Raw genomic sequence first — 144,179 nt, 5'->3', positions numbered from 1 at the left:
CATAGAGTTCACCTGAGGCCTCTGAAGAGGTTTTTGACTAAAGTCACCAATTCAGCTGCTGCATCTAAATCTGACAGGACTAATAAATGAGGACTTTCAGCTGCTGGAGCTCATAGTCTGCCATATTAACACACTGAAATGTTGATTTTTATTAATACATGAACTGAATTGTGTCAACATATGAACAGCTGAACAGCATCCTTTTTACAGCTAGAGTTCCCTTGGGCAGAAAGACAGGGTGGACAGCTTGCATGAACGACCAAAGATGGTGATGTGCACCATCTGGATGTTTTCCAAGCATGTGATGGCACTATGAGGAAGGTAGAAAATTCTTTCACAGTAGCATATGCTCACAGCTCTGTAAAGTCACAGATCTATCCCTGCATTTTTCATATACTTCTGTCACTTGGAAGTACAGACATCTCATGCTCCAACCCTATGTTTTCTGTCATCTATATGGATTGGAAACTGGTTCTTCACCTTCCTTTTTCTCTTATTCTTTTTTGTAAAACTCCCTACAACTTCCTCATTTTTAGGAAGGAAGGTCATATCTATTGCGTATTTGCCCTTGTTCCTTGGCCAGCATCATGAAGGAAAACTAATGGTCTTCAAATACTTTCAAGGAGCAACTGAAGGTCAGCCTGGTACAAACCTTTCTTCCTTACACAGACTATCTACTGATAAGACAGATATGCTTATTTTGGTTTCTCCAGTAGTCCAGTGAAGAAGATAAGCTTGCAGTAAGGGCTGCTGGAAGCAGAGAGAGGAGCAAAATGGAAAGAAAGAGAAGGAGAAAAGAGTGTAAACTTTCATATAAGGGAGTCTGAATGTCAGTACTCACGTCTAAGTATCAGTCCATTCTATCACAGTCATTAAAAGTGGGTGTCTGGCTAGCAAGGAAAATTAGTTATCTGTCTGTGCTACTATATTTCTCATTGAAATGTGAACAATAATTAGAGATGGGCCAGAAACAACAAATCACAGTAGTTAAACACATATTTAAGATGATTTACAAAGAGAAGTTATCTTACTGCCCACACAGGACAGGCCCTTCCGCCCTCACCCTGCTTAATCCCCTTTAAGAGAAAGAGCTAAACAATGAAAAAGGGCAAGGGGTGCCTGCTGCTTGCTCCCTGAATTCCAAACTCTGAGAGAATATCCTTCATTACACAAATTGTCAGACATTTTCCTTCAGTACATTAAGGCAATGTACAAACAAGGGCTAGAGCAAGAAACAATATGTATCAAAAAAGATATTAATTGCGAAACTTTTTTTGCCCTCTTACAAAATAATTGGGCTAGAATCATATAATTGCAGTAGCGTTGGTAGATGCTCTGCCTATAAGATGCAGAGCTTTTGTAACCACTGTAAGCATTCATTAGCAAGGTATGTTTCAAAATGCTCACACCTTCGCTATCACATACTTCAAGATCATTTGGAAGATGTAACTAGCTTAGAAAATGACTGCCAGCTCTGTTAGTGGGTTAGATGGCAGAAAGAGTATTAAACAATTTCTCCAATGATCATCCTGGATATGTACTTGCATGTTGATGTTGCTATGATGTAGATACGAATGCCTTGGGATAGGGGCTGTCCCTACTTCTCTGCAAGAGACATAATATCACTATATTCTAATCCTATCCAGGTCATATTTGTTTCAATAACATAAATATTAACCAATAATAATGGCTGTCATTCTAGCTGCTTCAGCAATTGCTGCTCAATATCAGCACAGTCCTTCACCTGATGAATTCCTGAACCTTTTTTTTCTGTCTTAGCTTTAATTTCCTTTTAATTTTGCATTTTCTTACTCACCAGTTGTAAATATTTCTGTCTTGGCATAAGATTTTCAGAGGAATGGGGGACAGCTGACTCATTTATCCATTCATTTATGCTGCAGCCTGGCTTAGTCTTCATATGTGCTTTCTATTAGGAATAGGGTGAATACTGGGAATTCTCTACACCTGCAACACAGCATTGGACCTTGGTATACATATGCATGGCTCAATGCATACTGTAATCTATTATCAATTAGTATTTAGTAACTGTTAGTCCATTTGGCCTCTTGTCCCGGTTTCGGCTGGGATAGAGTTAATTTTCTTCTTAGTAGCTGGTAGAGTGCTGTGTTTTGGATTTAGGATGAGAATAATGTTGATAACACACTGATGTTTTGGTTCTTGCTGAGCAGAGTTTACACTGGTTGAGGACTTTTCAGCTTCCCCTGCTCTGCCAGGTGCACAAGAAGCTGGGAGGGGGCACAGCCAGGACAGCTGACCCAGACTGGCCAAAGGGCTATTCCATACCGTATGATGTCATGCCCAGTATATAAACTGGGCAGAGTTGGTCGGGGGCAGTGATCGCTGCTCGGGGACGGGCTGGGCATCAGTCAGTGGGTGGTGAGCAATTGCATTGTGCATCACTTGTTTTGTGTAATCTTTTATCATCATCATCGTCATCATCATCATCATTATTATTATTATTATTATTATTATCATTAATTATTATTATTATTATTTTCTCTTCCTTTGCTCTCCTATTAAACCGTCTTTTTCTCAATCCATGGGTTTTTGGTTTTTTTTTCCCATTGTCTCTGCCATCCCATGGCAGGGGGGGGAAGGGTGAGCAAGAAGCTGTGTCGTGCTTATTTCCCGACTGGGGTTAAACCACAATACCCCTCTTTGGGCACCTTCTTAGGGTCCACATCACACTCCTGATATTCACAAGGTTGGAGGATATTCCTTTTTTCATGTTCTTGTTTAGCATTGCTTCTGAGTTTAAATTTTTGCCATATTCTGTACATATGCATTTGAAAATAGGGTGTTTGTAAATATGGTCAAAACTCAGTTCCGTTTGAAAGTTGAACATTGTGTAAATTAAGTATAATGAAGATCTGTTTGTAACAGACATTATATCATTATTCTTCCCATAGTTTGTAGTTCCCTCTGTCTGCATTGAACAGTGCACAAAATCCTTCTATTCATTTCAATGCTATTCTACCTCCAGAAAATACACAATACATTTTTGTGCACATATTGACATCTGTGACAAAGAGAAAAATATTTACTCTCTTGGTCTGGATAAATGCTAGTTTTCAGTTATTTTCCATCTGTTTTGAATGCATCATAGCTACTTGACATGATAGAATTAGCCCTGCTCTTTAAAGGCTGAGTATATCCCTGATGGTTTTAACCAAGCTTCTTTTGTGTGAAGAACTAAAAAAGACTAGACAACTTTACATGCTCCATGCTCCTTGGTTCAAGCTCTTGCTTTGGAAATTTAGTTTGAAAACAAAGACAGCCAGGAATAAAATCACTCTTGGTCCAAACATTTTGTTGTCACCCTCATTGTACTCCTTCAGCTTGACAGCTTGCCCAATGGCTTACATTGTTCTCTCCAGCTACTGTACTAAACCTCCATAACATTGATGGGACTTACTCCTCCTTGAGTCCCAGAATGCATCAACCGTGAGATTGCACTTGATCCCTGACTTCAGAAAGATGTATGAAAATACATTGTAGGATGAACCGCAAAAGAAATTACATGGGGTTGAAGAGATGCTGCCAGGAAATGGATCATGCAGAGCTTAAGTCCCTTCCATCTAGCTGTTTCCTCTTGTGGGTTGCAGCATTCTTAACTTAGGGGTTTATACATCTCTAAAAATAACAACTCCCTAACAAGAAACACCTGTCAATCAGGCACAGATGGCCAGGTACCATCCTCCTCAAAAAAAGACCTGCCACCAGAATAGGAGAGTTGCTCACACCACTGGAAAAAACTCTGTTACCTCTTGATAGAAGATCATGAGTCTAATGGGAGACTATGCTACAAGGAAAAGCAGAATCGCAGCCTGTTCAGAAGTTAGTACTGGCATGTTATAAATGGTCCAGAGCTGTGAGTATCAGCTCATACAGTGCTGCTGTACTTGCCAATATATTCTTATCACTAATTGTAAAGCAGGACTGTGGAGTGCATACCAGTAAAATGGTCTGTAAACGTGGAGGGCAAAGAAAGCTGGAGCATGTTTCTGTGCTGATATCTAAGGGATGGCATAATGTGATGACATTTCATTACAGTTGAGGAAATTGCTCACTCCTTAATATGCAGTTTTAGGCTAGAAATACAGTAGATACATATTACTGAGATGTTGGTGACTAAGCTCTGTAATTCACAAAATGAGCACTGTACTGTTTAATGATTCACCCATCCTTTTACGGATGAGACACAGAACCTACTTTCTAAGATATTTTAATGCTTTTTAAAATATCATGAATTAAAATAATTCCACCATTACAAGTGATCCAAAGCCATTGATTATATGTGTGTGTTTACAGCCATAAATACTAATATTGTGCCCATGCTGGGCATTCTTTCAATGTGGAGAGAGTTGTTTTTAAAGCATTAAATGTATGCTGTACTGTACAGATCAGTGACAGCCAGTGGCTAGAAGAGTGAGTAGAAACTGATTTATTAAAGCTGTACTTTTTATTGAAGTCAAATTCTACTTGTACAGACTCAGAGCTTAACAATCTGAGAAGATCTGAAAGAAAAAGATTCCAGTAACCACAGCCCAATCTTTAAAAAATTCTACTGATTTTGAAAGGTTAATATTACAGTGGCAATTCTTTCTTGGATAGCCCTTTTTTGATCTTGCCTGTATCTGGAAGTAAGTAGACTTCTTTCCAATTAAAAAGCTACAAAAAGAATAGTAAATATTGCTATTTTTGCTTTACTGGAAATGCTTGACTATTTAAGGATAATCTTGTCTTGTTAAATAGCTATATGACTATTTTAAAAGGCTTTTATGCTGAAATCAGTCCTGCTTTAGTACAATGAATATCCCAAGTGCAGGAAGAATTTTCTCCCTATGAACACTCACCAAAGCCGGTAAGATCATGTGCTGTGGCTCTGCAGCACCAGCACTCAGCAGAACACTCATGAATGTAAAAACATACCTAAACTTATCTATGTTCTTAAGTCTTACATATCTACACAGGCTAAAGCATGTGTTTACAAAGTCTGCCGAATTGAGGATCTTGTTATTGAAGGTGGGTTGTCATTAAGCTTTAGGCTGCCTGGAGCACTGAAAAATACATGGCCATTGAAAGCAAGAGCAAATAATAAGCAGAAGACAAAGTTTTCCAGCTTCACAACTTTTTGTACACTTCTGAATGGGCTGCAGTGGGGAGAGGAGTCTTCGTTTGTCCCTGGGTGACTTAGAGCCTTAGGCATAGGCAGAGTTTCTGCCTTAATGCCCACACTAGTTTGAATTTAAGCTGGTTTATATCATTAATAATGATAATTTACTCCTGTTAGGGCCCCAAACTGGGGTCCTATTTTTGTTTGTTTTTGAACAACATGTTACAAAGATGACAGAATGTTTGAAACCCTGACACATTAGATGTAGTACTTCTTATACTGGTCCGTTGGTATCTAAGTAGTCCACTGTTTCTACTCATTTTACAACATCTCCGGGCCCTCACCAGAAGGCTGGGATGAATGTGGACAACAACAGTTGTTTTTCACCAGACTTAAATATTGTTACCGCTATCCATTTTAGTGTTCTGCAGGATAAGTGGGGCCCTCTGAAGGTTCTCCTGACTTATGGTTGAATATTTCAAGGCAAAACTGCACTCCCTAGGTTTCCTTCAAAAGCTTCATTTGGGGAACCTGCCAAGCTTTTACTGAGAGAATCACTGGTGTTTCTTTCAGCTCTTTTAAACCAAGTGCCAAATACGGAGAGCAGAACTGGAGGCTTGAGCTGTCTTGTACAATAGATCTTGTGGCAAGACAGGCATTTTAATGGATTTGTACAGAGCAAAAATGGACCAGGACGTATATGCTGATCTTTTACTGTTACAGGTAGCTGGAACATTGCTAAGCTTTCTACCTGAATAAGAAATTGAAACCTGCAATTGTTTCTGTTATTTTTCTTGGAAGGTACTAAAAGAGGAGGCATTAGAAGACTTTTAGAGAAATTTTTTTCAATCAAGAATTAACAGCAACATTATTGTCCTCATGGACGTAATTTTCAGCAGTGAATGATGCTGACTTGTTCAAGGATTCAACTCAATGTATGAGTATTCTGCTGTTTTGGCTGGAAGTCTGGATAAATACGTTGGGTTCTATTTCCTGATTGGTCTGGGCTCTTTTTCTTCCTTTTTTGATTGCCATATTTTTTTATAATGGGGTTTAAGAACACTCTCAAGGTGTGCTCTACAGTTCTTAAAAAGCCTTTCTCACCACTACCAAGATTTGAGCGTTTCCTTTCCCTCTTCCAGTCAGAGGTCCTCCTTGGGGACATGTTCCTGGCTGGTGGTGCACTCTTCTTTTTGCATTTTCTACTTTTGGCTAGGTATGAACAAGTCAGGGTTTTAAAAAGGGAAAGCATCCTGTGTATTTGTATTGGTATTCTATCAAGATCACTAGAGTTAGATCTCAATGGGAGCAGAGAGCCAAACAAATTGCAGCTGCTTTCCAGACCAAACAAGAGAAACAGCTCTTCTGTGAAACAGATTCAGACTATTTCTTGCTTTACCCATACCGATTCTGCCACTTTTGGGGGGGACTATCATACCCTGTCACCAAAATCTGTTCATAACTGAGCTCTGTCAGCTTCATGCTTATTTAGATACACAAACATTTGTGGTTGATGTGTGCTGCTGAGCCTGATGGGGATGATGCAGAGTAATTCATTACCACACTCTGTGTAAGGGTATCCACTTGTTGTGGTTTAACCCCAGTCAGCAACTAAGCACCACGCAGGAGCTTGCTCACCCTCTCCCTTCACCCCCAGTGGGATAACGGAGAGAAATGGGAAAAAAAAAAAACCAAAACCCCCGTGGGCTGAGATAAAGACAGTTTAATAGGACAGCAGAGGAAGAGAAAATAATAATAATGATAAAAGAATATACAAACCAAGTGATGCACAATGCAATTGCTCACCACCCACCGACCGATGCCCAGCTCATCCCCGAGCAGCGATTGCTGCCCCCGGCCAGCTCTGCCCAGTTTATATACTGGGCATGACGTCATATGGTATGGCATAGCCCTTTGGCCAGTCTGGGTCAGCTGTCCTGGCTGTGCCCCCTCCCAGCTTCTTGTGCACCTGGCAGAGCATGGGAAGCTGAAAAGTCCTTGACTGGTGTAAGCACTACAGAGCAACAACTAAAACATCAGTGTGTTACCAACATTATTCTCATTCTAAATCCAAAACACAGCACTCTACCAGCTACTAAGAAGAAAATTAACTCTATCCCAGGTGAAACCAGGACACACTTCTAGTTTGAATTACTACCTGAGGTCAGAGGCTGAGTCAGTCTCTTACTGCCTAGCTAGGGAGTGCTCTCCTTCTGAAGCGGTAAGAAATGCTCTCACAGAACTTAGCTTTAGATGAGAGCGGGGAGAAGACAAGAACCTCAACTAACTAACTGGCTCAATGTTAACAGTAAGTTAGGAATTTACCAGCTGTCCATTGGAAGGGTTTATAAGTCTCATGCATTATATCACTGAACTTTCTTCTTTCTCTCTGTCAAAGATCTAAAGGTAGGAATTTAAAAAAAAAGCAAGATTTCAGTGCAAATCAGCATATGTCAACAGTACCTAATTACAAAAAACATGTGAGTTAAAGTTTGTTGATAACCTCTGTATCCTTGGTACCCTTCTTCTATAATATTTCTTCAAAATATTACAATGAAACCCATATGAAAATTACTCAATGCCTAATTATGCTACAGCCTTGGAACAGGGAGAGGGGTGCTTACAACTGATACACTGTCTAGCCTGTCCAGGAAGTGTAAAGGAAGGTGTTGCAGATGTCTCCAGTCTCTCTACCGTATGTCACGTTTGGTCATACAATATTTTTGTATGCAACTTGCAGGGTAAAAACAGTTTTATGTGTAAACGGGGACCTTCAATATTTGGTACGTTCAGAGCAATGAAACAGTAAAGTAAAAAACAAGTAACAAAATGGATGTCAGTTCAGAGGAAAGTGATATACACCCAAACAGCTAAGAAAAAGTGGTCAGAGTTTACAGGTAGCACTGTGAAAAAGAAAGCACATAGACCAAACAGGTGTTGCATTCTCTGGGCAGTACAAGACATCAAGCAAGCAGAGGTACTAAAAGCTAAATAGTACTGGAAAAAACCCCAAATGGTGAAGTACTGCAAAAATGTGGAAAAGTGCCCCAGAAAAATACTTCTGTAATGTAAAAACTGCAGCAGATATGAGTGAAAAAGATAATACAAGCTTGGAGACCATTATCTCTTTCACTAGATAGATAGTAAAAATAGACATTGCTGGGATCTGGAGAGAAGACCAAGCAAAGCTGATGTATTGCAGGCCTTACCAAGTGCTCATTTCCTGTCTGCAGATGAGAAAGATGGGAATGTTTGGAATCTGACTGCAAATTTCAGAAGTGGTGATTATGCTGTTAAGTCAAAAGCCTTGCTGATCCCTCTTTCTGCTAGTAATATTTTGTGAGTAGAAAAAAAATCCTTAACATATTTCAGCTTTGCAACTTACTGCAACTTTTTTTTTTCAGCTTTGCAACTTACTGCAACTTTTTCATTGTTAAATATGACTATTAAACTGCCTTCAGTTCCATTTTTAAAATAATGCAAATTAATGAGGTTTGATAGAAACTGAAATATAGAAAATGACAGACAGCAGGTAACTAGTAGACAGTGACTATACATATAAGAACTGAAGAGACTGCAACTCAGTATATTGCTTGAATAAACAGTAATTGCATGCAGAACACTTAAATCAGCAAAACCAATTGTTTATTGTTACCCAGGTTTGGCAGAGGCCTTCTTCCAATATTGTTTTCCCTGACATGGCTCGTAAGAATAAATGTCACATGGCTACAGCTGCAAGCACAGGACTTTCCTGTGTAAAGTGGCATCTTCCATTTCACCCTTGCTGTAAAATACAACAGAAAAGAAATAAATACAAAATAAGAGAAATACACTACTAGTTCATTAAGACACACACCTCTGCAGTGGATTTCATCCTAGGTGTTCTTCATATTACAAGTGTATAATGTAATGTTTGCAAGTCTAGGATATTTGTATAATTATACGGCTTGCCAAGTAAATAATTGCAGCAATGAAAGCCACAGGAAAAGGAATATGCAGGACTCTGAGTAATTGTCTAATCACAGATAGGAAGGTTCTGTCAGGCAGATATCTTTCATTCTTCCAAACAGTGAAAGGTTGAGTTCCGGAAGTTCAAAATGCCTAAAACTAAAGCCATTACCCCATAAAACATACATGGGGGTTATTATAATAAAAATAACTGTATTTGAAACAAGCAGCTAAGAACATGTTCAAAGGATGACAGCTGAAAGAAAAGTCTATTTGTAATCTCAGAAAGGATAATAATATTATGAGAAAATCTTTTATATAGACAGAGTAGATTTTAGTTGCGCATGTTTTATAAGCTGTATTCAGGACTCATTTTGCCCACCGGTGGAAGTCACTGAGGAAACGTAAGCGGGTCCCTTCCAGCAGTACACAGACTTGAATCAATTCCTCTCTGAGAGAAAGGGCAGTTTCATTCTAGAGAACCAGGTGGAGTTACAGGGGTGGTGCAGAGTGTAGGAAAGGGTAAAGAAGTGCTGGCACTAATCCCCACAGCTTCAGTATTTCAGCACTTGTTATCTGCCCTGACATCTCCTGGAAAAGTTTTCTATTACAACTCTACTTCCACACAGGCTTTCCACCATCAAAGGAATCCGCTGGTGGAAACACCTCCTTATTGACGCAAGACCAGAAATTGCACACAGTAAGGTAAGGCACAAAAGTATGAGTCACAAGAAGCCATGATATTTACTATGTGGAGGTAAAAGATATGACAGACAACAGGGCTGGCCACAGAGAAAGAGCAGAACATATGTAACATAGCATTGCTATTGAGATATTCAGTACAGCCAGCAGAAAGGCATAAATATTCACTTCATTGGTTTAACTTCTGGGACTTCAAAATACTTAAGCATGTTAGTTTTTTAAAGGAAGAGAAGCTGGTAAAAACAAAATAACGAAAAACATCAAACTAACATGAAGAAAATGAAACAACAATGAATCTACAAAAAACAGACTGTTTTTTTTAATCTGATTTATTTTTCTTTTACTGTTAAAAATGAAAAAGTTGCCCTAAGCAGTTACATTACCACTACCTCTCTGCACTGCATGGTGCAAGTCCATGGCTAATCTACCTTTCTTTATTTCCACTCTGGTTTAAAAGAAAAACTAAAATTTTAACTGATGTTACTAGAACTGTGTTTGTTTACAGCCTTTTTTTACAGCGGATCATACTAAGAAACTGCTAATTTCATTGGTAAATAACTGCATGTCTAGGCTGACACACAGACTCCTTGGGTACAGTTGTGTGAGTGAATGCTCACCGTAGGAAGGAAGGAAAGGGCTCTCAACATGTGTCTGAGGATTTGTGTTACCAGAGGTAAATAGGGCTGTATCTTGCAGTCTCCTGGGCAAAATAAGGTGTTGGATTGAAGTTGTTTAGCAAACTTGTGTACAGAAATATTGTAACCTGATTTAACTCACAAAATGCTGTCCAGACTTGTATTAGAGATTCCAGACAATTACCAGAGGGCACAGTAACTTTTTTTAAGAAAGCACAAAAAACTGGACTTAGATTTAAATTCCAGTGTGTCTTATGTATAAATATTATACATTCATTGTTACCCCTCACAGATTTGCAATTAACTGCTAAATGAAGGATCACAAATTGATTAGTGTTGTGTTTGGATATTCTTTTATATAGTTCCAAGCAGACGCAAAGAGGTATGCAATCTTATTTTGTTGCCTTGGTGTATGTTTAACTAGGATACTTCTGTATGCTGTGTTATTCTATCCAGCAATTAAAAACTGTGCTTCCTGACTAACCCATCGTTGCAATTTTACTCACCTAGACTTAATTGCTGCATATAATTCCCTGGTACTTTATTGCCATCTTTGGACTCATATGTTCCTCCAAACAAACAGCCTGTAATAAAATACACACGTCACCATGCTCAGATCAGAATCTTATGCAAAGTCTTTCCCACATATATTGGTAGAGAGACAAGTATTTATACCACCGTAAAAATATTACTCTCACTTATGGAGGAAAAAAGAAAAAAAGTGGGGAAAAGAATGAAGGAGCTCATCAGTTCTTATCTCTTATTAAGGACAGAAGTTAAGTGTGGGATTTGATAAAATCTACTATGAACTCTCTAAGTAGATCTCATTGACTAGGGAACTCCTTCAGTACTACACTATCTAACATCCTAATGCAATTTCAGTGGGTTCTTAGGCATCCTAGATGTTTCCCATGTCCTAGTGAAAGAAAAAGAAACCCCAGGCTGCTGGGAACTGAGAAGTGTTTGGGACTGCAGCTAAAAAAATTACCCAGTCCTCAGTTCCAGCACATGGATTCCTCAATGACAACAGCATGGCTGAATTTTCAAAGGAACAAACCTGCCAGTCAGCACTCTCATGGCAACTTCTTCAGGCTGATTGGCGGTGTGGCAAAAGAAAAGATCACAAAATGAACAAATGAACAAATCATGGCTTTTTTTCTTCTGATGTGAACTTAGTACTTGTAACACTGCACTCTTGAAAATGAATCTCTCACTTATACACCCCTGAAAAGTAGTGAAATTCAGGACATATCCATGTTATGCTGCTTGTGGCCCTCACCTTAGTGCTGGAAAAATCCCATTATAGAGGTGAAAACAGTTTTAAGTTCCTCTCTTATCTGTCCTGGGTGTCCTATAAGACTTCCAAATGCAGTGTTATTTATTCATGTGGACAACATCTCACTTTTCTGATTGCTTTTAGAAGTCAAAGAGCCACTAGAAAGTAATGCTACTCCGTCATTATTCTCTTGAAGTTCTTTGAGTGCCAAAGGTTGAAGAGCCCTTTTGGAAATTTAGGCCTACAAGTTGTACCCAAGGCTGCAATATAGCTCAGGGATGTCAGAGGCAGGATCAGGGTGTGGAAGATGCTGCCTTTTGGTCCCCTGCTCAGGCTGTTTGAGCACACTGCCGTTCAGCAAGCCACGGCGTGGAAGACTGTATAGACACCCCCATTGATGCTGTCTCTGTTAGAACTCTGAAAATGAATCGTTGATGTATTTTTTTACACACCATAAGGAAAATCATTTTGGAGAGAGAGATGAAATCAGTTGTTACCTTGTCACGGTGTGCTGTAAATGTAATGACGTGTCCTTCCAATGAGTATTTCTCCTTTGACTTTGCATTGCTGCCGCATCAGTCTGAGTGAAAATAGCTTAGAATAAGTATGTAATTTCCATTACTTTCTTTGCTGTCTGAAAACTGTATTTAAAATTCTCCCTCCTCCCCAACAAATCGCAATTCTTTGAACTGCAGCTATCAAGAGAAAGATAACCATAAATAAGAAATATTACTGTCTCCAGTCTAGGGGGTGATGCGAAAAAAAAAGAATGATCTCACTCTACTTCTTTCTTAGACTCCTGCTTTCTGTGAAGGATTGAGACAGGCTGCCTGCACATCCCACACTGCAAGGAACACATTGAGTTACAGATGTGACCCTTCAATAGCCACCCAAAAGGGCAACACTTTTATTTTAGCGCAAATTGGTTTCAGTGTAAAAATGCCAGCATCTCAGCAAAAATTACTAATTTCCAGATGTACCAATTGAAATGAAAGTGTGGGCTGCAGGGGGCAGGAGTAGGAAAAGTGGGGAAGAGAAGAACATTTCAGTAATAAGTCTCAAAGGATAAATATTTCATGGGAGTGTAGCATGCTGTAGGATATCAGTGTTGACTGCAAAAGTCTTCTGCATCTCCTGGGAAGCTGGTATTAGCAGTCAGCAAGAAACTCTTCTTTAACCTGATAAGAATGTAAGAACATTAAATGTCGTATGAAGGGAATAATTTGTGATACTGAAAGCTACCTGAATTCAATATATACACATCAGTAGAGTATGTATTTTCATCAGAAAAGCCTCCAAACATAATTTGTCACACTGTAGTAAAAGCATGACCTGAAAAGAAAGAAGTAACTGCTGATTTCAAGAATGTTTCTAGAATTAATTAAATTAGCATGATTATTAAATGCAGGGAAATCAGATTAGCATTAGATGAAGATGAGAATAATATTGCAGAAAATATATCCTGTTCCTATTGCTGTCAAAAGCAGTTTCTTTCCCTTTTCTGAAGAGGCTCTAAATCTTAATCCCATATTCCCATTTTGTTCCAGTATCACTGAAGTAGTAATTCTTCTTACCATTGAGTTTCCTTCATCCACTTTTCTGCATCTTGGGATAAATCTCCAGATGTACAAAATGGGTATGCTTTGAGGGTGGAAAGTATTGGTCAAGACCTGGAACTAGCAATAGCATTGCAGAACGTGATATTTTCACAGGATCTGGAGTACCAGGAGATTGCTACAACCTTCAGGACCACTCTATCTCAGTCCACATAAAAGTAGACTTAAGAAGCAAACAGTAACACAATTTCTACAAAAGATTATAAAATAATCTGTTTCACAAGAATGAAAAATATATTTTCTAATTAAAACAAAACTAACGAAAACCAGACATCGGTATGTAGAAGAAATGGAGTAATTTCTACACAGCAATGCTAAGTTTTAATTTATATAATGACAAATCATTAAAGAGAAAGTTTAAAATATCATATATGGTAAAATGTTAAATTGCAGAATGCAAGTGAAAATGTCTGTATAAGTTGTCCTTGGAGGACAGTGTCTCTGTGTTGAAAAAACATATGGCCTTTCCAAAGTCCTGGAGTTCTCCACATGACCAGGTCTAGGAGAAATAAGTCATGTTTATAATGACTTTTAACATCTTAACACAAAAGAGCAGACATTCCATTGATTTAAAATATTAATTACTTAAAACATACCATCAGAAGGATTTTAAGTGCATTTTTTGTCAGATAAAAAAATATTGTAAATGATTTAATTTCATGTTGAGAATTTAATTCTCTAAAAGATAATGTAAGCATATTTAAAAGCATGATTGCAAAAAGAAATTGAAAAGTACTGTTTGAAAATACATAGCCAGTAAGTGTTAGGATTATTTTCCATTTTTCCAATATTTTATACAGCATAAGAAACAAGAAAACATCCATGTTTGCCCTGTTTGCAGTCACTATCAAGAAACATAGCAATATTAGTTTGTTAAGGTTTGTTAAGTCAGAAAAAATACAAACATAAAGTAAACAATAGCTAAGAAGTGAAACCTTGAAACAGTTCTCAAATGACTGCGCTGCATATGGCCATGGAGATATTCAACACACAGCTGGAGGAGGCTCTAAGCAACCTGATCCAAGCTTTCCGTGCTTTGAACTGGGGTTGGACCAAATGCCCTTAAGAGATCCCTCCCAACCTAAATTACTCAGTGATTCAGTGGTCCAACCAAATGAATGTCACTGTTCAGATGAGATGCAATACTTAGTCCCAGTTACTGTACACTTCTCATTGTATGTTAATTACTAGTCTGAGAAAAAAGGATACCAAGTAAGTAAAGAAAAATACCAGAAAAATCAGGAAGAGAAAACAAATGTCTTGTTAAATTTAAATACATAAAAGTCATTATCCCTTTGTCTCTTTTACATTGTCATACTGATTTCTCTAATAGTATTTGTGACTTCATTTCTCCTCAGGTCCTCTATGAAATTAGAAAAGATAGCACTAAAAATCAAAGAGATATTCATTATAAGACAGGAGAAGAAATGTGTATATTAGCCCCTCACATTGCTCAGTGAATCGTTCACACTCTGCTTGAGTTTGTGAGTGATCATGAGATTCCTCCTTGCATCAAACAGATATGAAGGCATATCTCCTTTGTATCATCTGAATGAAATAACATCCATTTCCACATAAAATTATTCAAAAACCCTAAAGAAAATGTAGTTTATAAAATGGGCAGACTACTCATCTATTTGAACATCTATTTAGCATCTGTAAGAATTCCAAAAAACTTTTAAAGTCTTAGGTAAGAAAATAATAGCACCATGCAGGATCTTTAATTGAACAACCTACAGTTCTGATTTTCTAAGAGAATTTATTAGATTCCCTTAAAGTCTGTCCTATAACATCTGTTTTTATAACAAATCTATTAGTCAGAAGTGTGGCTTTTTGCCTCAATAATTGAATTAGAACAATTCATTATGGTACTATCATAATGATTATTTCTCCTTTGTATTGTGGGGTATCACCTAGGATCTTTCTTTATTGACCAAGAGCACATTATGCTAGGTACTGCATAAACACAGAGGAAAAAGACAATGCTTATCCCTCAGTTTTGCAGTCTATAACATGGCACATTCACTAATTCCACTTTCTTGTGTACGAGTAAGTAACTGTGTATGTTTGGCTGTCACACATGCCTGATCAGGCTAGATCAGCAACAGTCATGGAAAAGCTCTGTTGCACACCAGGACCTTCAGAGTAGGACACTGTTCACCGCAAGCCTGCATAGCTCCTTTCTTCAAAGCCTATTTAATCAAGGTGAGAGGATTTAAGTCTACATACCCTCTGTGCCAGCCCATGTGTTTTATTTGTAGTGAGTAACACTTTGTCATGGAAATGTAAATATGGAGACAAGGTCAGAATACATTCTCTAGGACAACCCGTTCTTTGTGTACCTCTTTCATAAAGCAGACCTTGTGATTTTTGCTGAAAAGCTTTTTATGGTAAAGGTGGAGGCATGAGAAATATTTTTCCATGACAATTACAGCTCTGCAGCAAACAGGATGGCTAATTAGTGTTTTGATTATACAGCTGCAATCATAGCCATGAAAAACTCTAGTCACAATGTTCTTAAATTCTGCATTCCATATGTATTCAAATTACTTCAGTAACTCAACTGCAAAGTGTATAAATTCAGTCCTGGTGTAAGCGGGGTGCTGCAATGACTGTTCTGTTTCTGACAGAGGTAAACATGGCTTAACGCTATTTATCTACTGTTTATAAATAAACTGCAATTATTCCTGTTTTTAACAATCATGTTTGCTTCTTCTGTTAACCATGATAGTATAACCACATTGATGCCCGTTCATTAGATACCGAATTAAACTGAAAGGTAAAAGCAAGATGGCTAAGAAAAATCTTTCTGTACTATTCACACAGCTGCATCATTCTCAAACTTGTAGTTCCTATGATTCTGTCAACCATCACAAACACATTTCACTTAAAACAGAAACAGCAAAGGACAGAGGATGACAGATGGTTATGAAATTAATTTCATGACTACACTCCCTTGATTCTGCAAGTAAAAATGCAAAGAAAGAGAAGAATCCAAATGACAAATCATCTTTGTGCACATTACATAATTTGATTTTACTGATAATAGAAAACTTCATTTAAAAATATGCTCAATCAAGACCTTTTTCTGGAGCACCAAAGCTATTTGCTTTTCCACCCTCAGAGAGCCTCAGTGAACCTCACTTTTCAAGGAGTCTAAAGCCTCACATTAAGAAGAAAAGACGTCTTATCATCATATTTCTTAATATGAGTATTTCTCCAAGACAATTTTTGTCATAGATGTCTCTTTGCACAAGACAAAGAAAAGGACTTCTGTTTGCCTGCACACTCTTTTGCCATCTTTGATAGCTAGGATGACCTGCATATTAAATTAAACTTTTAAGTGCTGGGAAGCTTACTCAGAAGTAGTAGCAATCTGATTGAATTAGAAACATTTACTTTTAGCTAAGAAAATACTCCAGTGGTAGTTGCCTATAATATTTTCCAAGACTGGCTAAACACTTAGAAAGCTTGCCTAAGATGGATTAGCTTAATATCCACTTCAGGGGGAATTTCCCTTCTATGACATATTTTAGGATTTTTAGTGATATGCAAAGTCACTTTATTTATTAATAACCTTTTGATTTGTTCCTATTTTTTGTTTCTAATGAGAGATGGGAATTTTTGATACACTATGAGTTTGCAGATTTTAGCCTTCATGATGTAAGCAGTATCCTACTGAGTCAGTTTTGGGTGAAGATACATTTTAGGATTCAGCTTTTTATGAAACACTGAAGTCCTATAAGGTTTTTAAACAATTTTCTTTCCTTGTTGGATGCCATGCAGGAACAAATCTGGACTTTAGGGCATAATCCATTACAAAGACACTGGTGAAGCCTTGATTGAGTTCATTTTTGTTTATAAAGCTGAGATTCAATTTCTGTGCTAAGTATATGGAATTCATATCTTCCCCAAATGTTTAGCACTTATTAATTGGATACTGAATGAATTTTCTCAGAATTTACATATAAAGTCATAAACTGAATAACGGATTAAAAGGAACTAAAAATGAGTCAGAATTTTATCATCTGTGTGAGCTGGTCTTTTGCCCTGAGTAATCCAAACAATGCAATAAAGCAGGTCTTTCAGGCTCATTGTGAAAACTAATTGAGATTTTGTATACAGGCTATATTTGAAGACAATGTTAATAGTTGATGTACCTATTTAATTGGAAAGACTCAAAGAGGTCATCCACTCAGATGACCTTTAAATAGAATTGTGGGAGTAGCTTAAATAATGACTGTTCATCCTCTAGAGCTAACTCAGTGAAAAAGTTCTGCTGTGTTTTGTGACTCGGAGATAAGAATGAAGCCCTATACTTATGTTATCTCACTTCAGATTACATTTTCCATCCCTGCCTGTTGTTAAAGATCCTATGGTTGCAGTCCAGCTCATGTGTCAGTGCCTGACGGACACCTGGGGGCAGCAGTGGCTTGGTTGTAAACTGGTTAAGCCTTAATGTTTTTCTTCTTAAGTGTGATGGCGTTAATGAAAAGCGCTGAATTGTTCAATTTGCAAACTGGACTCCTATAAACTCAATCAACCTACACCCCTGCCAGCTTTGTTATACACGTACATGGCTATACCCTACACTATTTCACAAAAATGCCTTAGCAGAAACTTGGACATGTATTTATCGGATGAGAAAATCTGTCGGTCTGTATTTCTACAAGTTCTGGGCTTCTGCAACAAGACTGTTAAGAGAGGTATTTTTTGTCTGCTGTGAAAAGAAGGGAAACCACCAAATATGTTTCACATAATTGCATTATAAAACTAACACATCCTGGTCATTGCTAACATAGGGTGAACATAACACAGGAAAGCAGAAGTGGAAGTCTGTCTATTCCATTTCAGCCCCTGTGATCTTGCTAGTTTCTTGTAAGTTAACATATTGTAAAAAAGGAAAAGCAAAAAAAAAAAATTACTTGGGGTGAGAGTAACCCATAGGTTGTTCATGTGTTTGATCTTTTTGAATGTTTAGAGAACCTGCATAAAGGGAGGAGATTCGAGCAAAATTGTTGATGACCCCACCCCTCGGCCCTCAAACCATTTTAGATCTACTTATTACTGCCTTCGGAAACTGAGCTGCAGGTAAATGAAATACCTCCCCACTCTCCTGCACAAGTTGCAAAGTCAGAAAATAAGTGGGATTAATTTACCTCTCTTGACTGTGTGCTTTGATGCAGTCTGTAACTTCATGGTTGCTCACTTTTTTCTCCTCAAGATCTTTGCCTCTTTCAGTGACCAGTATAAAAATTACACATCTCATGGGGAAGAAAAAGAAATGGAAAAAGAGAAATACTATTGCACAAGACTCTAATGTCACCCATTCAGGTCATCAGTTGACTTGGAATCTGAAAACTCTCTGCACAGACCTCTGTACTTGAACTAATAGAGTAACAGTCTGACATTTTGCTGGCCTCTGTTTGGACAAGCCCTAAAGGAAGATGAGATACTCTGTGTTTTTTAGCACCAAGGAAATACTGAACCTCCAGAACACTGAGGTGTCTTCTTCCTTCATAACTCAAAAGGTTAAGAACAGAGAACAGGTAGACAAACCTTAAATCATAGAATCGTTGAGGTTGGAAAAGACCAACCCCTGGCACAACCTGAGGCCATTTCCTCTTGTCTTATCATTTGCTACTTGGCAGAAGAGATTGACCCCCACCTCACTACAACCTCCTTTCAGGTAGTTAGCAATAAGGTCTCCCCTCAGCCTCCTCTTCTCCAGACTAAACAACCCCAGTTCCCTCAGCCACTCCTCATAAGACTTGTGCTCTGGACTCTTCACCAGCTTTGTTGCCCTTCTTTGGAGATGCTCCAGGACCTCAATGTCCTTCTTGTAGTGAGGGGCCCAAAACTGAACACAGTACTCGAGGTGCGGCCTCACCAGTGCCAAGTACAGGGGGATGATCACTTCCCTCATCCTGCTGGCCACACTATTCCTGATGCAAGCCAGGATACCATTGGCCCTCTTGGCCACCTGGGCACACTGTGAGCTCATATTAAGCTGGCTGTCGACTAGCAAGCTGAGGTCCTTTTCCACCAGGCAGCTCTCCAGCTGCTCTTCCCCAAGCCTGTAGCATTGTATGGGATTGCCGTGATCCATGGAAGACTCTCCACAAAATTTCCTGTTATATCCCAAACCTAAACTTTCTAAAAAGAATGTTTGCCAGAATTTCACCAGAATTTCGAATCCTGGGTAAAACCAAAAAAAATAGCCAGCATCAGGGGAGAGGCATATGGCTTGTAAAACTGAAGCTGAAATGATTTCGCTTGGCAGAGTTATAAGACATGTTATAATGAGAAGTGATAATTGGCCTTAAAATTACTAGATCTGCCTGAAATACTTGCATGTGTATTTGTGTAGGAACATTTTAAAATTTGTATAGTTCACTGAAAGAAACAAATATTTCAGATGCTTATGAGACTGTGATTTTAATCATCAGAATGATGCTGAACTCATTTCTATACAGCTATAATCCTCAAATGACAGGTCAAGACCCTCAAGCAAGTCATGAGGTGTTAGGTGTTAGGAGACAGAAAGCAGCAGCAGCAGCAGTTTAATTTCCTGTAAGCTGTCCAGAAGCTCAGTTCCTTTGAGGTGGGGAAGTGAGAAAAGACCACAGTGACTGACAGCAAACGTTTGTTAGCCAAGGATCTGCCTTTCATTACTGGCAATCGCTCCATTTCTCCAAAGAAGGGAAGTAAACATAAACACTTGCTGCCAGTTATTATTCCCATTTTTCAAGACCCTGTTCTGGAGAAGCCAAGCTGCTAGCATGGGTATACCTTCGCTACGTTATGCAAAAGATAGAGCTTGCAATGAGTTTGACCACTGATGGAATATGTACGCATTTACCTATACTAATATACAAATATTGCCCATATACTAGACAAATGAGAAAATCACATTGCTTTCAAGCTCCCAAATTCCCTTAAACAAAACTTAGAAGACTTATGTCTGGTGAAACTTTAAAAAATGTTTGTCATATATGTTGCTATATCTATTGACACACCAAGAAAATGAAATAAAAACTCAAAATGTCATTTCAAATTTACTTTAGAGCCGGAAGAATCTCACTCAGCTCTTCTAGGCATTTTCTCATGGCAGTAGGTGATGAAAGATAATTTTCCCAGCATTTCTCCAACTGAATTGCAGGCTTAGCAGCATTAAATTGTACATATTTTTGTCGTGCCTAATGGGGTTTAGTCTTTAATTTTAAATTATATGAAAGCCTCACTCTGAAAGTAAACCAGCAAGGATGCTGTTTGAGGAATGAATGAAGATCTTTACTCTTTGAAACACCATACACAGTAACCTTTAATTTATCATTTTGTGTTTTGTTGTACTGTCTCTTTTAATGGTTTCTACACTGACTGCACATTTATCACTTACATATTTCTCATGATAAGAAGTGCATTGCAGAATGTTAATAACAAAAGTGTTATTTCTTATTCTATGAGAATAAAAAAACTTGCAGCCTTCAAAAATGGTATTATGTAAGAACGGCCTTACGGAGGCAGCAGTAATGACAAAAAAAAGAAGTTACTCTGCAATTTGCATTTAAAGCAGCACTGAAAATGTCTTGTTTCAGTTTTCTAACTTTGACATTCTCATTTTTTGAGGACAAGTAAGTATTTCCTGTTACTTACATTGCAGAAATACTTGCAGAAGAATGTTTTTCTTACCTTAGGTCTTATGCATCCCTGTATACCTGTGTCAAAGAATTTGCTGGTTTGACTTCAATTTTTTCATCTTATTCTCTAGAATATAAACTTCTCAGGCCAGTTAACTGACTTTAAATGAGGATCATTTTAATAGCACAGGTGTATCCTATTTAAATGCTTCTTAAGTATGCATCTTGGATTATCATGTCACAGTCTAAAAATAAGAATGCATTGTTTCTATGTGTTTAAATGTTAAGAAAGTGACATTTTTACAGTGACAATTTTGGAAAAAGTATAGAATTGTACCATATAGATGGTGCTGGGAGCTTGAATTTCAGCTTGAAGATGAAATTAGTTGGTAAATTCTTCATCATTTGTGAGCTCATTTTGCTTCAAAACGCTGAATCAAATAATTCCTTTTTCTCAACTATGGGAGTATTAAAATAATTCATCATTAATCTGCTACCACATGCTGAACTAGTGGTTTTAACAGGGGTCTAAAAGTGTGAAATATGATATGGAATATTAAACCAAAAGTCATAGTAACAGCAGGGTAATTGATTATAACTTGTACCTTCTGCAGGACTTGTAAATTCTGATGAAGAATGAGGACTCTATATGACAGCACAGAAAGAATGTTAACAATCCAAAAGGTATTATCATTACTTTAGCAGCATTAAGAAAGCAATACTTATATGCAATATAATTCAATATTTTACCAAAACCAAAAGAAGTGCCTAAAGTTACCCAGCTGTGTAACCAGTCTTCTTATACTTAACGATAACAAAAAAATTTCCATCCAACTAAATGCAGCCTGTGAGTTTCAACTACATGAAGAGCTACGTTATTTTCTTAGGTGCATAAATATGTGTTTTGGTAAATAACATGAGCAGAAAGATGGGGACTTACATGTATATCCTTAAGTCTTATGTTGTATTGGTCTCTTGGGAGGCAGTAAGAAACTTATTAAGTAATTCATGTTTATATAGCTTATACATAAAGGTTTGTAAGCCTGATTTTTAATGGTATTCTTCATCGAATGCAATGCTGTGTGTGCAAACACAGCTTTTCACTTCCAATTGCAATTTTTCATAAGATTACACAGACTTACCCTGAAACTCAAATATATTGTTTCAGCATTGAGACATGTTTCCTAAACACAGAGACAGTTTGGGATGGCTTTATTTACTTGACTGAACACCTATAGATCATCAATTACTTTCTCATAGTGGATACCAGAATACACACAGATGCTGTCCTCTACTACAGCAGAGCTGTGTTGTGAGTGTCTGAGGTGTGATGCTAATAGCTTTTTTTATCTCCTGGTATGTTAGAAAAAAAACAAAGTAAGAACACAAGTAGTTAAAAACCTCTCTCTGCTTTCATCATTTTGGAATGGGAGGGGAACAGGGCTGGTGTATCCAGAGAGAATTCCATTGAGTTTGGTTCGATGATATAAACCTACTTTTACGGAGGCCAAAACCAATCTGCTGTGTTAGCCTTTTTGACAATGGGTGGCATGGATGTTTGAGCTACTCAGAATGTCTTGCCTATGTCTGCAGAGCTCTGATTTGTATCCAAATTAATTTAATAATTTTTTGGGGGAGGTATGTGTGGTTTTGTTGGCTTTTTTTTTTAATATTAGTCACCTCCTGCTGGCTTTCCTTCCTCACAGCACATTATTGGTTAGCCACAGATCCCTAACCACTTTCACTGGAGGTGCAGAGAGGCTGAGGAAAGAGGTTATAATCTAGTTGCCTTTCTTTAGCTGTGTCCACATGTATTGAGGGGAGTTCAGGGAGATGCAGGTTTTTATAATCATTATAATGAAATACTGGTGTAGTTAGTGTTTTAAACATCCTACAAAGTATAAAAATATTACAACATTCTGTCAGAAAATAAGAGAAAACTTTTTCCTGTGAGGGTGGTCAAACACTGGAAATGGTTGCCCAGAAAGGCTGAGGAATTTCCATCCATGGAGATATTCACATCCTGACTAGACATGGTCCAGAGCAACCTGCTGTAGCTAACCGTTCTTTGAGTAGTGGCACCGAGGTAGGTGATCACTACAGGTCCCTTCCAACCTTAGCAATTCTAAGATTCAATGATATATTTTTTTCGAGGGGGGAAAAACCCTACACAATATCATGCATATTTTGATTATTTGGTTATTTGTTGCTCTGGATGACTACTCCTAAATCTGAGAAAGAAGATAATTCTGCTGCAGCACAGAAGAGGAGAGTGAGCAAGAATTTGGGTGCTTGGGTGGTCTAAAAAATTGTCCCTGACCCTAAACGAAAATATGCATTGGTAGCGTTGAGGATCTTTCATGACAATAGAACCACAGCCTAAGAATATAACCAGCAGAGGGTATGTGTATTTGGTGAGAAAGAGAGGGAGAGTATGGATGGGACAGGAGGAGATGTAATGGAAACAGAGAAAGCAGCTGAGTGTATTTGAATGTGTGATAATAAATGCATTAATATTTTTCCATACTAATATAAATTCATTAATTATTGTGTAACAACTTATCTTGACTTTTATTCATGACAACTTACTTAGAGACACCCTTACCTCCAGAGGTCTAGTGGAGTCACTGAGAGTAAAAGCCTAGTATCTTCTAGATGAGGATAGGAAGAGGAAAAAATGGAAGGATCAGCAGAGACATCATATGGCAAGGAGACAAATGAGCTGTTAAAGATGATATTAACAATTGACAAATGAGACAATAAGAAAAAATGGTGGAAAGCAACAGTATAGAGTTGCAAAGGGTCTATGAAAAACAGTAAAGAGGCTTCCGCTTGGCATAGTGAAACAGAGGAAATGAGCTGCATGACAAAGAGTGAAGTAAAATAGACAGAGCAACACAGGTGATTCTGTGATGGTGTAAGTGTTAGGAGGTAAGTGCTAGGGAGAGAAAAAAAGAAGTGAAGAAATTATGACTATAAGATTCTGGGACACTGAAACTGCAGGCAGGAGATTTGGTTGTCTGGAAAGAAATCAAAAGCCATTTTAAGCAATATTAAGCAGTAAGATTTGAACAGACATGGTAATAAATAAAGACATGAAAGCTTAAGATCTCTTATTGTAGTTCCTCATACAGCTCTAACCTTGAATTAGTTTTGGAGAGAAGCAATTTAACAAAGATATGTAGTAATACAGTTACAACTTGTCTTTAGGTCACAAAAAGAGGCAAGTTTTAGATAAACATATCTAAGCCAACCCATATTATTGTGTCTTACAGAACATTTGAAAAATCAAGCCCAGAGGTATAGTCTTTTGCTTAAAATTAAAAAAATTACATCATCTGTTCTTTAACAGTGCTGGCAATAAGCTTGTATCAAGCAAAGGCAGTGACTTCCCATATGCCTACCACCAACTTTGAAATCTCACAGTTCATTTTAGACACAAACATTTTGTATGCAATAAAAACATGAGTTTATATTCTATCTGGTCCAGCAGAAATGCATGGCATTTGCACAAGAATGGTATTTCTGGGTGTTGTAGAAGTCACTTTTTAACTCAAATAAGAATCCAAAGACCTGTTGAAGCCTTAGACTGCAAGCTGTGAACTTTCACCTAGATATGCTGACTGTATGGTGAACTCTTACCTAGCTACCTGAAGGAAGGCCCTGAAACCGGTACAAACCAGGAAGAAAAGGTAGCCGAAACAATCAGCAGAAGCTGCAGCTAATCAAGATGAGAAAAGGAATGACCTGCCTGGAGAGTGGGAAGGGATCCAATAAGGAACAAGAAGACCCCAGACCCAAATATTAGTATAATATTACCCAAACATATATTATTATATACCCAATTATTATTACTGTAATATTACCCAAATATTACCCCGTTACCCAAATATTACGACCAAACCGTCGCGTGAGGGGAGGGGAACTTAAACTGCAGGGGTATAATTGCCCAGGGGTTTCTTTGTTCGGGGTCCCTCCCCAGAGGCACCCAGCTCGAGCTGCTCTTCACCGCTGTACCACTCAATAAATTCGCCTGGCATACGTCATGTCGGAGACTCTGCTTCGGGGAAACCTAGGGTCGAGCCTGAAGGGAGAGGAAGCACCCGAGGGTGAGTGCGTGTGTGAGCAAGGAGTCGAAAAAGGGTGCCCGTCAGCTCAATGGAGCTGCCTGCTGTGAAGGGACTCCGGTCCTAGCAGTTAAAATCTCGGATGGTGTGTGTGCAACTCTCTCAACGGTGCGTGACTCTCTCAACGGTGCGTGAATGCTCAGGTAGCTGCTGCTCCCTTAACACTGGGATCCCAGCAAATGACTGCAGAGTCTTGACCTGTCTATCTTTCCTTCCTCAGAAATGCAGATTTTTGGACATACATCTAATGCAGGCTGAAATTTGAATTTAATCCCATATTTCTTCTTGGTAAACAACTGTCGTGACAAGTCATGCAGCAAGTTGATTGAACTTCATAATTTTATGTCATCTCTTTGGAAGTCACAGATTTTATCCATGCTGTTTAGTCTCAGAATAATAAGTAATTTTAAAAAAAAAAAAAATCAAAGAAAGCAAAACAAAAGATCTAAACAAAAATGTGCAGAATGTCACCTTGCATGAACAAAGCTAGCAAAATTCTTATACTCAAAGACTGATGTAAAACACTGAAGGCAGATATATCTTAAATAGTGGTAAGAAGGAAATGCAAGCCCCCAAAATATAAATTAAGCTACTCACGTTCTGCCTCTCTATCTACCCAAAAGCAAAGTGAGTCAATACATTTTTTCTCATCAATGTGAAGCATCAACTGAAATCTGGCTCATCATTAGAGAAAATAAAATTCTGAGCAAGTTCTAATGGACCAGGTTAAGGTTGCTGGCTGAACAACCTGCGGGTTGTGCACTCCACTAGAAATGACAAACATGGTCAACCAAAAAATGTGCACAGCTCTTTCTGCAGTACCAGAAGCTTGCAAATCACATTCACAGTATCACAGAATTGCCCAATGTACGAGAGGTTTTCTGTCAGCCTAAGCATCCATACTGCTCTATTGCTGAAAAATGTGTTCTCACACTGCTCGTGTAATATAAAATAATCACCATAAAAAACTGGAAAATTTTAATGCTGCTTATGATCAGAGGAGTAAACACAACCAACATTTGTAATCACCATGGCAACAGGAAGCAACCTAGACTTAGTAGGTGTTATCCTGCTATGTGTAATAATAGGTCATTCATCCATTAAGAAACCAGGAAAGTTGAGAAGAAAAAAAAGTTCTCTGTAGGGGTTACCCTTAGATTAGTTCCAAAGTTCCCACGCTCCATCTCATTCGCATACAAAACACGTCATAGAACTGGTCAGATTTTGCCCTCTGGCCCTTCACTTGCTATTCCCTCTTCACAGTTGCTTCAGTGATGAATATCCCACTGCCTGTCTTGTGACTGCCTGCTCAACAACACCCATCTGCAGTGACCTTTCTCTTCCTTTCTCAAGCCAGATCCATGAGAGTCACTGGAGCATCGGTTGGAGCTGGATCTTACCCATAACTGTTATATGGATGAAGCAGCCCATAATGTATACGCATCTTTTCAGATAAGAAGTTGTTTGATTCAATGTCACTTTACCTGCTGGAGCTGTTTTACCTTTCTGCTTCCCATTATTTCAGGAAATATAAAAAAGTGTATGTGTTTGGCTTGTATGTGCCTTTTTATAAGGCACTTTCTGTAAACTCTAGGATAGATCTCTCGATCTTTCCCACCAAAGTTGTTCCATTTATATTAATTGACCTAAGGACAGAGAATTAGAGAGAGAAAGAGAGTGAATAAATCCATAGTCTAGTAGGTGGGTAGGTACCTCACCTATGGACCACTCAGGTCCACATGCTTGTACTGCCAGGTATCCCATAGCCCATGGAAATGCCCTGTCCTTTGATCACATATTCTTAGTATCTCAGTGTTTTTTCAGGGGACTTGGTGAAGGAAAGGGAAACTTTACGATAAAATATAATAAAATATTATATAAAGTATATTGAGTTTATCCTGATGTTGATGGCAATACTTTGGAAATTATTAAGATATTTCTCACACCAACCTCTACACACAATGTCTGGGAACACTTTTCAAGGTGTATTTATTAAAGTTCCTGGTTTTATATGAACACTGAAAATGATACTGTTGAAAGGACCTGTTTGAGCCTGTGTTCTGCTCACTGTTTCAAGCCATGTTCCTCTGCGGAGCTAAGTCTGAAGTGGGACCTGAAATGCTGCACACTGAGAACTGACATTTGGCACAGAATTAGCTTTTTATTCAGAAACCTCACAGCAAGGAACCTCACCCACTGAGTCAAGCTGCCTTCAGTGAATGAAGTAAGGAGATATGTAAAAGAGGGACTCCTAAATAAGCTGTATTCCAGCTAGGTCTCTGCTCCTTTGGAAATAAGCTCTAGAATTCCAGCAGCAGCTATGCCAATAAAGAAAGTTACCCTATTCCTATATCCATCTTCATTCTATTAAAACACCAAGAAATACACTATCTCTGTAGAGCTGGCTAAAGTCTAGTAGCTAACATGCCTGAAAGAAATATTTTTATGGAGAAAATTGCTATAATATGCTATACTTTCAGAATCCCAAACGGATTTTGTTAAGTTTTCATATTTGTAAAGCAATGATGTTCTAAGGCAATTGGTAGATTTTTTGCCATGTAGTATAACATGCATTATAAGTATTTAATATTGTATTTTAGTATAGGATATTCTAATATGTGTCAATATAATATTCATAATATAACTTCAATGTTTTTGGAGGTGATAAGGATATACGGAGTTCCACCAGGTTGGAGAGCCATGTAGCAGCAAAGATGCAAGGGCTATGAATGTGTTAGAAACCATGGAAGCACCTCAGAATGGTCACATAGGAACTAGGGCTTCTCCCCCCAGAAAGGTGGCAGGAGCAATAGCCCAACTGAAGTGCATCTACACCAATGAAGGCAGCATGGGCAACAAACAGGAGGAGCTGGAAGCCATTGTGCAGCAGGAAAAATATGACACAGTTGCCATGACAGAAACATGGTGGGATGACTTGCACAAGTGGAGTGCTGCAATGGATGGCTATAAACTCTCCACAAGCGATAGGCAAGGAAGGAGAGGCAGTGGGGTAGCCTTGTATGTTAGGGACTGTTTTGATTTTCTAGAGCTTAACAATGGTGATGATAGGGTTGAGTGTTTATGGGTGAGAATCACGGGGAAGGCCAACAAGGCAGATATCATAGTGGGAGTTTGTTACAGACCACTCAACCAGGATGAAGAGGTGGACAAAGTAGTCTATAAGCAGCTGGGAGAAGTCTCATGATTGTTAGCCCTTGTTCTCGTGGGGGACTTCAACTTACCAGATGTCTGCTGGAAATACAATACAGCAGAGAGGAAACAGCCTAGGAGGTTCCTGGAGTGTGTGGAAGATAACTTCCTGACACAGCTGGTGAGGGAGCCAACTAGGGAAGGCACCATGCTGGACCTCTTGTTTGTGAACAGAGACGACCTCGTGGGTGATGATGGTTGGAGGCTGTCTTGGGCATAGCGGTCATGAAATTATAGTTTTTGATTCTTGGAGAAGTAAGGAGGGGCATCAGCAGAACTGCTACCTTGGACTTTTGGAGGGTGGACTTTGGACTGTTTAGGAGCCTGGCTGACAGAGTCCCTTGGGAGGCAGTCCTGAATGGCAAAGGAGTCCAGGAAGGCTGGACATTCTTCAAGAAGGAAATCTTACAGGCATGGGAGCAGGCCATCCCTGTGTACCAAAAGATGAGCCAGTGGGGGAGAAGACCGGTCTGGCTGAACAGAGAGCTTCTGCTGAAACTCGGGAATAAAAGGAGAGTTTATGACCTTTAGAAGAAGGGGCAGGCCACTCAGGAGGCCTACAAGGATGTTGTGAGGTTATGCAGGGAGAAGATTAGAAGGGCCAAAGCCCAGCTGGAACTTAAACTGGCTACTGCTGTAAAAGACAACAAAAAATGTTTCGACAAATCCATTAGCAATAAAAAATATTTCTACAAATCCATTAGCAACAAAAGGAGGGCTAAGGAGAATCTCCATCCTTTATTGGATGCGGGGGGAAACATAGTGACAGAGGACAAGTAAAAGGCTGAGGTACTTAATGCCTTCTTTGCCTCAGTCTTTAACAGTCAGACCAGTTGTTCTCCGGGTCCCCAGCCCCCTGAGCTGGAAGACAGGCACGGGGAGCAGAATGAAGCCCCCATAATCCGAGGGGAAATGGTTAGCGACCTGCTACACCACGTGGACACACACAAGTCTCTGGGGCCAGATGGGATCCGCCCAAAGGTACTGAGGGAGCTGGTGGAAGTGCTCACGAAGCCACCTTCCATCATCTATCAGCAGTCCTGGCTAACTGGGGAGGTCCCAGTTGACTGGATGTTAGCAAATGTGATGCCCATCTACAAGAAGGGTTGGAAGGAGGATCTGGGAAACTATAGGCCTGTGAGTCTGACCTCAGTGCTGGGGAAGGTCATGGAGCAGATCATCCTGAGTGCTATCATGCAGCATGTACAGGACAACTAGGCGAACAGGCCGAGTCAGAATGGGTTTATGAAAGGAAGGTTCTGCTTGACTAACCTGATCTCCTTCTATGACAAGGTGACCCGCTTAGTGGATGAGGGAAAGGCTGTGGATGTTGTCTACCTAGACTTTAGTAAGGCCTTTGACACTGTTTCCCATGGCATTTTCCTGGAGAAACTGGCTGCTCCTGGCTTGGATAGGTGTATTCTTTGCTGGGTACAAAACTGGCTGAATGGCCAGCCCCAAAGAGTTGTGGTGAGTAGAGTTAAATCGAGTTGGTGGCCGGTCACAAGTGGTGTTCCCCAGGGCTCAGTATTGGGGCGGTTCTGTTTAATATCTTTATCAACAATATAGATGAGGGGATCGAGTGCACCCTCAGGAAGTTTGCAGATGACAGCAAGTTGGGCGGTAGTGTTGATCTGCTTGAGGGTAGGAAGGCTCTACAGAGGGATCTGGACAGGCTGGATCGATGGGCTGAGGCCAATTGTATGAGGTTAAACAGGCTCAGTACTGGGTCCTGCACTTGTGTCACAACAACCCCATGCAACACTACAGGCTTGGGGAGGAGTGGCTGGAAAGCTGCCTGGAGGAAAAGGACCTCGGCTTGCTAGTCGACAGCCAGCTGAGTATGAGTGGCAGTGTGCCCAGGTGGCCAAGAAGGCCAATAGCATCCTGGCTTTCATCAGAAATAGTGTGGCCAGCAGGATGGGGGAAGTGATTGTCGCCCTGTACTTGGCACTGGTGAGGCTGCAACTCGAATACTGTGTTCAGTTTTGGGCCCCTCACTAAAAGGAAGACATTGAGGTGCCGGAGCATCTCCAAAGAAGGGCAACAAAGCTGGTGAAGAGTCCAGAGCACAAGTCTTATGAGGAGTGGCTGAGGGAGCTGGGGCTGTTTAGTCTGGAGAAAAGCAGGCTGAGGGGAGACCTTATTGCTCTCTACAGCTACCTGAAAGGAGGTTGTAGCGAGGTGGGAGTCGATCTCTTCTGCCAGGTAACAAGTGATAGGACGAGAGGAAATGGCCTCAAGTTGCGCCAGGGAAGGTTTAACTTGGATATTAGGAAAAAATTTCTTCACTGAAAGGGTAGTCAGGCACTGGACCAGGCTGCCCAGGGAAGTGGGTGAGTCCCCATCCCTGGAGATGTTTAAAAGATGTGTAGGTGTGGTACTTAGGGACACGGTTTAGTGGTGGACTTGGCAGTGTTAGGTTAATGGTTGGACTTGATGATCTTAAAGGTCTTTTCCAACCTAAACGTTTCTATGATTCTATGATCATAGCTGTAGATTCCCGGAAGACAATCTTCAGCATCCTGCATTGAATATCCTGCAAATAAGTATGTTTCCTTCTACTACACTGAAATGTAAAGTAAGGACTGAATGACTGGTTAATAACACAGTTCCTGAGTTAATAAGTAGAATTTCTACAAAATCCAGCATGTTTTTAGATCTATTCTTTAGAGCAAATCATATACGTAAAACATTTATTGGATTCAGGCATAATAAACTTAATCTGCAATCTGATGAAAATTCTTACCCTGACACTGCTTGCATCTGAAGCTTCCATTTTACTCTTCAGTATAATAAAAAGACCTCAAATAATTTTACAAACTTCAGAAGTGTTACAGAAAAACCTTTCCTTTGATTTTTTAGAATTAAAATGCATACTTTCAACTCATTGCAGAATAACTGAAAAAAGAGTGTTGTTTTGTCCTTATGACACATCTTTAAAGCAGTGTGAATCCCCAGTGCTGCTTGTTCATGACAGTGTTTGTAAGGAAACACATGAAGTGCATTTTATTTCCAAGTTTCTAAAAAATCACTGCCAAAAATAAAAAGTATTTCTAAATCAAGGAAAGTAGAAGCTAGTGCCTCTTAACTCGAAACCAGAAATCTGTCAGTGTATTTAAAGAAAATTAGTATAGATTAAAAACCTGGAAAGGAAAAGTGCATTGATGCAAACTTTTTTACTTGTAATTCATCACTGCTGTTGAAGTGGAACCATGTTATTCTTCCTTCAATTTGACTAATATGGAGATTTAGATTTTAGCTGTATTTCCCCAGATTTTGTTCTGGTTTGGTTTTATGTTGATTTCAACAATTTTCATTTTTTGATGGATACCAATCTGAATGTTTTACACCATCTTCCTGACACCAAGATTTCATATTTGGTGCTTCAGAGCTATTGATATATTTAAGCACATATACAGAGACTTCTGCTAAGCTTTTCGTGCTAAGGAAGGCTATGCTACTCTTCACTGTTATCTATTACACAGATCTAACTGTTGTATACTTTTTCCTGATTAAACATTGTGGATTTTCATATAGGTATATAGTTTAAAGGATGCATATGCCATTTTAGTATACTGATCCCTTATACTGCTTTTGAAAATGCTAGATATACTGATATGTTTTTATGTCTAAAGCATCTGTCTCTAAAATAATGATGCACTAGCAGAAATATTTATGTAGAGAGAGCAAAAATCCAGACAGTTACTTTGTTTGACAATAAAAAGTTTAATCTATGAGAGTCATCTCACATGTCTTTTCTATATCCATTACTGAAGTCTATGAAGGAATTGGAAATCTTAAAAAGAAGGACTACTGCTACAGGCCAAATGGGACACTGGTATAGAGATTACATGGATTATAAATATATGCTTCAGAAACAGATGATTTCAAAATACAGTGATGTCAGCTGTCTTCCTGACAGTCGTTCCACATGTCTCTCATGGTTAAGGACTCCCTGCCATGCAACTGTTTGGCTCTCATGTTTTTCATTTGTTTTTTGGCTGCATCACATGAAATCAATTCCAAGCAACAAAATAAATTATTTTTGAAAGCAGAAAACAGTGATGAGTTTTATGTACTTACTACAATTCTTCTATCTATGAGAATACATATTACAAAGGCAAATAAATGCAGAGTCCAGAGGGGAGTGCTGAGAATCAAGGCTCAAAGCTTCTGGGCCTTATCTAACCATAAACTTGCAAAAACACTAAACCAGTTCTGTTTGTCACTCTCCTCATCTTTTAAAAGGAAGTAATACTAAGCAACTTTATAGGAATGCTGCAACTTTTGGTTATCTGATAAAGATCTTTAGTATTCTTAGAAGTGGCAAAATGTTCTTATTTCTTTTAAGATTAATAATCCATTTTTCTTTAAGAATGTATGTCTCTGCAGTAGAGTAATTGGCTCCATATGGGAAAAGCCTGTGCAAGAGGCAGTGAAGACAATGGCGCAAATCAAGGGTAATGTTAAGGAACCTTACAAATCATTCCAAAATCATTTAAAAATGTGATCTTTTGCTGTGGGATGTTTTCTGTGGTGTGTTTCCACTTAGCAGTCAGATTGTTTACTGCACTCAGGCATAGCAGTTCTGTTGATATGCATTTCCTGAGAAGCCTGACACTGAGAGCAGAGCTTTGTCTAGCTTAGACAGTTGCACAAGCAAATGCTCTGCTTCACCTCAGTGCGGCATATTGCACTAAAAAACTGCTCAGGAATACATCAACATAATTATACAAGAACAACTCTCTCTAACTTATTCAGAGCTGGAAACCTCACACCACATCATCTAAATTTTATTCCCTTACACCAGCACTCTTCAACATTTTTATTTGATAGATCACCTAACCTTTTTAAAAGACACAAACAAAACTCCACGCCTCTGCTGTTAAGCAGCAGGCAAGAGAGCTGAGCACTACTCTGTGTCATGTATGTAAAAAAAGAAGTTATTACTATATAAAATTGTGTTTTATCTCAAAATTAGAAAAAACTAAGTGCAGAATACCAAAAAAAAAAAAAAAATGCGACACTTGGGCTGGGATGCCAGAAGATACCCACAGTAATCATGAATTAACTCCCAACTTTCCTTCAGGGCACTTGCTATTTCTCTGAGTGCAATATTTTTATGGATTATCTTCTCCTGCCTTATGAGTAACTTGTGACTTATGGACAATGGGCTAAATAACACTGCAGATGTACTAATGAGCTCCCAATGAGAGAAAGAAAATACAGTCAGCATCTGGCATTAGGTGGGAGTGGGGAGAGGGATTTAAGCCTATTGGAGGGAGGATGGCAAGGAAGACAAATACAAACCACACACAGATGCTTAGAGAGGTCCATACTGGCCTCCTCATGCAGTCAATGAGATGTTCAGCTGACAGCACTTTTAAACTTCTATAGTTTTCAGGACATGTTGGCTTATGCTTCCACCAAGGGGAAGAACTAGTGTCTTCAGGGGCAGTCCTGAGGGTGCAGCCTACAAATCATATTGGTTTGTACAAGATACTGGGTTCAGTTCTTTGACTCCCCACGGACCTTGGAGGCAAGTCAGGTCTACTGTAACATAAAATGTACATCTACCATGCTAGCAGTGAGAACACAAGATTGAAATCACTACGGAAACGGGAATTCTTTGCAAACATGTTTTGTGTGCCAAATGGGCATGAAGCTTCCTACTTCTATTCACAAAAGCTGCTACTTAACTTGGAAAAGGAAATAAAAAACAGACCTTTTTAATTGTTCCCTTTTTGGTCAGGAAGGACAGGTGCCATAAGTGCCATCACTTTGGGAACAGAGTACTTCTTCATTTGTATGAAAAGGGTCACCCACACAATTGTCTGGTTTTGTTTGTTCCCCTCCATTTTTTGCCTTGGGGGCTGTGAAGAAGAATACTTCTAACTGGACCCTTGAAACAGCACTTTTAGTACTGGGAAAAAACATTACCATTATTCACCTGCCTTTTGAAGAGGAAGCAACACAGAACAGAGCTGGTGATGCTGCAGTATTTATTACATGACTATATGTGAACTGCAAGTAGGGAAGGGGAACACGGTATGCAAAATGTCTGCTTTTCCTTTCTCTCCCATTATATCTGTGCAAAATTATAGAGAACTCCAATTCTGTGTATAAGGAAAAAGGCTTCTAAACTGACTTTAAAATACATGTATACTTTAGCAGTTCTAGGACTGCTTTGGTTTTTTAATGTTTTCTGAAGCTCTGAAGGCAAAGTCCAAGGCTTCATATTCAAAACAAACAAAAACTGTAAAAGAACCATGAAGGAGAACCAAATAATTGCCCAAGGGGGAATTCTGAAATATGATACAGGTGTAAACACAGCTGCAAGCTGCACAGCTGATTCTGCTAAAGTTTAACATGCTCTGTACTGAAGGCATGTGTTCTTAACTTCTAAGTTTCTCCAAAAAAGCTGTAATAGGCTACACCACCAGAACTCGCAATTTCTCTGTATGTAACTTATATGGATATACTTATTAAGTGTGCTATGAGTTTTTACATTCATTTTCATTAATTAGGTTAGCTCTTTAAAATCCTACTCTGTTAATCACTAGGTACTCGTGATAGCTTTTGGCTGGTAAATATTTTTAGAGCCCTCTTCTTCAAACTGAAAGGGGGGATTCAAAATAATGAGCAATTTATAGAATGGTATTAACGTTCCTGTAAAAAAGCTGAAGATATACTATTGCAAGGTATTTATATGATCATCCACTACAAACTGAAAACGAGAGCTAGTTATTTTCTGAATGGGACACCACCCTGGGAAATCCGAGTCAAGCGACCAGCAGCGGTAGCAGCTATGATCATCCCTGTTGCAGGAAGCTACCAAACACTGCTCTACAGTGTCTGGCATTATGTGAATCCATCATTCAAAGTGAAGTGACGTGAATGCTCCTACCTCAAGGCCCCTTCAAACAGCTGAAATCACTGTTATAGTTCATATTCTATTATTTTAGTAAAAGCATAACATTGAGAACTGAATTATTCTTCCTTAATTGGTGACATACCTGATATGTAAGGTCAGAGATATAGAGAAGTCAACAGAATAAGGATGGCTTTTCTACTACCCTAGTAGTAAGCTTGAGGCCAAGTTATGGCTCAATTAACTTTTGCTTCACACCAGAAAAGTAGAGGAACAGCAGCACCAGCAACAGATAGATTTGACTGAATAAGGCCAATGCTAGCTGAAATTCCAACAGAGAAAAGATCTGGTTTGCAGCTAAACACATTGGAATTTTTGATATTCACGTTTTCAGGTGACTATCAAGTTTAAGTAAGTATGCTCTGTCTCCTTGGCCTTTTTCTTTACTTCAGATTGACTCTCCTATATTCTTTATTTCACCTATTAAATTATACAAGCTGCTGCAAACTGTTGAACTGGAGCTATTTGTGTTGAGTAATTGTAATATAAAGTGAGTAAGTAGTGCCCACTACAGTTAAGGCAGAGTTTTGATTTCCATCCCTCACACGTAGCCAGTAAATTCATCCAGGGCTCAGCTTAAATGAAGCAGGATCTGTGTTGATAAAGCTCAAACACCATCTTCTTTTTTTCTGTTTAAGCTTGAGCTCTTGCATTTGAGTTTCTAGTGCTGGCACCAGTAACTAACCTGCCATTTCCTGCCGACAAGGATTCTTCAGCATTCTAACCTGTTTTTTTTAATCATTCATTTCTACTACTAAACCCCATAGAGAACACAGGAGATATATGTGTATATGTATATAGTAGAGACAATTTTAACATACAGAACAGTAATAATTAAAAGTGTCCCTTATTTGTCACAAGCTGGATCTCACTTGATGAAGCCATATTTTAATAATGTGGTAATTTTCACAATAATGTTTTTTCCTTTGATTACCAACTGGTCCCAAGATGTAAACACACGCAAAGGCCTAGCACAGTGATAGACACGTGAATGCCTTGGAAATACAGCATCAGTGCCAACCTTGCTGCATGCCTGAAGCATTGTTGTTATTAACAAGTGTTATTTCCTTACAGAGTAACTGAAGACACAAGAATCTACTGAAACTTTCTTCTAACTAATTTCCCATCGGATATCAGCTAAATGAGTTTCTGGACCTCTAAACAGTGGTTCATTTTTTTTTTTTAAGCACTGCTGTGAACCAGCAAGATTTCCCATGTCGTCTGTGTATGCATTCTTATTGATGTTAACACCCCTGTTCAGACTGAAAGCATATACCATATTGACTTACAAATAGGCATCCTGGTTCCCTTAGTCCTCCTACCAGATCACTCCAAGACCATAATAATGGTCTTACTTTCAATATTGTCCCACAGACTTTGCAGACTGTGTATTATGTTCTGAATCAATAAGTTCCTTAGAAATATTCAGCTAACCCCTGTGTTTTATGCTTAATGAAATGATATGTGACTATGCAGAAAGTAATGACAATTTTAATTAAATCAATAAAAAGATGGTTAGGATTCTAGGCCTTCAATTTAAATACAGGTTGTGGATTTTTTTTAACTGTATATGCCTAAAATTAGGTTTTATCTACCACCTTGTCTCAATGGATCCTGAGCATCTGTGGTACTCATTGGAGTTGAACGTGCTGGAAGGTATTGACTTGCCTTTTTCTCTGGTGATACCAAAGGAACGTGCAGTTGCCCAACACAGCTGATAATCTGGCCATTCACTTAAAGGAGATCAGTTTTAGATAATCAGACTTTACAATTTTGGCTTGCAGGCTTCCTAATGCATGTCTTATTACACAGTGCATAAACAGCCCTTATTACACAAGCCCTCTGTCTCACCAAACATATCAGTATCATAATTTCTGGTATTTTTAAATCCCTGTAATTTTAAAGCAGGAACATAGATTTATACAGTATGACTTTTGTAAAATGGTTAAGCAGTAGAATTCCTGGCTACGGGGCTCCTGTACGCTAAAAACACCCCAAAACAGTTAGAAGTAATTTTAAAGGGACATAAACATGGAATTGTCAATTTTGAGTGGAAGGGTTAAAGGTCTTGAAACTCCTACCGTGACTGAGGAAAATAATTGTCTTAATTTGTTCTTCTGACAAATCACTGCATAACTGCATATTTTACATGCCTTCTGAAGTAACTGGTACAAGAGACAGTCAGGTGCTGGGCCTGGTTATCCTTAAAAATTAATTAAATAAATTTAATTAAATAATAATGAAATTAAGAAAGAAAAGATAAAATAACTGGGCACAGTTTTAATAGGTATCATTTGTTTTTTATTGATTTCCCATGATCCCAGTGTTCCCAACTGGAGTGTAATTTCTGACTACATTAAAAAGTAAGCATTTTTCATTGTCATATTTAGATTTTGAAGTAAAACAAGACTAGGCTAGGTGGGAAACAGAATTTTCTATTTAAATGAGTCATATCAACAACTGGAGCACTCTGATCTGACATAAATGTTGAATATCATATGGGGTACTGTAATGTATATGTATGTGAAAGTACATATCACTCTTCTACTGTCTGTGGGTTTTGTGAAGTCTATTCACAACTGCTTTTATTTCCTCTGTACTAAGGGTTTGTGGAGATACGTCTTCATGGAAAGGGTAAGACAATAAAACATGGAATGGCCACTTTTCCACAGCAAAGTGCATTTTCACTCAGATACACAAAGTATTCCTGAATTCCACTCCTCTCTCGGATCCCAGCTGTAGGGTTCTCTATTATTCTTGCATTTTGAATGAATTACAGCTCTGTCAGGTTGATGACCAGACAGCCATGTGTCTCTAATTAACATTAAGTGGAGCTACTGTGCCTCCTACATTTTGCAACACAGAGTTGCTATATTGAGCAACTGTTTTATAATTGATATAGAAGTTGAAATAGACAATACCACAGGGGAAAATGCTAATGCTCAGCTGACTTTTCCTAGTCCCTTCCCCTGCTATGAGGTAATTTCACTTCAAGCAGCAGAGAAAAACATTCAAGTTATTACAATTCATCAGGAATATGATTTTTGAAAACATCTGCATGCTAATCTTCCAGGTCTTCTCTGACTACACTAACAACTCAACAATAACTCTTGCTACTCATTAGCAATGACATTTTTACAGTTTTTAAAAGGGCATTTACCTAAGTTTGCTTAAATTAGCTATAATATTTTCATGTACTTAACAGTAAAGCACCTTGTAAAAAAGTACCCCAAGAATCCTTTGAGCAGAAAACCTAAATTGACGCCTACCCCTGGATGAATTCCTATAAAAAACAAAGGTAAAATGTGCATAACACATTCTTCAGTTCACAGTGAATGACACTTTGTTCCTGAATGATAACTATCATATTTGCATATAATCTACTTGACAGCTATTAATAGAAATAATGGAAACCACATCTTCCTCACTGTACACATAAATCTGAAGCAAATCCATTATGAATTTTTTGAATACTCATGTGTATCACTCTTATGGCTGCACACAAACTAAAGACAAATCAAATTGAAACTTGCTTCCACAACTGCTGGTCAAAAGTGGGAAATTACCCATATCCTGCAGCTGTGAGTCACAGAATTACACAAAATTTCCTTTAAACATGTTGGCCTGAACAGTTGCAAGTTACCATTCATAGGCATTTACACAGCCTGGGGAGCTGTAGATGATCTCATGGACTAATGTTTTAATTTTTGTCACTAATTTTTGCTGTATGTTTTTATATGTTACACAGCTTATCCATAACAATAGCCTGTACTGCTTGATGTAATACCTAGTTTTGACCTTTGCTACTTTTATCTATAGAATTAGGGGAATGGTCTAACCAATGTGTATGTCCTTCTCTGACAAAAGCAATATGTCCTTCCTGTGGTATCCACAAAGTCATATCAGTGTGAGTGACCATTGACGAATGAGGATGTTATATAAGTGATTTACATGGTATACTTTCATTATTTTTCTATAATAATTTTACCTTAATATTATTGTAATAATTTATTTTTTATTTGGAAAACAGCACATGCTACATCTTGTGACATGGATGCTTCTATTAAGGAATGGATTACCTATCATTGAGGAAGAAAATTTTCTTGAGCTCCCAGCTCAGCATCCTTCCTTCCCATCCCTGCTGAAACATGTCAAGTTTCTTTGCAACATTGTTGCAGAAAAATCCAAAACTCAATTATATATTGTAAAAGGAATTATGAAAAAGTAATTCTATATGCTAGATATCTGGCAGCAAACTATTCTAACTACACAGAATATTTCTACATGCATATATGAATACAGCAGGTTAGCAAATAATGACTGTTAAATGGAATCATAGAATCATAGAATGGTTTGGGTTGGAAGAGACCTTTAAATGTCATCTAGTCCAATGCCCTGCAATGAGCAGAGACATCTTCAACTAGATCAGGTTGCTCAGAGCCCCATCCAAACTGACCTTGAATGTTTCCAGGGATGGGGCATCTACCACCTCTCTGGCCAACCCGTTCAGTGTTTCACTACCCTCATGGTAAAAAATTTCTTCCTTATATCTAGCCTAAATTTACCCTCTTTCCATTTAAAATCATTACCCCTTGTCCTATAGCAACAGGCCATACTAAACAGTTTGTCCCCATCTTTCTTATAAGCCCCCTTTAAGTACTGAAAGGCCACAATAAGATGTCCCCACAGCCTTCTCTTCTGCAAGCTGAACAACCCCATCTCCCTCAGCCTTTCCTCATAGCAGAGGTGTTCCAACCCTCTGATCATTTTTGTGGCCCTCCTCTGGACCCGCTCCAACAGGTCCATGTATGACAACTCCAGAGCTGGACACAATACTCCAGGTGGGGTCTCACCAGAGCAGAGTAGAGGGGCAGAATCACCTCCCTCAACCTGCTGGCCACGCTTCTTTTGCTGCAGCCCAGGCTGGCTTTCTGGGCTGTGAGTGCACATTGCCAGCTCATGTCCAGCTTTTCATCCACCAGTACCCTCACATCCTTCTCTGCAGGGCTGCTCTCAATCCCTTCATCCCCCACCCTGTATTGATACTGGGGACTGCCCCGACACAGGTGCAGGACCTTGCACTTGGCCTTGTTGAACCTTATGAGGTTCACATGGGCCCATTTCTCCAGCTTGTCCAGGTCCCTCTGATGGCACCCCATCCCTCAGGTGTGCTAACTGCACCACTCAGCTTGGTGTCATCTGCAAACTTACTGAGGGTGCACTCGATCCCACTGTCTATGTGATGAAGATATTAAACAATATTGGTCTATGATATTAAACAGTATTGGTCTATTAAACAGTATTGGTCTATTGGTCTATCTATCTATACGATGAAGATATTAAACAGTATTGGTCCCAATATGGACCCCTGAGGGACACCACTTGCCACCAGTCTCCATCTGGACATTGAATTGTTGACCACTACCCTCTGGATGCAACCATCCAACCAATACCTCATCCACTGAACAGTCCACCCATCATATACATCTCTCTCCAATTTAGAGAGAAGCATGTTGTGGGGGACCATGTCAAAGGCCTTACAGAAGTCCATATAGATGACATGTGTAGCTCAGGAAAATCTCTGGCCAAATCTTTGGTTCATTTCAGGAAAAGAAAGACATGTATCTTGCAGTTCATGCTGAAAAACCCTCAGCACTACCAGCCGCTTGTGGATGCAGAGTTTGGCATTGTGCATGTCTAATTCCAAAGGTGTGAAATATTGCCTTCAGTCAAACTAAAAAGATTTTTTTCTACCAGAATTCAGCCTTTAACCACAAAAATCTCAGCATCAGGTAATACAAATATTTAAAATTGGGCAGTGGGTAGGACCTGCTGCTTTTAGTTCTCTTTCAAACTTTGTTGAGCTGCTGTTCTTCAAATTTCCACTACAGCTACTTCATTTCCATCTTCACTATTACCGTTTTTTAAAATTTAAATGATTTAATTGTTTCCTCTGATAATAGCCATGCCATAGTGTTACAGAACTAAGTCAGTGCACCAGCCCTGGTGATGTTACAGAAGCAGCCTCCAGCTCCTGGCATGAGCCCTAGAGGTGTCATGGTGCCATAGCAGGTAGAACACTGGCAGTTGCAGTTGGTGAGAATGCCAGCCCAGGACGGGTATGAAAAGGGCTGTGCCAGCCCAGTCTAGCAGGGGAGTAGCCAGGTGAGATGGGGCAGGGAGGGGAGGGCACAGGGCCAGGGGCTGCCCAGGTGATGGAGGGTGGCTGCTTTGTACTGCAGTGGGACGTCCAGACAGGGAAGCCACTAGAGCACGGCATGCTCCTGTCCTCTCACTCCTCTGCCACTGAGCTGTACAGTTGCCAACTGTCTACAGGACAGATAAGGCAGCACCAAAGCCCTTCCCATGGCAGATGAACAGACAGGTGGGTAAGGGCAGGGAGGGGAGGGCATGGGGGAAGAGGATGCTAATGGTGATGGAGGTTAGCTGATATGTACTGCAGCTGGGCGACCAGACAGAAGGGGGCCTGTGGCAAGCCACTGAGCACAGAGGCATGGCACAGCTCCGGAACCCTCCTCCCAGCAGGCTCCTGCACCCCGCGCTTCTCAGGAGGGAACCCCGCCGAGCGCAGGGGAGCACCCAGCCCTGCAGCTGCAGCCTACAAGGGCATCATCAGAGCAGTTCTGCGAGCTTGGCCTTTTGCCTCCTGTTGCATCCAATAAACATCCAGATGCTTTCCAGGGGCTGTTTTTTTCCTCAAACCAAAGAGCTACCCACTGCAGGAGAAGCTTTCCAATGCTGTCTCAGCAGTGAAGAAAAGCCAAGGGAAGAATTTCTTGGGGTGTACGGTGAGTTTGTTTAACGTTAAGTTTAACGTCTTTGATTAACTTGTAGGTTTGCTGCAACCAGAGCAGCAACATTTGTTGGTTTGCTGCAAGAGGGCATCTTTCCCTCATGCCCTCCCAGCCTCCCACTTCCAAGCACCAGCATGGGGCTGTCCAAGCCCTTTGAGCAGCCACCAGGCTGCGGGTCCCAAAGACCTTTGCATCACCCAGCTGCCATGGACACAGGCCATGCTGACAGTCCCAGCCCTGATGGGTCCTCCTGCTGGTGCCTCTGCACCCAGACGTCTCCAGTTGTTCTTCAGTCACACCAGTCTCAGCCTTTCCCTCTCCCTCCTCTACAACAGCAGCCTGACTCCTCCAGCCCGAGACCCCGTGGCTGTGCCCGGCAGGCAGGCCGGCCTTGCTCTGCTCTTCTGGGGACGCGCTGGCTGGCTGGCAACACCCATCCCAGGAGACGAGGCCCTGTTGCCGATGTGCACGCCTTGGCTCGATCTCTGTCAGGAGAGCAAAGCTCCAGATCCTAAGCCTCCCAGCTTTCCAGGGGCAGCCCAGAAGCAGACTGCCCTGCAAGCACAGCATGGTTTGGCCACAGGCAGAAGCACTGGAGGAACGGGCCTTCACGAGCAGCACCTGAGAGCCTGTGTTGAAGGGGAAGCCTGGACAGCCTTTCTCCAAAGAGGAGCCACTGGCAAATCCCCAGTCAATAGCTTTGGCCAATCATGCTCGCACCAGAAGTCGCGTGCATGTGCAGAGGCGCTGAGTAATCTAGTTAACACTAGATTACTTCTTACTAGTTATCACTAGATTACTTCTAATTTCCCTGTGTTCCTGTCCTTGTCCAGACGCCCCTGTTGTTTTTTTTTTTTTCAGTGATTTTAAAAGCTAAATGTCATTTGTCATCCTTTGTATTACAAATCGTAGATAGAAGTGATTTAGTACTAATCAAATTCAATTAAGTTCATTAGAATGGCGATGACCCTTGAGATTTCTATCATCACTCTTAAAGTGTAAAATGCAAAGGCATTACTATAATTACTAATTAAATTGATGTAGCAATGAAAGTGTGCTAAGCATAATAACAACAAATATGGTACCAGAATATTAATATAAGTTTTTAAATAATCACAAACCAGGCAATATAAAAAATTAATTTTGCCTATTGATCTCAATTTGCTTTCACTGGATTCATGTGTATGCGTTCTTCCTTTTAATTACTACTGCATTCTATTAATTCTCATTTGAGAAACTTTTTTTAAAACTGAGCAGTAACAAGGATCTAACAACATAATTATTACTTACATTCTATGTAATTAGTTAGTATTTGCCTTCAGAATTTTAACCCAGTTACAGGGCACCCCTGTGATAACCAGTCTTCCTTCACAAAAATGAATATACAAATAAAACCTCTGTTTGAAATGGTTCATAGATTATGGCACCAATGATGTTACTAATTCCAAATTAAGATAATTTGTGCCAGAGTTTTCTTCTGTAGTTGCTATATAGTAGCATATAAAATGGTACTGCAGTAGTGCTAGGGACAGAGAAGAAAAAAACAAACAAAAATGTAACAGATTTTCAGCCACTGAGATCTATGAACAGTGGCAACAGTGCCCCAAACACATCAATAATTTACTCAGATAAAGCTCCAATAGCTTTGCTGAATGTAAGAATGGTCAAAAAATCTGCTGGTGAACTGAAAGGATAAAGAGAATATATTCTAATTGCATAGAATTATGTAAGTAAGTTGAACAAAGTAAGAAGCAAAAAAATGCTTGACCTCAAACCAGATTAGAAAATACTCTTCATTTGCAACTATAACCCCATCTAGTGGGACTCCTTTTTAATAGCTGATAGGATTTGATCTGTTCCTTACTCTGACTTTGTGTTAGTGAAGACCATCAAATAAAAGCGGGAGATTACCAGGTTTTGCCTATATCAGATTTCTCCTTAAAGTATACTGTCTTTGCTACCGTTACGATTACTTTATCAGTAACAAAGGGCTGATGCATGCAAGGAAATATCTACTGTATTATCTGGATGAGCTCTGAAAAATCTTAGAGTAATACTGTGGAAAAAAATTTAAGTATCCAGTTTTACGAGATGTAAGTGATTTTCAGTGGAAAAGCACAACGTAGAAGTAGTGTTGGTCAGTGGTCCCTTGAGTATCCAGGCTGCATGGATTTCCTTCAAAGTTGTCTGTGGTCATAGGAAATTAATAAATTGCAAGGGGGGCCAAGAGCATAAAAGAAAGTAGTCTTACTGTAGTGAATGTTGGGGACTAGGCTATAATGAATTTGAGCAAACCAGTAATGAATTCTGGTGGTGTACACAGCTAAGCTGCAGTATGAGCACATTCCACCCGTTTTGCTCCTTTTGCCTTTAATAACATGACGAAATTGAAAAGATGGCTCATCAATTCTAAACTCTTCTCACCAGGAACTGTGATGTATGGACTAAGGAGAGGGTGAAGGGTGTTTCTGGTCCACAATACCTATAGCTCACATTATTGTAACACATAGATTGAATGCAGAAACTATGGCAAGTGTCTACCCTGCAGAATGAGCTGGCCCATCTCTTGCACACACTATTGCTTCATTGATAGGAGCCTTCAAGTTGTTTTTATTGACAGCTCACCGAGTAAGTGCATCTTCATCAGCACCCTGCCAAGACAGAGCACTCTCACAAGCTGCATGAATTCCTTTCTCAAGCTCTGCCTAGCTGGGCCCAACCAACGACATCACCTCCTGTGTTCAAATGATTCTGTAATCTTTGGTATTTCTTTGATCAGTAATACTGGTTATCAGCATTGACATACAAATTATCATCAGTTTTCTAGAGAGTATACACCCAGTGACACAAATGGGGCAGTTATACAAGCAGGATACTTGGAAAGTTGGTCAGACAGTGCTATTGTGGTTTCTGTTTCAAAGACTCTGAGTCTGTAAGACTGCCAAGAGTTGAGCCTTAAAAGAAAAGAGTGGATATGCAGAGCTACACCAAACTTCCACCTATCCTGGTTCTGAGACATCAGTGTATGCCTACGGAAAGAGTGGAAAATATGAGCAACAGCAGAGGGATCTTCCAGTAAACTCACCCACCTTCATGCAGCCAGCAGCTTAGGGACTTTCTATTGCTTGATAGCCCTTAATGGAGTTTTATTCCGCAAATTTGTGTAATTGCCTTTTAAACCACTGGTACTTTTGAACCAGAATATCCTGTGGAAACGGGTGCCATGATTTAATGAAAATTTCCCTGGAAAAACACTTGCTTCTGTTTGTTTTAAACTTGTTACCTGATCATTCCATTTAGTGCCTCCTCTTCCTGCATTAGAAGAGAATATCGAGTGATGGTAACAGACACTTTCTCCATACCAGTCAGGATTTTATAATTGTTGTCGTATCATTCCCTTCCCTCAGTTATCTCGCACATACTGAAGCCATTCCATGACTCTGCTCATCCTGGCCTCTGCGTTCTACATTTTCGTTTTTTTTTTTTTTTTTTAGTTAAAAACTTCCTTTTTGAGATGGGGATGAGAACAGCATAGAGACTTCATGGATTCATGACATAGTATTTTCAACTTTTTTCTCAGCTAGTTATTTCCTAATATTTTCAAAATTTCTGTTTTCCTTTTTAACCACTTCTGAGCATTCAGAAAAATATCTATACAGTTCCTAGTATCTTTCCTACGTAGAAATAGCTAATTCAGAGATCTATAAATGCAATGACTAATTAGCATTCTTTTCCCCTAGATGACCTATCTTCATTCTTCAACACTTTCAGCTGACATTTTAGCATTAAGACAAGTTCATTATATTCTTTTACAACTCTCCATTGTTTTGATCTTACTGAATAGGATTCTGTAATAAACTTTATCTTCATTATTAATCCCCTCTCCAGCTATCCTAAAAATATTGCTTAGGAATATTCTAAAAAGCATGGAGCACAGAACTGAGGGGAACTATGCCGGTAACATCTCTTTATAAACTGAGTATTTATTCCTTCTTTTTGTTTCCAGTTATTTAGTTAACCGGTGTTTAATAAATATTATATACCTAGCTCAGCATGTGAACAAAACCCTTCGAACTTCAAATTCTGCACAGGACAAGGACATAACGACATAAAATTACTAGTCGCTCTCTATTGAGCCTGAATCAAAAGCCATAAAACTTGATGGAAGACTTTCTATTGATTTGTATATGAATGGGATTAAATACTCAAGTGATATATGTAAATATTTTAACACTGAAATTTTCAAAATACAATGATGATTTCAAGCAATACTTTTTACATCAGCTTGATGTGGTAGCCAGAAACCTGTCTACCTAGAAAAGCTGATAATTTAAGCTTAAAAATTCATACCTTTCTAACTGAGGAAGCTGTTTGAATTAAAAAAATTCTCAGTATTTTGAAGCCTGTTAATTAAAAAAAATCCCAAACTACCCCAAAACTGTAAGGGATGAAGTCCCTTGGTTTTCAAGTCAATAGAAAATGGTCAAGTCTTCAAAGGAGCAAAAATATTACTATATTTCATAGTGGTGACTACTTTTGAAGAAATGGCAGATTTTGTAAGTGCTTCTAGCCTACCAGAACAAAAAAAGCTGAAAGAAAGCATGAATTTTTACACACAATTGGCTTGGGCTGGCTAGGAAAAGTAATGTTAAAGAATATGTGTTGATTTACTAATCCCTACATAACAAGAAAGATAATTTTGCTTATCTATTTAGTTCATGGTATCCAATGTTCCTCTTAAAATGCTGATGTCTACTTTAAACAAAACAGAGCTTCAAAAAAAGGTCATATTGAGAAATGCTTTCAAGTCAACACGCACTACTTTGCTAAAGGAGAACACTTGTTAAATTGCTGTGTAATGTACAACAGAAGATAAATTTCACAATGCACTCTATTTAGCAAGGTTATAGCTTGTTATACACTGACAAAACAGACACACAGCAAATAGAAAATGCCATTTTAAATTAACATTTATTATTCTAGCAAACTGAAAAGTTCTGATCCTGTAAACAGCTTGGTACTTACTGGAGAACACCTGAGGTACCAGGGAAAACAATTACTTGGCCCCAACAACATATGACAACAATAACCCCAATAACAATCACAACAACCCCATGCAATGCTACAGGCTTAGGGAAGAGTGGCTGGAGAGCTGCCCAGTGGAAAAGGACCTGGGGGTGTTGGTCAACAGCCAGCTGAATATGAGCCAGCAGTGTGCCCAGGTGGCCAAGAGGGCCAATGGCATCCTGGCTTGTATCAGAAATAGCGTGGCCATCTGGGCTAAGGAAGTGATTGTCCCCCCTGTACTTGGCACTGGTGAGACCACACCTCGACTCCTGTGTTCAGTTTTGGGCCCCTCACTATAAGAAGGACATTGAGGTCCTGGGGCGTGTCCAAAGAAGGGCAATGAAGCTGGTGAAGGGTCTAGAGCACAAGTCTTATGAGGAGTGGCTGAGGGAACTGGAGTTGTTTAGTCTGGAGAAGAGGAGGCTGAGGGGAGACCTTATTGCTCTCTACAACTCCCTGAAAGGAGGCTGTAGTGAGGTGGGGGTCGGTCTCTTCTCCCTAGTAACAAGCGATAGGATGAGAGGGAATGGCCTCAAGTTGCACCAGGGGAGGTTTAACTTGGATATTAGGAAAAACTTCTTCACCGAAAGGGCAGTCAAGCACTGGACCAGGCTGCCCAGCGAAGTGGTTGAGTCGCCATCCCTGGAGGTATTTAAAAGACGGGTAGCTGTGGTGCTTAGGGACATGGTTCAGTGGTGGACTTCGCAGTGTTAGGTTAATGGTTGGACTTGATGATCTTAAGGGTCTTTTCCAATCTAAACAATTCTATGATTCTGTGATTCTCTATCAAGACTGAAGGAAGTGCTTGCAGGATGAAAGCCTCTCAGCATTGGCCATGCAGACATTTTGAACTCTCTGGAGAACAGCTTATTCTGGACAGGCAACTGGCCTGCTGTATTGATTTTTCATGGCCTGTTAGTAGTCACGATCTTTACTGCGAGCACTACATTATCTCAAAATACTCCACTTGTGCACATATGGTGAACTGAGAAGTAAGCAGTTGTACTTCTTATGAAAACTTGTAATACTTCTTATGATAACCAGCTGGACTCAGAGTACTTAGGCAAGAGAAAACCGAACTCACAGTCACACCTGCCTGGTGATGAAGGGCCAAGGAGCCCAGCAAGGTTTAACGAAGCCAGACAGGTCGCTAGTTTGCACGGGTTTCACTTTCCGGGAGGGGAGCTGGGAGCCGTCACCGGGCGTGCCCCTGCGGGGCAGGCCGGGGCACGCAAGGCCAGGGCAGCCGGCATCGCCTCAGGCCTTAACGGCCCCGCCGCGCGCGCCTTTCTTCAAACCCGCCGGAAGGGCTGTCGCGCGGCTTCCGGCCGGCTAGCGGCCGAGGCGGAGGCGGCGGGGCGGGGCCGGGCCGCGCCGTCACGTGATCCCGGCGGGGGCGGGGGGCCCCGCCCAGGCGGCGCGGCGGAGGCGGCGGCTGCGGGCGCGGGCGGGAGCGGGAGGCCGCCCCGAGCCCGCTCCGCACCCGCTGCTCCTCCGGCCCGGCCTCTCCGGGAGGATGGTGGGAGCGAGATGAGCCCCGAGCCGGAGCCGCCGCCAGCCCCGGCCGGGGAGGAAGAGGAGGAGGAGGAGGAGGAGGAGGCGGCGGCGGTGCCGTCGCCGCCGCCGAGGGAGGGCGGCGGCGCCAGGCGGGGCGGCTGCATCATGCTGGTGAAAAGGGTCGGCTTGAAGGCGGGCGGCGGCGGCGCGGTGAGTGCGGGGCGGGGCTGGGGGCGCTGGGCTCCGCGGGGGGCGGTGGCAGCGTGCGGGCGCCGCCGGCCCTGGGGGCGCCGCCGCCAAGCGGGCCGGGCCGGGCCGGGCGGCCCGTGGCGACCAGCGTCCGTCCCGCCTCGCCTCCCCGCCCGTGGGGGGCCAGCTGCCCCCCGGGGCGTCCCGCGGGTGCCCCCGCGGCCCTGGAAACTTACTGGAAGTTGGGGTGCGGCGGGGTGCCGGGCACCCGCCAGCGGCGGCTGGCGGCACCTCAGGCCGGACCGGCCCCGGGCCTCCCGCCGGCCGCGCCGCCTCGCCTCTGCCAGCCCCGCGTCTCTGCCAGCACCGGGGCGTTCGTTAGTACTTTATCCTGGGCAGAGGCGACACCTGTAAGCAGGTGGCTGTAAATAAGTTTTCTTTTAAAGTATATAAATCCGAGGTGCCTGGAAGTAAAGCTTAGTTTTCTTTTGGAGTTTCTAGGAGATGCCTGTTGGTGAACCGAAACCATAGAGTTATCATGCAGTTTTAATCACTTACTGCTTTCTGTTTCGTCTCTGCCCATTACATGAAGCATTAAGATGGATGTGCAAATAACAGGAGTTGGAACGCGGTGGTCTGCGTGCTCACTTGAAGCATCTCTAGGAAAGTTGTGTTTGTAAGTGTGGCAGTGGTGCGTAATTACTTCCCAGGAGAAATGTCTTTCAGGTGGCTTAAGCCTTTCCCTTTGTACGTGCATGCTCACAAGATGCCTTAAAAACAGATCTGAGATGCCATCTCCTGAGCTTTCTGCAGTAGGGGAGAGGTGACTTGTTTCAGGCAGGATGGTGCTGGCTGGGATGACATAACCCATCTGGTGGTGTTGACAGTGAGCCCAAAGCATAAGATAGGAGTAGAGTAACCCAGGGGAACACACAAAGTAACAAAACAGATGATTATGTCGTTGACAATTTTTGAAGGGGTACAAATACAAAACTAGGCAAAGGCTTGCCATGAGAAATCTCTTTTGGCAAGTTGAAATCACGTGAATTTTATTTGCAACCTGCCTTACTAGCTATTAATACTTTTTTTAGGCTATATTCATGTTCAAGTGTTCCTGAATAATGTATTTACTATTAGTTTACTCACAAAATTAGATATGCTGAAAACATTACTTATGCCAAAAGTTTTAAAACAATGTTAAGTTTGTGTCAGGGAGCCAACATCTGCTGCACTGTCATCTGCCCTCCCACGGATAAGCATCTCTGCTATTGGAGAGAGGGTAGTTTACTGTTTTATGTTAATGTGAAGTGAATAAACTTGTAATATCTGTAGCTGAGCATTAATAGTGTAGCATTAATGTGATATCATGGTTAGAGCTCAAGAATGTAAAAAAATAACCTTGAAACCATCTCTTTGATCAGTAGACTCTTTGTCCCTTACTCATATCTGATGAAGGTGTTAGGGTGCTTGTAATACATGATTAACCCAGAGAGGGTGTTAAAAAATGTTCTTCTATGGAATTCATTAGTCAAATAAGTTATTTTATGTAAGTTCATTCTGAAGTGAGTGCTTCACACTTTTTCTAACCGATTACTTCTGTATTTGAGTCTTTCAGTTCTCTTTTAGAAATGGTTATGTCTTCCAAAACGCAGGCTGGACTCCTTCAAGAAATGCAACTGATGTCTGCTGTATGGTATATTTGCTGTTCTAGGTTTGTGTACAGCAGCTCCCATTTAGGAATCTAGATAGATATGATGCAGTAACTCAATCTGAAGTTAGAATAGGAAAGTAACTCTAGAAGAGGCCCGTTAACTTTTTAGTTAAGAAATGTAAACTTTCAGTTTTATCAGCACAGATGGTGTGGTGAAGGAAATAAAGGATGATATCATTATATAGAAGAAAACTAGATGAATTTATTTAAATGTGAACAAAAGGTAGGAAGTGGAGGGTACAGGTAAAGAAATTTAAAAAAAAATCAAAGAACTTTGATTTTTTTTCCCTAACTATGAAGAAGGGTAAAACTGAAGCAGCAAATAAATCCATAACTGACAAAGGTGCTAACCTGTTTTTTTATTAATCGATGGAATGTTTGTTAAAGTTGGATTAAGGTATAAAATAATGCTTTTGAGTACTTAAAATATGCTGTTTTATCAGTTTGAAATATTAGCTTCTAAATGACATAAATTCTCAATTTATAAAATGATCTCGGGTGTTGCTTCCTTGGTGTTTTTTTTGCCCCCTCCCTCTAAGTGGCACCCTTAAGGGACTTTGTGTTCCTATAATGCGTTTCCTACAAGAGAGAAAGACATGGGGGTCTAGCCTTATCTTCTGTACATTGGTATAGCAGTAATACCATTGTACTTAGATCAGCTTAGGGTCTGCTTCACAATTCCTGACTAAACAGTCTGTTTCCTGCTTTGTTATTGCAGTTCCTGCAGCTCCCTGTGATTCTCATGTGGCTGTCATATTGCTAGAACTCTCTCTGCCTAAACTTTATTGAAAGAGCTTATGCAGACTAGAATATGAAGGGCTGGATCATGGCTTTAGATGTAATTGCAGAGATCTCTTTGATATCAGTGAGAGTGCATCCATGACATTTGAAAGTGGAAGCTTGCCCTTTGGGCTGCTGACGAAGAAGTAAATACAGAAATGAAATTTTGGTGAGCTGCTTCTTTGGTCTGCGAAGGGTGTTTTAATTTTAATTTTTATTCTGATTCTTCTGTCACATCAGATCGGTAGGACAAAGTGGAAGAGTATGACCAAGTCTGTCAGGTTGCGCAAGCCTTTCTTCACTTACCCCTCCAGCTTGGGAGTAACAAGCTTCTGGTTTTTAATTTATCTGTAATTAACTTCACCTTGTTGAACACACTGGCTTTGCTGAATTGAAGAACTAAAATATAAATGCTGAACAAATGACTTTTTATGAATTGAGTTACTGGCTCAAAACTAATAAGAACAATAGTATGTTTAAGTAAATTCCATTGGAATTAAATCAGTTTCCGTTGGCTGTATTATGCTGATCTCAGTGAGCTTCAGAAATTGAAGTAAATGATGCCATGGACATTTTGTTACTGGTTATGCAATCTTGTTCTGTCTGAATTATGAACACTGGTAGTAAAAAACTTAGCACGATGTTCAGAATATTCATACCACGTACTTCATTTCTATGTAACCTATTGTCAGTAAAATAATGCCACACTAAGGATGCTTTTTATCAAAATACAGTACTGTACTGTCTAAATAAAGTGCTCTTATGGGAGAAGTCCCAAAATGGAATATCTAAGGAGAAAACACACCCGTGTACCTCTTTGAGAATTAATCATGCGTTAGTTTCATGTTCTTGGACACTATAAAACGCTTCAGCTATGTGAAGCCCAAGACCTCCTGTGTTTTTTACAAACATAATGAAAGCATTCTGAAGGTTAAAACTGTACATCTTGGAAGTTTGCCAGCCTTTATTCATTAAAATGTTTTACACAGTGAAGCACATCTGGTATACACCCAAAGAATTACGGGTTTTTACCCTTACTGCTAGCATTTTTCTTTTTAATACTTTATAAAACATATAGCATGGTGAAATTGAGGCAGCATGATTAAATGTTATGAGGCTTTACTGAAACACCTTTCAGTCTAGTAAGCTGGGTTCTTAAATTTCTTACTTGTAGGATTTAAATTGAATTGCTAGTAGTAAGCACGTTGTTCAAATTGGCAGTTCGGGTGTTTAGTCCTTTGCGGAGCACTATTTTCTCTTATACAAAAATTATTTTTCCTGTTAAATGTGAATAATTAGAGATAAACTGTGTTGCCTTCTCAAGGTTGCCAATGTCACTCTCAATATTCCCATCATGTTAAATTAACACTGAGTCTAGTCTGAACCATTACCAGGAGTGATTAGCTGCTGTCTTTAAAAACAAGTCACTCTTGTTTATACTCATGCTGAGAGAGCACTTTTGCTGTTCTGAGTTTGCTGTTACTGATCCTCCAGGTTCTGACAGTCCAGAAGGTTTTGTGTCCAGAGAGAAGTATGCTAGGCTAGAGCAATAGAAACTTAATTAAGTAAATAAGACTTGATATTTTAGTACTGAAGATCCAAACTTAACCACTGGGCAATAAGCTTGAGTAATTATCTATCCCATGGATAAGCATGTGAATGAACTAAGCAGTCTGTGATTTTTGGAGTAATTTCTCAGTGTTGTACATCTTTCTACATTTCAGGAAGAAAACTTCAGCAATGGATAAATCAGCTTGCAATTTGATGTAGCATAATATGCTGGTTATATTATTTCTGTAAGAAGTAGTTTAATTAGACAATGCAGCACTGTCTGAAGCTGAGCTTTCAGAATGTGGCAGGGCATATGGTGATTGTTCTCTTGGATGCTCTTCCTACCCTCAATGGCCTCAGCCTCAAAGGCTGAACCAGAAATGGTGCTTCCATGTTTTATGCTCCTCAGGAGATTCTTGCTTCGTAAGCTTGTCCAGTCTAAACTTAAACAGGAATGTGTTCCCAGCAGGAAAAATGATGTGGCAAGACATTTTAGACCCTGACAGTAAATTGTGTAAAGTGCCATGTGATTTAAACTTGCTGTCTCGGGTCCCACTTTACTTATTTTCTTGTATTTTAGTATAAGAAGGCAGAGACAGTTGTTTTCTGTTCACACCCTTCATGTCACTCCCAGTTCAATAAATCCCAGTTTTGTCTTGCTGCAGATGTTTTGACTGCAGCTTGGAGGAACCTACTTCAGCATCCCTCCATACCTTTGGCAACATTCTTTTTCTCTCTGTGGGCCTCTTTCACTTGTGCTTCTGTAAAATAGACTATTCAACAATGTGTATTGCTTAAGGCTTCTGAACAGAACTAGCAGTCATAGGATAAGAGGGAGGATCTTTATGTAGATCTAATAAAAATGGTTAGAACACCAGAAGCAGCAAGTTATCAAGGCAAGCACATCACATGTTTATGCAGTAATATAATGATAATCTTTTTCCTAAGAGTGTATCTTTGAATACACTTTTGTAAACCACTGCTGAATGCGAAACTGGTGTCTTTCATGAAGCTGTTTTCTTCAAGATCACATTCCTAAGTAGTAGTCACCCTATACATGGAATTAAAATTGTTTTTTCATGTATGCATTAGTTAAATTTATCTACACTAATTTTAATCTGCCATTTAATTTGTTTTACTGGTGCCATCAACTTCTGATGTTCTTCGCCATTGCCCTCTTACTGTTCTAACGTGAATTGTGTTTTGTTGTCAGTGAACTTTGTCACTTTGCTTTCACCCTTTTTACAGCTCAGTTATGAATGTGTTGAGCTACATAGGCCCTAGGACAGAGCACTGGGACTCATCTGGTAACTTTCCTCTGCTGTGAAAACAGATTGTTGGTGTTTTTTTTTTTTTTTTTAATTTATCCTGTTTCTTTCCTTTCTTTCTTTTTTACTGGTCTTTTTTTTTTTTTAACTTTTTAATTCCTGTGAAGAGTTTGCACTCTTTTCTGCTTGCTTGAAGAGCCTTTTGTGAAGGTCTTTGAGTATGTTTACTTGAATTTTCAGAAGGCTTATTAACGTGGTCTCCCTTATCCATACATGTTCTTTTGAGAACTCCAGGATTATTTTTAGGCACAATTTCTCTTTACAAAATCTGGGCAGGCTTTTCCATTTTGAAGGAGTTGTGATTCTGTTACTGTAGACGTATGGAATATGCTTTAGCCTAGCTTTTTCTTGAGACAGTGCATCATAGTCTTTCTGTCCAGATACAGATCTGCTTAAGGTATTTCTTTTGCAACTGAGATACAAGTTTGGACAATGTATAAGCTGAATTAGTTATGATTTATATTTCAGCTCACAAGGCACATCTAAAATGCGAAAGGCTGTGCTGGATTGGAAGGTACTTTCACTTGTGTTCGGTGTATTTTTGCACTGCATACAAGTTACATGTCTCAGACTGGGGTCTGTATATGTAATCACTTGATGAGTGCTTCATGTGACGAAAGCAGCCAAGGTCTTCAGGGTGCTCCTGCACTTGAGTGAATTCTTGCTGGTTCCAACAAATGGGGCATTTGTAGGGAACAGTTGGAATTAAGGTGGTTCCTAACTACTTCGGTTTGAAAATTAACGACAATAGGCACTAGAAAGGGGAGGAGAGCAAGGTAAACATGTAATACGCCTAGAGAGCTACCTGGGTAATACATGTGGAGAGAAGAGCATCCATAACGTAGTGAGATGGATTGGTAACATAGTATTTGTGCTAGAATAAGCTAAAATGATTAAATAGTGACGTAGTGAAGCATACCAGGAAAAGTTTGCATTTGAAATGGTTGAATTTTGTGGGGAAACTAAGAAAATAGTAGTGAAGAAAAATGTGGAAAGGGAATGCGCTTTATAATTTGGCATGGACTTCAAGGTCTGAATGATTCATACGTGAAAGCATGTTTCTCAAAATGTTTTACTGATTCTGTTAGTTCAGTTCTTTGTGTCATGGTTTAACCCCAGCCAGCAACTAAGCACTGCACAGCTGCTCGCTCACCCCCCCACCCCTGGTGGGATGAGGGAGAGAATTGGAAGGGTAAAAGTGAGAAAACTCGTGGGTTGAGATAAGAACAGTTTAATTATTGAAGTAAAATAAAGTGAAAGAGTAGTAATAGTAGTAATAATAATAATATACAAAGCAAGTGATGCATGATACAGTTGCTCACCACTCACCGACCAGTGCCCAGCCTGTCCCAGAGCAGTGATTGCTGCCCCCCGGCCAGCTCTGCCCAGTTTATATACTGAGCATGATGAGGGTGGTGAAACACTGGAACGGGTTGCCCAGAGAGGTGGTAGATGCCCCATCCTTGGAAACATTCAAGGCCAGGCTGGATGGGGCTCTGAGCAACCTGATCGCATTGAAGATGTCCCTGCCAATTGCAGGGGGGTTGGACTGGATGGCCTTTAAAGGTCCCTTCCATCCCAAAGCATTCTGTGATTCTGTGATGTGGCCCTCATCCAAATGTGAAAAGTTTGGAAAGGTGCTCTGGAGGACTTCGGCATTTGAACAGTGAGAAGTGGTTTTATTCTGAAGCAAGCACATTGCTTAAGAGAAACAAAGTTAAGCATGTTTGAAATTGGATGTTAAGGCGCTTTTGCAGCCATTCGAACAATTTTAGTTGTTAAATTACAGATTTGAATTACCAGATAAATAGTTACCTAAAAGTTGTGTGAATAAATGAATACTGTCAATTCCAGCTTAGCTCTGATGATCTGGGAATGGCTATAAAATTGCATCTTGCTGTGGAGTATTTTAGGGTGAATTGTACTAGCTCTCCTTCAAAATGTCTAAGATAAGGTATTCTTACTGATACTATATTGCAATTTTTTCCCTTTTTGTATGAGCAATTCCTCGCCAGCTGGGTTTATGATCTTGAGATCTTCTCGTGGGTTTATTAATGTTCAACAGCTGTGTTCTGCTTTAAAAAAAAAAATTGTACTGCATCGCAGTAGTTCTCTCTGTTGTGTTCAAATTAACTTTTGGGTTTATTCTGCCTCCAATAAAGGCAGAAAAGAAATGTTGTTTAGAATTGGGTATGGGCGAAAAGAAGCATAGAAGGAGCAGAAGTGTAAAACTGGAGAAGTAGTGGATATTTTGTTAGAATGTCTAGGACTTCAGATTTTATAATGATGGCCTTAAACTTTTATTATTAAACATCTGAGATTACGTAATGTTTTGCTCATTATTAATTGTGCAAGTATAATAGCTTGACCAGCAGCTGGATTTGAAAGCAATTGTAATGGTGATACATAGTTTCTCAGCCCACACACTGGGCTGTCATATGAAGATCATCAGTGTGGACAGAAAATAAGCCCATAACAGATTTTAAGACTTTCCTGAGGGCACTTAATTTTTAAAATTAACACTTTATAATTTGGGGGCAGGGAATGATGAAAGCAACTTGTATGTTGACCATGTCTGGGCTATTTCTGAAATTCCATTTAAAATCTTTTTAACCATAAAGAATTCAGTAGGTTGTTCCCATATTGTATAGTTCAAGAAGCCTAAAGCTCTTTGTGCTTCAAGTTTATAACCATTTTTTGCATGTGTGTCTCAGTTTTTGTTCTTTACGTAAATTGCATGCAGTTGCATTCTGTTGCAAAGTATTTTCTCAATATAGAAGTGAGCCACACCCATTACTTCTGGGGTAGCTTCATCTTGAAAGGAAGTGTGAAGTGTTTTTAGAAAGCTCTTTGTTTTCAAAATGAGTAAAGAGTTTTCCCTGCCTCTTTATCAGTGGTCCAGGCTGTGTACATGATCAGTCATAAGCTATTTTCTTTTCTTGAAAATAACTTGATGCTTGATTAACAATTGAAAGCTTTTGTGATAAGAGTTTTTAGGACCCACAGAAAAGATGGGCATCCAGAAGTAACTCCCTGCATTGGTCCATTTGACAATGTCAGTGAATTTTCCCGTTTGTATGATGTTAGTTTCCTGATACAGTCATTCGCACAAGTGTTCTTGAATTAATCTAGACATTTAGGGCTCTGTAAAGAAAACTGAAAATCATCAACTGCAGTCTGTGTGGATCATAGATCGGTAGCTATTAGTACGTCTGATGTAGAATGCTTGACTACATTTTGACAGGTGCATGTTCCTTTCAGGATTTAAATTCTATGTTTCCAGGTTATGTCTTCCAAAAGGCCATAGAGATTTCTGCTTTTTTAGTAGTTCAGTGCAGCTATCTGCAAGCTGTGTGATACTGCCAGAAATGATTTGAAGACTCTTTTAATCTCCAGGAAATATTCATTTAGGCTCAGTACAGCAAAAAAACTTTTCTTTCACCAAAGTTTTTAAATGACTTCTGAGGAAAAAACATGCATGTCTTTTTCAGTATGTATGTACATCATCTTTCTGGTAAACCATGTAAATCTTATATCAAATTTGCATGTAATAAACACATTATTAAAAAACCCAAACACTCCAAAACTTAATTTTTGGTGGCATTAGAACTGTTTGCTGAATGCAAACCAGAAGTTTATGGTCCAGCATTGTGCTTAGTGATATAGAGGTTGGGGGGAAGTGAAGTAGAGGCAGGAAAAAGGCTGGGAATTCCCTTACCTACGCTCTACTGTGAAATTTGCCTTTTCCAGAGGAAACCACTGTGGAAGGGATCTTCAGACTTCAGTGTAATCTGTGTTAAGTGCTAGTCCGACTGATATACATCTTGGCAAAAAAAATATTCTTAAAATTGTTATCCTATTAGATTATGTAGAAGTACTTTCAGACTACTTATATGAGGAAAATTCTGCCCCCTCACCCCCCCCGCCCCCCCATCTTTGGAATCTTTGCTATTTAGAGATTAAAAATTGCATGGTAGCCTACAAAGAAATGTTAATAATGGTTGAAAGTTATCAGCCTCACAGAGACAATCTTTGATCTATGATATTATCATATTATTTCCCAGGAGAAAGAGAACTGTTTTCTCCAAATCCTCAACCTTTGAAGCAAGCTGCAATGTAGAGAAGAATTTGAATCTTATTCACTAGAAAAAATGCTGTCTGGGTTACTTTTAGTTTGCTGCTACAGGTTTCGATAAACTCTGATAGAATTAAGAATTATTAGAGATCTGGGCATTTAGACTGTCCAGGCAGTAGGGATTTCTTTAAAAATCTTTACTATAGGCAGTTAGCTTAAATGAATCTTGTAATACACGTGTTTCCTAAACCTATAATTCCTGCTAATCTAGAGGAAAGGTACTGAGCTGGGGAGAAACACCAAATGTGTCTCTGCTCTACCTTCATTGTAGGCTGTCTTGACTTTTTTTGGGTTCAGTGGGAGACCCTGAGTTTCATGTTCTCCCTACTGTCCACCTGCTGAAATGACACAGTCTGGTTGATACTTGTTACTAGATGATGTCTCTTCAGTTGAATCCTGCATTATTAGATTGTGCGGTGTGCAAGAGAAGCGTCCTTTTATACTTTGGGTAAACTTCAGGTATGTATGGGAGTACCCGATGAGAGTGCTGTACTGCTCCTTTCTAAGAATTGCCAGTCCTGTGGGAATGTAATGGCTTTGGAGTGTCTAGAAACACTGAAAAACAATCTTCTACAGGACAATTGTTAGGGGAAAGGGGAAAAGTAATTTTAGAACCAAAAAACTTTCTAAAACAGTTACTGTGGCAAGGGGCACATAGAAATGAAAGAAAGCAGCAGTTGTGGTTAAATCTGCTTTACCCAAGGGTTCTGCCTGGTTCGTCTAAACAAAAATATTCCGGATCTCTTGTCTGGGATCCAGTCCTTGGCTCTTGAATGGCAGTGGTTTCACAGCCTCGTGAGCTCTTCCGTAGTTTGCTAATTCATCCTGGGATTACTTGTTGACCAGTAGAATAACTCCTGGGTCTTTGGTCTATTGGCACACACAAACATGAAATCAGTTGGTCAGTAGTCAACAGAAAGCAGTTGTACAGACGGCATAAGCTGCCCCTTCTTTTCTCATGCTTTGGCAGTTTCAAATAGAAAAATTGGTGCTCTTCTGATTATGTGCATTGTCACTGTTTTGTTGTAACGGTGATGTGATCTTCGTAAAGCAGATCTGTTTCGTTGGCGCTTGTGGAGGTAGCAGGGAGAGTTACACCATTTGTCACCCTGCTGTGGAAGGGTTGTGAATAGTACTCAAGGGGGAGGAAACCTAAAGGTACACTGGAGGTGAGAGCAGTACAGGGCAACGTCAGGAATGAGGAAAATAGTTCTCTTCAGTCAGCAAGAGTTGGAGGGAACAAACTTGCTCAAGTTCCCTGGAGATCTTTAGTCATTTTGTAATAACTTTTCTCCACCCTTGTTTGGCTTATTATTGTTCCCAAGGGCGTGGTAGTAGGTCATCCTGAAAGCTGGTTATGCTCAAAATACATTTGTAAGAGGTCTTTGCACATGTAATGAATTGGATGTGTACAACTACTGCATCTGTTTTTCTTTTTTAGCAACAAGGTATTGGTCGGCCAAGCGTATACCACGCGGTGGTGGTCATATTTCTAGAATTCTTTGCCTGGGGGCTCTTGACAACTCCAATGCTAACAGTAAGTATCACTGATCTGCTGTCATCTCGGCAGTAATGACAAAAGTTAATTAAAGCTAATTCCTAGGGATTGGGATTTTAATTTGGTTTACACTTTGTGCTTCCCACATTAACTGAATTCCAGGAGTCTTTAACATTCAACACTGCGCAATAGTAGTATACTACAGCTGAGATCTGGACTGCTGAAAGACTAAAAGACAGTGAAAAATAAATTAGCAAAACTGTACTGCTCTTTGACTTTTATTTGCCTTTTAGAGTAACATCAGTTTAGTGTGTGGATGAAAGTCTGTCTGGAAATTCTGGCTTTTTTTAAGACTTCATAGTTCAATTCATCTTCCAGTCATAACAGTAGAATAAACTATGCATCCCATAATAAACTTTGTATGCTATTGTGGGCTGGCTGTTTTGCCAGCATGTAACTTGAAGTAAAATGTAAAGGCTTTCATGTAAGAAACAGATTTTATAAGTATTTAATCTGTTCTGGAATGCAGTTATTTTCCAGGTGAATAGGTAATTTGAGTGTTTGGTAATAGGACGTGAAGCCTTTTATCTGAAGACATGGGTCTTATTCATTGAAATCAGGCCTGCCTGAGAGAAGTCATCAGAAGTCTGTTAGTCCAGTTTTTCTTGAGATAATACCTCAGAGCACTTTGAAAACGTGATGAGCAAGGTTTTATGGGATGGAAAGACCTTGGAGTTAATTATTTTCCTTCCCCAAACTCCGGATAAAATCATCTACATAACTCTTGAAAGGTATTTGTCTAACCTTCCTAAAGACAATCACTAGTCTTTTTAACATAGCTTAATAATAAAAAAGTCCATATAAACAGTTAACAGATTTCCATAAAGTAGGTGTCTTATTAAATTACCATCCTGTCATGCTGTCTTGCCAGTGTTAAAATGTGGGGAAGCTTACTGGGTGGTCTCTCTTGTTTCTTTTCTTTCTCCTTTCCTTTTTTCTTAAGCAAAATGCTCAATTTCAAGTTGCCCAAGCTTGACACTTCTCATTTAAAGGGATAACGTGCAAATAGTAATTCTTAAGCAGTCTTCAAAACCCACCCCACTTTAATAAAACTATATGTTAGGTGGGTTCTTCAATAGTTCCTCAATAGTGTACTCCTGTTGAAATTGTTCCATATCAATTTTTACTGTGAGTCACATGCAGCTGAAATGTTAATTCCTGAAATTGGTATTTATCATTGCATTGTTTCTAATGGGAGTGTTACGAAATGCTTCTAATGTAAAGCTAAATTCTTATTTTGACTGAATTATGTGGCTTCAGTACAGTCGTGGTCTTGAATATCTTTGAATGTTGTTTTCCTCTCTTATGTGGTCTTGAATACTTAGGAGGCTGTTGGATTGGATTGAAAATTTAATTTAAAGCACTGAGTTACATATAGTGGTGTAACTTACCTTACACAGGTGTAAATGATGTCTGTGTTCTTGGGGGTGATCATCTTTATTTGTAATCAGCTTTGCACAAACTGAAAGGCTGCTGTTTGATTAAAATAATTTCAAATCTGCTTTGATACTTTGAACCCTTATGTCTTGTAGTGCACTTGTGGTAACTTACCTTGGCCTGCTGATCAGCCAGCAGTACTAGGAGTCATGCAGAGCTGTCTTATGAGCAAAGTTCAGCCTTTGAACTGCTGGCTGCCCACTTTTGCTCAAGCAGGTTTGTGTGGTAGGAAGGGCAGAAACGGAAAGGTCTGGCCTCTTAATCAAAGCTCATGATTACTCAGATTTTTTGTGGTTGTGTCGTGATTCCCCAGGTCATTTAATCAGATTAAAATGTTGTGTCGTGTATTATCAAAATAAATTGCATGTATTCTGTGATAGCTGAGATTATTTAAAGTTAATTTTTTAGATTACTTTTTCACTTCTTTTGACATCTGTCAGCAAAGCTGTAGTGTTTGTTACATGACACTATACTTAGAGAAGAAAAGATTTGAAGTGTTTATAAAGCATATGAAGGCTATTTTGCTCACAGACTGCCCGAAGCTTATGCTCATTACTCTTATTTATGGACTTGTAAGCCAATATTAGTACATCACCATAAGCAATATTCATCACTTAATGGCATATTCTGTCTTCAATATCATCTTTTTTTGAATATATAAATATTTCTATCAGTAGAACTTGAGTAAGGCAGTTCATCAGTTTGTCAACTTGCATTTCTCTTGTGTATAAAGTAAGAGAAATTAATCTCAAAAGCTTCAACCAATATCAGCAGTGGTTGCCTTCCAGAAAGAATACTGGAAAACACTTTACAGAAAGGTAATTAGATTTGGATCTGAGTTTCCTGCTTGCTGCTTTTTTTTTTTTTTTGAATTGGAAGACATCTGCTTGATAGATCTCTAATTTAAACCCTGACTTTTTTTCCTCCATTCATATCATAAAATCAGTGGTCAAACAGTGCAAAATTGTTTTAAATTTCTAGCAGAAGATGGAGACCAGAAGGAAAAAGGGGTGTAAATAAGCAGAATTGTCTGACCAGTAGTTAATGTGGGAACAACCACCCTTATTAAACCTATGATTTGAGAATCTCAGTTATCCTTGAAAAATGATGCTCATTTTTCAGTGACACTAAAGTTTTGGGTTTCTTCAGGCTAGTGGCTTCCTCAGTATGCATATAAATAATTTTTGTAGCTGTTGGCACTTATCTATAGATAAAAACAGCAAATGAGTTTGAAGTTAGTGAGCATACATGCTTCGATCATTGCAATAACTTCTTTAATCGACACCGTAGCACCTGTGAGGCCTTTTAACTCTCTTGCATATTTATGGTAAATCTGTTTAGTATAGATTAACGTGCTTGCCCTTGAATTAAGACTGCTGGTAAAGCACCTTAAATGAATTCATAGCGGTACTTAAAGGATACATGAAACACTCAGAGCCATTGCTAGTATTTATAAGCATCTACCTGCTCATCAGAAGTGTATCTAACTGTATGACTATTGAGTAATGTGATTCATTCAGAAACAGTTTGCACAGTGCCTTTTTGGGCAGTTGTGAATATAGTGCTGTCTTTTTCTTGACAGAATAAGTTAGCTGAATCTCATTTTCACTCCGAATTAGTAACAATGATTGAGTCAACCTTATGAAGGAATTGTCTACATAAAAAATTCTGTGATTTGTGCCATACGGAGATGCCTTTTGCTTACATTGAACCCCTTTCTGAGCAAAGTACCCCAAACCAAATTATCTCTGCAGTACAGTGCGGTCTGTGCCAAGAGAAGAATTTATGCCAATAAATTGATATCAAACTTTGTCAATATTTTCTCGTGAAGACAAATAAGAGTATAATTCTGGGAGAAGATACTTTTTAACAAGTCCCAATAGAGCTATCCTGTTACAAATGAAGTTTAAACTTTGAATCAACTTTGTCCTGTCTCACCTGATTCAAATACTGCTTTTTTTCCCCTGTCAGGTCTTACATGAAACATTTTCCCATCATACATTTTTAATGAATGGTCTTATTCAAGGTGTTAAGGTAAGATTTTTTTAAAACCTCTGACGTAAATATTCTGTGTTCCTGTATTGTAATTTGTCTCTCCTGCATTCTCCATAAGAACATGCAAAACATTGAGAATGTAATTAATTATTAAACCATTTTTTCCTTGTAATGGTTGTGTTCTTGGGCTCACTTCAGGTTTTACTGCTAAATGGTAGCATCTTGAAACAAGTGGAATATTTCTCATAAGTTTAAATTCCTCTCATTTGAATAGGTTCCAGTCCTAGCTATTGTAATCTTGGTAAGGATCCTTCCGAGAATATCGAAAGCAGATTAATGCAGCCATGATGATACCATTGAGATAAAACACGCAGCATTTAAACACTGTGATTTTGCCCAAGATGTGGTATAAAAGCTAATTTTCAGCAGAGTGGGTTGGTTTTTTTTCCTGGTCTTTTTTTTTTATCAGTTTTTGAGCGTTCTGTGATGGTCAAGATATTCAGGGCCGCTTATAGCTTACTTATACCACTGCATTCACACAGTGGTCATGCTGGATTGTTGCCACAAAAAAAGCTTGCAAAAATTCTCTAGCATAACTAAGACTTGAAAGTGTCTTCTTTGCTGACTGTCTTACTGAGAATCTTCAAAGCACGTAGTGTAACTTATGACTATTTAAGTTTGTATTCTGTAACAAATCTAAAGCATTGCTTTTAGCTGTAAGAACATTGCATCTTTAGGATAGATCTTCTGTCTTGATACCTTTCATGGTAGATTGGCAGAACACCATGCACTAGGGATGTCAGGATGTCTTAAACTGAAAGAGGAAATCAGCTTCGCATTGTTCTCTTAGAAAACTGAAGTTCATGTTCCTCTTAGTGTTTTCTTTCAACTCTGTTCACAGTGCAGTGTAACTATGAGTATCACTCAAAAGTAGTGAATGGAGGGTTCCCCATATATTTTTTACATAGCATATCTGTAGAAAAGTGCATTAATGTCATGATCTAAATGTATGTATTGCTCTAACAGGTGTAATAAACAGGGGAGCGTAAACCAGAGTGAGCTTGGACTTCAGTGTCCAATGTTTTCTTTAAAATGCTGTTTATGAAACATCAAAATTGTTTTGGGTGACAGTTAGCAAAACATGTTAGTTCATATTCTACTGAAATCTGACTTTAAGGAGCAAAAACATTAATGTCAACTGAGTAAGGCATCTAACTTTCCTAGGATCATGTGATATGGCTTTATAGCTTTTGCTCTCAATTTACTTACTGAAATCATTGGAATCAGAGTTGTTTACTGGGATTTGGCAGAATAGTGATTCAGTACTGTAGTCTGTATGCATGTGTTAGACTTGAAGGTGACTACATTTGAATACCAGAGGTTAGACTTCCAGTGTATTGAGGTGCTTACAGAACCATGTATTTACTAATGTTTGGATTTATGGCAGAGTTGGATTGAAGAGAGAACAATATACTAATTAGGAGGAAGATGCATCTGTTCTGGAGGTTTTGCAGTTAACAAACCTGTGAAAAGCTTTGTTTATTTTAATTCTTCTGTGTAATATAGAACAGATTTGAGACCTAGATTCTAGCACTTTATGAAATGCTGAAAAATCTATTATTTGATCCTTAGTCAATTTTTTCTGTGACAGCTGTACCTGTAAGTCTGACTTTTGCCACTGGAATATCATTCTGGTGTTCCACTGACTCAAGTTGTCAAGCTTGCTTAAATCGTCCTCATAGTTCCTGAAATGTACAAATGTCCTGTACGTGACAAATATGTAGTATAAAGCAATAAATGTTCTGTTTAATTTGTTTCAGAGAACAGTTAGGTTACCCAAAACTCTCCCTTAGGACAGTCCAAATTAGAGGGAAATTTGGGTTTGGGATCTAGTACTAAGTCTCATGACAGAGGCTAAGAAGATGTCCTTTGTGAAACTAGACTGTAGATTTTTGAGATTTTTAAGAAGCTTTTGCAGTCTGTGGTACTTCTGTATTGAATCAAATGGGTCTTGGAAAAATGTATGACTTTTTTAATGCATTCAAGTTTAATAGATTTGAAATATGAAACATCAGAATCACAGAAAAGTAGACTGTAGAGGAAATTGTGTACAACTTCAGTTATCTACAATTTTGTGTTTAAAATCAAATTGCAATTTTAGTCCTTTTTTATATTGTGGTTAAAGTGAAACTTGGAAATGTAAATATAGACATATTAATTATTTTTCTTCTGTCACAGGGTTTTTTGTCCTTTCTCAGTGCTCCACTAATAGGTGCTCTGTCAGATGCATGGGGAAGAAAATCTTTTCTTCTTCTTACGGTTTTTTTCACCTGTGCCCCAATTCCATTAATGAGAATAAGTCCATGGTAAGTGGTACAGACTGCAGTAGCGAACTTGTCAGTGCAGCACAAATTCAATCAGAGGAGTAGTTTGGGGAAGTGGGAGAGGGACACTAAGACAAGAGGAAAGCCACTTTCCTTTCAAGATGTGATTGCATTATTCTGGAGCTTTTCGGTTTAAGAGGTAATGAAACTGTGTATCTTAAAAGTAGAAATTACGGAATGTGATTTAATTACTGTATTCAGACAAGTATAACAATAAGTGAAATGGTTTGGTAGCCCTGTCTAACTCAATTTTAAGCTCAGCTGTTAATTTTTTTTTCCCCTGAGGACTGACAATGTGGTAATAAACATATTTTTAAAGCTAAATTAACCTTAGAATTTATTGACCACAGAAAAGTATAATTGCTGCAAATGAGATCTTTTAACTCTTTGATTAGGCAACTTTGAAGTCTTAACTGAGTGGAATTGACTGGGTTTCAGTTTCATTTACATTCATTGTGAAACTTAGGAGGATTACAAAAGAACTTTGTGACCACTGAGTGCATTCAGAGTTCAGCTTCTGAAGCATTATATGTGATAGTTTATTCCTTAACTGGTTGAGAAACTGAGCTCTAAGGGAGTTCATTTTTCATAACTTAAACTTGCTTCAGCTTTGAGAGTGTGAAAATGTATAGGTACCATGTCCTGAAGGGGCCACTTCTTCTAGGCTGATGTAAAGTAAACGGTAGGATATTAAAAATTAAAATGCTGTTTTCCAATATTTAAGTGAGACTGCAGTAACATTCATCTTCAGTAAAGCTCTATTTTAGTTCTTGAGGAAAACTTCTCATGGCTTAAATACAAACTTGCTTGATTAGTAAGAGAAAAGCAAGAGGTCTTAGCTTAAACTTTCTAATTGTTGCTTTTAAATCATTAGGTGGTACTTCGCTATGATTTCGGTATCTGGAATCTTTTCTGTTACCTTTTCTGTAATATTTGCCTATGTAGCTGATGTAACACAAGAACATGAAAGAATTACAGCCTATGGACTGGTAAGATACGCTAAACTTGAAAAAAGGTCAGATTACGACCTTCGTATTGAACTTGTGTTTTGATGCACCGATTGTTTAGTGATTAATGTAATGAGGTTGATAGAGAAGGGAATGAACCATGCATCAAGGCACCGTGTTAGAGTTTGGGAAATCTAATTTAGACTTCCTACTGCTGCACAGACTGCTCTGTGCTCATAGGAACAGAATAAGAATTTGACAGTTTTACCTGCATAGAGGGCATGTGTAACAAAACATGTTTTAATTTTTGCAGGCAGAAAAGAAATGTTGTTAAAGGCAATGAAAGTTATTTAATACTTGATCTGGCAGTATCTTTCCACCACCTGTAAATTGCACTTTTAATTTATGTGATTTCTTTTTAATATAGAATGCTTTTTCTATAGTCAAAACAGGCAGCAAGGATGAACATGCATAATGCAGTATTTTTAGTAACTTAGTCATGACCTTTCTTAGTTAGCAAGAGAAGAGGAAAATAGTTCAGTTAGTACAAACTAGCCTTTCCGGTAATAATTCCTCCTTAGTTTGCTTTACTGAATTATCTATAAAGGTTTAGGTTTTGGAGGCCCATTGGTAGATACCCTCAGCCTTTGAACGTCATTTGTCCCTTCATCCTCTGTGCATCTGTTTTCACTATAGAGATACTCATGGACTTGATTTTTGGCTGACTGTACTGTACTTCGAGATGTTAAGGTTTCCCTTTATTTTTAGCCTTAAGGACGTATGATTCCTCAGATGTTGATTTAACAGTTAAGAAAATAAAGGACTTAGTTCTCTTGAACCAAACTTGTGTGTATTGTTGTAACAGAGCACGAAACAGGTTTAAAAGTTCTGGAATTCCCACTTTATTTTTCCTGCTTATAAAGAGGGCCGTAAGTATATTTGGAGCATATATTTGCCTGCCTTCAAACAGTTTTTTGTTAACAGGCAGATCTAAAATTCTGTAAAGTGGTAGACAAAACTGCTGTTGTTTTGATGAGGTCTCTATCTCTTTCTAATCATTTTGTTTGTTATACCTTTTCCTTAGGATTTTTTTCCAGCTTGGTATAAAGCTAAATTTCTAGCTTGTGTTCTTACTTATTCTATAAAATAGTTACGCAGAGTATTTTTATTTTGGGGACTGGAAAAGAGTAGTAATTAAAAACCTCAAACAAGCTAGCTTTATTCTAACCTTTTCTGATGATTTTTATAGTGAAATTTAACTACAGCACTTGATTTTTCATCGTGTTCTGCTGTATGTGAATATAGTAAGTGATCTGTTAGTAGCCGTATGTCACTACAACGTAGTATGAAGCAATACAGTTGTTGTTGAAGTTCTTGTCATAGCTAATGATTTCCTAGTTTGCTGTGCTATCCAGTGATAGCTGTGTATTTAAAATGCAAACTGTTAACAAAGGCATTGTGTATTACTCTATGTATTACCCAGAGTGCTGAAGCTCAGGTTCACTTAGGCATTTAAATGTGCTGACAGCTTTTTCAGTGAAATCTCATCAGATTTACAATTGGAAAACAAAAACCATTTTAATCTATTTGAAAGTAAGAAACATTTTCCTTTGAGCCAAACTTGCTCTTTGACTGCAAATCCTGTCTCCTATGGTGGGCTGTGGAGGAGGTTAGAGAAACTTTATTCGGACACATGTTTGCTGTCATAAGTGATTTTTTTTTTTTTTTAATTTAAATTTTGACTGGTGTTTTTTTAAAACCACACTTCTGGGGAGGGGTGGTGGTGTTGAGCCAAGTTACTTTATTTTTCTGCAATGGCAGAATAACCACTTCCACAAATTTGTAAACTGTTCTTGTGCATAGGTATCTGCCACCTTTGCAGCAAGTTTGGTAACGAGTCCTGCCATTGGAGCATACCTGTCTGCCAGCTATGGAGATAAGCTTGTCGTACTAGTGGCCACATTGGTGGCTGTTGTAGACATCTGCTTCATCCTGCTAGCTGTTCCAGAATCTCTGCCGGAAAAAATGAGACCTGCTTCATGGGGAGCTTCTATATCATGGGAGCAAGCAGACCCTTTTGCAGTAAGATGCACTTCAATAAGTAATGAATAAATAATTGACGATAATAATAATAATAATAATAATAATAATAATAATAATAATAATAATAATAATAATAATAATAATAATAATAATAATGCATTTTGTAAGCTTGAGAAATCTTTAGTCCTATTGGTAGCTTGACTGTTCAGTATACCATAATCTCTGTTCTCTGCTCTTGCACAAAAAGATCTAGCTACATTTAAAAACCAAAACCAAACCAAACTTTGTGGATTAAATGATTCTTGAATTGAAAACAATGTCTGGTGTGAAATTCAAAGGGAAAATGCTTTACTTTTCTAACTTACTTACTCTATTTTATTGGAAGAGAAACGCTGAATTCTTACACTGCTATGGACCCCAAAACCTGATATTGTAAGACTTTTCCATATTCATTTTATGCTTTGTACTTTTGGTTGGCAGTATCTCTCCCCACTCTTGAATTGCACTTTTGGTTATGTGTGATTTCTTTTTAATACAGAATGTATCTATAAAGCCTGATTTTTCTGCAGGCATATATTGGAAGGGTTAAAACATATCATGCAGTCCTAGTAACTTGTTCACTTACTCATACTTATTTAGCTGACTTGTGTTTGCGTTGCAACCTTGGTAAGAGAGGAAAGAGTGATTGTTCTTCATGAGATCCATCCTGCTGGGACCTGGTTGTCCATGTTGAGAGATAGGTGACATGCTTGAAAGACTGCAGTTAAAGAATATGTTTCCACAATTTATTTGTTACGCAAAAATGGTTCATATTATGGGTGAACAAGTATAAGAAATCTACAAGGAAAAATACTCTCATAATTTGGAAAGAGAAACAGTTGTAATGAGGCTATATTATTTGCTAGCATCTTTCAGAACAGATTATTATGGAGATCAATGAGAAAATACTATGCATTTCCCTAAATATTATATGATGCTGTTTTCAGTGACTACTTGTAATTTGGCATTGAACAGTAGCTTCAAAAATCAAATGAAACTTTGCAGAAGAATCAGATACCATAAGCCTTATGTAGCAGGGGTTGTTTCTAACTTAATGTTCAGCTTAACTGTTGCCATGTGTGATTTTTTTTTTTTGACTCATATGCGTGGCAAAAAATGGATTTTTAAAAAGTGAATCCACCCTCTGCTTTCTTTATGCTTTCATTAGTCTTTGTATAAATGTTCCAATACTTGTTTTGTTTCTTTGTTTTACAGTCTCTGAAGAAGGTTAGAAAAGATTCTACAGTTCTCCCGATCTGCATTACAGTGTTTCTCTCCTATCTGCCTGAGGCTGGCCAGTATTCTAGCTTTTTTCTGTACTTGCGACAGGTAAATGTTGGTGTCTTCACATCTTACTAAGGATGTTTAAATAAGTATTCCCTGAGACCTGTTTCATGTTGAAGACTTCGCTCAGAAAACTGCTTTCTGGCAAAATACAGCTTTAAAAAACAAAGGCAGGGTACTTTGCTAAGCCAGGAACTGAATAACACTTGACTCCTGATGCATAAACCCTGCCATAGCTTAAGCCTGTGTTCATAAAGTTAAGCAGACCTTTGCTCCTATTCAGTGCAGCAGTTTTTTTCGAGGTGGGATCTTGCCTGTTGAAGAGCTATTGTGTCTGTGGGAGGGGATAGAGAACTTCAGTTTCCAGATACATGACTTCCTCTGTCTCCTTTTTTTAAGGCAGTTTTTTTTTTTTTTCCTTGTGTGGATTTCCTGGCAAGCAGTTGAGTTACGGATTATTCTTGAAAGTCGCACTTCCTGTATGGATTTAGATTATAAGCAGGAATCAGTGTTTTCTTTGAAGAAGATATCTCTTTGCTAGTGATTGTCCTGGATTGTGTTTGGTACTTGTTTTATGCATTTTTTGCTTCTCTTCAGATTATAGGTTTTGGATCTGCTAGCATTGCAGCATTTATAGCTGTGGTAGGCATTCTGTCTATAGTAGCTCAGGTAAGCTTTATTCTTTTTACTCTTTTATTAAACAGTACAAACTGAATGCTGATGCATACTCTTCTGACTATTAAGCTTGTCTATACTTCTTACATGCTCTAAAATGCCAGTGTATCTTACATTCACTGAAGGTTATATTCATATATATAGTCTGCGTAAATGTCTTGCTTTAAATCTGCTTTCCTTAGAAATACTGGACCCTGGGCATCAGAAAATGAAACTAAAATTTGCTAAACTTGGATCAGTAAATTTACCAAACTCTGGCTTTAAATGATTAAAATGGTGTAGGAAATTGGTTACTTAATGAAAGGCCTTCTGAAAAGGAAATGCGTGCCTTATTTTAAGCAAAAGTCGTGCTGCTTGCACCTATTCAATTGGCTCATGCTTTCAAACTTGCGTAGAAACAGTGCAGGTATTGATATGGTCTGTCCAGGGTTAGTTAGGCTCAGCATGGAGGATGAGGAACTGTGAGGCCTTGGTATATTGCTTTCATACCTCTTAATTGGCAACAGTGAGCTGGTTTTTGGACAGGTCCTTTATACTTTTTAGAAATCAAACAGCTTTTATGATGTGATCTGTGATATCTTTATGGGTACAATTTGTCTTCCTGTTGTGATAACAAGGAAGAGGAATGGCGTATACAATGTGCTGTAACTTTGTTGCCATCCCTAGCAGAGTGGAGGTCTTACTGTTTTGATGTAAACGACACGTTCCTCAGTTATAATCAGTTTTAGTGGTGTTCGTTATGTCCTCCATTATCAATACAAGTCATTATTTTGGTCCTTGCTCTGTGGTTTGTTCTGATGCTTTTATGCGCACTCACATTTGCCAATCATACTTTATTCAGACCAGTATTTTTGCTAAAAATCTCTAAAATGGCTAGCCTTCTGGTTCATAATTTTCACTGTTAAAATGAGGAAGATCTGCTTGATTTTTGAACTCTTCAAAGGGTGCAGCTTACTGAAATAAGCTTTGCTCCATAAATACTGATTTGTGTTGGCATGTTGGATATCTCCAGAGAGAACTGATCACATGTAGATTGAATGACTGTATTTTTGTTATTTGGCTTTCAAACTAGCTTTGTCTAAGAATGAGAAACAACAAAGCTAGTTTCAGTAAGATGTACATGAGAGAGGAAGTATGCTCTGCTCTACAATCCTTCCGGTTCCTTTTCTCTGGCTTTTTACTGATGCATTGCTGAGTTTCTCATGTTAAAGAAAAATGTGTGCACTGTTAACTGAGTGAAGTTGTCCATATGGACTTTGCTTTACTAGGAACAGTCTGCTTCTTGCCATGAGTGTATTGGTGTTGTATCTGAATTGGGACCTCCTGCCCCCTCAGCAGTAACGCTTCTAACAAATAAAAAACAGTGGTCTTCCTTTAGGATTAGTTTCTATGTGCAAATAAAAAGGTCATATGGGTGGTGTAAAGAGCAGAAAATGTAATTAAAGATGCCTAGGAATTGGCCTCAGCCAAATTTCAATGCATGTGCTGAAGTTGGAAGAGCAGCAGGATTTACTTACTGGTTTTAATTACAAATTTGGATACTAATTCACCTGACCTAAATAGATTATTTTTTTCTGAGCTAACAGTCATTTTTTCTCTCGTATTTGTAGATACTGGTAAATTCAACCCATGTCCAGCCTGTACTATCTTAACTTGGTACCAGCATTTATTGTGGAACTCTGTAGTCTGTAATAAAACGGAATTGTAGAGGTGGAAACAAAAGCCTGTTTACAGTAGAAACAGACACTGAGATATAATGTCCATAGAGAAGGCAATACATACGCTTCTTCATGTCCTGAAGTAGAAACTCTTTAAAAATTAAGAATATCTGTACATCAAGTGTTGATACGGCTAGTCTGCATTTTGGACTCAATACAGGGGAAGTAAGAGCATGAACAGTGTGAATTTCCTCAGCAGTTGAAAGGTCTTCTGAATTACTTTGTGCAGAAAGAGAAATTACTTTAGCAATCTGGCTTTTTAAAATAACTTGGATGAACCAATTTCTCTTGCAGACTGTTTTTCTCAGTATCTTGATGAGGTCGATAGGGAACAAAAATACGGTTCTCCTTGGCCTTGGCTTTCAGATCCTTCAGTTGGCTTGGTATGGTTTTGGATCTCAGTCTTGGTAAGCACGCATTTTCCTAGGTACATACGTGTTAAGGAACTGAAAATGTTTTTCCAAGAAATGCTACCCTTTAACTCTGTCATCATGAGTATTTAAATGTTCTGTGAATTAAGCATTCTCATTTGCATTACACTACCAAAGCTTGGTCTCTATTTTGCACATGTAGGAATGATAGAATATTCCAGGTATATAGTATAAGTTGCAGACTAACAGCGCTTTCGAAAAAGGAGTCTTTGCACCATTTTGGTCCACTGAGTTTTATGTCTACAAATGTGGTTAAAACTTTTTTGTAAACCCACAAGCTAGTAAGTATTATGTTCTCTCCAGCAATTCCACTAGATCCACTATCAATCACTTACTGGACCTCTATTTTTTTGCTTTTTTTCTAACATGTCATTCTCTTACTATAACTATATTTGGTCTTGGAAACTATCTAGAGCTTCTTCTGTTGGAAAAACTGTCTGTAAGTAAAGTGAACTAGAACCATAAGCTGGAACAGCTTTTTCTTCACAAAGTTTGTCCTACTGACAGTGAAGAATGCTTGTTCTTTATCAGAGTACTTCCTAGTGAGTTATACAAGTTGGGAACTGCCTCACAGGGACACCCTGTGAAATTGTTCTCTTGCGCAGCCTTTGGAGAGGGAAAGCCGATGCATCACTTCACTCCCACTCCCTTCTTTTCCTTTCCTGTAATAGCAGGTGTAGAATCAAATGCTCTTCTGTTCCAACAAGCTCAGGGTAATTTGTGGGAGGGGAGCAGGAAGAGGGCCCTGACCAGATAATTCCCAGTCTTCAGGTATTTTAATAAGAGTACTTTTGAAAGGGCATTAAGCCTTAAATGAGGGTACCCTTGGCCCTTTTTGGGGGTAGGGAGTAATTATATGGGCAATCTCATTTTTAATTCAAATTATGTATTTAACACAGGATGATGTGGGCAGCAGGAGCTGTAGCAGCAATGTCAAGCATTACATTCCCAGCAATCAGTGCTCTGGTTTCACGAAATGCAGAGTCAGATCAACAAGGTGAGTATTGGTTGAATTTCTGTTTCTGCATTAGACTGCTTTCTTGGATGACTCGTCTGTCTGGAAAGCAGAATACTTATCTAGGTGTACTTTTCAAATATGTTGATGAGTAATGAGTTTCTTTGGTAGTACCTGTGGAAGTCTGCCAATCTATGTAGTGAGGAAGGAGGTACACAAATTTATCAAATTTGCAGTGCAAAATACAATTCTGTCTGACAGCTACTGCTCTTCTTGCTTCCTGTGAAATTACTACCAAAGCAACAAAAACAGATGTCGTAACTTTCATGTTTTTTCCTTCCTCTTTTTTTGTTAAAAGTAATATTTTCTAAGTAGCTAGTGAAGATTAATGTAACAATACCATCTTTTTAATGGAAAATTAAAACACATTTTACCAGATTAAAATAAGCCTATTCAAGAAGCTCTAGTCTGTGTGGAAAAGTTGGCCCTATTTGCTATAATACTTCAGATTTTCAAGGAATAGAAAAGCTTAAATAGTTGATCTGAAAGAGAGAAAATTTCATTGATTTTGATGTGAAGCGGAATGAACAATCAGAAATAACTCTTCACTTATAATGAAGTGAGGAGGGAGTCATGACAAAGCAACACACTGGCATATAATAACTGAATTTAGTGTTCTCTTTAAAAAAAATCGTGTACATATAAATCATAAGTATCAGTCTTGCTTTAACATTGTACAACTTGAAGTTAGATAAGTGCAGTTAATATGGGAAGTACAAAGGAGGTGCAGTTCTAGGTGGCAGATTTCTGTTGAGTTTGAAAGGTGCAAAAGACAGTATTTTACATAGCTTTTTTTATCATTCCCCTTCACCCATTTTTGTTTCTAATAGAGCCATTTAAAAGAGTTTTAAAAGACTTGTTTTCTATTTATGTCATTAAATGAATAGTTTAGTTGAGTTGACAGAAGTTGATAAACTTTCATTTTACATAGGGGAAACTACTGTTAATAGCTCAGGCATACAATAGTTTCTAGAGTGAAGTTTTGCCACCTAGTGGCATGAAGATTTTAAGCTTACATGTCAACCTATGAAGAAAAAAACTCCAACTTTTTACACTGTTGTCACAGTCACTTAATGAAGTTGAAGCAGAAATACACCCATAGAATTTGATTAATCAAGCTTTTAAAATAATCTAATATAAAACTGCAAGCAACCTAGTATTGTGAATTTACTGCCCTGAATAAGTTACTTGGTGCTTAAATAAATCCTGGGGTTTAGGCCAGTGAAGGGAAGAATCTGTTACAGTTTGTGCATATTTTGCCAATAATAACCCTTAACACATAGATATATTACTCTAAATTTCACTTGAAAATAAATTGAGCAGGTACCATACTTAACCTCTGCTTTCTTCATTGTAGGCTTTGGGTGAGGGTGGAAGAACTCTAATACAGAACATTAGACTCGGACATAAATTTAGTCACTCATATTCAAAACTCATTGCTTCCCGTAGCATGCAAGTGCAGTGACAGAACTAGGGTCATGCAGAGGATTATTTTAATCCAGCAAAGTTGTCTTCAGTGTATTTCTTAAGATCTTAGTATGTAGAAATAATTATGAGATGTGCTATTTTGGAACAGCTATTAGAATACACTCAGAGCTGTTCCCTCTGAGCATTTTATTCTTGATTAAAAAAAAAAAATTCTACTCTTATTTTTTTTCTTCATTAGGTGTTGTCCAAGGAATAATAACTGGAATAAGAGGTCTGTGCAATGGCCTGGGACCAGCACTGTATGGCTTTATTTTCTTTCTCTTTCATGTGGAGCTCAATGAATTGCCACCTGATCAGACTTCTGGAAAAAAAGCAATGCAAGATCCCAGTGATGAGGTAAGTTTAAAATTTGGTGTGAAGTTTGCAGTGTAGGACTTGTCAGAGTAAAAATCTGTCATTTTTGATTAATTTAAAATCTTGATATCTAATTCTTGAACTACGTAATTCTCACTTGTTGGTGTTATTGAAATATTAAGATAGCTCATAATTTAAATTTTTTAGTAAATATTTAGATTTACAGTAATAGCAGCTTTGGTTTCAGTATTCTAATGGAACCAGTTACTCAAAACACAGCTGCAATCCTGAATCGCAGCGAAAGATGAAATTTTGGCAATAGGAAGGTCATTTTTGGTAACTCAGTAAATTGTAACAAGTTTATCTTTGAACCTCCCAGCAACAGGTTAGTTATTCACATATACAGTAATTCAGTATACAGTTGAATTATGTATTTTTTTTTTCAATGGCAGTAACAATGCTGTTCATCACCTTTCCTTACCTGTATGAAACTTGGCAGGGAGGGGAGAAGTCAATCCTATGCAATGTTCTTTGGAACTCCCTTCAGTCTTTTCTTGTATCTCTTCCATCTTTGTTTCAGGTCTGCATTTTTATCTCCTTTGTTCTTTCCTATTTGGCTTCCAAAATATCAAATACATGCTTACCAGAGTTTGGAGAACCTTATGGACCCTTTTTTCTTTTTAGCTTGATTGCTCTGATCTCTTCAGCTACAATTCCATTGTTTTTTCAAAATACTAAGAATGGACTTTTCAGAGAGCTGATGATCTCTTAGCTTGTCATTAAGCTGATGAAGAAAGACAACAGATTAGCTGAATATGTAAATAACTGGTGGCTGTTACCATGGAAACAATTGTTTGTTGTTCATCCCCCAGTCTGTGCATCTTTCCAGGTATTAACTGTAACAAGTGCTTGAACATACTGCTCACTGCCATACCTATGGTGAAGTGCTGCACAATTTGCTCAAGCAAACTGAGTAGAGTTTTAAAGTAAGGGGCCAAAGACACTCTTTTTCTTGTACAAAAAGGAAACTGTAGTAAAATATGGGAAAAAGTTTCTAATCATGATTTCAGGTTTTCAAGAACTTTGTCATGCTTCCACTAGTTAAAATTTCACTCCTGAACTCTGTTTTTTAAAGCATCGAATCACATAAGCTTTTCTTGGGGGCAGGGAGCGTCTTGGCTTTTTGATCTTGTACACACATTGCTGTTACAAGTAATTTTAGTGTGTTCTGTTACTTTAAGAATATCCATGTGGGTTGTTTTTTGTTGAAATAGCCCAGATGTATCACAGTGGAGCAACTGGCTGTTCCAGTAAGTTATAAATGAGTCAAAACTTCTGTTGTGGAATTTTCTAAAGCTTGTGGTAGAAGAAGTTCCTGTGCTGAAGCTTAATGTATGAGCTTCCTCATAAAATAATGATTTTTCTAAGCTGTAAATGTAAAATGAACCATCGTTTCAGATATCCTTGTTTTCTTGAAAACCTACTTAATAAATAAGGAGACACGTTTTTAGTTAGCAGTACAGCAAAATCAGTAAGTATTTGCATAACTAAGATTGCTTTTTATTCTAATTTCAGTGGGACAGCTCTTATGTTTAATTATGTATGTACTCATAAGCTTTGTTAAATGTCTGTAATTACATTTCTCCCTGTTAATAGTTACCAGGCACCTAACACGTAAAACTATCATTCAGGAAAATAACAATACAATTTTTTCCTACTAATTCTTATGTTCAAGTCTAATATAACAGTGGGAAAGAACTCCATAATTTAAATATTATATAGCTTTAAAAACTGATCTAAGTAAAATGAGTGGAAGTGAAAACCAGGGAATGCACCAAGGTTAGACAAGGAAATTAGCTAGCAAATGTGTACAAGCCTAGCTTACAACACTAGTGCTAGTACGTTGGATTTGCAAGGCCCAAATGCAAGCTACCTGTCTCTTGATTTTGTTCCGTGTCTTAAATTGATAAGTAGGAGTTCCTTTACAGGTATATGTAGGTTGGAAAATGTTTTCTCAATTTTATTAAATGCTAATAAATGTTCACTAAGAAGTGTTTTAGTAACAAGTCTAAATGGTCAAGTACCTTGTTTTAAAACATTACTGGATGTCTGTGGAACTGCAGTTAACTGATAGAATGTGTTTTAGTCTGTGACAGGCATTGTTAATTTTCTTTTTTATTTGATGCTTAAGCTTGTGTTCTACCCCTGCTTGTCAAAGGCAATGAGTCTGTAGGAATTCAATTGAGAATGCACTGCTACTGTGCTGAACCTTGATCAAAGCCAGTGTGCTGTTGAGGTGAATTAAAAACAATTCTTTCTCCTTTGTTTCCGTTACTGTACTACTGGGTGTTACTGCAACTACAGGAAATAGATTTTTAACTTGTTATCAGAAATAAGTTATTTATATAGGTATTGTTAAAATTATTAATGTGAAGAAAAACTTGTGTAACTTTTGACAGATTTTACTTTGAGAGGAAGCTGTCTTGTCCCATTTAAAAAACAAAAAAAACCCCTACAAAAACAAAAATAATTTTAACTTAGCTAGTGAAAGCTGATTATTGTCATAATTTAGTATTGTACCTTTCAGATATAAAGTCTTCTGTGTTCACTGATGGACAGAGTGCTAAAACAAATTGTTAGATATAGTGGTTCTGTAAACCTTCATATTCAAACAGTGGTGACAGGAAATTCTGGATGCAAATTTCAGTTATTTAATGTGTAGAGTAAATGGAGGAGAATACATCCTAGTAGTAATTTCTGGTGTTTTTTTTTAAACAGCTCAAACTTATTTTTTTCTTTTTTTGACTTGCCTTTAAGTATCCATTTCTGTTACTCTAGAGGACTTAAGAACAGGATTTTACTGAATATCACCTGTTTTGTTTTTTGTTTTTTTTTTTTCTTGTGGAATTGGGAGAGCCACGGTGTTACCACAGGTCACACTTGTGATTCCCTTCCATCAAAGAAAAGATCTGATGCCACCTATTGAAGAAGAATTGTGTATGTGCTCTGCAGAGCATAAATAGTAAAAGTTAAGCATATCTGTCTTAATTCCCACATAACTGTTTTCAAAACTGGAGAGCCTAAAGTGGAGAGTGAGGTTACATCATTATAATTACCTACAGGGAGCCCTTACAGCAGACAATGCAGTCATAGGCTGTGTTTGGAGAGTAATAATAACACTGGGTAATGTAATGAGTAAGGAGTGCTTTTCAAAACTTCCTACTCTTCAGTGAAACTGCAATAGTGGAAAATTCAAAAGCTACTCAGATAAATCAGCTGTTATATTACAAATGAGGATATTAATTTATGGAAGTTTATTACATTCTTTTAGGTACTTGTGGGCTTAGCACCACTTGAAGATTTAAGTAATATTTTTAATATAAATTCCGTTAATATAATTATATACTTCAAGTTGAGAGACCATCAGCTGAAAAATTAGGCCTCTGCTTGTAATAAGAGTTGAAGCAAGGGAAATATCCTGTTACTGTATGCTTAATTTCAGCAACTTTCCCACTTCACATTAGAATAACTTCATGCATTTCCTTTGGCAGAAAAAAAGTACAGTGGATTGACGAGTATCATGTTCTGATTTTTGTTTAGTTTTAGTTGACAAAAATACAGGAAAGTTGTTTAAGATTAAAAAAAAATGCTTGATTGCTGACAGTTTCTTTTGTAGAGTTTTGTCATCGAACTTAGCTGGTTTAAAATTAGTCTTATAGCCTTTCTGGTGCTTGTTTTTCATTGTGGTTATGAAATGTGGAACAGTTGTATTTCAAATTTTAAAATAAACTGCTTAGAAGCAAGAGAGAATAGCTCCAAATACCAAGTTATCATACATGCCAGCAACCTGTCTCTACAGTGAGAACGGTATGTACTGCATAGCCTGCTGTTACTTTCCTCACTCATGCATTAGTTTTTGAGGATGTTTGTTTATTCAGCTAACTTGATTCTAAAGGATATCAGCCATGGAAGCAAGTGGAAAAAGTGAGGTTAAGTTAAAGATTTATTGAGCATTTGTACTTCTAGATGTTGAAACCTTAACCTATTAATCTTCAGAGGAGTCTTGCTGATTTAACAGTCATGTTGCCTAAAGAAGAAAAAAATTAGAAAGAAGCATCAGTCAATGTCTGTTTCATCTGCTAGGCAATCCTGTTGTCATTTGGTAGTTTTGTGCATGTTTCTGTTTTTTAGATCAGTGTGCAGATCAGGTGAGGAATTCTCAGGGACTATAGATGCATAAAATTTATGTTGCAGTGAACTTGTTTGCATAAACTTCATAGTCACTGTAAATATGTCTCCCATTATCTCTTGCCTTAATGATATAGTTTTTAATGCAGAAGTCGATGTCTACAACTTCATGAATTCTTTGATATGGTTATTTCCCCACAGAGAGCAATCATTCCTGGTCCACCCTTCCTGGTTGGAGCATGCATTGTTCTTCTGGCTTTTCTAGTCGCCTTATTTATTCCTGAGCACAGCAAAGCCAGCAGTACCAGAAAACACAGCAACAGCATCAGCGGTACTCTGAGTAACAACCTAGACCGAAGTAGCGAGGAGGACATTGAACCATTGCTGCAAGATAGCAGTGTATGAAGGCTAACTTCTGAGGAGACTATGAAACAAATTCATGCACTGAATTGCAGCTCTGGAAGCGTGGTGGGATGTAGAGAGTGTCTGGCCTCTGAAAGGACGGCAGCTTGTGTACAAGGGAAGGTCACATGCTGTATGATGCTTGAGGTTGATGTCGTGCTTGCAGGAGGGTCTGTTTAGCACGGCAGGTCACAACCAGGTGTGATTCTACCCAATACTGGACTGCAAATGCTGTGTCGAAACCTGGTATTGGGTAGAAACCCGAATATACAGACATAATGGAAATTTTTTTTAAAGTATGAATGTTCAATTCCCAAAGTTGTATGCAAAATAATCAGGGCTGAGGCAGAACAGTTTCTGCCACCACTGTTAAAGGTTGGTTTGTGTTTCTTATGCCCGTTGTCTGCATGTATGCCACAAGTAGTCCTCACAACGTGAGGGGGACTGATCTATATAATTCTGCTGTCTGAAATAGTGGTTATCAGTAAAAGTAATTAAATTTTCTGGAGACACATTCTCAAATATTATTTAGTAATGAGAAGTCCAGTAGTTACCAGAAAGCAATGATGAAACTGAGATGAATTCTGAGGGTGTATGATCACATGTGACAGTCATTACCCATAAATGAAGGTCATACTGAAGTCCTAAACCCACATTCCAGAACAGTAAGTTCTGAGCAGCTAAAGCAAATCCAGATGGCACCTGAGAGCACTGGTCACATCAATGTTTTGCTGATTTAAAAAAAAAAAAAATTTTTAATTATAAAATGAGCAGCGTCAGAATTATGGACACTCCTGACTTCTGAGGCAGGAAAAACAGTGGGTGCCAGAGTAGTTTACACCAAGAAATATGTATATTTATTGCATTTTGTCACTTTATCTGCCATATGAAATAATCTTTCCTATTAATTCTTTTCACCCCTGCCTTAACTGCTACTTAGTGTTCAGTTATTAATCGTATTTAGCCTTCATACCACTGTCTTACCTGCTGAATCTCATGGATGTATTCATATCAAATTTCCTTTCGAAAAGATGCTTTAAAGGAGTTATGAATGGTTACAAATGTGCTAATTTTTAGAGACATTTTATGAAAAATACACAGATTTATATGTATTTTGCTGCAGTGTAAATGGACCATTAAACCCAACTTTAATGAAGTACTCCTATGAATGTTTTATATGTATGCAATATATGTAGATATTTGTAAGGAGTTTTAATTTTTCCAGATGGGGTGCTGTGTAAATCATGTATTTATAAATGTAACGAGGGTACTGACAGATATACAGTTTTTTAAAAAGGATTGTGTATTGACTGAACAAATTTTAAAAATATATATTTTGAAACTTGTTCCACATTGAGCAGAGATAACAAACCTTTTTTACTATGTGGTTTGGTTTTTAAGTTAATAAGCTTCCTAATGCATAATAAACCTGCATCTTAAGCTTTCTAGGTTTCATGTGTGTGTTCTTCCAAGTTCACTATTGTGCTTTCCCTGCCTCAGAACAGAAGTGGTTTAATCCCAGTGCTGGATTACATTACCTGAATTCCTATTTTACTGCTGTCTTGTGTCTGTGTCATCGAGCACGGTGGAAAGCATGCTTTGCTCAGAGGTCCATTTTTGAGAATCTTGGTTTAACACTGGTACAGAGATTCAAAGGTCTGGTTCTAAGTTCAGTTTATTTTGATACTTGGTTTTAATGGCTGAAAAAGATACCTCACAATGATACATAGATCCAAATGAAAGAAATATGTTGCTGGCTGTGCTTACTAAATCCTGATCCCCATTTTTCAATCTCATCCACCAGTTATGCAAAGGTATTTGTTAAAACTCAGCTAGTAAGTTTCCATGTTCCTCTATGTCAGTCAGTTTTTCTTGCAAGCTAAGTGGAAGGTCTTGAATTTTTGTGATTTTTTACAAATGGATTGAAAACCCACTAACACTTTTCATTTAGAAGATTTTTAAACAGGTTAGAAAATTTTTTCCAGGTGTAAGTGTACAGGTATGAGAGTTTTTATAGGTGACACCTTTGCACTGCTTTTCACAACAAAATCACATGATAACGCAAAGATTTCCAAACTTCTGTTTTCAAAATGCTCTCTCCAGACAACGAGTTTCTTTAAAAAAGCAGTTGTTTTCTCACTTATTGTTAAAACGTCACCTTTACCTTGAAGAGACAGATTAAATGTTTTTATATTTCTAAAATATCAGCGTAGGTAGCATGGTACTGACAGGCCCTTTTCATCACAGAAAAGGTCAGCAGATTTGGAACACTTGTCTTTCTGTGAACGAAAAATGTGTACTCATCTTTAAGTTTGACAACTCTTTAAAGCACTTTGCTGTAAGATAACCAGTCAACCTCTGTGGTACAAAAGACTTTCCTGGTCACTCCCCATCTCTTTCCAAAGTATTGTAAAGATCCTAGTGTTGAAAGGTCTTGTTTTTATAAAATTAACCGTGTTGATGACATTGTGTAGCACTTTGTGTGCTTCTGGCTCCAGTGTGTTTGCTGCATTGTCTTGCCTACGAGTGATCCAGTGAATGAATTTCACGATTGCTGTAGCTTGTCCCCAGATCCTTTTTTTATTCCCGTCAAAGCAGCCACTCCCATTAGTGGTTACGCTTGTACAGTTTTTCCATAAAACACCATTTTTATTAAAGAAACGATTTACTGTTGAGAATATATCTTCTCCAGTACATCTTTCCTTTAGTGACTCATAAAAAAGTTGTTCATATATTTCATCATTTAAAGAAAATCTTGCGAATACCATAAACTGAGACAGCTTAGGAACATCTGTACTTTCATCCAACTATAAGAAACCTCCCACACCCCATAGCTTGTTCTAATACCTGTTTCTTCAAACCTCCAGCAGTGCTTTTACTATAAAATTTTCTAAAGTGATGGATTATCACATGACTTTAAACGCTGCTGAAAAAACTTGTAAAGGTTTGTCTTCATGTCCTGGATGGTTAGTTCTTAAATGCTCTGCTAATCCTGATGGCTTCATGCTATTATTAGCTAACATCTAAAGGCACAATATATGCTTAAACTGAGGTTCACTGTTAGCGGTACCGGATGTAAATTTGTATTTCAAATAGTCATCTTGATAGTTTTGAATTTTTTTTGACCAACTTTTTGTCAAATGTGATTAGACTGCCATTGATACTACTGTGGCTGATGAAGGGCTCCTACTAGGAGCAGAAGTGTCAGCTCTGCAACTTTCTTGTTTGTTTGTGCTCATGTTAGTATTACCTTCAATCGGCAGGGTTTTTTTCAGGAATCTTCTCTAAGCCACTTGGTCATTTTGTGAGGGTTAGTTTAGTTACAACTAGATAGTATCCATAGATCCACTTAACTGGGTGCATGTAAACTGCAATATGTCACAATACACTGAACGTGAACAAATGAGCGAGGGTGCCACTGCCGTCCCCCCTCTGCCTTGTGAAGCACCCACTCTTCCCCAAGGATACCTCGTGTATTGTCTACGTGATGCGTGACCATCTGGCATACAGACAAAATGAGGGTGCCAGTGTCAAGACGTATTAAATATTAGTAAATCTTTATTTCTTTCTTACTTTTTTAGATAAACAATAAACAGAAGTTCTAATATTTTCTTCCTGCACCCCAGCAGATTGCCTTGCACACCCCTGGGGTGTTTACCTTTCACTTGGGAGACCACTACTCCAGAGCATGCTTTATTGTAGTGTAAGAACGTGCAATAACAGTAAGACAGTGTCTCGCTTCCTCAGGGAGGTAATGGATGTGCTTCTGCAGGGCAGCTGCTGGTCTTCATTTGTGTTGAGCTGTGCTTCCCTGATCCAGAGAAACAAAGTTCTAGTTGTTCTGGTGCAATGTATCTTTCTTCTTCCTTTTTCAGGAGAAATCAAGCATAGTCTTACCCCAACAAAAGTAGGTGAGGGGAGGAGGGAAGAGAGATGGAAGATCTGGAAAACTGTGCTTAGCATACTTGTTTATTTTTCTTCTGTGCAGAGATTTTGCGCTGCTGTGTACATGCATTTATCACAAAAATATGATGCTACTGTACTTTGATTATAACATATTGGGAGATTATAATAAAACCTTGATCTATGATTTAGATTGTTTAAACAAATGTGCTAACCAATCTATTATATATACTGTCATCAGAATGTCTTTTAACGAGAAGAGAATTTGATTTAAAAAGTTGTTCAAAAAGTCTCCTACTCAGACTTTCCTGTTGATGTGGTCCAAAAGCCTTCACTTATAGGATCTTCCAAGCTTAATTGGCTAAGCTCAGACACTTCCTAGTCTATCTGAAAATGTTTGGGAACCAAGATGAGAAGACGAGCAGAACAGCCCATTTTTTTATATGATTGAGGAAAATGAGCATGATTTCTAGTCCTCCATTTATTTGCATGCTGTCTCATGTGTTGTGTTTTGGGAGCTTGGTGGTGAGGAGACTGATCTAAGAGTAGAGGTAAAGGCTTGAATTCCATGTGTTTAAATAACGATATTAAACCAGTTTTTTATTTTCTAGACAATTTTTCTTGAATAAGTGTTGCAGAAAAGGAGGTACTATTTGTCTTCTCTCATTGCCTCAAAAGAACAGTCTTGCTCCATTCTCTAAAAGAAAACTTTGCAATAAATATGGAATCGTAAAATCGTTAAAGTTGGAAAAGACCCTTAAGATCATCGAGTCCAACCGTTAACCTAGCACTGCCAAGTCCACCAATAAACCACGTCCTCAAGCACCACGTCTACCTGACTTTTAAATACCTCCAGGGATGGAGATTCAACCACTTCCCTGGGCAGCCTGTTCCAATGCCTGACCACCCTTTCAGTGAAGAAGTTTTTCCTAATATCCAACCTAAACCTCCCCTGGCGCAGCTTGAGGCTGTTTCCTCTTGTCCTATTGCTTGTTACTAGGGAGAAGAGGCCGACACCCACCTAACTACAACCTCCTTTCAGGTAGTTGTAGAGAGCAATAAGGTCTCCCCTCAGCCTCCTCCAGACTAAACAACCCCAGTTCCCTCAGCCACTCCTTATAAGACTTGTGCTCCAGACCCTTCACCAGCTTCGTTGCCCTTCTCTGGACACGCTCCAGCACCTCGATGTAAGAGGATAGGTGGTGTTGAGCAAGGTTCAAGATACACTCCCAGGCCTAGCATTGCTACTCCCTGGCCCTTGCAGCCTGTCTATTTTGTGTTGGTATAAACGTGCCTTTACCTTACATATTGCATATTCAGCATCAGCACCTTAAAGAAAAGTGTTAAAATCCTTCCTTAATTTGAAAGTAATTGCTGGATCAGTTGCTGACTCCCTGAGAAGTATAGAGCTGGGTAATATAAATGCAATTGACTGAATTAGGTGCTAACAATTTTGAAGTCAGAATATTTTTTATAACCCTTGGTTTTGGTGGCAGGAAACAATAGCCACTTCTGATTGCATACCCAAATGAGAATTTAAGCTTATGGATTTCAGAAAGTTGCTTGTATCTGGTGTCCCTTAATTGCTGCCTTATGCATCCCTTAATGCTTATTTATCAATATAATTGTGTAAGGACCAGGCTGTAAAGGAAACTGTGCTGCTAGCTCTGCTCCATCTGAATGAAGGCAAAAATCTGCACAGAAGGACCTTATTTAGGGATGACGCAACAAAAACTGATGGTGAACAACAGGCAAGCAACATCAGCCATGTCAAATGACATTTCTACACATGTGGAAAGTGTTGATGTTCTTGAAAACTTTGCTGTGGTTTTATTGTTTTGTCCAGAAAATCTGTCTTACAGGCAGATTTTGTCCTGCAGGCAACTATTTTTCTTTCCCTTCTCCTCCTCCCAGTTTTGATAAAGAGTATTTTTAAGCATATTTTTATGCTTTGCAGCCAAATACTGCAGTGTTTTCTGAAAGTGATGGGTTCTCTTTTGTTAGAGATACTTAATCATATATGGAGGTGTCCGCTGTATGGTATGCAGATACCACTTCTGACAACTTGATGCCTTTTCTCAGAGCAGTGATTCAAACATCCCTGTGAAAAATAGTGAAGGGAAAAAACATGACAAAATTGTTCTAGTAACAGACTGAAGTGTTAAGCACTGAAAAAAAAAAAATGAAACGTACAGGTCTAAGCATTCTTCCATGTTGCTTAAAGCTCCAAACTCCAAACCATTTTTTTCTTGCTGACTCACTTCATCTGAAATGTGTTTTGTAATCATTGTCTGCATCTGTAACTGGCTTTTAAGTAGCTTTATCTTCTGTAGGCTCACCCACCTAGCTCTCTAGCCTGTACACTTTGTGCTCATGCTTAAATCCATTGGGAGTTTTAATTCAACCAGCTAGTGATCCCAGAAAATTTTAAACATGCATTTAAGCGCTAGTAGAATACTTTAAATACAATATTTAAAGAAGTGTACAAAAGGTGTACATTTTATATGTTTGTTAACACTGAGAGAGAAACATAAGTGAAAAGGAAGATGGAGGAATATAAATATTCACTAGACTATACCACCTAAAGCCAGTTGCATTCTGCAGATCCTTGTCAGGCACACATTTTGACTTCTGAGAGAGGCTGCAGGCCTCTGTGCAGTCCTTAAAGGAAAAAGCTGTTTGCAGAGCTGCTAATTTGCGATCTTAACTGAGTGGTTAAGGATTTAATGTGCTTGGACGATGGGTTTCCATTTTTCCTCAAGAAGCAAGCTTTCCCTGCCAATGAGTTAGCTTTCATTTTTTAAACATGAAGACATGTTGGGGCAAATACCTTGGGAAATATGCAGCACTGAAAACTCCTAATGATTATAGAACCAAGTAATCCAAAATAAATTCAGATTTTTTTATTTTTAATACAAATCACATGAAAACAGAAGATGTGGCAAGATCAAGAAAAGAGTTCAATTTTTAGTGTTTCAGAATAATTCTGAAATTATTTCTCTGTATATGAAATACAGCAGCAGCACCACAGCTGCCCTTCCTGGAGGTGAAAGAAAAGAAAAATGTGATAAAGGTCAGACTGTCAGGCAGCATATTATGAGCAAAACACTTTCCTAGGGTAGAGCCTCACCAAGAGTGGGCTGGTGCCACCTTGACATTACAGCATCTGTCAAAAGGAAAAACAACTCATGACTCTAGGCAATAACTGAAGGTAGTAAAAACAACCCATTTGCCCTATTTCTCCCATCTCTAGGGGGGGGAAAACGTCAAGCTACCATGTAGCAATAATATTAAAAAGTTCTGCACAGGTGCCTCAAGCAGCTGGTTGAGGTCTTGGTCTTTTATTTTATTAGAAAATACACAAAGGTAAAATCTTATCTGTAAGTTTGTGGAAGGAGCCCAGGGCAAATATCTTTGAATTTATTTGCTTTTATTCAGTGTTGAATGTAGTTATATTTGGAAAAGGGACTATAAAATGGAACAGGAAAGATTCCATGTGTGCCTTTCGAGGTAATTTTTTTAAATTTTATTTTTAAATAGGTTGTTTATTTTTCCTTAATTGCAAAGACTCCAAACTAAACCTGAGATTTGCAACTTGTGGTGTTATATTTCTAACACAATTACCAGAAATGCTGACCCACCTAAGGTGTGGGGTAAGTGTAATAAAAGTGAATTTGAGATAGCATGGGGTTACTGAAGAGAGAGAAGGAAAGAAAACAGCTTGACTTCCTTAACCAACTGAGTTTTCAAACCCGATAAAAATCTCACAAAGTGAGCAAGCTTTATGTGGAAGTTGATACAATAAAAATTAGTACTGGTTGCAAGGAGGTTGTGTTAAAATCATTTGGTTAAAAAGTGCTTTACTTGTAGTAAGACCTAGCTTTGAAATGAAATATTTTTGACATCCCATTGATCAATGACTTTGGCCAAGGTTATATCTGAAATATATCTGGATTTTTTTAAATTAATCCTATGAATCAAAAGCTAGTAGGAAAACGTGCACACCAAACTTGATCTCTGAAAACTGAAAAACTTGGCCTTCAGAGAAAAGAATTCAGCCTTATCTCACAGAGCCATTTTCCTGTGATACCCTGGGTGCCACAAGCTTCTCCAGTATTCATTCATCTGCTTAGAGGAAAACTTACAGCTTCAGGCACCTTGTTCTTTAAAGCTGGGAGAGTCCAGCTGCTGAAGTCTCAGGTGTCCATTTTGCAGCCGATTCCAGTAGGAAACACTTCCTTAGCTCCAGTGCTGTAAAAATGTCATTTGTTTATTTGTTCATGCTCCAATATTTTTCCCCCCTGAGATGACAATTCTTTTCTGACCATGAGACTTCTGAGAAAATTTCTAGTAATTGATACATGATGGTGTTTAGCAGCAAATAACCATGCTTGAATCTGAGTGTTCAGATGCTTGTTGTCAGAGGAATGCTATTTTAATGCTTTCTTGTGTCCTTTTTCTCCTGCATAAAAGACAGCTAAAAGTCTAAGGAAAGGCTCATGCAGCAGTGCTATTTTGAGCATTGTATGTGCTGGCCACTTAAGCCTTGACTGCATTGTTTCTTTGCTAGCCAAGGTTCAGATGATTAATCCCGTTGACAGCAGGGACTGGAAGTGCCTGACACTGCTAGCTGCAGCTGTCTAGAAAGCCTAGTTTTAGTAGTAAAAATATCAGGAAATCTTGACTTTTGTAGTCACAGTCACCTTCATATCATGGTCTCAGGAGTACTTTAAGGTGTAAGTGTCTCTGTAAAAAGACCGTATCACTTTATTCCTAAGTAGAATTAGTCATAGGATAAAATCTTAGCTGAGGAAGTAGCACATCCATCCGCAAAACCCAGCATCTTGTTTGAGTTAGAAAGTGCTTTAAGGCATTGAGCTTCAAATGCTTGTGTAAAACATCACACATACTTCTTGGATGTTAGTCTGAGACCTTCTTGTCAGCTCTTTTAGAAAATACAATGCCTGCATTATGGCAAAAAAGCTATTGAACTATCTAAAAAAATGGTATCTGGACCTAACTCAAAGGACCATGAAGAGTTTTACCAACTGGATGCAAAATTTGTTTTTAATGCTACGTAAGACAACCTTCAGTAAAGGACAGACTGAGGGAGTGAAGAGTCCTTGTTGTGCTGATGTCTTTGAAAGTGCCAGTTGTGAAATCTGAGATTGGTTTCATTAATGCATTCTGTGCATGGACTAAAAATCTGCACCTACTCATGCACAATACAGTGTAGTATCTGTTGTTCATTTCTCGCAAAAATTTTAGTAAGCTTGAATAGTTGTCTTCTGTCTGTATCCAGATTAGTCTGGATTTCACTAAACTGAAAAAAACATTTTTTTTCAAAAATAATCACCCTCTGTGCAGTAGAAATGTATTTGCCAAAGCAGATGATGGAAAGTAGAACACATTCCTGTTTTATAATTAAATGTGGCAAATAGCAGGATACCTTTGGTGAGAGTCAGCTGTTGTGTTAAATGAACTTGTGATTGAAAGTAGTCACACACAGGAGGAGCCGTGACTCTGTGGGGTTACATGGCTAAATTACTGAAAAACAAATGGAAACAAAGATAATTAATCTAAAAGAATGTAGAGAGATTGGTACCAAAAATATTAAGACTGGTATGACTGAAGTGCGAACAGAAGAGTGTGTTAAAGCCTTGGAAACAACCAAACAAGGGTAAGGTGTGTGTTAATTACTCCAGAACGCTGTATGTAGTTTCATTCATATGACTTGATAGCAAGAAAAAAACCCCTGTGTGTTGGGTTTGTGTGGCAAGGCTTTGGTAGCAGGGGGGCTACAGGGGTGGCTTCTGTGAGAAGCTGCTAGAAGCTTCCCCTATGTCCAACAGAGCCAATGCCAGCCAACTCCAAGGCGGACCTGCTGCTGGCCAAGACTGAGCCCATCTGTGATGGTGGTAGTGCCTCTGGGATAACATATTTAAGAACGGAAAAAAAAAAACCCACCCGCACAACTGCAGCTGGAGAGAGGAGTGAGAATATGTGAGAAGAACGGCTCTGCAGACACCAAGGTCAGTGAAGAAGGAGGGGGAGGAGGTGCTCCAGGCGCCGGAGCAGAGATTCTCCTGCAGCCCGTGGTGAAGATCATGGTGAGGCAGGCTGTCCCCCTGCAGCCTATGGAGGTTAACGGTGGAGCAGATATCCACCTGCAGCCCATGGAGGTCCATGGTGGAGCAGATATCCACCTGCAGCCTGTGGAGGACTCCACGGTGGAGCAGGTGGATGCCCGAAGGAGGCTGTGACCCCATGGGAAGCCCACGCTGGAGCAGGCTGCTGGCAGGACCTGTGGATGTGTGGAGAGAGGAGCCCACGCTGGAGCAGGTTTGCTGGCAGGACTTGTGACCCCCGTGGGGGACCCATGCTGGAGCAGTCCATTCCTGAAGGGCTGCACTCCGTGGAAGGGACCCACACTGGAGCAGTTCATGAAGAACTGCAGCCTGTGGGAGGGACCCCACGCTGGAGCAGGGGAAGAGTGTGAGGAGTCCTCCCCCTGAGGAGGAGGGAGTGGCAGAAACAAGGTGTGATGAACTGGCTGCAACCCCCATTCCCCAGAGCCACTGGGGGAGGAGGTAGAGAAATCGAGAGTAAAATTAAGGCCAGGAAGAAGGGAGGGGTGGGGGGAAGGTGTTTTAAGATTTAGTTTTTATTTTGTCATTACCTTACTCTGACTTGATTGGTAATAAATTAAGCTAATTTGCCCCAGTTGAGTCTGTTTTGCCTGTGACAGTAATTCATGAAGTGATCTCTCCTTGTCCTTATCTTGACTCACAAGCCTTTCATTATATTTTCTCTCCCCCGTCCAGCTGAGGAGGGGAGAGATAGTGTGGCTTTGGCGGGCACCCGGTGTCCAGCCAAGGTCAACCCACCACACCCTGAAATATTAGTGCTGTCAAGGTGAGAAGTCTGGAGCCATAGAATACCCATATAGCAAAAGAAAAGAACCACAAGTCTTGGCCATTTTGCTCGAGGTTTACAAAGGGTGAGACAGGTTACAGAGGTGAAAGATCGCAAGCAGTGTCTACCTTGAAGGATTATAAAAAGCACATCGCCCAGTCAGTGTGCCATAGTCAACCAGAAAGAAATAAAGTTGTGCGAGAGCAGAGTAGACGGCATTGCTTGTCCTCCGTTTCGTGCCCAAGCGATCCTGGCCAGACTGCTTAGTCACATGCCTTGGTGCTTATTAGTATGCAATTGCATGTGCAGAGTGTATCTGAGATAATTTTGTTAAATGACATCACCTTCCTCTTCTGTAACTTCTTGCACTGAATTTTGCTACACTAACTTCCCACAAATAGCGGAGTGAGTTAAAAGCCCTGCCGTGACTGACAGCATTTTAGTAGAGTGGGTGGTGGCTGGAGAGTGCTTTGCTCTGTGTCTGCAAAAGTGAGTGGTGCCACTAAGCAGGAAGGCTGTCAGAGGATAAATTCTTTGATGGCAATGCTAGTTCTCAAACGGTTTGGTTTTGGTGTCCTTTTTCTCAGGCAGATGAGCTAACTGTGCAACTTCATTACAGAATATTTAGGAATGCTGCTCTCTGTGCAGAAGCGAAGCCTACATCAAGAAAAGCTCTAAGTACAAAAAAAGAAAGAAAGCATATGCATGTGTATTGTTGGCACTTATTGTTGGAAGGAGGAAAATGAGTCTCTGATCAGGTATTGGATTGTATGGGACAGAGAGTGAAAACTGGAAGTTGAGATCAATGAGTCTTTGGCACTCAGAAGTTTTATGCTGTAGAGAGTGAAGGCTGTGGAGGGGATTATATAAAACATTGTAAAAATTGGCCAGTGCTGGCACAGCACAGTGTGATCCAAGAGGTGACAAATGTGCTAGTCTTTGTAGAGTCATGGACAGTACTGAAACGGTGTGACTGTCAGTCTGAAAGCGCTACTCTGCAAGCTGCTTGTAGCTGCACAAGTGGGTAACTACCAAGTTAGTTAGAAAGGTGTTGCCAACATCTTCTAGCAAGAAAACAAAAGCATAAACTTCCTGCAATTGAAAATGGGAGAAGAAAACATGAGGCATACAGCTAGATCACAGCAAGACTGAGGCCACCATGTCTGACCCAGGCAGGAAGCTGGAGCTACAGAGCATCTTTGGGCTGGAGGAGAATGTATGTGGGGCACCGATGCAAGTGCTTGAAAAGGCAACTTAAAATTAGGCATTTCCCAGCAGCTGGATACTTTTGCAAATACTTAAGGAAAATCTGAGAACTTGAATGAGATGAGCTCCATGGTGCACTGTGATGGTTAGCAAAATCTAAGTCAGCCCTGGGCACTTGCAGGGATGGTAATGTCCTATCTAGAATTTTTAACTTCACTGCTTGATAGCAAGTCTGCTTGTGCCTTGGGAGGCTTACAGATGCACTTCACCGTACCTGACACTGCTGGGGCTAATTAAATAATCCGCTAACAAACAATGTTTGTGTGTGTTTGAAGATCTACATTATGTTATTGGTGACTGACAATGTAACAGGAGCTTGGCTTTGTGTTGCTTACTCAATACCTTTTGTTATATCTACATTCGGCACAATAGAAGGCGATCAGTAGTTGGAGGCTGGTCAGAAGTTGGAGACTTCTGTTTCTGCTTACAATGGTGGTTCAGGGGATTTACTCTGAATTACGTCTAGCTGGGCCAAAAGACTCCATCACACATGTGGTTTGAAGATAGCTAAAGGCAAAAGGTTTAAGGGCTGACTGGATGCTCTTGTGACACAGAGACCTGGTACAAGGCCGAAGGAATCTGTTCAGTGTACAGGAAAACCACTCCGAGAAAAAAAGAGTGTTAAGTAGAGACAATTAGAGGAAGTGCTTCAAAACTGCTCTGAACCAAGCCACTAGTGCAGATGCAGCCTGAAGGGAACAAATTGTCCTTTGCCTGCTTTAATCGCTTTCGCAGGGCAAAAGGTAAAATCTGCCTTCTCTCCCCTTTTTAAAGACACCTTCTGAATTAGGACTTCCAACACAGGTAGTGGGTAATTTTAAGGGATTCTGAGTTTAGCACAGATACTCTGTCCTCAGTAGTAGCTCTGTGTCTTTAATGACAGATTTGTACCTCTAGGGGTACTCCTCGTGAATTTTAATGGCAGCACAATTTCCAGACAACTGTGGACTTGGCCGTCAGACTCAGTATCTCAATTGGCACCTTGTATTTATCCCAGCTATCAGAACTGTTTGCAAAGATGCCTGCTACGCTTGTGTTTATCCATGTTGAGTAGTCCTGCTGAAGTCAGAATAAAATTAAATGGGTATGTAAATCTTTGCAGAATGACGTTCTGAGGCTGGAAGGACCTTAAACAGATTGTTTTTTAGGATATGTTTGCCCGGTCCATTACAAGCAAAACCAGGTTGATCCTGCTTCTGCTCACTGCCAGTATGAGCTTGGTGTGTTCCCACTCTGAGCCAGCCGGGCCCCATAACCACAGCTAGCTCAGAAATTAAGCCCACACAATAAATCTGGCTGCAAGGTGAGATGAATTAACACAGGGTTGTTGCAAGGTGAGGGTAGCTCCCAAGCCCGGTTGATCCGAGTGTGAACACAGCAAGTTTAAAACTGCTTGCAAATGGTGGCATAGATATACCCTTTAGTGTACTAAGACAGTATTAATCCCAACAATTCCTTAATAAGAACTTGTTGGTGATAACTACTTACAGCATCATAGGCTTGCCTTTAAAATTTTGTATTAGTTGTAATTTCTTATATAATATCCTACAAATTCCATTTTTCTGATGTTAATCTGTAGAAAATGTCTGCTTCCAAAGTGTATATTCTCCTCTACGACCGTTACATCCTGACATGCAAATGCTGACTGACTTAGTTTTTACAAAGGTAGCATAGCCAGTGAAGCTATCTATAGAAACAGAGTTAACCATATATGTTTTTGCAGGACATGACATTTACCTTAGGATCCATTCTTTCAATTCCTTTACTCTCTCTTACCATGTATTTTGCATTAGTTGGTGTTCGTGTTCCTTTATACCCTACTTCACAAAACAGCTTGTTTGAAGCTAGACCTTAGATTACAGAGAGAATTCAGAAAGATGCATCATTAATATTGTAAGTGTAATTACTATAAATGCATGCCTTATTATAAATGCACACTCTTGCATTTTCCTTGCCCTTTTAGTATCCATTTCATGCTTGTTTTGCTGACGTCTGTGCCTTTGTGAGAGTTCACTTTTAATTGATAAATAGTATTTATCAGCAACAATCGTAATAAAAAAGTCAAATTATTATCTAGGTGTCAGACTATATAGCCCAGAGGTGTCACAGACAGTAAAATTAAAAGACATTTATTAAACGTTAATACAGTTTCCTGCACTGTGGGAATCAGTGCTGTTATGATCTTAAAATATCCATGTGCTCTTGAATTGGAAAACTAAACATAAATGCAGGACTAACATATTCATGAACTAAATGTTACCTTCATGCAGATTTTCAGGTTCTGAGAGCTAAGCTACTGAAATATGTTTGCGATTTATTTGTCATCTTCTTACACTACAACTATAAAGGTTTTATTACATTTCAAAATTATTAAAACTGTGCTAGAATTGAGTTATTGTGCTCTGAAGTCAAGTGACCACTAGCTGGCAATGTTATACAGCTCTTCCTGTTCCAGATTCATTGCATAATATATCATGGTTTGACTCAAGACCTTTAATTTTAAAAATAGAAAAAGAAATTGGATTTCAGTGGGGCTGGGCACTTCTGAATATTTCACTGCAAAGGCTCCAGTGTAGATTAGCAAGAAAATAGGAAGGACAGTGGACAGAAATAGTTTCTGAAGTAATAACCTTTGCTTATAAAATTTCTTGTGTTTCTCCAGTTCTGTGTGTTTACTTTTAACTTTGATTTTAAATGCCTTTTACTTACCTCAAACTATTCAGTGTGTGGACTATACTAGCAGCTCTGAAACTCCAGTGTAGGTGTCCTTCATTTCACTTGTTTCAAGTATCTTTCCCTCACCTTCAAATGTCTTAAAACTGTATCCCTTCCTTCCTATGCACTATTGTTTGTTTCCTATGGCATCATTTCATGTCTTTGTCAACATCTAATCAATGGAGACAAACAGAGTCTACTCCAGAGTTCAGGGCAATGAGGATGGGTACCAATGGCAGCACAAGCTGACTACATTTCTATCCTTATGCACCAGATACTCCAACTGCCATTATTCACTGTATTCTTTTATTGCTACCAGGTCTCTTACTTGTGAGTAGGTGGAAACTCACACTTGTATGAAACTCAGTGGTAAGAGTGTATTATTTCTTAATATGAAGAAAAATGTAAGTGAATGAAACACTGAGACAAATGAGTTTAAAAAATTGCTTGCAGTATTTTGTACTGTAGAGTCATATATTTTATCCTGGGAAAGACTGGTGTGGGGAACAAAAAGGTGGGATAAAACTCTGCTTTTAATTCTAAAGGGATTCTGGAAAAGAAATCATGATTATGACTGAAAATGTTTTATCTACAGATATTACATGAAGTGTTTTGAGATTCTTATGTCTGTGGGAATAAATGAGATCGTGTTTTACTTTGACGAGATGCAGCTGTGCCCTTGAGGCTTGTTACAAACAGGTTCACAGGAATGCAGCTGTGGCCTTGAGGCTTGTTACAAACAAGTTTGTGAAACTTAGAGGCAGAAAAATAAGGATGAGATTGGATACATCCCTGAAAGAGGGATTCGCGTGCACCATCTTGAAGAACCAATAAGTAAGGCTGAAGAGACGCATGGACAAAAGACAGTAGCCAATGAAATGGGTTTTGCTTGCTCGTGAACACTAGATCATATTATAAAAGGGATAGATTGTAAAAATAAAGTGTTATTATCATCGCCATTGCCATTGCCATTGTCGTCGTCGTTGTCGTCTTTGCTTGTCTTACTGCCTAAACTCGTATGCGGAGTCCGTGTTTAATTGCCACATATGTCTGTAAGATTTTTGGAAACAGGTTGATTCCCATTTGTTCACTTAGGGAATAGGCTTGTGTACAGTCAGTTCTTAGTGTTCGCTTTTATTTATCTAGTCAATATTTTCGTTGGTCCCTTCAGGAATAAGCAGGAGGAGAACAAGGCCCTGGTGGAAAGAAAACTGTTACAAGGAAAAGAAGAAAATGTGACTGTAAATCATTTAAACAGAGGCATTTAGGAGGCAGATGTAGTGAGGGGGGATATCTTGAAGTCAGTTTCAGCAAGGAATAGGTTCAGCATAGAGAGCTGATCATAATCTTTGCTGGTCCAAGGTGGTGGGTGAGCACCCTGTAAATGCGGTGGGAAATCACAGTGGCTGAAGCCAGCTACTAAAGGGCTCCTCTACACAAGAAGAATCCCCTGCTTTGAGAAAATTGCTGTCTTTGGAGTGAATGGATATGTGAACAGCACAACCACAGCTTAGATGTAGCACGCTTTTATCTAAAAATAAAAAGTAGCTTCCAGCCAGCTGTTTGCCTAGTGGAGTTTGGCTATGATTGGGATGCTAGCAAAAAGGTGGAGGTTTTGGTATGTAATTACCTACTTCTGTATCTCTTAGGTTTTTGCACTATTGATATCTGCCAGCTAGTTTTTGATATGAAAGCTCTTTTGATCATGTACCCTGCTTTGCTGTTCTTTTATCTTTTATCTGAAACATGCTTTCTCTCTTGGGAGAAACTGTTCACTTTAGAAAGGTTAATGAAATGTTTACTTCAGGAAACTGTTTAGTCAGTAGATGTCTTTCTGTGCTGGATAAATTTTAAGATGGTGTTCACTGGTAAACAAAGGGAGCAAGCTGAAGCTCAAGTCATGTGAAAACTGCCCTTGTTTTCCTTTATAAGCATTCATTAAGGAGGGATGCTTTTTAGTGCAGTGGTAGAAAAGCTTGCTTACTAATGTCATATAATTCTATTTATTATATTACAAACAGACTTAATTTATTGTAATTACAATGATTATTCTGACACCAGGATACCTGAGGGAAAAATCCTCTCGATTTCTCAGATGCTGGGATTTGTCTGATATTTTTTTCTGAGTGTGCCTAAGAAGATCTATACTAATGATCTCTAACTGTAGCGACACTTAACATTGAGATGCATCCTCCAGGTTTTTTGAAGTTAAAAAAAGCCTATTCTCATGGAACAGGCCACAAACAGGTCAAGCCTAAACAACATCTTGCTAAATTACACTCTTAAAGTGATGCACTGGGCAAAAATTGGTATTATAGGCTAGAGGAGTTTTATATAATCAGAAAATGGCAAATCTATTCATCCTTTCTTACCTATATTCTAACACATGCCTGCTAATTGGCTTCTCTTCAGATCACTGCAGCTGCAAAGAAAATAACTAACTGTAGATTAGTATGTTGCATTTCTATTTTGACTCCTCTGCCATCTCCCTAGGGCAACGCCTTCCCTGAAATGGTGACACTGGAGCTAATCAAGACAGAGGTTATTAAAAAGCTTTATTTTGATGGGTTACTGAAACAATGAAGTGTTTGCCAGAGGTAGCTTAGCAGAGATGACATGCTCAGTTTTGGCAAAGAGCTGGGCCAACAGGCACAACAAAATAGGTGGAATTATGGTGATAAAATGTTGATTGCTATTACATTTATTCATAATAAATGTCTGTTACTGTTTTGACACCAATTGTACTTCTCCACTATTCTGTGGATGTCCATCAGGATTTCTTAAAAAAAAAACCAAACAAAATGATGAGACTGTAGCAATGGGGATCTTTTTAACTTGTACAAGAATCTGTGGAGAATTGTTTATCCAAAAATTATCAAAATTGCAGAGAGAAGATGTCCTCTATAGCTGCCGTTCTCAAAGGAACCCACATTATCAGTCTGGTTCTATTTCCACAATATTTTTGGATTCAGTCAGTTTTCTGTATTAACTGGATTGTAGTATTCTTATTCTTATTCTTATTCTTATTCTTATTCTTATTCTTATTCTTATTCTTATTCTTATTATTCTTCAGTTTATTGTAAGGATTGTGTTGGAAGGGCAAAAGAATGGTAGAATAAAAACAAAAAAGGCAGTTCATTTCTGTGTGTACTAACCCTTCTTGTCTTGCTTACTGCAACAAGAAATTAAACAGATGCAAAAATTATGTTGAACACTAGCTTGCTGGATTTCAATGTGTTGTGCACCTATATAAATTGATGGAAGACTCTTCTCTAACAGGAACCATGCCATTCGCACATTTGCTTTATTGAGATACAGACCTCAACAGTAGGCAGAGGTTCTGTAAGCAAACTGGTTCAAATGTACAAAATGATGTTGTGGTTGTCATTTCTGTGAAATATAATTTGTTCAGATGGTCTTGTCATTTCCATACTCTGCTTGACTGCACTTGATCACTATCTGAATAGATTTTAGTAACGTAAAATCTTATTTAAAAATTTTCCTTTGCATCTCCACTGCAGTTAAACTGTTCATTGTACCTGGTAAAGAGATAAGATTTTTCTTCTTGTTCTTTCTGTTTTGAATGTGAAAATGTGAGAATTGGAAAGTGTAATTTTATTGGCTTGAGGTAGAAAACTTACCAACTAATAAATTACTGGAATTTTTTATTGATGTCTTCAGGTATGACTACGTAGTTTCTATTTTATTTATTTTAAATCTGTTCACCATCTCAAATTACATATTTCCTTCATGCTTGTGCATTTCTAAGGAATGATTTGTTTCTCACTTGCAACTAAACACTTTGTGCAGTACAACAGTTTTTTCATTACTGTATACAATGCGTCAGATTATCTTGTAAAGGTCAAGAGTCATATCATGTTAATGATAGAGGTGTTTTGAAAATAGCTGATTCATTCTTTTCTTAGTAAGACTATTTCCACAAAAACCAAATCTCTAAAGTACCAGGCCTGTTTTTAACCTTTTTTTTTTTTGCCTATTATCTTTTCACTGTTATCTGTGAGACTTGAAAATGAGCAAGTTATAGATAATTAGAGTGTAAAACATCATTTTAATACTACCTGTGAAGTACAGTTCATCCTGATTCTGCATTAGATTAGTACTGACACCTTTGATTGTATTCCCCTAATTATTTGAACTAGAGTATATCAGGGATTTATGAGTAGAAAAGCAGAAGCTAGGTTACTTTTGTATTTGGCTCTAAAGCAGCTTTTCTCAGAATCTTGGATAATTTTCAACTGTCCAAAATTCAAGATAGAAGTTGATAAGTCTGAGAAGATTCAGAGAAAAGTCAAGAGAGTGAGGCATTTGCTGTAATTTGTGAGACTCCAGGGAAGGTTTGGCTTATCAAAGAGAAAGGGAAGGAATTATTATTTACAGGCATATAAGAAGGGACAGACATCTGCTAATAACTACAAGAGAAGCAGAGACTGAAGTTATAAAAGAAGACACAAAGTTTGGAAGTTGAAACTAGATTAATTTGGATTTGAAATGAAGACTGCCACCAATGGCAATAAAACACTGGAACAACGTAGTAGGTGGTACAGTGGACTTTCTATTCAGTTTGTTTGAGATTTAGGGGGTTTTATGCTTTTTAATTCAAGCAAGAACTTAGGTTCATGGCCTGTGCTGTGATGTAGAAGGCTGGAGCATAGCATTACCTTTTCACTAGTTCCTTCTGCCCTTCTGCTCTAAAATTTCTCATGAATAAAACCACTACTCCACTCCTCAGAGATAAGATTTAATATGCCATTATCTTCTGATTTTTTTGCTATAATACTGCCTATTTAGTGCTAAATTTTAAAGGGACGATATTGACTCCACTTTCAAAAATACATTTCCACATAGAGTGATATACAGAATAAAGAAAAGAGCCTATAACCTGGGCTGTGTGGCGACAGGATGTATTTTACTGAGCTGCGTAATCTTTTTTTGCAGCTTAATTAGAAAGTCTATGTCAGCAGATTGAGAGTGTAGAACACAAACCATATGAACCCAGGAGAACTTATTTAATTATTAAATGTAAGGGTCAGTTTTTTCAGCGCCTTTGCTATTGTCACCTCTGAGTTATGATGAAGGAATGAGCACAGACCTGCAGTGTGCAAGAATAAGCTTTCTTGAAACTGTGTCCACCTAGTGTGTGGGGACAGTGGAAGCACCGGGCAACATATTTTCCCTTAGGTAACTTTTTGGCTTTACTCATGGGTCCTACATGAGAGACTGTGGCAGCTTCTAAATGGAGTAGTTTTCCCTCTGTGACCTCCCCCAAAGGTAGAAAATTGCTGAATCCATAAGATCCTTCACACTGATTGAATTCTGGTCCCTGGGTTGGATTCTGTGACAAAGCCATCCTATTTTAGGGGCTGATATCCTTGTATAACACAAAACCATAGTTAATAAAACATGAGTTTATTCATAGTTCTCTGTTGCGACAAGAAAAATTTGAAGATCTGGGCTTCCTGATAGCCCTGAGGTAAAATTATGAAAGAACAAAGTGTAGGAAGAGGTCTCAAAAAATTTTTCACATAGGTAGGATAAAGATGCAATTCTACATTGCAATGATATGGATGGCAAAACCCCCTTTATCTCCTTCTGGAAATGTTGACTTTGGTGGCAAAGTTTTTTGAAGGTCTGGAAGGGCTTTGCTTGTTTCAGATGTATTAATTGCTTGCATCTGTATTACTGCTTAAATTTCATTTGCTGAATTCATTGAAGTGATCAAAAATCATTTAATTTATGACTCAAAACAGTCCATTGTTGTTATTTGTAAAATAGGTATTTCTTTTTTTGTTTTGTATTTTCTTTGCACTAGTAGTCTGCCAAGGATTTCCTGTAATTATTTAAGGGTTATTACTTGTGGAAATCTAATTTTCAGAAGCACTCATTTTAAATTAATACTGTTTCTGTGGAAGTCAATGGTGAAGGCAGCATTGATTTATTTGGGAGCAACTGGGGAGATATTCTGTACTTTTAATAATCCCAATTAAGTTTGTAATTGGGAAACCCTGGGACATATGAAATTGGTGCTTACAAAATACCTGGTACTCTTCATGACCTGTTTTTGAAAACTGGTTCTTTACTGTCCCTGGAAAAATGCAAGCATGCATTCACAGCTGAAATTGAATGCAAGAGGTCACATCTATTTGCCTAATTACTTACTTCAATGTACATTTTGTGCAAACAATGTTTTATTGAACTCTTAAGCTCTCAGAGTCATTAGCTTGAGTGAAAGTATGAATATTTTAGGACTCTTGTCTGTCAGTGTACATCTTTAAGTGTTCCAGATGAAAGTTTTATATTGTTCCTTCTAGCACAAGAGATGCACTAAAATAAGAGCAAGGTGGAATTCATCTTGAAATGAAATAGTAAATAGCTTTGTATATATTGATGCATTTTCTTTTTTATTATAACTATGAATATTACTTCTCTGATTTTGTATTGTAAAAGTAGTAATTGTTTTGCTTTTGATCTTGTCTTAGGTATTTTTGGTAGTTAGATGGAAAATTAATTCTTTATCTATAATGCACAATTTTTTTTGACATTACTATAAGAAGATAGCTTTAAAAACTGCAACAGTCACTGTATTCATCCCTCATGAGTTTTCAGTGAAATCCAGGATGAATTCGGTCATTGTGATGTAAATTTTTAAGGCAGAATACAGAGAATAGCATGTCCCTTTGTCCCTAGTAATTTTCTCTTTTAGATAGGGAAAAATATCCTTTTCTTCCTTTCAGTGAAGAAAGATTTTCTGTTGAATTTAGAATTGCACTTCTAGAAATTGTGATCAATAATCTACAGGATAGATTTTCTGGTATTATTGTCATGACATTTGTGAGAGATTATTATCAGCCTTTAGGATCACAGAATCTGCAAAATAGCTTTTTGCCTACATTAAGGTCTGCTATGTTCAACCTGAGGATCACCAAAGATTAGGAAACCCAATTATTCCTTGAGCTTTTCTGCTCAGCCTGGGATGTTTGAAAGACTATGAGGCAAGCTGGCTGAAAAGACAATAAAATGGAAGGAAATTTTCTCGTGTTTCAAAGAATAAAACCTAAATTTATCATAGTTATTGTTTTGGAGGAGTATGTTTTCATAAAATCATAAAATAACTAGCCACTGAAACGTTTGTAAAAGATTTTCTCCATCTGGTTTCCAAATTAGAATTTTTCCATAAGCTGTTCTTTGTATAATATTAACTCAACTGCACAATGATACAAAGCAGAGAAAATCATTCTTGTTTCCTGCAAGTACTAGAGAAAAAGGTAATCTGAATGACAGTAAGAATGACATTGGGATTTTTGAGATTTTTCCAGGTCCAAACAGACTGTCTGCCAAAGTGACCAATGCAGCATACATAGTCATTTGCAAGAGTGTCAACTGTACTTAGAATCAGAGAATCATAGAATCGTTAAGGTTGGAAAAGACCCTTAAGATCATCGAGTCCAACCGTTAACCTAGCACTGCCAAGTCCACCAATAAACCATGTCCTCAAGCACCACATCTACCCATCTTTTAAATACCTCCAGGGATGGGGACTCAACCACTTCCCTGGGCAGCCTGGTCCAGTGCCTGACTGCCCTTTTGGTGAAGTTGTTTTTCCTAATATCCAACCTAAACCTCCCCTGGCGCAGCTTGAGGCCGTTTCCTCTCATCCTATTGCTTGTTACTAGGGAGAAGAGACCGACCCCAGCTCACTACAACACTACACTACACTTCAGATAGCTGTAGAGAGCCATAAGGTCTCCCCTCAGCCTCCTCTTCTCCAGACTGAACAACCCCAGTTCCCTCAGCCGCTCCTCATAAGACTTGTGCTCTGGACCCTTCACCAACTTCGTTGCCCTTCTTTGGACACACTCCAGCCCCTCAATGTCCTTCTTGTAGTGTGGGGCCCAAAACTGAACACAGTACTCGAGGTGTGGCCTCACCAGGGCCGAATACAGGGGCACTGTCACCTCCCAATACAATGCCAGTACAGGCAGTACTTCTTTACTGCCTGTTTTATTCTTGAACAAGAAGAATACTCCTGTGAATAAATCTCACACCAAACCATCAATCTGCACAGTCTTTCCCAGACTGCAGAGTGCCTTTTGTATTGATCATTTTGTGTCTGATTTCTACAGGAATAAGCTTTTACAGTAGCTGTGAGAAACATAAAAACTGGTGTTTTCCTATTCTGCTTTGAGTGAATTTGATGGTATTTTTCTTTTTCTGAGAACACATACAAATCTAGAAGGAGATTTTCTTATTCATTCAGAGGATGAGAATCCTGGCTTTGTAGCAATTTAAGCCAAAAGTGAATTTTGATTAGTGTGTTCTTTCTGGGGGGCCATGACTTTGGAAGGGAGTTGGAGCTGTTTTGGGAAGTGATTAAGAAAAACGTTGCATTTTGGGCTTGATGTAGCTACTCCCTCTGGAGCAACTGCAGACTGGGAGACCAAATGCTTTCTTCACTGACTGTAAGTGGCCAGCTTCCCCAGCTGCATTCCAACTTTGTTCTCCAGGGCCACAGTGGCAGCCAGACCGCCTTTCCAAAACAGAGAGGCCATGACTGTTGAGCTCATTGGAGGGACCTGCTGCAAGCAGCTATTGACTTTGTCTGTGGGCAGAGCCTGCTCTGTTATCTGTAATGTGTGGATGAAACTTTTCCATGAATTCCAGTTCTGGCAGGTAAGGAAGAGCTTAAGGAAAGCAGTCAGCATTTTTCTGTCATCAGAAATCATTGTATTCAACAAGGCTAAGTGCCAGGTCCTGCACTTGGGTCACAACAACCCCATGCAATGCTACAGACTTGGGGAGGAGTGGCTGGAGAGCTGTCTGGCTGAAAAGGACCTGGGGGTGTTGGTTGACAGCCGCCTGAACACAAGCCAGTAGTGTGCCCAGGTGGCCAAGAGGGCCAATGGCACCCTGGCTTGTATCAGAAATAGTGTGGCCAGCAGGACCAGGGAGGTGATAGTGCCCCTGGTGAGGCAGCACCTCGAGTACTGTGTTCAGTTTTGGGCCCCTCACTACAAGAACGACATTGAGGGGCTGGGGTGTGTCCAAAGAAGGGCAACGAAGTTGGTGAAGGGTCTAGAGCACAAGTCTTATGAGGAGCGGCTGAGGGAGCTGGGGTTGTTTAGTCTGGAGAGGAAAAGGCTGAGGGGAGACCTTCTTGCTCTCTACAACTATCTGAAAGCAGGTTGTAGTGAGGTGGGGGTTGGTCTCTTCTCCCTAGTAACAAGCAATAGGACGAGAGGAAATGGCCTCAAGCTGCGCCAGGGGAGGTTTAGGTTGGATATTAGGAAAAACTTCTTCACTGAAAGGGTAGTCAGGCACTGGAATAGGCTGCCCAGGGAAGTGGTTGAGTCCCCATCCCTGGAGGTATTTAAAAGATGGGTAGATGTGGTGCTTGAGGACATGGTTTATTGGTGGACTTGGCAGTGCTGGGTTAACGGTTGGACTTGATGGTCTTAAGGGTCTTTTCCAACCTTAATGGTTCTATGATTCTATGACTCTATATTAGCCTTAATTCTTGACGCCCCTATTAGTTACTAGTTAGGAAATCTGGGTGATTTCTAATTAGTGTTTTAACTTTAATAATAAGGAAATATACAGTTTTAATTTTTTATTCCTTGGGAATTTCCTTAGGCACATTGTTGTAGCATGCTTCCTTTTATTGGGAAATACCATTGGTTCTCATGGGTCTCACATCACCTTTGCGGAAAACTTTCAACCTGATATCCTGGAACTGGGTTTTGATGAGACCACAACAATCATGCATTCAAGAATGAAATGTTTTTTTCTTGCTTCAGTCTCTTTTCTTTTTGTGGCCAGAATCATCCATAGGATATGGAAATTGATGTCTCAGCTGAAATAGTCTTTCTAGAAACTGTCTTGAAACAGCCTTCTTAAAAGATACTGGCACCTGAAAAGTTAAATGCAGGAATTTGAATCTGATCCTGAGGAGGAAAAAAATAAGGGTACATTTTCCATGCACTAATTTTTTCTCTGTGCTTTCTGGCAAAAATATTGGTCAACTGCACTTCACAGTCTTACTGGAAAGTATCAAATCACAGGGACCCTTAATGAATGAACAACTTTTTTCTGGCCTTTTATGACAACATTTTTCATAGTCGGTTGAAAGCATTTTCTTCATTTTGGGGACATTTTAGTGTTCATAGACTTGGCTTATACTTGTATGCACAGTGTAAATTCCAGTATAATCACTTTTCCTCCTCGTGTCTGTTTCGGGCTGTTTGACACCTACTAAAGCTCCCTCTCCTGGCTTTCAAATTTCCTTTTTAAAACTTCCAGTTTTATTCAAAGGTGGCTTTATACTTGCAAAACATGCTAAATTTAGAGCCTGAAAAACACTTGAGGGAACGAGCATGGGCCATTTGTAAGGATATCATCTGCACTTCAGCGGTATGTGTAAGAGGTTTAGATAATTAACTTGTTTCTAAGGTTTTGCCCCTAATCAGGAATAGAATTGTAGGAATCCCTTTTTGCTTCTGCTTTTGGTCTGTGGGGGTCTAATATCACATGGATTGTTATTTCTTAGCATGACTTTCCAAAATCAGCGTGAAATACCTTATATAAGTTTCTCTCTAAGTGAAAAGCTTCACATAGCTATCTTTGGTAAGGGAATGGAGAGACTCATTCCCAGAGGTCTCTTCTGTATTTCTTTAGCTCTCTAAGAAGAAGCAATCAGCAATACCTAAGTATGTCTGCAAGGCACTGAAGGGAGAAAAATCTCCACATTTGACCCCATCTTTTAAGTGGAAAATAGAGAAGATGGAATTGCTTTAAAGGAATCAGAGAACACCATGCTAGATTTTTCTGTCAGAGTCTCTTTTTCCTTAGTATTTTCACTTCGTGTCAAGTCTTGCTCCCATCATGCATCTTAGACAGCTTTGTGAGGCACAGCTTAATCGGAGTGCTAGTTGGTTAGGGGTATTTTTGACAAAATGCATTTTCATGGGACTGTACCAGGTGTGACTAAACTTTCAGAAAGAAAGTTCTGTCTGTCATATGTAGTTTCATATCAAAATCACAAAAAAGAAAGAGGCAAAGATACTTACTTCATATAAAGGGTTCATGTTCAAATCTCACCTCAGTTAAATAACTATCTGTAGAAAGTGAAATGCCTCTAACAGGAAGATATTAAAAGAAACTCACTGCAGGATGACAACATGTGAGAGAATGGGAAAGCCACACTTGAATGGGAGTGTCCGAAAGGCCATCTGATTGCTCTAACGGCTGGGATGTGGGCTGTTCTTGTTCGTTTTTTAAGAAAAAATTTGAAAAGTCTGTTTATTTCACTGCTGGACAGAGCAGAAAAACTTCTGAAATCGCACAGTTTGGAGTGAGTGGATGGATGGTTGTCAGGGAAATGATTTCCCAGAAATCTACTTGGTATTTTTGGAATTTGGAAAGAAGGCTCTATTCCCAGTGTAAGAAACAAACAATCCTTTATCACGCTGTACAGCACAAATACCAGTGTACTTGGAGGAACTGAAACATTTGAACACTTCACTGAGAGAGACCTTTAGAAATCTGCAGAACAACGGCAGATATAGCTTGCCATTCTTCAGTGATTTGTAAATGAAGCTGTGGTCTTCAGTCCTCAGGCACAGTGAGTTTTGAACTAGTTCTCTGTTTCCACCATTTGATGCATGAATGCTAGCGATCTGTTAGTGATCTTCTGCTCATGTCTCCTTTTGGGACTTGACTCCTTCTGGCCATTAGACTACCAAGATATCTGATTACCCAGCCAAGTCTTTGGTATGCACTGCATTCAGCTATTTTTCTCAGTTATTGTTTTATTCCTCTTCATATTGTACATGGAACAATTCCATTAAGCAGCTGACAGTTGCATCTCTTCCATCTCTTCTCACTCTGTTCAGCTATCATCCTGCGTTTTATCTAGCTCAGTTTTTATTTCTTGTGCTTTGCTGAAGCTTAGCAGAAATGTATACTGCAGAATATGTTGACACAGTCCAGTCCCAAAACAATTTTTCTTGTACCCAGTACCCGTGAATTGAGGTCACAGCTTATCAGTCTTTCACCTGCGGAGCTCAGTTTGCGGCTGCAGCTCACAGTGCTTATTGCTGAGAGGTGGGATCAGAGCTGCTTCTGGAGTGGTTCCTATTCTTCTACATCTGGAACTGTGATAGTGCATAGACAACTAATACAGAGCTAATACAGCCTTAAAAGCTTATAAGTTCAATTATTTTTTGTAACCTGAGTATTTGGAGTTGCATACTATCCATGGAGTTTGTACTGTCAGCCAAAGTTATGCACATAAAAATAATGTATTTACTTTCTGCATATAAAATCCTGTGTATGCACAAGTCTGGAAATCTGGAGTGGTTGAAGTTGAGCAGGATTGTCTTGAATAATTCAGATTATTTTATTTCCAGTGAATTCACAACTATCATTCCTTGGGAGACTTGCCAGCCTCAAAGGAAATATGAAATACCCTATAAACTCCAGTTGTGGGATGAAGCTTCGAAAGGGCTAACTCATCAGTGTGAAAACAATTCCAACCAATAAATACTGGGGGTTCTCTAGCCAATATAAAACAATAAAGACAAATGCTATAAACTGGTCCTAAAAACCATGCCAAACCAATTTTTTTGCTCTAAGACTGAAACACTTTGATACTGCCCCATAGAATGTTTATCATCTTTTACAAAACCTAGACAGTAAATATTTTTTCTTTCCTACTCCATAAAATCTTGAAATCTGGGATCTTAGCCATTTTACACTGAGATAAAACCTTGGCCTTCTAAGATGCTTTTTTCTGCAGAAAAACAGAAGTAAAGATGTCTGCAAGAGAGCACTCATGTACCATATGAGAAACGCAGGTGTTGTTAGTCTTCTCTTCCTGACTGAGGCCAGGAATTCATACCCTGTACTGCCAAACTCAGGTAGATGCTCTGACCAGCTGCTTGTTCTGGACTCATGTGCTCCTGCTTTGATTACCCAATTCGTCTTGGATCTGGGAGGTATTTCCCAGTCAGTTCTGGTCTGCAACCTCCATTTGTACCTCCACATGAAAAAGCAGCTAAAAAAATGCCCAACGACATCCATGTTTGACTGTGATGCTGTTTCGGCAAAGAACTTAACATGTGTGCAAAATTTAAACCTGAGCAGGCCTGGAGTTTTACAGTCCATGAGGAATGTTCTACTGTCATGTATAACACAGGTATGGCAGAATGTATTGTATATACTTCACAAACAATATAGTTTAGTTTATATACTAAAAAATTTAGAAGCTAGAAGCACCTGGGTTGGTGGTGCTCTGGCAGGAACCCTGCCAGGGAAGCACATGGAGGAAAGAAGGGGTGAGCAGTGCCAGGGAACTGCTCAGGAGAGGTCAACTTTGCTCATATTGTCACAACACAAGTTATAATCAAAACTGCTGCTGAACATTGGGTTGCTTTTCTTTAGCACACAATTTGTGCTCATTGTGTGAAAAATATGATAATTACTCTTTGGGTTTGGAGACTTCAGCTACCAAAGTTTAATTTTGTAATTTGTTAGCTGGCACGTTAAGGGAGTAAGGACCAGTTTGTCATTACGATAGCAACTGGGTTTAGTACTGTCATGGGGGAGCTGGCTGCCAGAGGGTGGGCAGAGGAGTCAAGAGCTGCCCAGTTAGTGGCCTGCCATCACCATCTGAGGACTGGGCAGGTGCTGAATGTCTGGCATGAGCTTGTTGCTCCTGACCATGCTGCTGCTGGCAGTAATTTTTCTTTAAATTTAGAAGGCTTGGTGTTTAAAACAGGATAAAAGGTCAGATTGACTCTGTTCTTGATTCATTTTATTTCTGATGCCCCTGATTGAATGTTATGAGAAAGGAAAGTAAAATGTTTGGTCATCTATGCCATTATGCTTAAATAACCCAACAGAAGGAAAATGTTCTGGGCCGGGTTTCTCGCACTAGTGAAAGGTGACATAGAATATGTCTATGGGGCAGTATTAGCTGCCTAGCTCTTCTCCATATTATGGAAACCAAGTCTTGGTTTATTAGATATTGTAACAAGCTGTCTTGAAAAAAATGGCAATTCTTTTCAAACAGGTCTTGGAGACAAGCTTGGCCCATCCAAATTAAGTGCTGGTGTCAACATTGACAGCTGTGCTGATACAGTAACTGTATATGCCAGGGATGACATTGGCCTTTCAACTCTGTCAAGCCTGCTTGTTGACTTAAAAAAAAAAAAAATTGGACAGGCGTTGGAAAATTTGCTATGGGGGAGAATAAATTCTGAATTAAAGAGGCTCCGAATAAAATCTAGGCAGAGCCTCTCTGTTAGGAAGAACAGAAGAAAAAGATGAAAGTCAGTCTGAGAAAGACTCCAAACCTTTCTATTTCAGGTGCTAAATAGAATGTAGAAAGTTTTACTGTTCTCATTTTTGCTGGCCAAAATACCTCTCTTCTAAGGGTGATTTGAACATTGCAGACATGAGAAAAAATAATCAGGTGCAAAGTGAGATCTGCTATCTGAGATCCTTCTTATGCAGATATGTTTTTGTGCATTTAAGACAGGCCAGATATATGGGAGAAGAAGATATTGAAATAAATAAAAGCAAAGAACATTTCTACTCTGAAAAGTGACAGTAACCAGTATTTCTTGTTTCTCCCTAATTTCCATATCTAACGTTTTCAATTTACAAGTAAAAAGATGTGGATTTATTTTCCTCTAAGACAGCACTACATGTTTATCCTGGATACCAGGTTAGTTTCTTTGTACCTCACCCATCACTGCCACTTATACCCTGCAAGTAATATAGGTAACAGCAACTGCATTAGACTTAAGTTATTGCATTGTAGCTGGAGTCTTCAATACGGCACATGTACAGCCCTTTATTGAGCATGCAAGTATAATTCACTGGATTTAGTAATGCTCAGAGAGAAATGAGTGCCAATGCATATAGCTAGGCTGGCTCTGTGTGGCCTGGTAGAATGAAATGCTTGTTGCCAGTCAGTACATGCGACCAGCTCCAGTAATATGTAATGTTGAAACACATATTTTACATAGCACAATATGCTGTTTTTTCCAAACTGTTCACCGGTACCTGAAATGCAGATTAAATGTGCTCTGGGTGATTTGACCTTTTTTTTTTTTTTCTTTTTCTTTTTTTTTTTTTTTTTTTTTAAACTTTTAGTTTAACTTTCCTAGCCAGCTCCTTAAGGCTCACTCCCTAAATTATCAGTTTTTCAGAGTTTGTCTGTCTTTGTGCAGCTTTGCTGCCAGGTAGCTGTAGAGGTCTGGCGGATGTAATCACTCATTTACTTCCTGCTTTTTATGCCCAGCTGGAGCTGGCAGCGTGTTGGTGAGTTGCTGTCTGAACTCTTTATGTTACACAAAGGAGTGGTGTTTAACAGCTGAACTTCTGCTGCACTGTTTCTTGTTTGAGAGCCTTGCGCTCACTGCAGGGAGAGAATGAACAGAAGCATTTAAACTGTTTGCATGTTTCTTCGTGTTCTCATTTTCTGCCTCAAATATTTCCTCTTGCCAATTGCCCTTCTCAGTAATTGCTTCCAAACCCTGGAGTGCAGCTCCTCAGAGCTGGTTTGTTATCCCCATAGCCAGCTGACAAATTCTCTTGCAATGATACAGCCCCCATTCCTTCTCTCACAAACAATTTGCCTTTTGCAGACAGGAAAAATGGCTCGGGTCAGAAAATTCACATATCTCAAATTTTTGTAATGCAATGTAGGTCTTTTTTTCTTGGAACTATAATTTTTTTTTTTTTTTTTTTGGCGAACATGGTATGTGAAATGGGGTCACTGCTATATAATCTTTAATTTGTTTCTCAAATGGAATACAGTTTGTCATTGAAGCGTTTGCATACACTTCTTCACTCTCTGCTTTTCTAGGCAAGCTGAGTCTCAACTGTTATCAGGACAAAAATGGGAAAGCCTTTGAGTGTTTACTGTTATGAAATTCTTACTCTGATGTGCAGGCAGGTGTATGCCTGAATCCACAATTTGCAGTTTTAACTAAGCAATTTGGACTGTAGCCTCACATGGAATTTGCTCATTTCTACCTTGAACTCATTATGATATAAACTGAAATGTACTTCTCTGCAGGATGTTGCTTAAAAGCCTGATTCTAAATGTTCACACTCATCACAGAGGATTTGCAATCACCAGTGTTGCACAATATTTTGTGTATGAACAGCTATATAAATTAAATTATTGCCTTTATTAAATTTGGATTAAAGGTTAATTACAGCTATTTTAGAAATGCTGAATGCAGGTGCTTGATTTGGGCAGAACTACACAAAAATACTGTATCTGCTGTGATATTTACTCTTCCTTGCTTGGATTTTAGATCTAGTTCTTAAATATTGTACTGAAACTTCTTTGGCATACAAATATCTTCCAATGAAAAATGCTTAGGAATTAAATGAATTATTTAAGGTGTTATGACACTGGTGTGAAGATCATCCAGTCTTTATACCTTATTTAGATGAAATTCACAATCCCTGGGCAAATCTTCTTCAGTACAGCAGACTATTCCAGCAGGTTGTGTATGTCTTTGCGACTGTCATACTTAGTTTGAATAGTAACTGGCTTCTCTAGCAAAGCCTGGAGAGTTTGATGACAAAGCAGAGCATTCACTGGATCCAGCAATCTGAGCAAAGAGCTGTCTTAGCTAAGCAGTAGAGAATGCCAAGGAGGGGAATAAAACTGTGATTCCTGTTCACAGATAATTAGATAGTTAAGCCTAAAATAGAAGGAAACATCTAACATTGCTCAGCTGTAAACCCTCTCCTAAAGATGGGGTCAATCCTGTATAATGAAAAAAACCAAAATACAAAAATCTTCTGCATTAAACTAGTGGCTAGGACATTCAATGTGGTACACTCTAAAATGTCTTTATTGTCTGATTTGGAGAGGAGATCTAATCCAACGCACTGTTATTAGGTACTCCAGGCTTGTGTTTTTCCTCCTGCGAACTCATTTCATTTCCTATGAATATTTTATGGAGCTGGGGTTTAGACTAGCTAGGTGAGTACTCTAACAACTGGATTGTTTCTTCTATTTCTTCCTACCACTTTTCCTGGGAATATCTCATTAACTACATGAAGTGGAATGGCCCCAGTTGGAGAAACAGAGAAATAGTAATACCATGATACTGTGCAATTCAGGCACTGTGCAAGGGTGTGGCAAATTTATACAAGATCCTGATTCGAATCAGGTTGAGTGGAGGACCAGATTCATGCTCTGGTCCACTGGATATGCCAGAGAGCACTTCCTTCCCCAAAGTCTTGCCAATCACTGCCTTTTGCACAAGGTTTAATTCAGTTTCATGACCTAAAAACACTTTTGTATCAAGATATGCGTGGTGGAGGAATGCCAACTAATGTTACTCATACTAGTCATGAGTTAAGATTCCTGGTAGGTCAACAACACCAGGCTGTAGGTGATACCATGCATAGCCTCTTATTTTTGCATGCTGAAATTTTATTAGATATGGATATGGTTAAGTGGGCTTGTAAACAGTGGAGACCTTTGCAGATGTAGCCTCTACATTACCGAAAAGTATTTGGCTTTTTATGCCACTAATTGCATTTTTCCAGTTGTAATGATTGGAAGTTGTGCGTTTCTCCTGAAGATGAAAGACGTACCTGAAGGCTGGAAGATTCTTTAAAACTGGAACTTCTTTACAATGGGATTCTTTAAAATGCGAATAGTATTCCTCCCCTTAAAATGACGTTCTATAACTCGTGCTACAAGTTCAAAATCTTCAGCTTCATCTGTCTCCAGTCTTGCTTATATCTCTGCTTTCTCTCATTGCTTCACCTTCTCTAACTTATCACTAAGCAAGGCACTTAATCACATGCATAGCAGATGATAAAGGGAGCTACGGACACTAGTGCAAAAATCCCTGAGAAAATAGGTACTTTAATACTTATGAAGAGCACTCAGAACAATATTTTCTTAAATAGTGGCCACAGCTGTTTAGATGATGGAGTCATCACTATAGTTCATGACATCTGGAAAATAATTTTTTTTATTGATATTTTCCAGGAACTTCAAAACAACATGAAATGCTATTGCAGGCTTGCAGAAGTAAACTAGGTATGAAGATACATTGCCTTAGGCATAGAGTTTTGGAAATAATTTTCACAACATTTAGATAAAGATAAATGCATAGTAGTTATTAAAAATGGCAAGCAGGTGATTCTCCTTGATTTTAGGGATTTCATATGATTAATTTGTTTTTCTTTCTAATTCCCATCGTGCCTATTTATATCTCTAGGTACCAGAATATCTTTAAAATACATGATCTTCAACCCATCGATATAGTAGTGAAATATGTGCCACTTAGCTTTTCCCTCTTATTAGATTCAAATTTACTTCATTTTTCACCTCACACAGACCTTGCATTACTGTAAATTATTTGCATAAAAGGTCCTAAGTCATGATAGTAAGGTTAATGAAAAATGTGTTCTGTATTAAAAAGAAAATAACTTTTGCCTTCTTTCAAGTTGCCTGCAGTTCTCCTTTTTTCTCTGCTTAGCCTTAAGTAAAGCTTTTTGGTCCGGATTTGAGTATCAGCAGATTGAGGGGTGACATCTGAATAGATAGTATACATGCTAGATAGATTTTCATCCCTATGTCTGTCTTGCCTGCTACTACCTGGATGATGCAATTCCATTTAAAGCATCAAAGAAGGACAGCAGATCTTGACTAAGGCACCAGTTTAGCACAAGATTAGACTGTAGTTCACAGTTTTGCTACAAGCATCCTCTGATATTTCTGAAACTGTGTGTACTGATACTACTTTTGCATCAAATTATGAACTCACTAGATTGTCTGTTTGCCTTAAGTTAAATGTGCTTGCCCTGTATCTAGAATCATGTGTCCTGATCTTGCTTGGAATCTTTGGGTACTTCTGTCATTAAAGTAAATAATACACAATCATATCAATAAAGCAGAAATATATTTACAGTGTACTCAGGCTTAAGGTTTGTTTCTAAAATAAAATGTACATACTAGAAAGACAGACACTAAGCGTTTTCTCTTGCTTGGGCCATAGTACTTGGGTTTCTCGTCTTTTGTTGCCCTGAGCCTAGTGCTCTAACAAGCCCTCTGTAAAAATCTTGCTGCATTGCTCTGGAAATTGAATGATCCTGACAAGCTAAAATAGTTGTTTCATATCAGTATTTCCTATGTTGTTACCATAAACTATGTCAGCAGGTACCACACATTAGCTTCTTGCTAAGATATAAAATAAGCTACTTTATTCTCATCACTCCTCTCAGCACATCTCCTTCTAAGCACTTATAGAAAGGAAGCCTGTGAAGGCTGAAGGAGGTTCAGAGCTACAAAGTTTTTCTGGATTCCTTCTCAGTCATTTCATCTTTTGTTGACCTGGTCTGCTGCGTCCTGGGATTGAATGGCATCTGAGCAAAAAGCTCAAGCAAAAGCTTTCAAAGGCGCCAGGTCATAACAGACTGTGATTTTTTGTTACAGAATGATGGCTGCTACATAGTCTTGCCTTTTGATTATCATCACAGATATGTCAAACCATCCAGAAGTAATTTAGATAGTTGGAAAACTCTTCTTTTCCTCTGTAGTTGAAGTATGGAGAGAACAGAGTTTGTTTGTGTCCCAGCCTCTGAAGATGTAACACAAAAAGCTGTCAGTATCTTCTCGACTAGCTTTTAGCACCTCTGTGTTCAGTCCTTTATTTCCCACTGTGAAGTTCGATTCAGAGATGTATCTCTGTGCCTTGATGTAGCACAATGGGATACTGTGGCCCACAGAGTAAAGGGCACCACTCTTTCATTTAGCGCCTTGAAGCTGGGATTAAGCTGGACAATGTGTGCACCCAGACAGCTTGATGTAGGATGGCTGGCTGGCTGTGGGAAAGCAGGCAGTTTTCACAATGCAAGCAGTGACTTCGGAGGCTCTGCTGTCTGCACACCTCCATCTATTGCAACAGTACTCTTACCCCTATGTGTTCAAGATTTGTTTCTATAGAAAGCAAGAGAAGTTGATAGGCAAAGCGTGAAGATCATAGTGCTTACATACATTTTTAAAGGCTTGGAAGCAGGCAGTATGAAAAGCCTTGGCTCGTCCTTCCTGTAAAGCAGCAGAGAGACTGTGGCCTGCTTGTCCCCTGGCACAGCCGGCTGGATTGGCGTGACTTTGAAACAGACTCCAAGCTGGCCTTTGTTCTGAGTAATCCACACATCAGATAACAAAACTGCACCCAACTTTTATAATCTTTTTATAATTCCACCTCTTTTTTTTTTTTTTTTTTTTTTTTTGTAAATTATACAGGAAAAATTAGCTCTCTTAATTAACCATAGATCCTATTAAGAAGATGGGTTGTAGAGAAGTCATTAGGCCACAGAGGGATGTGTATATTGTCTGCTACTATAAAGTCAACCAGCAGAGGGTACTAATGACTTTCATTGTTGACTCTGCTGCTTATGTAAATGTTAATATATTCAGTGCTGAAATGTATATCTGAAAACAATGGCATACTACCAGCTGTAAACAAAAAGACAAGTTTGTCATCCAGTCTGCATTTTGCTGCCTGCATTTGATTTCCACCTCTTCAGTGGACATTTCAGATGGCCCTATCTGAGGGCCATGAGTTGGCCGAAAAGGTTGTATGGAGGAGAGAGTAAGTTACCACATTGGCACATGCACACTGGAAGACTACAATCTGAAGAAACATATAAAGAAATGTCCTAATATACTGTCTACACGTGATAATTTATTGTACTGGCAGGTGGATGCTTAACCCTTTGGAAAAGCTGCTTGATGTGGACTGTAATTACAATTACGATTTTGTGAGTACCAGGCAGAACCTTCTAAACACATGGGTGCACCAGAAACTAGGGAGGACTAATATACCTAGGCTTTATTAGCAGTTTTCTTTGAACTTGGCTCCTTGTGTCTGGGGCTGGGGGGCAGTGGGCCCAGGTGGGTGCCCCGCTGAGGGACCTGCCAGGTGCGACCCACTGCAGGTGTGCACGGTCCAGCCTGCGAGAGAGAGCAGGGGAGACAGGCTGGGCTGGCAGCCGGAGCTCGGCCCCAGCTGCGGTGTCCTGGGTAGCCTGGGATGGCCTTCAGGGCCTGCTAGGGCCTATCAGGCCACAACTCGGGGCCCTTCTCACTGCTGAAGCCTGAGGTCCGGCCATGCCAGGGCAGTGGCGATGAGCAGCTTTGTACCTCTGCGGTATTTCTGTGTCGTGCGATTATTCGCTGTGCATCTGAGTCACATTTTTTTCAGACCCCCCCTCTGGCTTGGTTTTCACTTGACGTTCAAGTGGCTTTTTGCTGTTTAGGTGCTATGGGAAGTCCTATATATGTCCCTCTCCAGGGTATAAAGTGGGCTAGGCAGAAGGAGACAAGAGAAAGAGGACTTTAGTAAATAAGTGAAATACCATCGGTAAGGCAATGAACAGCAAGGCGCTGCTTGGTGAGGCCTCCCGGCTAAAACCTGTCAGTCGGCGCCTTGTCTGCCGGCAGGCCCCGCAGTCGTCCCAGCCACAGGCCTTTCCAGCCTCCTCATTGCCAGCAGTGTGCACATCTGTGGTGTCGATGGCTTTGGGTTTTTTTTAATATTCATGAGTTCCTTTTTCTAAATTTTTTGTTGCTGATACTATTGCTGTGTAGAACCACGTGTTTTAAAATCCAGAATCTGGACCGATGGCATGCAGAAAGTGATAACCGCCCAAAATTTAGAGGCAGATGGCGCTCCTACCTGCCTGAATCTCTGAGACAGCACCACAGTGCTGCTAGGCTGTTTTCAAGATGATGCCTGCTGGGACGGTCCAAGTGCAGTTTGTCTCCCTGTGTTTTTGCTGGAAGGGCATGGAACATGAAATGTTTGTGCACAGGCACAGGCTCTGCCTGCCCCAGATATTTTGGGAGCACGCCAGTTACAGTAAGTGTTACCAGTAACAGCAGGGACTGTAACTCAGTGTAAGATCCTTCAAACTAAGGAAATTTAGAAAAAACAGAGGTAACCAACGGATTTTGCAGATACTTGCCAAAATTACCTTTTAGTGTGAACTCTATAGCCTTTATCTGAGCATCTACAAACATTTGGGAATATCACCTTGGAAACCTATGTTAAAAAATCTTGCTATACGTTTCCTAATACTAGATATTGTAATAGTATAATAACTCGCACAGAGCTTTTTTTCTGTAGTAAAAGTCTTTAGAAGCCCAGATTTTTAAAGTTTATACCTTTTCCATAGCAGAGAAGTTTTCTTTAGCTACAAGATATATTTGTGTCACTTGTTGTAGTCAGGAATATAAAAGCTTCAAACCTAAACACAAGCAGAGAACACAGTCCTTTTGAAAAGTACCAGGACATGGAAACCTTATTTTCTTCTTTACGGCAAGCATTCTATCAATCAAATGTGCCAGGAAGTTCGAGAAATATTTATTCAATATGTTTAATCCAGTAATGGTATGGTTATAGTCAAATAAAGAAATCCTCAAACAGAGTTATAAATGGTTACACGTATTTGCAAATCAGACCTGAGAAGTTTTACAGTGCCTGCAAAAGAGCAAAATTTTTTTTGGTCTGAACTGGCAGCTCTTGCTGCAGCAGTATTGTATTTTTTGTATATTTTCCCATAGGAAATATATATATATTTTCACAGCAAATTAACTGTTTTCTACCTTGTAAAACTGCTACTCAGATATGCAAAATAATCATAGCTAAGGAAGGAAATATGCCATACTTTGTTGCAAACTCATAAAAACATGATTTATTTCCACTACTTATCGTGGTAAGAGAGATCGTAGGACTTTTTTCAAGAAATTTAGTGTTCAATTTTCCCTCCAGATGTGTAAGTCTGCTCTCCACGCATTATAACTCCCTTGGGGCAATGCTTCTATCTTAAAATTTTTTTGTAAGTTGAAGTGTAAAGAAATATTTAATAGTCTGTGTGGACTAACCCACAGAAAACTATATTCACTGATGTTGTTGCAAAGTGCAGATTGTACCTTCATATGTCAGTGGGAGTATATATGTCCCATGGGATTTATAATTCAGAAAGGAAAGGCAGAGTGAATGGCAGCTTTAAACTGTGTCAAATACTCCACAGCTTTCTCAGACAATGCACTGAATCACCTCATCTTCTGTTTCTGAATCATCTCATCTCCTGTTTCTGAGCTAATGCCTCTTTTTTAAGATGGTTCTCACAGGAGTGCATTGCCCCACCTTTGTGCTCCAAACGGTCTCTTTCGTGGCTGACTTCCCACTGGGAGAACGGAGCAGTGGGCTGCGGAGTTTTGTCTTGATTCCTGTAGTAAAGCTACCACATTAATTTTGAAGGAGTGTAGAAAAACGGGCATATATAAAATTGTCTCACACAAATTTGGGGAAGGTGTGCATCTCAGCTGACTCAGACTGCCTTTTTCTGTCTGCATTGTGCAACCACCATGAGTTTTCTGGAAGAATAAAACTGTTTGTTGACATGCTGCCGCATGAGAGTATATTAGCCAGCAGGTATCTCTGAGGGAATTGGTGGCTGGGAATCCCACCAGCTCAGTGTCTGTGATGAGCATGTGTGCTGGAGGCACAAGGCAAAAGATCACTCCCTATTTTCCTTGCCTCAATTTTGCTTGCAGGCATTTCGAGACACTGAATCCTAGGAAAAGCTGGATTTCCTCTCAGAGAAGTGACATGTTAGTGCAGACAAGCATTTAATGAAAGAAAAATGAAACTAATGATGACTCTGAGTATGCACATAGGACCATTTTGCCCTGCTTGGTGGCTCTGATGTGGCTGAAGTATTGAACACTACTTTTGGGTAAGCATAAGTTCTGGCTTGAACAGAACTAACGTTTTCAGGTTTGACTCAGGCAGGATATTAAAATCCCAGACAGGTTATTGAATTCCTGGAGAAAGCTGGGGCCATTCTGTTTTTTTTTTTTTAATCTCTTTTTGAATCTTCTCTCCACTGGTAGCAAATCTCAAGTGGCCTTTGAGAGTTTTAGAGTCCAATGTAGAAATCTGTCTTGAACTTGTCTTGTTTTCAAACAGACTACACAACCTTATAAAACCTCTTTTCTTAAGAAATCATTAGAAAATCTATTACTGGTTCTGGATGTGATTTCATTATTTCATTTTAAATGACTAATTTTTCAGGGATTGGTCCATTCTTTCCAGTTTCCTGGAAGTTTATTTCACAAAAGTTCTAAAACAATATTTCCAGGTACACAGTGAAGCTAAACAGCCAGATTTGTTGTAATTCATGACTGTTTGTTGTTTTCCTGATATTTCAAGTATTCACATAGTAATAGGCAGATATGAAAAGTTCAGCTGGAGTAATGATTTCTTTTTGACATTGGGAAATATCTAACAAGCATAATTCAACGTGCAAGATGTAGAGGACAACAGATTTGTGGCCCCAGCATATGTTCAAGTTAAGTCATGATAAAGTAAAAAATAAAAGTGTGAATGGTTTTCACACATGTGGGCTAGGGAAGTGCTAGCTATGAATATTTAGAAATAATAGAATGACGGAAAAGAAAACAACAGTGAGCTTAAGTGCACTGGGAGGTAGCTATTCCACCTCTCTACCTGCATAAAGGGCTGTTATAACATGTTGAAATGTCACATGATCACCTCAACAGGGAATTTTTTTTTTTTATATAGATGTTAAGCAAAATAAGGTGAGGACTTTTTAGCTGAAACATTTTTCATTACTGTGATTGGAAAATTCTTCTTTGAGGAAATGGAAATTTTGGATACTTCATCAGCAAGTTTTTTTTTTCCTGTTGGTTGTGAGAGGCCCAAGCTGCCTCTGTGCTCTGAATAAATCATATCAGAAAACTGAAATAAGAAGGGCTGGATTACCAGATGATTGGCTACTTATGAAAAACAGACCCAGGCGCTTTTTGAAGTAAAATTGTCCAGTCTGGTTAATCACTGGATCAACATCTTCTCTTTGTTTTCAGTTGCCAAATGTTGTTAAAGAAATGAAAATTTATTTTTCCCTGATACTGTGTTTCTGTGTAAATGTGTCATGGTTGCTCTAGATAAAATCTATTAAATAATAGGTGATGCGATCCTTGGTTCTTGGTCTTGTTTTTTCACTTATCATGATAAACTGTAAAGATATCATTCATATGTAATGGCAAGATGTGCTTTTAGTGGATTTATGCATGCTGAAGACAAATCTTTTATGCCAGTCACCCCGCTCAGGAGGTCTTTGGGGTTCCAGCACCAAGAGCTTGGGAGAGCATGAAATGGGACAGATCATCTTACTTTTTATTTACCTCAGGTCCTGTGAGGAAGTTAATATAATCCAAAACTGAGTTAATATGTATTTCTTCTTCCCCTGAATGCTGGCATTACTCTTTCTTCTTATGACCTTCTAATTACAATGGCTGACAGCATTTAATAGAAGTGTATGGCACTCTGAAGGTGAAAATTGGCCAGGCAAAAATATCTGTTGATTCATATGGATTGTAGGGGCATCCACAAACTAAGCAGCAGGATAAGGACAAATAGATTATTACAGTTTAGTGCAAGAGAAGTCCTAAATTCCTGGATAATCCTTTGCTTCCTAAGGCAAAATTTTTATTCTTTATAAGGGCAAATTCCTTCCTCAAGCTTTCAGGCAATGCTTGTTTGAGCTAACAGGCAACTGGCACTAGTATCTGGGGAAACATTAGAAAGTATTTTTCTTGCACGGCTGTATACTGAGAGTTGCAAGTGCTCCTCTCTCTCCAGCTTTAGGACTAAATTAATTAATTGTAAAATAGGCACAACACATGGAAATAAACTATGATGGCAAGCAGAAGCCTTAAACTAGTATAGTGTGTGTACACTGGATTTTACCTATTAATATCTATTATGTTTATTGAAATAAACACATTTATTTGAGTCATAAGGAAGCTTGCAGGAATGCACTTATTCCGTCCTAAACAAAAAGGCAGTTATAGCAAGTGTTTATCTTGTGTGGCACTTGTTAAATAAACTTAAGGGAGTAAGAAATATGTCAGGGAGGCTAATGACATGAGTTAAGACAACAAAGGAAATAACATGTTAAGATGAAAACATGAGTATGTCTGACGTCTACAGAAATAACAAACCCTTCACTGTTTTGTTCTCACTTGGTTCAATCTTCAGTATAAAGATTTATCTTGCATACTCACAATTAAGGGTATATTTTAAACACAGAAAATCTTCCATGTAAAACAACATTATAAATGGAATTATGACATCAGTGTTTCTCAATTCAATTTTTACCCTACACTATAAAATTGCAAAACAACAGTAGAATTGTGTTTGCACCTTTATCATGAGCCATATGTTATGATAATGTCAACATATCAAACTGGAAAAGTGTCAGGGGACTAATTCAATTCAAGACAGCAAAAATTTCTTCCCTTGCCCCTGAAGGAGAGCATTTGCCAAGAGAGCTATTTGCAAGATATCTCCTCCTCCCTGTATAGCATGAGGAAACAGGATGTGGCTCAAGATACAAAGCAAGGCTGCCTTTTTCACCACCTCTTACAGTATCTTACCAAAGAATGTGTCTTCCCTGCATTTGTGGTATTGAGATATTGGACCAAGCTAAAAAGCCAGGTGCAGTGTGCAGGGATTCATTACTTTTGTTCTTTTGATCCCATATGCACTGGACAAAAAACATGAACTGATCTAGCTTTGTTTGCTGTATTCTATCAAATTAAGTTTTCCTTTTTTGTAATATGAGCAGTTCTGGTTATAATTCTGTGATGATTTGCTTTCTTAAGCAGATACTTTAAATCAGTATCAGAATCAGATTGGATTAACGGAATGCCAAATGTTATTTTAATAACCTCTTTCAACTATCTCAAACTTAGAGCCTTGTCTAGAAATTTCGTATACAATTATAGAAGTTATCCACTTCTGTACACGTTACTGTTTATCTGGTCCATAATAAACAGTCATGAAACTCATTAGCTAAGGTGAAATGAAATCTCACTTGAGAATTAGTTTACAAGATCATTCACAGTTTCAGATTCCAAGTACAGCTAAAGTGTCTGGGGGCTCGATCAACGTTCTCACATGTTGGTGAAAGCCACAATGATGGCACTTAGCCTGCAGTTAAAATAAGCTCAAAACTCAAGCATGTATCAAAACAGTTCCCCAGCCAGCCTTTATTTCCCTCAATTCCCACTGTAAATTGTGCAAATCTGGAAGTGTAAAAAATGTTTGGAGACTATGGTAAAGATAAGGATCATAATTTTAAAGGACAGCAGACATATTTGGGATCCAGGATCACAAGTCCTGTGGATAATGCCAATACTGAGAGAACACCCATGAGAAATTATGTACTTTGACATTCTTGAACTGAATATTTTTTAAAATCTTTTCTTGCATAAGCAATCTTAAAACCTGTTAATTTATAAACTTTTTAAGCTCTAAATTGTCTTTTGCACTAGAATTTTTATAAGGTAGAGATCTTGCAGAACATACTGCAAGTGGCATTTGTGAGTGGTTCTAAGTGGGAATTCACAACAAACACAAGCAGGTAACGTAGCAACTATACCAAGTAATACCATGGTTAGCTTGTGGTGAACATCTTGGATGTGACATTAGAGTAACAAGGCTGGCAATACTGTAATAATTAATTCTGAGTTACCAATGGCAAATGCTACAGTAGGAACGCTATGTTAATTTACAGGTGGAGCACCTAGGAACAAATTAATACTAAGTAGAAATTCACTTAGGGTGGCTGGCTGCTGAGAAAAAGAATGAGAAGGGTACAATACTGTGGTCATGTTTACAGTTATATGAAAAATTGAGACAAAGGGGGAAAAAAAAGAGTTAGGTAGCCCACCTGACTTAAAACTTCACAGAGAATACAAACCTTGGAGAGATTTTGAGAAAGGATTCACCCGGTCACACTGTTATTGACCGCCATGCAGTATACATTCCTCGATGACAATGTGTGGGTATCAGCCTGATCCTGGGGTTCTTTGGACTTGTGAAGAAGAATCCTTGAAAACATAGTGCACATCAAAAAGAAAAAAGCTGTAAGAAAAACTACAACCTTTGAAGAACAGGCACTATTTGGGAACATTTTGTCACAACTTGAAAGGCAGTTCATATTGTGGATAGTGAGAGCAGGTACTGCAATATTTTCACAAAATGTAAGATGTATGTGTGTATAAGGTGTGTGATATTCAAAGCATGTATTCTGTGGAGACTGAGAGTATTAAAAAACTTTATGAAGGATTTTTGTATTGAAGACATGTCATGTATAAGTGCTTGATCAGATGAGTCACATTCATGGAGAATTTAACTACACTCTTTTTGTATAATCATTATTTGAATTCTTTTCTGACATTGTTAGTGCCCCGATGTCACTCAGCAGATTTCAATAGCATTAATTTTCAGCTATGCAACTGTAGCAGCAGAGTGACATGTTTCACAGGTAGTGCTGCTTATTTTGTGCAGAGATACAAGTCCAATGCCAGCTGCCTGGCTGGAAACTCTGTGGTGGTGTGTGGTGGTGGTGCTGCAGGTTGCCCCCCCAGAGTTTACGACAGGCAGACAAGTGCCAGTTGAACATTTATGATGGTACCAGTCTCACCTGAGTCAGGCTGAAAACAGGGCTTCTCATCAGAGGAAGTTGTCTCAACTCCCTCTTCAGTCCATGGAGTAAGCCAGACCCCCTTTGAGGGTAGTTCATCTCATCTCTTTTAGAAAAGCATTTTAACCCGATAAAGAGCCTGGTGGAGCCCTTGCACCAAAGAAAAACCGGCTGTGTGGCAGATGGGGCTTGGGCGTTGCTGAGGCTACTGCGGGAGATTTAAATGGGTCCCTAGGGAGCACGAGTGACCAGGGCGTGGTGCGGCAGTTTACGCGGCAGTTTGTGCAGGCACCCGGCGAGCTCTCCTTGTGGTCTACGCCCTCCCGGAAGAGACTTAGCCATGGTTTCCACTCGGACAAAAGCCATCGCCAGAAGGGATGTGGCAATGCAGGTGGAGCTCCCACTAAAACATGCAGCCACCCAGGTCTCTGGCTGCAGGGAGTGCCAGAGCCTGGCTCTGGTGATGGAGGGCAGCCGAGACAACACCTGCGTGAGGTGCAAGCAGGTGGAGGAGCTGCTCAGCATGGTGGCAGAGCTGAAAGAAGTAGCAAGACTGAGGAGTATCAGGGAGTGCGAGAGGGAGAAAGACTGGTGGAGCCACTCCCTACCATCCCTGAGACGAGCACGCCAGATGGAAGCATCAAGAGAAGGAGAGGCTCCCCTACCCTCTTGCCACCAGGCAGAAGGAGGGGACCTAAGAGACAGAGGCGGATGGAAACAGATCCCTGCTCAGTGCAGCAGGAAAATCCTCTCCCAGCCTACCTCATGCCCCCAGGTTCCCTCACGCAATAGGTACGAGGCTCTGGAACTCGAGGGCCAGCAGGATGAAGACACGGACAGTGATCCATCCAAGGGGTTGAGTAGGGGGAACCAGTCAGCCCCATGCATTGCAACGGCCACTGGTAAGAAAAAAAGAAGGGTAATTGTCATAGGCGACTCCCTTCTGAGGGGAACAGAGGGCCCGATATGCCGACTGGACCCACCCCATAGGGAAGTCTGCTGCCGCCCTGGGGCAAGGATAAGAGACGTTACTAGGAAGCTCCCTAGGCTGGTAAAATCGTCCGATTATTATCCACTATTGGTTGTTCAGGTTGGCAGTGATGACATAGCTGATAGAGGCACAAAGATGATCAAAAGGGACTTTAGAGAACTGGGGCAATTACTTGAAGGATCAGGAGTGCAGGTAGTGTTTTCCTCCATCCCGTCAGTAGCCAGGAGGAATATGGACAGGAACAGGAAGACCCATCTCATGAACGCATGGCTCAGAGGCTGGTGCCAGCAGTGGAATTTTGGGTTTTTCAATCATGGGGCAGTTTACATGGCACCAGGCCTGCTGGAGACAGATGGGGTTCACCTGTCGCAAAGGGGGAAAAGGATTCTGGCTCAGGAGTTAGCAGGCCTCATTGGGAGAGCTATAAACTAGATGCGAAGGGGGAAGGGGATAAAAACAGGCTTGCTAGGGATGAGCCTAGGGGTGGCATGCCTGTGTTGGAGAAGAGATCAATAGCCCAAATGAAGTGCATTTACACCAAAGCACGCAGCATGGGCAATAAACAGGAGGAGCTGGAAGCCATTGTGCGGCAGGAAAACTATGATGTGGTCGCCATCACGGAAACATGGTGGGATGACTCACACAGCTGGAGCACTGCAATGAATGGCTACAAGCTCTTTAGAAGGGATAGGCAAGGAAGGAGAGGTGGGGGGGTAGCCTTGTATGTTAGAGCGTGTTTTGGTTGTCTAGAGCTCAATGAAGGTAATGATAAGGTTGAGTGCTTCTAGGTAAAGATCAGAGGGAAGGCCAACAAGGCAGATATCCTGGTGGGAGTCTGTTATAGACCACCCAACCAGGATGAGGAAACAGACAAAGTATTCTACAAGCGGCTGGCTGGAGTCTCACAATCTCTAGCCCTCGTTCTCATGGGAGGCTTCAACTTACCAGATATCTGCTGGAAATACAACACAGCAGGGAGAAAGCAGTCTCGGAGGTTCCTGGAGTGTGTGGGAGATAACTTCCTGACACAGCTGGTAAGCGAGCCAGCCAGGGGAGGTGCCCCGCTGGACCTGCTGTTTACGAACAGAGAAAGCCTGGTGGGTGATGTGGTGGTCGGAGTCTGTCTTGGGCTCAGTGACCATGAAATGATAGAGTTTTCAATTCTTGGAGAAGTAAGGAAGGGGGTCAGCAAAAGCACTACCTTGAACTTTAGAAACGCAGACTTTGGTTTGTTTAGGAGTCTGGTTAACAGAGTCCCTTGGGAGGCAGTCCTGAAGGGCAAAGGAGCCCAGGAAGGCTGGATGTTATTCAAGGAGGAAGTCTTAAAGGCGCAGGAGCAGGCTGTCCCCATGTGCTGTAAGATGAGCAGGCGGGGGAGAAGACCGTCCTGGCTGAACAGAGAGCTTTGGCTGGAACTCAAGAAAAAAAGGAGAGCTTACCACCTTTGGAAGAAGGGGCAGGTGACTCAGGAGGCCTACAAGGATGTTGTGAGGTTATGCAGGGAGAAGATTAGAAAGGTGAAGGCCCAGCTAGAACATAAACTGGCCACTGCTGTTAAAGATAATAAAAAATGTTTTTTACAAATATATCAGCGACAAAAGGAGGGCCAGGGAGAATCTCCATCCTTTATTGGATGTGGTGGGAAACATTGCCACGAAGGATGAGGAGAAGGCTGAGGTACTTAATGCCTTCTTTGCCTCAGTCTTTAATAGTCAAGACTGGTCATCCTTGGGGTTTTCAGACCCCTGAGCTGGGAGATGGAGATAGGATGCAGAATGAAGCCCCAGTTGTCGAAGAGGTGGCAGTGACTGACCTGTTCCTCCACCTGAATGCTCACAAGTCCATGGGGCCAGACGGGATCCACTCAAGGGTACTGAGGGAGCTGGCAGAGGAGCTGGCCAAGCCACTCTGCATCTTTATCAGCAGTCCTGGTCAACCGGGGAGGTCCCAGATGACTGGAAGCTAGCAAATGTGACACCCCTCTACAAGAAGGGTTGGAAGGAGGATGTGGGGAAATACAGGCCTGTCAGCCTGACCTCGGTGCTGGGAAAGGTCATGGAGCAGATCTTCTTGAGTGCCATTACGTGGCACATGTGGGACAACCGGGAGATCAGGCTGAGCCAGCATGGGTTTATGAAAGGGAGGTCCTGCTTCACTAACCTGGTCTCCTTCTGTGACAAGGTGACGTGCTTAGTGGATGAGGGGAAAGCTGTGGATATTGTCTACTTGGACTTCAGTAAGGCCTTTGACACTGTCTCCCACAGCATTCTCCTGGAGAAGCTGGCTGCTGACAGCTTGGATAAGTGCACTCTGCGCTGGGTTAAAAATTGGCTGGACGGCTGAGCCCAGAGAGTGGTGGTGAATGGAGTCAAATCCAGTTGGCGGCCAGTCACGAGTGGTGTTCCCCAAGGCTCAGTACTGGGGCCGGTCCTGTTCAACATCTTCATTGATGATCTGGATGAGGGGATCGAGTGCAACCTCAGTAAGTTTGCAGATGACACCAAGTTGGGTGGAAGTGTCGATCTGCTGGAGGATAGGAAGGCCCTGCAGAGGGACCTGGACAGGCTGGATCATTGGGCCGGGGCCAACTGCATGAGATTCAATAAGGCTGAGTGCTGAGTCCTGCACTTGGGTCACAACAACCCCATGCAACGCTACAGGCTTGGGGAGGAGTGTCTAGAGAGCTGCTTGGCAGAAAAGGACCTGGGGATGTTGGTTGACAGCCTCCTGAATATGGGGCAGCAGTGTGATCAGGTGGCCAAGAGGGCCAATAGCATCCTGGCCTGTATCAGAAACAGCGTGGACAGCAGGACCAGGGAAGTGATCGTCCCCCTGTACTCGGCACTGGTGAGGCTGCTCCTTGAGTACTGTGTTCAGTTTTGGGCCCCTCACTACAAGAATGACATTGAGGTGCCGGAGTGTGTCCAAAGAAGGGCAACGAAGCTGGTGAAAGGTCTAGAGCACAAGTCCTATGAGGATCCAGCTGAGGGAGCTGGGGTTATTTAGCCTGGAGGAAAGGATTCTGAGAGGATACCTTATTGCTCTCTACAACTGCTTGAAAGGGGGTTGTAGCGAGGTGAGGGTCGATCTCTTCTCCCTAGTAACGAGTGATAGGATGAGAGGAAACAGCCTCAAGCTGCGCCAGGGGAAGTTTAGGTTGGATATTAGGAAAAACAACTTCACCAAAAGGGCAGTCAGGCACTGGACCAGGCTGCTCAGGGAAGTGGTTGAGTCTCCATCCCTGGAGGTATGTAAAAGATGGGTAGATGTGGTGCTTGAGGACATGGTTTATTGGTGGACTTGGCAGTGCTAGGTTAATGGTTGGACTCGATGATCTTAAGGGTCTTTTCCAACCGTAATCATTCTATGATTTTATGAATAAAATTGGATAAACTGTTTGCTGAAGAAGGATCTTTTTCTTCAGTGACTAGAGCCTAGATGATGAATGTGGACCAGACACTAAATTTTTAGATGATGAGTAGTGTGACATATTTTACCCTGGGTAGCCACAAGCTCTCATTTAACTTTAGAGGCAGGTCTAACCTGAGCGTAGGGAAAATTAAGGGGAGTTTAAGAATCAGGGGTGGTCACTGCTTGCCTCTCTCTTTCCGTTTGCTAAATGAATCTCAGTAGAAGACAGAATTTATCTCTGTTTGTGATAAACTTGCTGTTCTATATAATCTACTAATTTAGTGAGTAGTCTGAGCAAACAATTCCTTGTCACAAGGCAGCACATTTCTTAAGTTCAATAGATGTGCTAAGGTAGTTAACCAACTTGCAGTTAAAATAAGCCTCAAAACCGTGCATATATCAAAACATTTCCACTACTACTCTTGCTGTATTTACTCTGCTCTATGTTGTGTAAGAATCATTTACAGTGTACCTTTTGTCTAAATTACTTTAATGGGCCCCAAGTCCAGAATGCATATAGTAGTATTCAGTACTGCATGATAGGTGCATTAAAACTCCAGAGGAAAATATAGGCTGTTTAAGATTGTAGTGGAAAGAAGTGTATTTTATGCTATTTGAGAAATAATATGTTGTCTTGCAATTATGGTGTGTATCCTATTATGCCTGTAAAGGGCAGAAATAATTTCGTACTGTACAGCTAAACTTTATATACCCTTGCTTTGGAACAGATCTGATGATAGACAATTTTTATATTATTGGTTTCGCTAACAATAATTGTTTTAAAATAAGCAAGCCAATTATGAATTTTTCTCTCCAGCTATGTAAGATATATTCTGGTGTAAACTGCAGTGGTCTCTGTCCACTGCCAGGGCAGTCTTCATGCCTTCTCACTTTCCTTTTTCTTATTCCACCTCTCTTTTTTCCTCCTACTCAGCTAATTTCACATCGCACCTCCCTGAAGGAATTGATGAGTTGCGCTGGGTGGACCAAGGGCACGAATTGAGGAATAAGAAGCACATACATGTTCAGGGAATTTTGATGGGACCTGGGAGAGTTTGAGAATTGGAGACATGGGAAAGACATTGTCTTTGTAAAGAAAACAAAAGCTTGAAACTAGTAATTGCCTTTTCAGTCTTTTTTTTTTACCTTACCGTTGTACTGAGACTGTGATTATGAGCTGAAGATCACAACTTCAGGTGCTTTGCCACATGTCCTTCTTAAACTACAAGACTACTTTAAAAACAGACTCTTGATAAGACAGTTATAAATTTGACCCTAAAGACTGATGTGATGTTTCATTGTCTTAAATGTTTCAAATGATTTAACTTATTTGCCTAGACAATGCTTTTGGGGAATTATCATCAAAGGTCATGGGGGATCTTTCAATTTCCTTTCTCTCAGGAAGGGTGCACTTTGGAATTTCCTTTCTTTCCCACTTCTGAGAGAACATGGGAGAGATGGAGGCAGAGGAAGAGAGCCGCATTGCACCCCTTGGGTTTAGGTAAGCAGTGGTTCTGTTTTTTCAATAGCATAAGTAAAGCATGGCAGTTAAAGTGCAGTGTTGCAAGGGAGAGTGTATGGCCAGGTAGTCTGAAATGCAAAATGCCTTGGTTTAGTATTTCTAGTGTACAAGGAGTATGTGAAAGACAACCTTTTCAGTAGGGATAAGAAACATGCTCAGAAGTACAACAGGATACATGCTTAAAACTGCTCACTTGAAAGCTGATCAGTGTGTAGTATTACTTCTTGTCCACTGGATTCAGCTGTATACTTTTCTAATGTCATGCAAATTAAATACCATGAGGTGGCTGTTACCACTCTTTCGTGTGTCATGCATTTCTACCTATGTCCTTGCATTTCTTTTTTACCCTTAGAGAAGTATAGGCTTCTAATGCTATATATGATTACAAGTATAACTGACAACTGGAGCAGGCAGATTCTCTGTCAGAGTTCTGAAGCAGCAATTATTCCTATACTAAAAAGCCATTCATCATTAAAAAAAAAAAAAGAAAGAAAAAGAGCCTATTAATTATCAGCCTCTGTCCAACCTCATCTTTTTGCAAAAGTATTTTGAAAAGGTCATGGCTGAACATGTATAATTTTATCTTAGTAAAACCCACCTATATGAAAAATTTCAGTCAGTTTTTAGGCTGCATCAGGACATTCAGATTATTGTGGCTGATGCTTGAATTGGACCAAGTATGGGTAACATAAATGACAGGTTTTGAATGAGCATCCAAACAGTCACTTCTGTTCCCTTTCAGTTTGATAATTTCTAAAATTGCACTTTAAGCTTTTCGGTGTTGAAAAACAAGTTCAGCATGTTTCAGGATAGTATAGGAAAGACCAAAATAACAGAATTTTCCGTAGAATTCTCTCCAACTATATCAGGATTTTAGACTTCTTCTATCCTGGACTCCAAATTTGACATTCAGCTTGACTTCCAGAATTTCATGTAAATTTTTTTTGCTCTTTACTTTTATCTTACAAAAGTTACCTTCTTGCTTGTGGCAGTGTGAGAGAATGCGCTACTTTTCTGGGTTAATCCTTGAAACCACCCAGCAAAAACCTATATTTCATTTTTGTTTCTTGGGGAAGAGGAAAATGGTCCTTTACATTTGTGTGAGACCATTGGCAGCTTCAAAAACCTTTCAGACTTAACGGGGCTGTAGGCTCAAGAGGTGAAAGAAAACAGGCTATTATATTAGGCTGAAGATAAGACTGGTAAATGCTTATTTAAGTGAGAGAACAAGACTTTTTCTTTCAAAAAATTTTGGCAGACTTGTCAATGAAAACTGTTACTACAGTGTGGGAAACAGGGAGGTAGCTATTGTTAGAACATTTTTATACCTGGCAAGGCAATATCTGCCCCCACCTCATTGTTAATATGGTTGTTTAATTAATTAATGTTATCCCTTTTTCTGCCAGGGAAGTCCTTTCTCAGACTTGTGTGAGAAGAAAAATGGACTTCAGTCTGATGGAAGATGTTTTCTTCAGACAGCTAGGGTTGCTGGAATTAACCTTGCAGGATGTCAGTGTCTTGATGTGTCAGGAACACGTAGAAAGACAAAAAAGAGAAGTAGGGAGCTACAAAAACTTTTATGCAAAAAGGAACCTAACCCTCTGTTTTAAGTGATGATCTAACCCTAGTTTTACTTTAAGTGCCTTAAAATGGATTTGAGGCTAGCTATGTGAAAGAAATCCTGCTTGGCAGATGCTAACTTTGGAGATGGAAATGTTTGATTTTGCTGATATGGAATTTTGTAGGTGGAAACAATTAGTGCAGGAATTAGTGAACTGGTCAAGGATTTATTAATTCTTGAAGTCCAGTTCAGCTCAGGTTGTAGTTCATTTAGCTGATAAAGCTTGTAGAGCTCTTCTGGCTTTGCATTAAACTTTCTCTAAGAGCTGAACTGAAAGTTTAGAGTAAAGGGAATCCTCCATCCCCAAAAAGCTGACAAGAACAATTTCTCTTCTCTGTAGACTGTTTTAATATGTTGTACTGGGAGGGGGACAGGATAGAAGGTTAAAGGAGCACTGATCTCGTCTTTGAGGGAAATTACATACTTCCATTTCTATATAATGGCAGTACATGCTAGAAAGAAGGACATTACAGAATTGTGTACTGTAATTGTAATGAAATTTCTACAGCACTTATTTCTCTGACTTTCTAAAACACCTTATCTAAAGTGTCAGAATAATAGTACACTCATAACAACACACCCATCAACCAAAAAATTACCACTCTCTGGCTGGTTTAAAAGAGTCTAAATGCAGACAGAACAACTCACCTTATTTATCAAATTCTGTCAATAAATTTCTGGGCAATAGAGGCTACACACTCATCTTCCTTGTGATTCTCTAGCTACAAAATGAAGGGGTTTTCATTTAATTATGTTTTAGACCTAAACCCAGAATGACCTTACATCTGAATGGCAGGGTTCATAAATTCTGCTTAATGTTAATTCTGAGACCCCAGATGCCCAGGCTAAAGGTAATAATGGAGCCAATTTTTTTATAATTCTCTTAAGAAGCACAAGGAACATCAGCCATCAAAACACCATTTAGAACAAAGTTCGTATCACAGAAGGCACTAAACTTGATTGCAACCAATTTAATCAAAGGAACAGCTTTTAGAATCTGTAGGTAATCTCTACAGATCTTGTAAAATAAGAAAAAGTTGTAGGAGCTAAAAGTTAAGAGATACCAGTGGGTGATCAGAAAGCTGTGATTACCTTATTAGTCACGAAAGTCAAGCACCTGTGGTTTGTAGCAGTCATGCTAATTTCTTTCCTTAATCCCAGATAAAACACTTCTGTGCAAGTGTCTTTAGGGACTGTGCACTGATTTCAGAAGTCCTAGCTAAAAGCTGTTAAGAATAATTTCTGGAATGGGGATCAGAGGTATGAGGACAGTCTTGTCATTAAAATGTGTGTTACTTGTAGAACTGACACAACGTTGCTCTACTGGAAAATGTATTGCATTGAGATTAAAACATTCCCCTGGAACATACATATTTGACAAAATTTCAGACAGGATAAAAGACACAGAGCAAGTAATTTCGATGAAGTCCACTGTGAGTTTACTGCAATGTTTTGCAGTTGACTAACTGTTAACATTTATTCGCATTAAAGTCATCAAAATACTAACACTAATTTGCTACGGCCATTTTATAATTAAAATAATGACTAAACTTCTAAAATACTTTAAAATTAAAAATATTTAAAATAAAATTAAATCAGACAGTGCAATATTTCTGTAGGAAACACTGTCTCTCCATTCCCACATAGAATTAAAAAATGCTTAAGTAGTCATGAGGGCTTGATGAATTTTATTTGATTAAGTTAGCAGCAAAAAGCATTCCAGGCATTTCCTAAACATAGGAAAATGTAAAATTGTAGTATTTAAATACATGGAAGTAATACTTAAAATATTTGTTGTTAAGTAAGAGATCTTAGCTTAAATGGTAGCTAACAATTTGTAAACAGTCTTAGCACTTTTCAGTTTGCAAATATACCAATGGATGTGCAACCATCCCTATTGTAACATACAGCTGGTGAATTAAGCTAACGTAGTGCTGTCGTAGATATAGGACACTCCCAGTTAAATAAAAAAATGATTTAAGCAGAGCATTACAGAGATGATAATGACATTATGCCAATATTTTCTGTGGACTTGCAGCTGAGTGACAGTCTTGGAGCATTAGAGAGAGATTTGATGGATTCTGAGGCCCAGGAGAGAGTCTGAGTACAACTGCAGTGACAAGAGCATGGTTCAACATAATGGCTCTATCCACTTTTTTCTTCAAAAATGTCTGTGTTAGACATACACTTTTGTTGAGAAATGGCTTAAAGATACCAAAGACACAGCAATACTTGATGAAAAGAAAAAGATGAAGGGATACTTGAAAGCAGATGGTGCATAGGACAGGTGAGAGAAGGTCCTGAGGAGAATTATGAATACTAAAGTGCTTAAGACAAAGTGGTTTAATGCTTAAAATGGCATTCAGACCTTGTGCTTGTGAGCCAGTGCTGAATGTGTAAAAACATTTGATGTCTGAAAAGGTAGTTAATGCTAATTTTGTGTAAAAATTCTTACTTCACAATAAAAACATCCTGTTTACAGTTATTTGCTAATGACAGCTGACAAAATTTGGTGAGAGGGATTACCTAAGAATTGGTTAGTCTTGATGGATTTCACTGCAAGAATATTCTAGAAATACATTTATGTACTTCTTTTATATCCATATTGCTGATTCTTTTTACATCTTAACCACAACACTTGCATGATTTTAAATGCCTTCTTAAAACCCCATTTTCTATAAGTTACCACATCCAAGCATAACTATTGAAGAGACTACTAAAAATGTATAGAAATGTTTTAATTATTAGGCAGCTTTTTGTATGGCTCATCTAGGGCATAGTTTGTAAAGCTGTATTTGTGGGGAGGTCACACTCTCTGTAGACTGAGCTCACTGTGTACATCAAGCGGTATGCATCTTTCTTTTGAGGACATTTATTTCAAGAATGCTTTGTGATCCCAATACATGTGCTTTTTCTAACATCCTTCTCCCATCTCCCACTTAAGTACTATCCCTAGGATATAATTCAGAATTTTCCTCATTGCTTCCAACCACAAAACATTAAATGCATTATCTTACTGCTTCACCTCCCCAGCTTTAAAGTAAAAGAAAATAATTTCACTGTGACCAGTGTATTTGTTTGAAGGAAGTGAAAAGGCTCTTTCTTGGGACAAAAAAAAAATTGCTCCAGCTATAACAGACTGGCAATGAACTTCAGCATGTCCTTATTAACTATGGTGACTGAATATTATTCACTGTCTTTTGTCTTATTTTGTCTGTCTTGGTTTGTCTGGAAGGAAGACCTTTTTAGCTCATTGGAATATTTCTGATTACTTCTTGTACGTGAAGAATAAAGGAAGGTTTGCCTGAAGTTTCTTGATTCATTAGTGATTTTGCAGATTTTTGAAGTATTCAGCATCCTCACAGATAGCCTGCCTTAAGGCTCCAACCCAGCTGGACCCAGAATGAGAGCCAGCGATGAAAGAAGAAGGTCCTTCTTTCCTGAAGGCATAGAGAATAAATGAGGTGAAGTAAGCTTCAGAACTACAGCCGTTTCATATCTCCTCTACAAATGGTACTAATTGGCCCCACTGTCATGCTTATCTCCAAGTGCATGCCAAGAATTAGGTAGGGGTACAATCTGAATGATCTTTTCATCTACAGACAGGCTTAATCCCAGCCCAGGCTAAGACCATGTTGCTGCTGTGATCTGGATTGATAAATAACTCTAGTGTGATACCTTTCAAAGCTGGGATGTACTCAGTTGTGTCAATCTAATACAGAAAATGCATTTTTTCTGACCCTTCAGACTGGAATTTACCATTTATCTTCTCAGGACATTAATGTCTCTTGACTTGTTGATTTAATAAAGATTGAAGAACAAATTGGGTCTTGCATGTATGCCTAAACCAGGCATATTTAAAATAAAAATATCATAGGAGGATTTCTGAGGAACAGAAAATGTTAGAAGCAAACTTTTATTACCATTTGTTTTCTTTTATGGATGTGTATATGGCTTGAGATTATTGCTTTTTTGTGGGCTTGAAATTGCTGATTTTGTGTGTGTTATACATTTATACATATATTTATATTTATACAAAGATATATTTATTATAATGTATGTATTTATATACAATGTACTTTAATAGTTATCTTTTAAATTGGAAAGACTTAGATTAAATATAGTATGTTCACATTAGACTTTTTTGTTCTGCCACAACAAACAATTTTCGGGATTGTATTCTGAACTGGGTTTGAGTCAAGCTTATCCAATCTATTTTAATATAAAAAAGAGGCTACTATAAAGTTGAAGATCTGTAAGCAGTTTTCTAGAGAATTTGAAATGAACTTAAATAGTAATTTTATTTTACAAGTGACTGTTCAATATTTATTAAATTAAAATGCATAAATACTCTTACATTGTGGTAGGAGAACATTCTGTGTAATGAAAATCTTGGGTTAAACAGACTGTCATACAGGAGTTAAAATACGGACTGTTTATCGGCTGGGATTTCATTGTAGTATTCGCACTAACTCTAGCCTGGATATGGCAATTAATATGGTCGAACAACAGAAACTGTAGAATTATTTTATGTCCTTGTTCATTCCTGCTGTTTTCCTGTGTCAGTAGTGCTCCAAGGGATGAAAATGAATCTGTTCCTTTCCTCTCTGGCACTTGCTGTTATTTCCACATGCTTTATGGTGTGGAGATCAAATACGCCATTCTCCATACTAAGGTTTGTAATTAGTTTTTTAATGAGTATCCACATTTCTGCACAAGTTTCTTTTTGGCAGACTTGTGTGGGATTTAGGATATAGGCCTGAATAGCTGTCCCAGAAACATGCAATATTTCCTTCTGATAGTGATGGAAACTAGTGATTTTCCTTTTCATGGATAGTGGAGTGTTTTCACCAAGTGTCCATAATTTTTTGACTAATTTATTTTCAAAAGCCATATTTTTTCACTTTTTTCCCACAAGCATTACCTTTTGAGTAGTCTCATTTTGCTCTGGTGTTGTATTGCTTTCTCTCCTAAATACTGCAGACGCCTCAATAGGCCTCTCTAGTCTTTGCTATTACTGTTGGCTTTATAGATTTAGAAAGGTTCATTAGCATAACTTCCTGATGATTTTCTAAAGTAACATTTGTTGTCCTTGGATTTCAAGGGCATTTTTTTTTGTCATGACTGAGTTTGAGCCAGGTGTGCCATGCTGTTTTTACAGATTATTTGGGGTTTTATGAAAGTGTTGCTCAGTATTGCAGCATTTAGCTCTTCTAGACTGATTATCTAGAATGTCTAGATATTGCTCATCTGGAATAGCATTCATGTTTTGCTGGTGTGATCATTCAGACTATGGGGCCAAAAAAGAAAGAGTAGAAAGAATGTGTAGCAGCTTTTCACATCCTGCATTCACATCCACCCTATTTGTCTTTCTGTTTAGCCTTACAAAACTCTTTAGCGTTAGGTGGCATTAGTAATATTGGCCACTAGAAATGCTGAATCACACTGTCTCTTGCACTGCTCTTTTTTTCTGCTGTTGCAGTTTGATTTCAGTTTCTTTTCCATATGATAGAGAATTAAAATGTGCTTTTCAGTTCAAATCAGAATTTCTCTCTCTTTTTTTTTTTTTATTCTTTGATTTCCATATTGATTTCTATTTCACTGATCTTTCACAGGTGTTTTATTTTTGTTGTTGTCGTTGTTTTTTTCCTTGTATCCCCAGCACAAGGATTGTGGGCTACTGGTGTAGATTTCTTCATGTTTGTAAGATTTTTTAGAAACTTCTCAAGTTTTACTTTTTTACATTTTTATTTTTTTTTCCAGAGATTGGGTGAGATCCATGTTCCTCTGTGCAAATTTTGTAGGTCATTTGTGAAAAAGCTACTTCAGACACCAAGCATATTTCTATGGCTCTTCCTCAACTCTGATAGGCTTCAGGTTCTTTCTCTGTTGTTCTTTCCATTTATTAGTCATCATGTTATGGTTTGCATTTTTTGCCTTTAAAATCAGATGGCTGTCTTTTCTTTGTCACTATATTATTTTGTTTGCTCAAAGCATTATGTGACTGTTGCACATTGCTAACACTGTATTTTGGAATCTGGGTATGTGCTACATCTGTTGAAACAGATTTTCAGTCAGTGGAGTGAATTTCCATGAAGCGTGCCATGGTGCGGGCTCTTCACCCTACATGCTTATTATCACCAGTGCCACAGTGGACATTTTTTTTGCTTGAAATTCTTCTAATTAGCATATTTCAGATTGCTCTCATTGATGCTAAGGATGCCAAGTAGGTAACTGTGTCCTTCCATCATGATTTTTGGTAAGTCATATATTGCTATTATATTCCAATGATGAAAATTAGAGTGGATTATTTCTATCAGCCCTGGAATTTTTGGACACTCAGCTTACATCAAACTTTAATACAGAACAAGGTTCCAAGAATGTTCTCTGCAAAACAACCATTTTTACTGAGCTTAATCTTGTTTCTCTAGTTGCTATTTCCATGAAGTGAAGTAGTCCTGCTATTATATTACTGAGCTTGAAATGGGCAACAGTAGTAAACCAGATATGTTCTTAAAGAGCTGCAGTTTTGTCAACAGAGGAAATGTGCCTTCTGTATTAGAGAGAATGAATATTTGATGGATGATGGAGGACTAAGAGAAAGAAGATGACTGAGATAAGAGCCCGAATTTTACTCTCTTAGGATATATTTTTAATGTGGAGTTATCTGAGGGCCAGATGTTGGCTTAAAATGCATCTATAGAAGTCAGTAGATGAATTTAACCTTCTACACTGTGAGCATGAAAGCAATGGAAGATGGTTTTCTAATCTAAAATGCTCAAAATAACTTTTTTGTCCTTTATATAGAAAATTTAAGGTTGTTTTATTTCTCTTGTAGGGGAAGGTATGCTAAATGATGAGAGAGACTCATGTTTTCATCATGTAACGTGCCCGCTTTAAATTAGAGTTTCCCAAAGACAACTGTTTCCCTTGCTGAAAACAATGAAGAGGACAACTTCTAGTTTCCAGCTCAGTTGAAACAAGGTCATGTTCCTTTCTATTTCTGCAAAAATTATTTTCCAAATTCATTTTAGACAGAATTGAAAATTGATTGATATTTAGGTGAAGTTCAATCAGTGTTAAGAGTGTAGTGTTAATAACTTTGATGTGTGTTATTGGATTACAGAATGTAATAACATTTTCTTTAGTTATTCAAATGATTTTTCCCCATAGTTCAGAATATTTCCAATCAGACTTTTACAGACAGTGAGGTCCTGGGTCAGCTACTTACAGTACTTAGCTGAAAGAGGAGAATTTCTGATGACCTCTCATGATTAAATGCACGAAAAAAAGCCCATTTGAAACCTCTCTAATTTCTTCCTTTAATTACACTGATTTTTTTTTCTTAGTTATCAGTTCTAATACATGACTCAATCTGTTCCATTCTTGAATGTTTCTGGGAGGTTCAAGGAATGATTTGTCTATCTTCACAAGAACAGGTTGAAGTACTGCAGGAAAAGCAATACTAAGTTTATAAGAAAACCCTTCCTACTTTTGCAGCATTATCAATCAGAGGATTTACTTAAAGAGAACAAACTGGATAGAGCAAATTCAACTGCCGAGATTAAAAAGGAAAGAATTATTTCTGTTAATAAGAATAGCACCTGCAATTCTGCTCACTTCAATAAAATAAGAATGATTAATTCTTATGTTTCAGGGCGTAAACTGATCAGTTTAAGTTGGATGGAATTTTCTCCGTTTTATTTTGGTGTAAGTTTAAAAATCACTTAAATTGTTGGAAATTTTTATACTGGTATATATATTTAGTAGCAAGACATCTGTGTAACCAAGATCCTAGGTCAAATGAAATAACTAATATTATTAGGAAAAGATTTTTCATATTTAAACAATGTTGGTATTTAACTAATGAAAATACATACAGTTTTAAAAGTAGTATATATCTAGAAGTTCACCTGTTCCAGTGTTAGGCACACTGTATTTGGAAAAAACAGTTTCTAAACATACTCTTAATTAGTAGAAATTAATTAATAGAAAGGAAGACAGAGAAGAACTAGGATGAAGGGAAAGCCTAAGTATATACTAAAAAAGTATCCTTACTCCAAAAATCAGTTCTAAGTGGAGAAAGAAAGTTAAAAAAAAAAGAATGTAGGTGATTAGAAAATAACGTTATCATTCCCATCATAAAAAGAAATGTGGGAAAAGTGATAGCACATTGGACAGAAAAAATCTTCCACAGATGATATATGAAATAGACAATTAGATAGTGACTAAAATGGTATAATGGTGTCTTCCCCCCCCCCCTCCCCCCCCCCCCCCCTTATTTTTTTTTAGGAACAGAAGAGATTTAATATGCTTGGAGAATAAGAATAGGTAAAAGGATACTTCTGGGAGTTAACAATTAGCAAATCTATCTTTTCTTGCTAATGAAATACAAGAGATACTGAGTTTCTATGCACATAAAGGGCCACACATTTGCTAACAGTAACAAATACTGATCTTTAAACATCAGATTAAGCCAGATAAACTTGACTTCTTTGTTTGTACTGCAGAAATTAAAGATGAAACAGTAAATGGAGGATGTTCAGATTTTAGTAAAACATTTTGTTCAAAATGTCTTGATTTTTATTTCAATCATTAGTTCAAATGGACTTAAAAAGGATCATTTTCATAATGTGCTTACATTCTTTTTCTGTCCTTTAGAAAATTTCTAATATGTGTGGCCACGTTACTCAAAAGCATAAATCAAACCACCATAAAACTACAATAACTATGCATATAAGCAATTCTCCTAGCTCTCACTGCATTATTATGAAGTTTACATTTTCAGAATCACTTTTGCAATTCTGAACACCTATGCTGAAAGAAGAGAAGTTAAAAACTGGAGTTCTTTTACAGTAATGTCATGTAGCGTACCTACTGTGTATTGTATTTGATTTTTCTTGGAAGACAGAAGCATAATGTGAAGACACTAAATCTCTCTTTCTACCTTCTCAGAGAAAAAAAATAAAAATGGGAGGCAGTGGGTTCACAACTGTAGCAGTCATTGAAGTAAATGTGTGGTGAGTCAGGCCTCTAAATGAAATCTGGACTTCAAATATTTTACAGGTAGTTCTGCCACAGGTAGAGTTCCTTTCCAGTGGCTAAACAAATACTGTAAGAAATTATTTATGAAAACATATGATCTATTAGAATATGCCCCCAGTGACTTCCAGATCTGCTTAAAGAGTTGAAAAGACATTTGAACCAAATGATGGGAAGATTCTTATAGCTGATGCTGAGCCTTTGAATAACTAGATGGTCCGGAATAACCCCATGCAGGCCGGAGACTGACTGACTGACTATCACCTGCAGAATAGGACCAGGCGATGGTCTTCTAGCCTGCATGGAGTGTGCAGTTATTGAGGATCTGTGTTAGCAAAAAAGGAGCTGGGGGAGCAGATCAGCAGACTGTGCAGCACCAAAGATGACAAAAAAGAGGCTGACCAGATCTTTTCTGAGATGCTGCATCTTTAAGAGCCTGAACCTCTTCACTGTACCAAGGGAGGGGCAGACAGTGTCTGAAAGATGAAGGCTGAAAGCTGGTGACTTCTGGCACCAGGACAAGGGTTCCTGCTCCACCTGAAGATTTGCAACTACAGAAAAGATTCAGTGCCCTGCTAGCATACAAGGGTCTGGGAGCTCTGTCAAATGAAGCATCCATGCTGGCTGAGCCTCAGCCATGGAGGAGCAGAAGAAGGAAGCAGTGAGTGTTAGTAGTGGAAGACCCCTTGCTGCAGGGGACAGAAGCCCCCATCTGACAACCTTACCTGTTTTCTGGGGATATTTACTGCCTGCTGGGACTTATATTTGGGATGTTGTTGAAACGCTTGTTTGGCTCTCAGACTCTTACCCCCTGGTGTCCTTCCACATGGGCACAAACAATACTGCCAGGAGAGATCTGGAAAGTATTGTGTGATTACATAGCTCTGGGGACAGTGGTCAAGGCCATGAGGGGCCCAGATAGTCTTCTTCTTGATCACGATCCTGCCAGTGACAGGAAAAGGCTTAAGGAGGATGGATCCTGCAGTTCAACAACTGATTGCACAGCTGATGTCAACAACAGGGTTTTGGTGTCTGTGACCATGGGGACAATCCTTGAGGATCATGGAATGCTTGGAGGACATGGGATCCACTTGACTAAGTGGGACAAATGCATCTTTGCTAACAGACTGGTCAACCTGATAAGGAGAGCTTTAAACTAGGAATGATGGGGAGGCAGAAGATGACCATAAGTCAAGTGAGGAAGTGGTAGATTGGATCAAGCATGCAAAGGATATAAGGTGATATGAGCATTTGTAATCAACAAAACAGGGCTGCAGTGGGATCACCCCACATCCTGTATGAACAGGACAGTGCACACAGGACAGAATTTTGGGGAAAGCTCTGGTACACAACATAAGGAACAAACAGGAGAAATCAGAGGTCTGTGTGCAGTTGCAGGGCTATGATCTCATTGAGATCACAGGCTTATGGTGGGATAGCTCATGACTGAAATGCTGCAATAGATGGATACAGGCTGTTTAGGAAAGACAGCCTGAGTAGGATGGGAGGGGGAGTTGCCCTTCATATGACAGCAGCAGGAATGCATGGAGCTCTGCCTTGGGATTGGTGATGAGTGAACTGAGAGTCTATAGGTCAGGATTAGCAGACTGACCAACAGGGATAATTTTTGGGTGTCTGCTACAGACTGCCTGATCAGGGAGAACAAGTAGATAAGTCCCACCTTCAGACAACTAGAGTAAGCTTCACATTCATAGGCCCTGCACCTCATGAGGGACTTTAATGATCACAATATCTGCTAGAAGGGCAACACAGCAGGACACATCCATGAAGTTTCTGGATAGCATTAAAAACAGCCTCCTGACACGTGATTGAGAACCCGATGAGGGGTGATGATCTGCTGGACCTGATTTTTACACGCAAGGAAGAATCTGTTTGGGGATGTGAAGTTCAGGGGAAGCCTTGGCTGCACTGACCATGAGGTGACGGCATTCAGGGTCTTGAGAGCAGTGAATGAAGCAGAATGCATTATCATAATCCTGGACTTCAGGAGAGCAGACTTTGGCCTGTTCAGGAATCTGCTTCAAAGAATCCTGTGGGATATGTTTCTGAAGAGAAGAGGGCTCTAGGAGAACTGGTTGATTTGCAAGGATCACCTCTTCTAAACTCAAGAATGGTCAAGCTCAGTCATCAGGAAATGAAACGGCAAGAGGCCTGCAAAGATAAAGGAGGAGCTCCTGACAAAGCTGAAATGTAAAAAGTAAGCATACAATAGGTAGAAAAGGAGAAAAATGACCTGGGAAGAATATAGAAATGCAATCTGAACATGCTGGGACATGGTTAGGAAGGCAAAGCCCACCTGGAATTGAATCTGCCAAGGGACATGAAGGGAAACAAGAAAGATTTCTACAAGTATATCAGCAGCAAAAGGAAGACTAAAGAAAATATTGATCTGTTGCTGAATAGGGCAAGGGATCTCATGACAAGGGACACAGAAAAAGCTGAAGTAATTAATGCCTTCTTGACCTCTGTCTTCTGGCAAGAGTAACCTTCAGGAATCCCAGGGGAGTATGGGCGCATGGAAGACTTACCCTCAGTACAGGACGATTAGGTTAGGGAACATTTAAATAACTGAATATACACAAGTCCATGGGACCTGACAGGATGTGCCCATGAGTGCTGAGGAAGAAAGTGAATGTCACTCCTATCTTTAAGAAGGGTGAGAAGGAGGATCCAGGAAACTACAGGCCAGTCAGCCTCACCTTGATCCCTGGGAAGGTAATGGTCCTCCTGGAAGTCCTCCTGAAAACCATTTCAAAACACATGAAGGACAAGAAGTTGATCAGGAGTAGTCAGAATGGATTTATGAAGGGGAAATCATGCTTAACCAAACTGCTAACCTTCTATGCTAAGACAAATGGTTTGATGGATGAGGGTAGAACAGTGGGTGTTGGTTATCTTGACTTCAGCAAGGCTTTCAACACTGTCTCTCATAATATCCACATAGACTGATAAATACAGGCCATGTAAGTGGAACTGAATTGCTGGGCTGAAAGAGTTGTGATCGGTGGTATGAATTCCAAATGATAACCAGTCACTAGTTGTGCACTCCTGGGGACAATATCAGGGCCAATACTGTTTAACTTCTTCATTAATGACCTGGGACAGAGGGCACTCTGAGCAAGTTTACAGATGATACAAAACTGGGAGGAGTGTTTCATGTGCCAGGTGGTTGTGCTGCTATTCAGACAGACTTTGACAGGCTAGAGAAGTCAGTGGAGAGGAACTTCATGAAGTTCAAGGGAAATGCAAAGTTCTGGGATGAATAAGACCAGTACAAGTTGAAGGCCAACAAGCTGGAAAGCAGCTTGGCAGAAAAGGACATGGGCATCCTGCTGAACAACAAATTGACTACAAGCCAGCAATGTGCCCTTGTAGCAAAAAAAGATCGACAACATCCTGATCTGAGTTAGGAAAAATGTCACCAGCGAGCTGAAGAGTGGTGACTCTTCCTCTCTCCTCAGCACTGGTGAGACCACATCTGGGTGCTGTGTCCAGTTCTGAGCTCTGCAGTGCAAGAGATACATGAACTTACTGGAGTGAGTCCACTGGAGGTCCAAAAAGATGATTAAGGGACTGGAGCATCTGTCATACAAGGAGAGGCTGAAAGAGCTGGGGCTGTTGAGCCTGAAGAAAAGAAGACTTGGGGGGATCTTATCAATGTGTATAAATACCTGATGGCAGAGGATACAGGAGACAAAGTCAGACTCTCAGTGGTGGCCTGTGACAGGACAAGAGGAAAAAATCCACAATAAGAGTGGTTAAGTAGTGGAACAGGTTTCCCAGAGAGGTTGGGGAGTTTGTTCTGAAAGATGTTCAAAATTAACTGGAGAAAGTTCTGAATAGCCCGACCTAACTGTAAAGTTAACCCCCATTAGAGCAGGGTGTTGATCCTCCAGATGTCTCTCCCAATCTCCATTATTCTATAACTCTGGCTATTCACATTTGTAGGAACTGCCTTAGTCTTCTAATATTAAAATTGTAATAAT

The 144,179-nt window shown here is 39.2% G+C and overlaps 1 protein-coding gene across 4 annotated transcripts; it reads left to right on the top strand.

Moving 5' to 3' along the window:
* Positions 1-48,578: 48,578 nt before the first annotated feature.
* Positions 48,579-81,575, top strand: MFSD14B (major facilitator superfamily domain containing 14B). 4 transcript variants are annotated; one of them, XM_082337070.1, is made up of 12 exons: positions 48,579-48,814; positions 59,740-59,835; positions 63,265-63,327; positions 65,527-65,654; positions 66,547-66,661; positions 68,483-68,701; positions 69,917-70,030; positions 70,583-70,654; positions 72,673-72,785; positions 73,709-73,806; positions 75,491-75,648; positions 79,996-81,575. In XM_082337070.1, the coding sequence occupies exons 1-12, from the start codon at positions 48,638-48,640 to the stop codon at positions 80,197-80,199; spliced, it is 1,557 nt and encodes a 518-aa protein (XP_082193196.1). In that variant the 5' UTR covers positions 48,579-48,637; the 3' UTR covers positions 80,200-81,575. The 4 variants fall into 4 exon arrangements, with proteins under 4 accessions (XP_082193196.1, XP_082193197.1, XP_082193198.1 ...); XM_082337071.1 differs by lacking the exon at positions 79,996-81,575 and adding an exon at positions 76,291-76,431; XM_082337073.1 differs by lacking the exons at positions 48,579-48,814; positions 59,740-59,835 and adding an exon at positions 60,337-60,587 and having other exon boundaries at positions 79,996-81,574.
* The last annotated feature ends 62,604 nt before the right edge of the window (positions 81,576-144,179 follow it).

The sequence above is a fragment of the Platalea leucorodia genome (assembly GCF_965183815.1).
Source record: "Platalea leucorodia genome assembly, chromosome: Z".
Classification (NCBI taxonomy): Eukaryota; Metazoa; Chordata; class Aves; order Pelecaniformes; family Threskiornithidae; genus Platalea; species Platalea leucorodia.
The sequence above is the reverse complement of the archived record's forward strand: the minus strand, read 5'-3'. Positions and strand labels throughout refer to the sequence as shown.

Bases quoted from the DNA above. Each gene is read 5' to 3' on its own strand.
- MFSD14B (XM_082337070.1), top strand. From the start codon at position 48,638: ATGAGCCCCGAGCCGGAGCCGCCGCCAGCCCCGGCCGGGGAGGAAGAG. The intron at 63,328-65,526 runs GTAAGATTTTTT...CTTCTGTCACAG, and splicing joins GTCTTATTCAAGGTGTTAAG to GGTTTTTTGTCCTTTCTCAG. The intron at 70,655-72,672 runs GTAAGCTTTATT...TTTCTCTTGCAG, and splicing joins TTCTGTCTATAGTAGCTCAG to ACTGTTTTTCTCAGTATCTT.